The following is a 106,851-nucleotide window of genomic DNA, read 5'->3' as shown; positions in this document are numbered from 1 at the left end:
TCACATGAGAAATAGCATGCAGTAGGCTAATATGAAGCGAGTGGGTGTCAACTCAAAAAAAGAACACAACAATAATAATAAATTTTATTTGTGGCGTCTAAGTACTCAGACACTTTACACGAGTACAAATATAAAATCATACAATGCAATACAACATAAAAACACATTAAAAGGGCAGATTTCAACATTAAAGAAATTACCAGACTGATATATGCCCATGTGGATCTTTGATATTGATCTAAAATCTATAATGCCATTACTCCATCCATAAATATAAAAAAGATCCTTTTGTTTTTTGTGTAGTAATGGATTCACAATACCTCACAAAGCACAGAGAAACAATTAGTTTGTCACATATATATTGTTTCTCTTAACGTCTCTTAATAAAGTGATATTACCTTTGAATATTGTCTCAAAATGCCAAAGAAAATGGGGCATCCAAAAAAATAAAAAGATGGGACAAAACAGAAGGCTTTCATGCCAGATGGAAAATAAAATGTATTTTAAAAAAGATAATAAATTTGGCCTCTTTCAATTAAAATGTAAGTAATCCAAGGGATTAGTTCAAGAAAAATGCACACTCTCACATTCCTTCTCTATTAGAAATATGGAGTTCATAAAACAAACCTCAATACAAAAATCCTGCTTAAATCCAACTCAGAAAAGTAAAGTTGGGCCGTTGTGAAACTGACAGTTTTCTTACCAGACACTAGGTGGTGCTCTTTCACAGGTAGAGTGAAGTCCTCCATGAACAGGTGACTCAAAAATTATTATTAAAGCAACTGACTGTGAAAACTTGAGGCAGCACGTAACTCTAGAAATTTTATATGTGATACAAGTAACATACATTTAATATATATATATGAAATTTATGTTATATATTTGTTCAAAGTAAAGTATTCTTTTGTTTCTGAATAAATGTTTGCTCATATTAGCATGTTTGCAATTTCGTTCAATTTTGTTCTGCATTTTATAAATCTGTTTCAATGGCACGTTTACCATAGTCTTTAACAAACATTTTTCTCTTCAGAGAAATCTGACCTGAGGATTATATACAGTATCACTGGAGTTGGTAGTCGAATTATAATATCTTGATTTCTTGCTATAATTGGGAAAACCTTTTGTACTGTATAAGGTGCTCCTGTGCAGTGCATTTGCAGGCTTTCCAAAACATTATGATTTTAGTTTTAAATAAGTCATGTTTTTAAATTAAGGTCAGCTGATGCCAAGCTGATAAGTGGAGAAGGAAGTCAACGTTCAAAGGGAAAAGAACAATATTTTTTTCTTCTGCTTTTGCAAAGTAATCAATTTAATGTCACAAAAATAAAAAAACTTTTTGGCAAGAAGCTCTATCCTTTGAACATGCTGAGGGGGGATAAACACTACCGCACCCATGAAATTCCTGCATGTCCTTTATGTCAGTTCCTCATGAATTACCACTGACCAACCAGGTCCCTGTATGTTTACAGTGTCTCCATAGTAACCCACAAAAGCTGCTGGGCCCACCTCAGTGTCACCGAAACCTCCAAAGCTCACCACACCCAAATTAACTGATTTTGTGGGATGGATGAATGCATGAGCACTTTTTGGCATGTTTCATTCGCCATTTCTACCACAGGAACTTGGATCCCACACAACACACGCAATGCCAGGGTAAATGTTTACCTGGATTTGCATCACCTGTGTTTGATGCCCACCTCGCCTCACCTTGCTTTCTCCCTCCTCTGTGACGCAGCACAAACACAGCGTCAAACTTTATTGTATAAAGGTAGCCGCAAGTTGTTGTATTTGAGTGTGTGAGTCAGCCTTTATTGGCTCTTTAAAGTGCTGATTCTGTGTGATACCAGTTGACCCATGAGATGATAAGACAGCAATCTGTTTCGTAACTCATGTTCTTGAGGAGGGTTTAATTTAGAGACATGCAGAAACATTGAATCCCAAATGTGAATGAAGATGAAAGTGACTCAACTGATTTTCGATAAACAGAATACTTTTAGGAGTACATATACCAATGAACTAATAAATAAATCAGGTGTCAGATATTGATGTTAGAAAAAATGACAGGAAATCTAAAAGTCAGGTTTCAAATTATTATTTCCTTTATCAAGCAAAAAGAAAAGTGCTATTCAAACCAACACTACCCGACATGAAAAAGAAATCAGTCCCTTTGTTAAATCAATAATTTCAGAAACAAAGAAATATTCTTGTTTTGGCCTATTGTCTCTCCATCTACCACCGTATGCCAGCAACATAAACTTTCAGAGTAGATGGAGACCGACCCTGAGAAAGCAGTGCTTGAAGGAAGGTTAAAATAACGGAAATAGGACAGTGTGCAAGGTCCTCATGTCTAGCATGACACCAGCTGCCAAAAACCTTCCATTTGTGGGTATTATTGAAATAGAATTTTAAAGTAGCACAATAGTACACAATAGTATTTGTATCTAAGATAAACTTAGATACAAATCCAAACTATGACAACTGGTGACTTACATAAATTTCTAATCAGAAAGCAGTCTTATACTCCTTAAGGAACATTTCAGACAGGGAGTGTATTGGCTATCAGGGCAATAAATTCTTTACTCAGGGTTGAATAGTTCAGACAAACATTAAAAACTATAGAAGTCCGTTACAACATATAATCAAACATATTGGTATATTTCTTTAAGCATTAAAAAGCATGTTTTTAATTAGTTAGTTTTAGATCCAACTTATAGTTAGTATTAAGCAATACATTTTGTGCGAGTTTGTATAAAAAACACCAACTGATTTCTTGTTGAAGCATTTTGAGGCAGAGATAACGTTCCAGACGCACGCTATAAATCAGATCGCCTTAAGGAGCCTGGTACGAGAAGAGCTGGGTGTTTCAGTGGGTCTCAGAGGTAATAAAATTAACATTTAAGACAGCCCACACAAAGGAAAACACACCTCCTAATGCATATATTTAAATGAGGAGAATAAACATTCGTATAAAATGGTTTGTTTTACAGCAGAAGTTCGAATCTCTTTGTGCTGAGTGAGAGTTTCCCAGAAGATGCATCTTTTGTCTGTTTATATTTCCCTTTTTACTCAGTTAATTGTTTCTGTTTTGTCATGTCTTGGACTTTTGATGATCTAGGTGAGATGCTCATTGTAACATTCTTCTTGCATTGATTTTCTCTGGATAAAACTCTGGATATCTGAAGTCTGACGTCGTATGATTGCTCTTTCTCCCTGCACATATATTGAAATACAGGAATCCAGGACAAGAGGAATAAATTAAGTTATTCCGCTAAATCAAGTTATTCCGCTTTTTAATTCTTAACAGTATACACCAGTCGTGTGGAAGGGGCCCTGGCATTAGTCATTGTATGCCCAATGTCTCTGTCATCCAGCTCAAACCGAGCAAGCGCACGATCGAACCATCCTCTTCTGACTAAGAGCAGGAAGAGATACGCAAACTGGCTGCTGACAGATACAAGCCAGAGTAAAACTGATCTTGAAAATTAGTGCCAGATGCTGCCAGGGATATAGCATTGTCTTCTAAGGCAAAGAGTCCTGCCCTGGGTCTGGGTCCCCAGTCAGACCAGCGCCAAACCCGTCCATAAGGGACTTGAGCAAGGCTTTCATCCCCTCCAGTTCAGAAGTGAGATGGGCCACCTGTCCAGATAGGCCCTCTGAATCTCTGCATCTCTTCTTGGTCCTCTCCTGCTGAGACCCTATAGCCTCAGGAGCCATGCACTTCTGGCATCTTGAAAGTCAGCCAAACAAGCAGTACGCAGGGACAAGCGCATGACACAACAAATAGGGCTGACCCTATCAGTCAAGGCTTTTCTTAGGTGATCTGGCCCAAACAAAGAGGGACAACTGGAGAGGGGCCAAACAAGCTTTGCAGCACAGCACATCCAGCATCTCATGCTCACAGGACGAGGTCAGGTCGAGTCGAAATTGCCACTCTTGACACTTAAGCTGACAAGCGAATAGGCCAGGGAAACCGAACACAGCTGCACAATGTAACAAAAAGCAAGCCCGAAAACGGCGGCTATGTAACAAAAAATAAATAAAAGAAATAGGCAAGCCAAACACGGCTGCACGATGTAACAAAAAGGCTGCACAATCTAACAAAAGCAAGCCAAACACGGCTGCACGATGTAACAAAAAGCAAGCCAAAACACGGCTGCACGATGTAACAAAAAGCAAGCCAAACACGGCTGCACGATGTAACAAAAAGCAAGCCAAACACGGCTGCACGATGTAACAAAAAGGCTGCACAATGTAACAAAAAGCAAGCCAAACACGGCTGCACGATGTAACAAAAAGCAAGCCAAACACGGCTGCACGATGTAACAAAAAGCAAGCCAAACACGGCTGCACGATGTAACAAAAAGCAAGCCAAACACGGCTGCACGATGTAACAAAAAGCAAGCCAAACACGGCTGCACGATGTAACAAAAAATAGGCAAGCCGAACACGGCTGCACAATGTAACAAAAAGCAAGCCCGAAAACGGCGGCTATGTAACAAAAAATAGGCAAGCCGAACATGGCTGCACAATGTGACAAAAAGCAAGCCCAAAAATAGCTGCTATGGTTACATAGCAGCTATTGTAACAAGCCCGAAGTGGCTACAATAATGAAATAAAGACAAGCCAGATTTGGCGGCACAATATAAGGAAAAGCAATCCCGAAAACGACTGCACTACAGCAAAGTAAATCCGATTACAGCTGCCAGCTACAAATACAAGCCAATATGGCTAAAGCAAACAAGCTGGTCAGAATCGGCTAACGCCATACCACCAGCGATAGGGAAATCGACACAGGAAGCGAACAAAGGACAAAGTTGTATCAAAAGCAACTTTGCTAAAACCGAGCAAGCGCAGTTCAAAACCATCCTCTTCCAACCGAGAGCAGGAAGAGATACTCGAACTGCCTGCTGACAGATGCAAGCCAGGGTCTGGTTGACCTCCAGACTCCGGTCTGGAGGTCAACCGTAGTCTTGAGGCTACCAGCGACAAGCAAATGATGTGTGTCTTACCACCTGTTCAACCTGCATGCGAGAAGATTGAAAAGGTTACTCAGGTGTCATTGTCACGTGACTATATAGCATTACCGGTGTCATCGGGGGTCACATGTGACCATGTTTGTATAAGATGGTCATACTGTGCATGCGGAAGAGTGATCATTCAGTGCTTTAAGCACAGTATCTGGCGGTCAGTAGGGATGAAACAGAACCTGCACACTCCAAAGTAAGACATTACCCACATCAGCATAATATGACGTACTGAATTTGATCTTCTTTAGCCTGCATAGTGGCTCTGTTTATTAGTTTGGCTGGGTTTCTGACTAATCTTCTATTGCATTTACTGTGTGCTCAGACATGATGCCACCTGTCGATCATTTTAGGTTTGCCATGGACCTTACCACAGGGCCGCGTTTCATTGGCTGATGCCCATTCTACATAGTAGCGCAGCTGCCACATGCGTGAACGTCTCACAAACACAAGCCAATAATGTACATGCGTTTGTAAACACACGCTAACGTAACCCCAAGCTTCGTTGCAGACCGGCAGAAAGTTTTCGCATCAACAATCGAAAAAGAATGGTTCTCCATTGCCAGTGGGGTATTTGCACTGGTGAATTCAGGTATCCTGATTGTATTTGTGGTACGATCAGGATGTCCAAAATCAGAAACAGAATGCCTTGCTTGGATCAAAGCTTGTGCACGACCTATGTAGGATCAACAACAATAAAGGAGTGTGTGCTGGTGTAAGTATTATTGATTTGCTTTCTTTCTGTCTGAAAAAAAGAAAATCGATAATAAACACACCCATCATGAACACCTTTTATCTAAGTACAGCATAACGTCAGTATGCAGTATACTAACTCTACACCTTGACACCAGTCTGCTACAGTCTTACGTTAGCTAAACAGATCAATATGCAATGTGTGCCTGACATACAGTAAAGATTTTATTTAGCGGAAAAGCTTTGGACTTAACTGTTACTCGTGTTAGCCACTCTAGTATTGAGTGCAGTGTATCAGGCCTGGGCACACTCAAACATTTGCCAACAAACAATCACCCACTGATTTCAAAAGTAACCTACAAAACGATGAATGCCCGACTTACCCAGCCTGGCAAGAACAATAAGCATCAGTGATCATGTCCACAGCGATATTGATGCTATGTTTTTCTCATCGACTGAAAGCATTTTCCTGTGAGGCATCACGTGGCTCAAACACCTTGATGTCATCCAAAAAAGATGACATGAATTGTTAGTTCCTCTGTCCAGTATTGTAGCTGATATTTGGTGAAAATCTGGCAGAAATTATGCAATAATCGACTCAGAAATACTGAGTCTATCAGTCCAAGGGGAAGACCCCATATTTACCCCCATGTTTACAGAGAAACAAAGCACCGCCAGGCTTTGTTTGTGAGACTTGAGGCCAGCTGAGATTTTCTAGGTCAGTTGTGGGCGGAGCTTGGTAAGCTCCATTAACTGACCAATCAGTGGTCGTAATTTCTCCCGATCAAGTTCATGCCCTCTATCCAGAGCAGGGGTGCTCAATATGTCGATCGACCGGTGGACTGCGGGAAGGTATTGAGTCGATCTCGGCAGCAGGTGACAAACTGAAGGCCACCAGGATGCTGAGACCAGAACTTCCTCTTCTGACTGGCTTATCAAAATATTCACTAAGATCCAAAATGTTTGTAGCTTCATTAAAGAGTAATAATAATAATACAAAAAAAATCAACAAAAAGTGTTAAATTAATAATCAGTAATTATTGTTTCAGCAAGGTGTTGCATAATTCAGTGCGTTTCGGTTCCATTAACAAATAAAAAGGGACTCATAGACTGACTGACTAGCAGAGCAGGAGTTTAAATTAGCTAATCAACCAAAGCTGTGTTCATGAGAGGCTCATTAATAATCGAGACATGAATATTAAACCTGGAAACCTGATATTGTAACAGATTGAATGTTATGTTTTTAATTATATGATATTTAAATCTGGAGAGACTCAGAGAGAGAAAAGGGAAACCATTAGAAGAGTTTATTGACATACAAATTAGAGTCTTTGGCGCTCGGGCCCCGGCTGAGGACATAAATTATCGCAAACTTTGCGATGGGCTTGGATGAGCATTCCATTTGCTGAGAGGAATGTTATCCCCGCGGGACGCGACACTAGTGGCGGAGGCGATGAAGGATGCGGCCGGATGGCTGAGCGAGTGGAGACGCCATGGATGATGGTCCTTATCAGCTGGGACTTGGGCGGTGATTGGACGTGATGCATCTTGGACCAGCGTTGATTAATCAACGGTGATGAGCATGCCACACCGGTTAGATGATCCAGGTGGGGTTAGAAGAGTCTTCCAGTTTGAATTTGCACCTAGGCTTCATGATACAATGATGTGTTCATTGCCACACATAAGTATAAGTTGCACCCCTGGACAAACTATGAAAAAAACTGACTTATGGTCCAGAAAATTTGAGCAAATTAGAAGTTATGTACGAAGTCACTCTACAGTGAATGAGCCAATTTCTATTATCAATTGCAATATATTGGGTTCCTCAAAGCTGTGTTCTTAGACCTTTTATTCCATTTGTAACTACAGTCAAATAGCATAATTGGATGGATGCTAATTTGCATATAATACTCTGATGTGTATGTATCCCAACAAAACCCATCAATCAGCTAGAAAATATTTATTCCTAATTTACTTTGTTCACCCAAAAAACAGTATGTTGTATATTTTTACACAAAGTTTGGGAATCTTTCAAAAAACCTTTTTCAAAATAATCTTTGACTTAAGATCAGATCCAGCTGGTTTTGTAATTCTTTTGGTGTGAGGTCACTGGTGTTTATCAGAATTACTCAGTGGTGGCTTCTCTGAGAACCTTCCTCATGGTTATTTTTTATCTACTGAACATTTAACTTCATGTTACATTTAACTTGTTTTTGTGAGTGGTCTGATGAGACATGCTTCCAGAAACATGAATAAACACAGCATACAGATAGCTTATGTGGACAATGAAACACTTTATTGTAACATTGAGATACTTTATTTGAAATCTAATTCCAGCGCTTTTCAAGAGATAGTTACATTTTGAGAGATTTTTTGACCTATAACAAATTCAGTGTAATAAATAGAACCAAACTACAAAATAATAGAAAGCTGAATGCTCAGCATTCGCTCACAAATGACATTGTAATTGTAATAATACAACACACACATTTGAGGTTGTAAGCAATAAATATTCAAGCTAAATAAATTAAATTCCACATAGTTTTGCATTTTGCACAACTGCAACTCTAGTCATTGGACTCCTCTTCTTATTTCATTGCCTGTGGAAAAAGGAATAAGAGATTAAAGAAATATGCAGAGAAAAACGTAAACTATTTTGGACGAAAAATATGCAAATATTACTGTTTGACATTTTACACAACTAACCCTAAAAAAAGTTAGTTTCCTGTTCATTTTATCATAGAGTCAAGATAAATATTTGTGCCAGTGTGGATTCATTGCTTGCAAGATCTGTTCAGGTGTGCAAAATGTGCACATGCACAATAAGTGGGTCAGTAGTGCTATTGTTGGGACACATAGGTGAATTTGCATGCTCTGATTTGTGGTTTCCCTTTACGCTGGAATGCATTGCATAGACGGCGCAGGCTGAGACACCCCATGCTAATGCAGACTAATTCCCCCAGCAGGGATGCCTCTTTGCATGATGCAACAGGCTGCATTTCAGAACAACAACAACAGTGTAAGGGTTCTCTCTGCCACCACTCCTTCCTGTTTGGCTTAAGGGTCACGTGAGAAGAGATTAAACAGACCTGGATACCTTTGAAGTGAATAGATCAGAGGAACATACTCGACAGCAAAAACAGGATGGCGTGATTACATACTCTTCATCCAGCGCTGCAAAATTGCCCAAGTGAATTGGACAGGATGAGTTTGGTAAAGGTCTGGTTTTATTTTTAAAACTCAGGAACAGAACTAAAGCTACATCACTTTCAGTTATTAAAAATATTTTAAAGCATCATCTACTTTAAATCAACAATTCATTGCTATCAAATAAATTTCCCAAAAGCTGTAAAACACTGCGATGCATCTTTGCATGCACACAAGTAGGCCAACACCAGAGTAACACCCACCTCTTTGTAACTTGATGCCCTCACATGACAACGTCACCCGCTGGTTTCTGGAATTTCTCCTGCTCTGACCCAGATCCAAGATAGGAGGCGAGGAAGTTTTTGTGTGACCTGTAACTGCAAAAGATATTCAAAATTAACATAAAAAATATTATAGGTGTTGAGATCAGAGAAATCCAGATATCAGCCGTTCTAAAATGCAGGCTACATGTCTTTGACCCCAAACCGATATTTATTTTCAGGTGTTCTGATCAAAAATGAAACGTATTTCTCAGAAATACATTCTGCTTTCTGTTTGAATCCTATCTGAGGAAGTTAATTATTTCCTTGTAAAGTATTTACTGCTCTGTTGTGTAATATCTTGGACAGCAGCCAGCCCAGTATTCATTAGATCATTTTTACTGGGTTGGATATCAATAAGAAACTCTAGGACCTATCACAAACTGACATGAAGCATAGTTAATCTGCATTTCAGCATGAATAATAATTGTTATGACATTAATTTATAGTGAAATTATAAATTTCACTGCAAGTCACAGAAGCTGAAAAAGTCAATCTGTGAAGGTTGGTGAGCAATCCCTGCACTGAGTGGGTGTGTTTGGGTGTGTTTGAGTGCTTTTTCATTCGGCACTATGTTAATACGCCAGGAAGTGTTTCTGGGCAGAATATCTGAATTGTAATGTGTGTTATGCTGGGATCCATGGGTGTGGATGGTAGTTAGTAATCTTCCCCTATTATAGTTTCGAGGGAGCAAAGAGTTTCTTTTTTGTTTGTTTGTTCCATGCTGGTGTCAGTCAAAAGTTATGTTTTGTCAAAAATGATAAAATAAAATAAAATGTTGCAGAAGCCAGTGATGGTGATCATGTTATCAGGTTTAGTTGTGTATCTTGACTGGAAATCTCTAAATAAGTGATCAAACATCAGCAAAAATGAAAACCAATAAGACTATGTCTGATTTGCATGACAAATCAACAATATAGCTCAACAGGTTCGTAGTGAATTAAACTATTTTTTTTTATTTTCCCTTGTTTTTATTAAATCCAGAGTTTGTTTTTTTTTTGAGAAAGTTATCACAATCAAAAGATGGTCATTTTAGAATCCTATTTTTTTTTCTCTCTAATATATTGTAACACACTTTTAACTTTTAAATCCCCAAACCTTTTAAATTAACTGACGAAACAAAAACTTTTGGACTCATGTCTTATCACTCTTTCTTTGCAATAAACTTTAAATTACCATCAGCTTTCTGGGTTTTTTTTTTCAAGGAAATGAACAGACTTGTACACGCTAGGGTCATGCACTGTCTTACAAACGATACTCTTGTGTAAATGACCATCCACTGAACTCTGGATGATGCATCCAAATGTGTCATTTGTCAGTGGGATTCTTCAGACTTACTGAGCACAGGTCATGAGCAGGATGGCACAGCAGCTGATGACTGACAGGACGACTGCAATGATCACCAGAACCGTGTGCACCAGATCCGTATTGTAGTTCTGAGTCGGGGGTGTGAATGACCCCAAAGTTTTGATGCCACAGCGCCTTCCACTGTAGCCCTTCATACAGCTGCAGAACAAAGACAACCAATCCACCATTGGATGCTTTTGAATCCTTGTTATGACAATTATTTATCTGAAACTTGCTTTGAGCTTCACTCACATGCACACTGGAACTTGCAGACTCTCTACGAACTTGCAGCGGCCGTGAATGCAGAAGCCCACGTGGGTGGAGGTGCAGGGGTCCTGAGTGGAGGTGTTAGTGGGGTTTGTGACGTTGCCGAACTGATTGTTGGTGGTGGGTCTGGGCTTTTTGTTCTTCTTCTTGCCTTTGCCCTTCCTCCTCTTCTTGCCTTTCTCTGCAACCACCTCTGTGAAGGGAAACATTTGAACAGAAAATTGTAAAATCGAACAGTGTCATTCAAAGGAAGAAACTGATTTATTGTTTCATACCATGGTTGAATGTGTATACTTGGCTTTGTCCTGACGGTTCTTGTACTCCCATTTCTCCCAGTTCATCATCGTCGTTCAGTGGTTGCTCGAGGAGCTCCCCATAGGCAGAATCGGCTACTTCACCTGAATATGTGTCGTCAGACCCCTGAGCACTCAGAGCGCTGCAGACGACTGCAAAACCACAGAAAGGCACACAAACACAAAGGTTAGATCAAAAAAAAGTAAAAAGACAACAAAAAAAAAACCCAGAAGAACCTTAAAAACACAAAACAACAAAACTGAAACATAACATAGCTACTTAACCAGAAAATGTGTTTCCAAAATGTAAAGAATAAATGCAAAACAAATTTTTTCCTGCTATTTAATTCCCTGTTTTTCTCCCCATAGAAAGTACCCCTGGCCCAATGTCCAGCTATGTCTCTTCACTTGTCTAACAGAAGGAGCAATTGCTGTCATTATTTCTGTGTCTAATAAAAGAATGACCCATAGCCAGAAGTGTTGCTGTAATTCCCTTTGTTCATTCTCAATTTTTGTCAATAGAAAGTTGTCCTGGCCCAGTGTGTCTTTGTTTACTTGTGTCCCATTCCAACATGGAGAAACTGATAGCGTTATTGTTGTTGCTAACTTTGTGCACTCTTCTTTTTTGTCTGTTCCTTAGACGAGACTTTTGTTTTGAGTGCTTTTGTTTTCTTTGTTGTTTATTATTGAATGTGTATCTCTTTTTTTATCTCTAATCACCTTTTCTGCCACAGAAGATTGTAGTTCAGACGGGAATGGTTCCTTTCTACTGTCCCCACATGCTTGCTCAGTATTTTATTTTCAGTGTCAGTGAGTCAACACAATAACTTTACATAACTAGCTAACTTATTACCAGCTGGTATTTTGTTTATCTGGATCTGAGTCTCACTGTGTCATTCCTAGACTTGAATTGAATTTTGCCTGAACTGAATTCAAGATGTGACCTGATTTTCTTGGAAAGGATATTTGTAAACTGGTGTCATAAAAATTGATCTGTACAACAAGGCAAAGAAGTTGACATTTAGAAATTGGATCAGGATCAAGAAAGTAACACCACATTAATTTTGATGGAGTTTTGCTTTCCTTATTCTGTCAACTGTAATTGTAGTCACTAGTATTTGGTGTGACAAAGTGAGAAGGAAACGTTTACATTATAAAATGTGCGCTTTTCAGGAAATACTATATCTTGAGAACTTAGTTAAAAAAAATCAAAGTTCACCAGAATAATAGCAGTCCTATCAAATATAATCAATAATCAATAAATATTAATATGACAGTGAATGGTTCTCTACAAAAAGAAACCAGAAATATTTCTAATAATGCAAAAAAAATTTTATATGTCTGTATTGAAAAATAAACATTTTGTATGTTTAAAAACATTTAATAAATAAGGACAATGTGTCCTATGACATTCTTAAATCGTTATTTTTGGTTGGACGGTGACATAATTAGACCCAAAAGTTTATTTTACAAACTTTTTTTCTTTTTACCTAAAAGACCTGAAATTCTCTATTCCTCCCTAACAAGTCATCACTCGAAGATTCACATTTTTTCTCTCACCCGCATGCTCCTTACATATTCCTAGTTTAACTTCTGGCACACAGAATTAAAGTACAAGTCCAGACTTACCGATGCACAGCAGAGAAATGATGATGAGAGTGTTCATATCCCAGGAAGGTGGTGTGTTGCGTATGACAGTCCTGGACTAATCTGTGCCTGACTGTGCGCGTGTGTGTGTATGTGTGAGTGTTGGAAATAAGTCGCTTGCAGATGGAGTTTGCTCTCTTTGCTTCCACTAGGTGCAGCTTTTATAGACCAACGCCTGCCACAAAACTCCGGGGGGAAAAGAAGGGTGTGAGTGTGTGTGACACGAAAAGAAATGTGTGTGTGTGTGTGTGTTTAATGATCAACTTGCCCTTGGTAGCACATTTTTACACCAAATGTCCTGAAATAGGACTGGGAATAATTAGACCAAATGAGGCCAGGACAAATTAAACAGATGGATGTATTCTGGCTCTATTCTGGTCACCATTAGAAAACAGAAATGCTTGTTACTGGATTGGTCCATGTTGGTCAATTTCTTTCCACATGTCTCTAATCATTAAACTGCCTTAATTATACTTCCTGTTTAGTAGCCACAGTATGATGAAAAAAGATTTGTCTTTTTATTTTTGTCACACCTAAATGTTTGAGATCAACAAATAAAATCATATAACCAGACAAAAGTAACAAACAAAAAGCACTTTTAAAATGTCAAGTTAATTTGATAACAGAATTTTCAAAAATAATTGTGGGTTCAACTTTGGTTACAGAAATGTTTCAATTCAAGCTGGTGGATTTTTTCAATACGAAGGGCATATAACCTCAAATGGACTTAAAGCTGGACTTCGGCAGAATATTCTGCCTAAAAAGATCTCTCTTTATTTTTATTTTTCTGTTTTGAAACAGGAAGCAAACCACCAGAGTAGTTTCACTTTTCTCTGCTCAGTCATCAGATTTTTTTCTTAAACGTCCTCATTTTCTCCACTTTTGGTTCTCACTGGGTTTCATTGGAGCCTCAAAGCCATAAAAAACTGAGTTGTAACCCTTCCCAGATTGATCAATGTCTGTTACTTTGTTTTTTTTTTATCTGTTCAATAATTTCTTTAAATCAGGGGATAATGTGTAACTTTTTAGCCTATTTTATGATTCCAGTAGGTTCTGTTTAAGATTACCTAACTGTATTTATTTTAAAAGTCCATTTTACAGCAGCTTTTTGCATTTACACAGGAAATTCAAGTGTGTTTTGATGATTTGAAACGTTTAACTGTGACAAAAAGCAGCAGGGAATCTGTCCTTAAGAGTGCAAATACTATTTTTGCAAGAAACTCCTCACGGTGGCAAAATTCTGCTTTTGTATTCGAGGGATGGAGACATTAATCAAACAGTAATGAGAAAACACAAAATCACACAAACAACATTTTATTTGACAATAAGGATGCGTCCACATGTTTGTTTTAGTGATCGTCTGTAACCCAGAGACATGATTGAAGTTTGTACAGGATTCAAAGTGATCGTAAAACAAGAAGAATCATAAAATACGTTTTATGATTGGGTGTGTGACAGTGTGAAACCATATGAAAAGAAGAATTTCCAATTTACCGGGAGTCTACTCTGAAGAGGATTGAGTGCAAAAGCTAAAATTAATCTGGAATAACAGTTTAACACACTTGTATAATTTTGTAATTTGTAAAATATGCAATTAAAAGCTAAACTTCACTCCGTTGAGTAGAGTAAGTATTCCACCAAGAACTCCTATATTAAATCAAGATTAAAGTCCAAAGACAAATTCAGGGATTAATTTGTACATTGGTCCAATTACATTAGCCTGTGAAAAACCACCTTCTGAGTCGTTATCAGATGAAAATGATATTATAGTTTCATAGGTGAGTCCTTTGCGTGCCAGTCCAATTTTATGATTGCAAAGGATTGATAATTGGCTTCATGTGCAAATATGGTTAAATGGTGAGAAGTTGTCTAAAAATAGTGACGTGGCATAAAGCAGTAATGTGGTAACAAATCATGACAGACATTATACGGTGTATAATTAAAGTATTATGATTTTTTTTTTTCTATGTAACACATTTTTTACACAATGTGTCTCCTCGGATTCTTTACTAAAAATTTCCATGAGTTTTGCGTCGTTCCGCCTAGAGTCCTCTGGTGTTATTGTGTGTGAATTTTCTGTGTGTGGGTTTTATAAAAGGATGCTTACTGTTGCTATTTTAGTACTTGGTAACCAAGAGGACACCTTGAGGCTTGGGTGGGGAAGCTGCTCAGATGTTTGTGTTGCTCATGTTGTTGTGTCTGTCGAGAGAGGCTGTCCCGCCACACGTGCTGTGGTGGAATCCCATAGTAACCGCTCAGAATGCTAGAAACCTCTCTGTCTTCATTCCACGGCCCAGGATCTTCCTGAGACGTTTTGTTTATAATGGCCGTGGAATTAGATTGTTTGGATTAGGTGTAAGAATGGCACTGTAGCTATTAGGTATGAATGTGTGGAAAGTCTGAGCCAAGGCTGAAGAGAAGGGCCTTGTAACAGCCACCCACTGTAAACACACAGCTGCCTAGTTAACAGCCGAAAGGTGAAAACATTAATTATTCGTAAATTATTTGTTTTCAAAAACACTCACGAACTTTGGTGGAAACGTTCAAGAAGAAGCAGATCTGCAGGAACAAAGATACTTAGGAAAGCACTACTAAATGAAATAATAAAAAAAAAGATTAACTCAAAAGTCAAAATCTAAATACATTTTATTAATTCAAAAAGACTTCATCAATCCCAGAGGCAAAAATTTTCCAAAAAGAAAATATTGCTTTTAGCAAAGTCTGGACTTTCTCCTATTAACTTTGATTGTTTGGAGTTGATTTTTGCCAATCGGCAAAAAGAAGAAGAAGTTGTGAGCTATGGCGTTGGTTTACTGCACCGTTTTAGCAAATGTAGCAGAGCAGAGGACGTGAACGAAGCCGTTCAGTCAGTGTTGGTCAAATATTGAATCAACATTGACAGCCTCTTCATTTGGCTCAGCACTCATCCATTCACAGTGGAGGATGGATGTCTATTAAGTAAGAGTCTTGAGGCCAACCAGACATACGTAACAAGCAAACATTAGCCATTGGGTAAAATTTAAAACTTCAACACAGTCCATACATCCTGGAAACAACCCAGACCCTCTAGATGAAGAAGATTGGGGAAAGACAAAGGGATGCTTTTCAACAGGCTATTTTTGCACAAAATCTCCAGAGGTTGCCCTTTTGCTGAAAATGTGCTACACAAATAAACTTCTCTTGCCTATGCTCTTCCACCACCTCAACTTCTTCTCCTATGATGAAAATAATTTTCGATCTTACTCTGTTTTGTTCACATTAAGGATGAGATGACTGGCCCAATAGCATGCCACAAAATAGTCTACCATAATCTGTAATCCATCATCTCTAATATTCAGAGGGAAAATGACAAATAATTTTTCCAGATAACAAGACAGTAAAAAATTAGTAAACAACCCGCGAAACAATCACAAAAATTTGATTAGATAGAAATTAAACAATGTTAGCAGCTAAGTCCATACTGTTACAAGCAAACATGATTTTGATTGGCTCCCAGTCTTAGTTTTAACATGGTGAAGTGTAATTATATGGTAATAAAGCACTGGAAGTCAAGACAAGACAATGGCTATATATTAGGAATTTTGTAAAAATATAGCTCAGACTTTCGAAATAACTTTTGTTTTATGTTAAGATTAATTTATTTTTGATTGAAATTCTATTAATTACTTTTTTATTGTATTGTGATGCTTTTCTATGCTTTACTATCAATGTCTGTAGGAAAATGCTATGCAAATATTACAACATACGTTCAAGAAAAGCGTAAATAATTTCATAATTACAACAGAGGGAAAGTTGTGACGCCAAACTCAGTATGTTCGATTCTCAGGAAACAAAAATATCTGGACAAAGTTTTGTTACAGTGCACGACACTGATGCTCTGGATTAATAGGAAGTCAGACTTGCTGACCGCAGAAGTGAAAAATACTGTGAATGAATCTGGAATGCTTGTGATTGTTTAGGTCGTTGCTTTGGACAACGGTGCTTAAAATATCATGCTTTGCTCTCAGGCTGCTTAAGAGAAATAATAAAAGAAATGCCATGAAGTCAACATGAACCAGTTTTGAGCTGCAAAACAATTGCATCCGTGCTACACGTGGAGGGATTTGTTTTGTCAAAGGACACGCAAGGATGCAGTTTAATGGGGCTTCCCTTCCACCAACAACATTACTCATTGTATGAACAACCTACTATTACTTATGCAATAATTTGGTAAGAACAAGTTCTGATTTCTGGAATGCGTTGATCCACAAGTTTTATATTTAGAACAAAACGGAAGCCACCAAGTGGGTGTGTTTGTGGGTCTTAGTGTGTTAGTGCATGCTGATGTTTTTAAGTATGTCTTAACACAGAAGTCCAGTTAATGTTTATGTGTCACCACTGCAAGTCATTTGCATAGAGAACATATGAAGAGGCTTAAGTCGAGTGTTAATTGTGGCTCATTGACTTTGGAACAGGCACTAATCGACGTGCAGAGAATTAAATCTTGCCATTGATTAACTAATACTGCAACTCTGGACGGTACATGTTAGATCACAAATGTTTTGTGAGCAAACTTACTCATAGTTTAGATTCTAAACTTTAGATTTTACCCTGCTTTCTGAAACCAAAGCAAAACAACTTTAACTACTAGCATGGCTCTGATCGACTTTACAGACATAGTTTTCAGTCAAAAAATGTGGGAAGACAACAAGTCGCTTGGTATTGATTTGATTTACAAGGTGGTTTTATTTTAACTCTCATGTAGTTGCATTAAAAATACAAACGTACAAAACTATGCAATACTACTTTATTGAAATAATTTGTCTACATCCAGAAGCTTGGAGTTGTTGAGGAGAGCTTGAGATTGTAATTTCAAACTTATGAAATTGCCTAATTCAGAACTTTCAGTTCTTCCCAATCCAAGATGGATTGAGGACATACATGTATAAAATTGTCCATGGTTTCACAACTAACTTTTTGCATTCCCATGTGTACATTTAGAAGTAGCGTAAACTCCAGATCTCAGATCTGACCCTGAAAAGATGCGGTTATGAGGCAATAGTGCAAAAAAGAAGATAATAAAGAAGGCAGGATGTTGAGCGGGACACTGCCTCTGGGGTATTAGCAGCTGGTCTGCACATGGGCTGTCATTGGTATTGTCTTGCTTTCTTTCTGTCTGAAATTCCCCCACCCCTTTAAATGAACCCCAAGTGTTTTTTTTTTCTTGGAATTGAATTACTCAATAGTCCCATCAGTTTTTAGTGCAACTGATGTGTTGATTTATTTTTTATTTTTTTCACATACTGGTTTTAAATGTTTACTTTGAATTTTTGAGGAAAATCTATCATTAGCTAACATCTAAAACTTGGGAGTTCAGAACAATATGTGTGCTCCTCTTTTTTGTATTCAATTTTAATTGATCTGTCTAATACAAACTATATGTTAGCAACATGTGAAAGTAACTCTTCATTAGTGAAGAGTTACTAATAAATCATAAACATGACTATAATGCATTTACTATCTTGCATTTAAATGCATATAATATGTTATTTTTTCAAGATGAAATGATTATGAAGTAATCTCAATGATTTAAAAAAAAACTGAATTGGGAGCTTGAGATATAATTTAAAAAGAATTTGAATCTGAATGTTAAAGTTTGTTTATACACATCACTAGTACTTTGCCAAAATGCCCCTCAGCAAATTGAAGAGAAACCACAATCTTTTTGTTGCCTTCTGTAAAGTTCTGGCCAGATACCTTCCCACTTTTTTAACCTCACTTCAGATGGTTTGTTTCTTGGCACCCACTCTGCCATAAACACAGTCCATACATTTTCTAAAAGGTTGAGGTTGTGTCAGTTCCACAAGCTTTGTGTTATCCTGTATTGTCATTAGCAAACCAAGAGTTGTGATGTTCTGGGATAGTTATCCTGGTAAATCACCAAGTGTGAAAGTTTCAACTATCAGGCCTAAAAATGTCATGGTCAGGCTCAGATGGAAGAAAATTGGTTAACTGTGACCTCCAATGCTCCGACTGTGAAAACTGTTTTTTTTTTAACAGCACAGTGAAACAGTTTTAAATTTAAAATGGCTCTCGGCGTGACAAAGGTCCTATCGTCAAACATTTCAGCTTCCTTTCAACTCAGTAATCACACAGTAAGACAAGTATGCATTCCATTGGGAGAATGATCCCAAACACATATTTACTTCTGTCTTAAGACTGGCGTTCAAAGAAAAACACACCACATAAAACAAGTTGTTTTTCTTCTGACTTTAGACTAAAGTCGGTGCAAATAAAATAAAATACATAATAAAAACTGTCTTGTGTCTCTGTCAAAGTGAAAATAAAGAAAAAGAAAAGAGCATAACATCAATTTGACTCAGTAATTGAAGCACAATTTTAAGTACAAAATTATACAAATTATTAAATTTATATTTTCCGGATTTATGCCACAAAACAGCTGATATTTCATACTAATGCAAGTTCATCAAGCGGAGATGTGAAAACTGAATGGAAACTTGTGAAAAAGGAGAACTTTATTGTGAAAGTGAAAACATGGACACACAAAAGATCAGGTAAAAAGTCAAGTTGTTTTCATATTCACAAATAACAGAACTTTAAAAATGGATATGTCCGTCTATATATTAACACTTTAAAATAACTTAGAAAAACATAACTACACTAAAAGTCCCCGTAACAAAACTCTATCATAAATAAACAATTTAAAGCAAGCTATAAATAAATATAAAATATCTACAGTGGAGAAAAGAGGAATAACATGATTGTTTTTTCACTCTTCTTACTTTAAACATGTAGATGAAACATTAATTTGAGTTCCTGTCGTTTCTCACCGTTTATACATTTTTTTTTTGATCATCTTGTGTGAGATCTCTGCCCTCATGTGGGTGGTTTCTCCCACTGGAAACCGTTTTTGTTTGTCTCACTATTCATCTTTTCAAACTGAGTGTAACAGGTGCCGAAACTTAAGAACCAGTACAGCTGGAAAACAGTTGCTACCACACAAAGAGCTGCCCTCTTTTGAATATTTTAATCTCTACGGGATGATCTGTCTGCTTGATAAACATACAGCACTGCTTTAAAGTGTGGGCTTGTCTGGAAACATCTTTGTATCGTCAACTTTTATTCAGAAAACAGGAAAACTCCAGCATCAGTTGCCATGGGGATATATTTGCACGAAACTTGAAACCGTCTGGACTCCTTTGTAACCCTGCTGCTTCGGCTGACTTGGGAATTTGTTCCTCTTGCACCTGTAAAAAAAGCAACACATAATTCATTCCCCTTCGAAAGGCATCTATTAAATCTCCGACCTTGTTTTTATCGAGGCTTTAAAAATCATTTGAACCTTCCCTAATAAGGGTTTTGGAGGCATGAGTAATCTCACCGTGTGGTGTGACATGTTTCTACAGGAAGTGGGATGTTAGTGGAGTTCTTTACACCCTAAAGTAAGTAGTTTGCTGTAAATCGTCGAAGGCTGTGTCAGGGATACATGAAGGCGCTGTGATTCACGCTTAAAGATCTATTATGAAAATAATCTGCATTTTAGTTTATATTCTATACGTTGTGTCTGATATAACTATTTGTTGTTAGTGGGATTGTTTCCTTTGAATTTATTTATTGCATTCTTGGTTCAAAACAAATAATCCTTCTCCTGTAATTACAGGTAAATGTCCCTAGAGGTCGCCATATCCTTAAATTTTTGTCTTATAATCTGTGCCTTTCTAAGTTAGTCATAAATAAGTAACTGGAAGGTCTAGAGTTGATTTCCAGAATCAAAGAAGAGCATACTCATTATCAAAATATTTCATAAGAAGTGGTTTTTACAACCTGGAACCTGCATGTTTTTGATGATTTTGGGAAACTAGTGAGCAACGTGGTTTAATATTTACAAATGTTTCTACAAGTCAAAATTGTAAAAGTGTGGCATGTATTTCAGCCCTTCTGACTGCGTATCACCTTTAGCTGCTACTGCTGCAAGTCCTTTAGTTTATGTCTTAGCTTTGAAAAAGTAGAGACTAACATTTTTATCTACTCTTCCTTGCAAAATAGTGACTAAATACAGGTTAGTCATACTGAATGGATTGCATTAGAAAAACATGCAATTGCAATAGTATTATCAGATATTGAGACATTAACATCAATTTGGATAACTGCAATTTCTATTTTATTTCATCATTAAAATGTCATCACTGTTAGGTGACTAAAATTTATATCAGCTGGAGGTTTCAATGAAAATAGCCAGATACATTGCTGGCATGTAAAATGTTAAGAGTGCCTTAATTATAATATTATTAATTTATAATTATTTATTATTTAATCCAAGTAGTTATTTCTCTTTGAGATAATGCTTGTTACATGTACATACATACGCCTATGTTAATTGGAAATCAACATATTCTGTAACTCTAATTTTAACTACTCCATTGTAATGCAGGCTGTATGTTTAGAGTTGTTTTCCTACAAGAGGGTCAACATCCACCCCACATCATTTTTATAATTTGTTTTTTTTTTTCAGGATTGCCATATACTTAACTCCACTAATCTTCCTGTCAACCTCGACCTAATTCACTTTTCCTGGTGAAGAAAATCAACCCACAGCATGATGCTGCCACCATCAAGATGGATTGGAAAGTGATTTGAGAGGTCCAAGCTTCTGATATTCTTCTGTAAACAGACCCAACTTTAAACTTATTCACACTGCATTTATGATCACTGTGGCATTTCATATGTAAAAGGATACATTTCGGATTAGTGTAACCATCTGGTCTTGTTGGCATGGCAGGGTTGGACATTTTAAGCCTGAGATGTTTGAAAACCACTTATGATGACCTTTTTTCCCAGGTTCTCCTGCTTTCGTGCTCTATATTCTCATCTGTCTGTTTAATGGTCTGAATCCATCTGAGTCAGCTGTTGTTTCAAGCGTGACTCATAATCAGCTTTAATTGTTACCTGTGACCCTTAGCCTTTATCTTTCAGAGATCAAACGTTACACACCACTGAACTCATTCATTCATCTATGAAAGCCTTACCACTTGTAGAAGAAGTACAAAGCCCCACCGAGACCAATCAACAGCAGTGTCACACAGAACAAGATGACTACAACTTGCTCTTCATCCATTGGCCGACCAACCAGCTCTGGGGTGGCACACCTTGGGCCATAAAAGCCCTTCTTACACCTGCAATACAAACAGGGGTGTCACATATTAATTATGTACAGTGACAAAGCAAAGGAACAGGAAACACGCACATACACTTAACACATGTACCTACTTGCAGTGGTGTTCTTTCATGTCCTCCAGCAGAATGCATGTGCCATTGTTAAGGCAGTAGGTGTCAAACTCTCTTTCGCAGCTTATAATTGAGCGTTTGGTCACATGAGAGCGCTCTTCCTGACCTGCAACAGATTTAGTTTGTTATCAAAATTCATGTTGATTCTTTTGGTTTACATATTCCACAGTTTATTGATAGGGTTAGGGTAGCATTATTACAAACAGTCTAATAAGGATAAGCAATATCTTTTCACTGCAAAGAAACAACAAAAAAGTTGAATGACCTGCCAACAGACATGGAAATTGTATAACTCCCTACCTATGAACCTAGCAGTTTGTGTGGTTTGTGAGATAGTCTTCTTGTCATATGGGTTACACTAAAGTAATGCACACGTCATACATCGATGCACAGATTGGTAGGCAATTTGGAGATAAGGGTCTTGCCCAGGGGCACATTCACGCCTGGGAAAAGGAGGCTTGGACCAAAACTTTTGGATTATAAAGACTACTCCACCCATTGAGTCATATTCACCTCCCAAAAAACTGCAAAGCATTTCTGCTAAATAGTTATTCTGTTAACTATTTATTAATTTGACCTGCGAATGGCACACTGGGCTCAGCAGACCAAAAATCATTTTTGAACAAAATTGTTTGTGTGAGACCATTGTGTGAGATGTTTGGGTGAAAACATGGTTATTCTGTACTCAGTAATGTAACTAGAGCTTGGTAGAGCAGCCAGAAATCCTAATCAAGTAGGAGAAATGTTACTTCAAAATAACATCACTCAAGTAAAAGTAAAAAGTACGATGCAATAAGACTAATCCCAAACCATGAAAATGCTCTTTCAGTTCGCAGTAGTGGCTGTGGTGCTTCTTTAAAGCTACTAAAAAGACAGACATAAACCTAACTCATGTTGCCACACTCATTTATAGTCACAAATTGACACTTACCACACGTCATGCTTGTGGTGGATGATGTGAAAAGAAACCAGATGTACAAGACCCATTAACAATACTCATCCTTGTCTGAGCAATGTTTATGTCTCCTTCCAAAAAGAGGCTCACTGCCTGATTAAAAGGTGTCAACCCTTAATACATGCCTGTTTTCTTTAATAACATTCATACACTGAATATATTGTCCAAGAGGATGACGGAAATATAAACTGCTAAAGATTTATTTACTTTATTTACTGTTCTGGTAACACAAGATCAATTTATTGTGCATTTTCGCATAAAATATGAGGAGACGTTAAAAATAAACTACATAATAATTATGTATTAGCAGCAGTTCTCGCATGAATGAACAAGTTCCTCGTCTGCCCTGTCCTAAATAATTAAAATACAGAAAATTATCTAAGACAATGGAGTGTGATTGAAGGCAGTCCAGTACAAAGAACATGAGCTAATTTTGTTGCTTTCAGCAGAAAGCAGAGGATACCTGCTCACCATGGAAGCAATAGAAACATGTTTCAGTGCACAACACACAGACAAATGTTTGTGTTTGTTGATGTGGTATCACAAAAACTGCCACAGTCATAACCTTCAATTTATTAACTACATTTTTCTCTTTACCAACATGTATTGCTAAAACCTTTGAGGCCTATGTTCCGGGATTAGCATGTAGTCAGTCAAATCAAAATCACCCCCACAAAAAGTTGTAAATTCACTTTATTGGTCATTACCTGCAGTTAGAGAGGAACTGCCTGTGGTTTGGAGTATGGGTGAAATACTCATGGTGAGTACATATGGCCAAAACAGCACAACACCTGTTGATGAAAAACAGCAATGATTGCACTTTACACAAAAGAAAAATCCGGTTCCAGGTGAATAAAGGAGATAATTTTACAATTCAGAAATTGTTCAGTGAGAACTATTATTAAAGTGGTTTTCTGTCATCTTAAAACACCTCAAGCCTCAACAATGGCAAAGAAACTCAATATCAACACATTTACAAACCATTATTCAAGCAGTAGGTCAATGGTTGGAGAAGAAAAAAACAAAACAAACAAGCTTCTTTTAAGCTGAGTCAGGCTGACAAAGAATTCCTCTTAAAGCTATTCATGTCCAGCTCACGTTTCAAAACGTGAGCTGGTCTACGTAAATCCAAAACCTCGCAATCAATGGATGTGTGCAGATGTGACATGGTGTGGACCAGATGTGAAGACGGGTTAATCGTTAATATGTCAACAGTTACAGCTCTGTCACTGCCCAGTGGCTAGGCGGGAAATATCAACTGATTTAAATGTTCCAGTTGAAACAAAATAGTCTTTCTTTCAACTGCTGTAACATTTGGTAACTTCAACTAAAGTGTATGTCAATTAACATATTGACGTACTTGTCATTGAAATCTGTGTCTCAAATCTCAAAAATGGATCTTCACTGTCACAAAGGTCATTTTTATTTCCTCAAACAATCTAGGTATGTAGAAACTTGTTTTTTTGACTTCACGTGATTTATAGCCTGTGAGAATGGATCTTATTATGTTGATTAGACCACAAAGACAAGTTTCAATTCCTCTCTGACTCTGTTTAGATAAGGCTTTTAAGGCCACCTTAAAGGAAAAATCCAGAAGTCGTAAAAAAATCACAGGAAAATAACCTAGTTTGGCAAGAAGCATTAGAGCCGCTGCCAGCTGAAGGATGTGACGTCGAGCGGCTTGGTGTCCTGGCCCTCTTTGCCTGTTCTGACCTGCTTTATAACTCACAGCATGTAAGGACGCCCACATTCCAGCAGCCAAGTTAGAAAAACATACAGCTCTAAATCCAAGATGTGTTTGGATATGCATCCAGTAACTCTCGCCTCAAAACACCATCCATTTGACTGTTTTTGTTGTTATGGCTGCATTGATGTTTTTCTCTGTGTACAACAAGGAAACCAAGCCTGATTGTTGGGAGTTTTTGTAACTAGGTTAAATGGTGTGCCCATGAAATAGCAAAAACGTATTCCTTACGGATAAATCACCTTTTAGTCACTTAATTGGAACAAATAAATTCTCTCTAAAGATACCAATGTCTGCTAATTAGACTAAGTGATTAGCAGACACTAGTCCAAAGACTAGTGTCATCACAATAAAGTTTCCCCGTTAAGCCTCTAAAATTTTAGTATGTAACTTTAATGAATAAATAAATAAGTAAAATTAGCACTATGTTATGGTGATATAATGTAAGATAGACAATCTGTGAAAGAAATCCAGTTCCTCTGCCTTCCCCATATGGTCTAGGTGTTATTTGCACAAATACACTGCGCCATCAAAAACAACCAATCAGAGCCAGAAGGAGGGTCTTAGCGCTGTCAATCAGGCTGTTCACATCCTCTCCCTTGTTCTCTGGTTCGTCACAATGGAGCCTGCCATGAGTGCTCAGGATAGTTAGCATAGCCACTGATGCTTTGAGGGAACAAGTGCTAATGCAACCAAAATAATTAAATTAGAAGCCGAACATGTAATACCTACTGTGTTTCTATATGCGACATGTTTGGGGTACAGATTAGATTACAGGTTGGTCTGATAATTCAGCAGATTTACAAAAGGTGTGTTTGCTATCAATGGGAATAAAATGAAATGTTCACTGTGACCTCTTTACAAAAAAGAAGAAAAACACTTCGGTTTCCCTAAAACGCTGTATTTGTGTAGATGCAGGACACAAATGGAAAAACACTTTATCATTTTAAAAAAATCTTTTCTGTGAGGACCAGACCTTAACTTAGCTTAAATTCCTGCCATTTGAAGTCTATATTGTCTGCCATTTTGCTCAATTAAAAGGCTTTTCATGCCTGAAATAATTTTGAAGCACCTGTAAAACACAATCAACCAACGAATATAGCTGTTATAATTGTGTTTACTTCTGAACTGATTCAGTTTAATAGAATTTTAAAAAACTCAAGTGAACTTTAAATTTGTGATAAGAAATCAGGTTTACTTACAGTGAAGTATGACAACACTAATCTCTTCAAATAGGAAGATTTTTGAAAGGGATATTTTGAAAAAGTAAAACCATTTTGACTACCTAGCATCCAGAAAATTGTGCTAAAGCAAATAAGAACAAGCTACAGATTTTTTATTGACGTCTGGAAATTTTCCTTCTTCTCTTTAATAATAAAGCCACTAAATTAGCTGAATTAATGACATATAAAGACAGGTGGAAGTAGACTGTCACACTATACCTGGAGAAGGAGTGCTTATTAAAAGCCTGTCCTACTTGTTTCCCTTTGCTAAGTTTTAACTTGCCTGCCTTCCCAAACCGAAAACAATATCCTGTTGTAAACACCTCTAACCTCTAATTTATGTAAAAACAGACTTTACCGATGAGGGACAGGAATGCTGAGGGTCTTCTGGTCCGCATTTCAGAGCCGCTGCTTGTCTGGGTGATTACAAAGAGGCGCTTCCAACGTGCTGAGATGTCTGTCAGGAAGAGAAGAAGGTGCTGGCTGAGGCTCCTTAAGCCAGAGGATGAGTGAAACCCCGCGGGGGCTCGGTCATGAGGCGTGGGTGGGTGTGGTGAGGGACTCCTGTGATTTACATTAATTACACCTCAAAGGGCCACGCAGACAGTTTACATCAACGTGGTTCCAGGACAGCCTGCCGCAGTTTCATGACGCTGCACTGTCATGGTTTTCTCAAGTCATTGCTTTACACTGAAACTTCCGCAGATTTGTTTGTTTCTTTAAAGTCATTGTTTTAATTCAAGAAGGTTTAATTTCTTGGAAGAATGTGTATGAATCCAGTCTTTGTTTTTTTGTTAAACATTGCTTTGTTTAAGAACAAAGCAATCTATTTGCTATTTTTAAATCTTTACTTTGTCGACAGATTAACAGCTTTAAACCACTTTTAATTTCATTTTGCTTTGAAAATTTTAAAATTGGCTTTAATCGTTCCTGCTACAAGAAAATCTAAAATAATGATTTAATTTGTGGAGCGTATTTATGCTTAACCTGTTATGTTCCTGGTCAAATTGACCCGTTTTAAAGTTTAACTTTTTTTTTTAAATAGATGGAAGTTTTTTTTTTTTTTTTTTTTTTGTTTGTTTTGGGGTGTTTTTTGCATTAAACTTTTTCTGTTTGTCTTAATAGGTGTACTCTACATAGACATTGAACATTTATTAATTTTACACATTTGTAACCTCCCTGCATCTATTTCTTACATAGATACTGGTCGGGTCAATTTGATCCGGCAGTCAAGTTGAAATGCAAAAAAAAGATTTAAAAATTTCCAATTCTTTGTGTTTCCTTGCAGCACCATATTTCACTACACACGCGCACAAACACAACACATCACATGCATGCATGTGATGCAGGACACACGTTTTCTCACTATTCTCTTAACTTCACTCGGAAACTGCGAGAAAGCAGGTGTTCATAAAACTTTTAACGGGAATATTTTCTGTTCCCGTGGATAAACTCCACCCACTCTGAGTGGACACTCAACAGAAGTGGAGGAAAACATAAATACTCTCTGCATGACTCATTTATCTTGATTTTACTCAGTGGGTCAATTTAACCCTGAACAGCATGTGTCTCAAGTTCAATTATAAAGATTGCCCATTGAAAAAAATAATAAAAGTAATCTAAAAAAAATTGACCGAAAATCAATTTCAAGGAAATTATAGTTTTTTATGTCTAGTTTTTTTTCAGTGGCCATAAAAAAATTTTAATTCCATTTTTTATGTCCAAATGAGTAAATGAGTATGTTGTCATCATTAATCCTTAATTTCTGAGAAATAAAAAAACACCATTTTACAAATATTGATTGAAATGATTAGTATTGGAGTTAATAATCAGATTCTAAAATGTTTTGGAGGAATTGTTTGGTTTCTGACACTATTGCATGATTTCTAGGCACCTACTTTCCACTCACTCAGTCTCAGACTGTCTGTTGACAACCAGTCACAGCCCCAACCTGTTTTCTGTCTCCTCCTGAACATTGCCCTTGTCTGCTTCTTGTCTGATCTGTGAATTTCTCTGGCTCTGAACCAACCAAGCCCTATGCCCTCCATGAAACCTACATTTCCAGGTTTCGTAATACTTCCTCTTTACTCCATTACTCAACTGTAAATTTCCCCAGCAAAGTCTGAGCAGGAACCAAAGAAGCTCCTCCTGACCAGTTTGCACATTTTGTTTGTTAATAAAAACAAACAAGTGGTTGTTCTTTTGGGTTTGAATTGTACAATATATGTTAAAGAACAGTTTTTAATTTATGTCACAAAGTTTTTGTTGGATTTGGGTCGGGGCTTTGACTGAGCCCTAACGCATTAGCTTTCTTGAAGGTGAATCTCCACCCGTGCATTGATTTTTATGGGTTTCCAGAAGTTATTTTTTTACTTAATGTCAGTGATACACTGACCTTGATTGCCTTGTTTTATAACTAATTGGAATGTGTGAAAGTGACTATAAATCTGTATGCATGATTTATGTAAATCGGTGGGATTTAAATACATTAAATTGCAAACTACCTAAACTGCTACACACAATCCGAGTTCATCCATTGAGCTCATAAGTCCTAAATAGTGCATCATAGCTTTAAAGGCTGATATACAGCTTAAAGTCTATCTGTTTTCAATTGACATTTTTATGTTATTAAGCTGAAAGGTAAATTATTTAATCTGGCTTTAATAACTGTTTTGTTCATTAATGTTGTTCATTCACAGTTTTCCTTTGGTCTAATTGGTACTCTAAAAAACTACATTAGCAAATGTGTATTACATGCTAAAGAGCAAGAGTGAATGTTTAACACTGTGATATCAACTACTGTTCAAATGTCGACAGAAGTGCATGCTTTCAAAATAACATTTTTGAAACATATGTTTTATTCATAATTTATTACAAAACCTTAAATAAAAATAGAGGGCAAATAATTTAATCAAAAATAAAATTACAATAAATAAAATATTTTTCCTCATTTCTTTCAAGGAAAGAACTATCACGGAACTGTTAATAACAAAATTCAGCATTCACATTGCAACATGTTATTTTTAAAATATGTATATCTCAAGTTAAAAAAAAGCACTTAAAACTTTGCTTTAATTTATAAAATAAGTTAAAGTCATGCAGAAACATCGTGAAGAGGAGTTGATGATGTCACACTGAAGTCTCTGATGCAGCGGCTTTTATCAGAGGTGCTGATTTTATGCATCTGCAAAAAATAAAACAAAATTAAATGTCATGAGTACAAATTTGTTCAGAGAAAAAATGAACTTACACTCTGCAATAAGAATGCAAAGTCATTAGTGTCTATAAATCTTGATTGACACATGCAAAATAGCTATAAAAGGCTTTTTAATGTCTGCATCACAACACGCCTCAACACGAGCAAGTTCTTTGGTTTTGCACTAAATGTGTGGCATCAGAGCCCACAGTTACTCACCTCCTTTTGATGACGCAGCAGAATACAAGACCCAGAATGATGGCGATCATGACACACCCAAAGAAGATGGGAATTACCTTGTCCACAGTTGATGGTTGGTAAGTAAAATCGGTGAAGATCTCGCAGCGTGGCCCGCTGTGAGATGGCATGCAGCTGTAGAGAAGAAAAAAATGTGAGTGCATTCCTGAAGCAAACATGAACCAACCTGTGTAAAGCTGTTGTTAATACATTAGGACAGGCCGGCGTCATCAGTTGTGTGCTTACATGCAGGAAGGTCGGCGGGTGTCTTGGGGGTAGATGCACGTGCCATTGTTTAAACAGAATTTTTCATTTTCATCCCCACAAGGCCTGACTGAAAGGTGGATCTTACTTTGGTTCATGGTGCCTGAAGAAAAAGACGCAGAGAAGAACACTCATGTCAAAATTAATAAACAGTCCTTTCAACTGATGCTGCTATATGAATATAGAATTAAAATAATTAAAAAGTCTAATACAGACAATAAAAAAAAAACAAAATGGAAACTTTTTCAAAAGGCCTGGTTTAATGCAGTTCCTTAATATTTTCATTACAGTCATGAAAATAATTAAATTATTTTCCTCTATGGAAAATTAAAATAGCTTCAATAAGAAATGATTCAGAAGCAAATTTTTGGGGCCTTTTTGTCTTACACTAATTCTTCCAACATATGAAAACGAGAGAAACGTACTGTTGACTGTCTGGACGGTCAGAGATGAATTTAGGAAAAAGGGCGAAACAGTGGTCAGCATGTTGTCACTCAACACCTCAGACTTTCCTATTGTGGCCAGCAGAAGCAGCACTGTCACTGTGAAGGTGGGAACTGGAAAAAATAAGATAATTAATATTAGAATAGTGCATGAGGAGCTTAGTTTGCATTCCTGAAGTTGTGGTTAAAAACAAGACTGTTTCAAAAGTTCTTCTGTTCAACTTCCATGCCCTAAAATGCATGGAAGTACGTAGTACGCAAAATTTCAGTTTGCGTACTACCATTTTGCACAAAAATGCAAAATGGTAGTCAGCATTTCACTACCATAATAACCATAACAGTTGGTTATTATTTCAAAAGTGCACATTACAAAAAGTCAAGAAGCTCACCCTTCCTTAGGAATGTCTGTCTTTGTGTGGACATGTTGTCTTCTGTCAATGAGATGTTTTTTCTGCTTATCGTCTTCTGACTGCTTAGACTTCTGTTCTGTTCAGACTATATAGTTGCTGCAGTCCTTTGAAGATGTTTCGCAGCCAATCAAAGACCTGCCAAGTTTCAACAAAGACAGGCATTTCCTTCTGAGAAAAAAACCCATCCACATCCTTCTTTTCATTACATTTCATCTCTACATGCAGAGGCAGAACCTGTGGTGTTAATTGCTGGCAGGGGTGCCAGTGGTAGTGCAAGGGTCACGTGTTCACCTCAAGGCTCCTTTTATTGAAGGTATTCTCTGGAAGCACAGACACAAGCCAGTGAGAGGCTGAGTGTGTATCTGAAGTATGTCTTTTAGTTTGTTAGAAGTAGTTTCATCAAGAATGAGATTACAAGAGCAAGTTTCTGGCTAGATTGTTGTCTTTGGCTGTCTCAGTGTCTCTGTCCAACAGGTGCAGACACGAATGATAAATGCATAATTGAAAAATCTGAGTGACGTTGTCTGACATTAGCAGCGGTTTCTTCCTCATGATGGTTTAATTCTGAAATTCATAAGCTGTTTTATGAGTTATACCTCCTCAATTAAAAAATACTCGCAAAATACTTGCCAGATACTTTGAATTGATTTGAATGGGATGAAGTTGAATCCAACAGCCAATGATCAGTTTCCAGGGCGTCTAAGTCTTTTACTGGTCAATCGGTGGTGGTCGGCTCCACTTCCACTACTACTGGCTCACTATTTAACCAATCTTATCGCAATAACTTACCACACCTAGGCTTCTAGAAAGATTTCTTACTATGTATGTTTGGTCTAGTTTTTAGTACAAATACCTTAGGACACTTAATATAAGACAAAACTAACTTACAAACAACTTTTCAGCAAGAAATACGAACTTGTTTTAAGTCAATAATTTATTAATATTGATGAAAAAAACACTAGCTATGAATGCAATCATCTACAGTGGAACAAAACAGTTTTCTCATTTTGTAAGTTAGAATGTATTTCTCCCATGGCACATTATTTCTTAAACAAGCTCCTATAGTGCACCAAGACATTTGAACTAGAAACTAGCCCAAAAGTACTTGGTAAGATTATCAGCTCATCAGACAGGGTGTATTTGTGAATATGAACATGGCTTGGTTGTTGGTGCCATTTTGGTTGGGCCAACTATCACTAGCCTATTGGATTTTACCCATAACCATCTCTTAGATTCATGAAAAGTGATCCAAAAAAGGAGAATTTCTTTTCGCCTTGTTGATTGCAAGAGTCATATGAATATAGGTAGACAAGCTGATAAAAAGGTAACAGTACTTAATACAAGTACTCTGCGCTACCAAACAATGTGGAATACTATCTCACACAGCACCTTGAAGCGGATGGCTACATCAACAAAAGACAAAATTAGAGTGCATTCCTGTCAGCTAGGTAGAATGGATAGCATTTGGCATAAACCACAAGACAACATGAATCAACAGTTCATGCTGTGGGAGTATTTGCTTGGCCAAACTGGGCCCCTTAGTAGCAATTATGACTAAACATCTCAGCCATCCTGGTCATATCCGTCCCTTTGTGACCACAATGTACCCGCTTTCTGTTGGTTGCAATGCCCCATGTCTCCACTGACGTTTTATGGAAGTTATTCTGAGAGTGACATCCAGGGGAAAACGATGAAACTGGGTGTAACCCGTTTCATTACCCTCCTCTTGATTTCACTCTGTTAATTTTTCTGACAAGACTGTTTGTTGCTACCTAACAACCTGAAGCTATTTAAAAAAAAAAAAAAACGTAGCATTTTCTTGAGATGACAAGACAAATCTAGCTTGGCTGTTTTAAGTAAACAAAAGTTTGATTCACAAGTCTGAGAAACAAACACATCACAATTAGTTGTTTGTAGGGAAAGTTTTTCAGGGCTTTGGTGGTTGAGAGAATTTTTTTTTCTGGCATTCAGTTTTTACCAAAGAGAAGAGACAAACTAAACCTTCCCCGTTGCATTCAATTGAAGGTTTTACAGTTTTAAAAAACATAACTTCCATTGCAATGGGTTTTTTTTCCCCCAGTATCCTCTCCAAGTCTAGAAAATGTGTGTCAACTATTCAAAGCTAAACCGCTTTAGCTATATACTGTTTACATAATGAAATACAGTTACATCTAAAAGCAGTGTAGTTATCTGTTGTGATGGTCCAGGTAGAGTTACAGCATTTATTGCATCTCATTTGACTGGAGATATTTTGGAGATATTTCTTGATTAAGCCGTCCTTAAACTAACCGTCCTTTATAACTAAATTATAAAACATGAGTCACTATCCTCAGAGAGAAAGTTGGGAGACAACAGACAAACAATTCCCAGGCTGGTTTCTATTTTCCAATATTGTGAAACCGTACGCTCATTGTCACCAGGGTGGATCATCCTTTTTGTGGTACCTGAATTTTCTTTAGAATTTCCTTAAAACATCTTTATGATGCAGGTAGCAACTTAAATTACAGTGTCAACATACTTATTGAATAGTGTTCATGTTTTAACTTGTCAAACAATAGTTATGATCTGCATGTTGCTGATTCTGTGTCAGTTAATCTTAATTTGAAAAGAAATAAAGGTGGCACTTGTTTACACTGTGTGCGCAGGTATTAAGTGAGTATCTGGGCCATTTCATCAGTTTTTACACATACTTTCAGACTTAAAGGAGTTGGCTCATCAAGGACAACACTATATATCAAGATGATGTATATTTATCAGGCAGTTTCTTTTCTTTGGGAAAAATGGGCCAAAAATAGATTTAACTGACTCTAAAAAGTCAAAAATTGCCAACAGTCTCTCAGATGGATACAGCACTCTAGAAATTGCTGAGATATTGGGGCATGATCACAGAACCATGCAACTTTTTGTTGGTTAGGAACTCATTATCTTTCAGTTATGTTATATTCTGTAACTGCAACCAGCCTGGAGAAACTAGAAGTACAAGATGTTCAGTTTTCAGAGACATGGCCAAGAGAAGACAGGCTGAAACTTGACCAATGCTTAATAAGACACAAAAACGCAAGTGTCAAGACTGAGCCAAGAAATACCTGAGGACAGATTTTTCAAAAGAACTGATGGAATGAGAGCAACTCTTGTGGGCAGATTAGTCAGGGGAACAGAACTCCACTTTGATTCAGACAGCAGAAAGGTGAAGGTGGGATATTGGTATTAGCTATTAGATATGCTTGGACCTCAACACTTAAGGTGAATGAAAACAGTTCACCTCTCTGAACAGTGTTTGCAAGGCTATGTTTGCTGTTGAAACTGACAAGACTGTATGACAGGAAGAAATGGAAGAAAAGAAGGAAAATTAAAATGGAGATATTGGGCACACATTTCTTGCTGTTTATTGAGTTGTTTATTTATAATTCTGACTTAAACTGATGCATATTAAACAGTGAGATGGAAAAATGTCTTCATTTGGTTGAACTTGGATAACAGGTCTGCACAATTACAGTCACCCAGTAATTGTGCAAATACAGATATACTCCGAAAAAAAGTCAAAACCTCACATTCGTTTTCTGAAACATTCATGTTGAATGTCAAGCACTGCAGTTGGTGATAAATAAAAATAATCCTTAAAAATATGGTTGCCTAATAAATGTGTACACAGTGTAAGAACAAAGGTAGTAAATGTTGCAGGCACTAGTTATGGTGTTTTCCTGTTTAAAAGTAGTAAAACGATAGATTACCCCAGAAATTGCTCAATATAGATATATAATTCAGATCAGCAAACACTGTACTCTGATTCCATATTTGTTATCAATACTTTCTGCGCTGTTTTAGAATTATAGTCTGCCTGAAGGTTGAGCAATGGTAGCGCAGGAAGTGAACAAAACTGTTGAGTCTCTGTTGGACACATTTACAAATATCGAACTAACAGCTGCTTCATTCAGCTTGGCTCTTCTCTCTTTGCAGTGGAAGATTGTAGTTTACAGCACAGACAAGTTCTGGAAAGCTTCTTGCTGTCGAACTGGTACATTATATGTCACACAGGCAGACGGCAGCAATTGGGTGAAATTTAAAAATCCCAACACAATCCACGCCTTCACAAAGATATTGTTTCTCAACAGCCAAGAACCCAGAACCTCTGGACAAAACAAACAGCGTCGGACAAGGGGCTGGATTTTACCAGGTTGTCACATCTAAACAACTGTCAAAAACAGAAAGAACAGAAATAATTACCACTGTTCAGCATCCAAAACCAGAGGAACGTTTCCCCAAAAAAGTAATGCTTCAACCAAAATAAATGATGTGGAAAAATCTATAGAAAGAAAAATTCAGAACTAATATCATAGTTACTCAAACATGCTGCCACCATAAGTAGCACAACACAGAGAACTCTCGCCATAACACGGTTCACCTTTCACGGCCTCACTGCTTCGTGGATTTTTTTTTTTTTTTTGTAGTGTTTTTTTCACAGTTTCTTGAGTTCTGCGTCCTGATTGGCTAAACAGTCTATGCACTTCTTCTCTACCTGTGTTCCAACAATGTTACGGAATTTAAATATAGGCAATCCAGGTTGGAAAATTTGGGCAAATATTTTTGCCCAGAAGGAAAAAGAGCAACAACAACTGCCGATAACGATGTTCTTCTTTAGAAAAATCACACCTGCACCACAGGGTTCACAAGAAAAACGATACTACAAAGTGGAGGCAGGCCGCAGTGTCACAGTCAGAGGCACAGTGAAATATGCATGTCATAATTTGTCCTACTGTACTTCGTATCGATGATTAAAATGATTATTTTACTGTAGTTATTTGTAAAAAAGCATTCTATTTGTTTAAAAAATGCTTGGGCCTGAAAACAGGTTTTGTTCTTTGGATTCAATGTCGAGCATTTAATTATGCTTTATAATAATTGTGAAAAACTACTTCACGGGTTCTTTTCGGAACGAAACCCCTGCGAAAAACCAGGGTTCACTATATTAGTTCTCACCTAGAATATAAAACCTAGACCTATTTTTGACAAAAACAAGTTGACGTCCCATGGGTCTAATTATATGGAAATTAAATATTAATAACGAAAACATTGACATGGCACTGACTGAAACCCACTTTTATTATGACTTCTTTCTTGTTAATTTCAAGCATATTCAATAAATCAAAATACTGCAGTAGAAAAAATATTAATCTAACATGTACAAAAGCAAAATCTGAATTACAGCAATAAAATAAACAATAAATATGGACGTAAACATGGTACATATCAAGTAGGTTTCCAGGCAAGTACGAAATCTTGAGGTCAAAACTGTTGAAATAAAAGTGTGTAATTGTTCAGCAGAAGGGTTTGTTTTTGAGTGCGTACTGAAATGTATGCAGGTTATTGCATGTCCATATGCTGTTACCTCTCTGCAATGCAAACTAAAATGAAGGGTGTATGCTATTTTTAATGCATCAGTGCATTTCTGGCAGCAGTCACAGTGTTTTTCATGAGCATGGCAACAGTCATTGGACCCACACCTCCAGGAACAGGTGTTATGAAACCTGCTTTCTCCTTCACTCCTAAAACAAATATCAGACACAAGATACGTTGTTAGGCAATGCTTTTTATTCACCGGGAAATGCAGGCGATGTGCAGGTATTAAAACATTTCCTGCGCTGAAGCAATCCTGGCAAAATGTATTGCTTGTTTTACCTTCAAAATCCACATCCCCGATGAGCCGGACTTTCCCTGTGTTCTGGTCCAGGATGCGATTTATGCCGACGTCAATAACTGCCGCACCCTTTTTCACCATGTCTGCTGTGATCAGACCTGGGACACCTGATCAAAGGGGGAACAAGAAGACATATTTATCAATAAAAAGGAATAAAATCTTTCAGTAACAGTCTTTTAGTATATTTTCTTCCTGTCATGAGAATTATGAATGCACAATATATCAGCATTAAGATCAGTAACGGGAGACACTGATCACTTTTTAACATATCAGTACTGGTCTCATAAATAAAACTGGGTCAATATTAATTATGTTTTATTCAAGTTTGTGTTTTAGGAGTTGAAAGGTGTTGTCCATGTGGAAGTTATTTGGACAGGTCACAGTGATGGAGCACAGAGGAGCATGTCAGTGTTGTAGTGTTTTTTTTATTTTGTTTGTTTTCTTTTTTATTATTATTTATTTAACATTCAATATCAATATTAGCCCAACTTTTTATATTGGTACATCTTTACTGAGAACTAGTGAGAAAAACTCAGACTTAGGGAGGGGAGTATAAATTAGGCACAATAATGTGAGCAATAATAATAGTTCATCTAATAGGTGAACTATTAGGTGAATAGTTCACCTAATATCTTCCAAAACTTCTAATCAAATTATATTAAAGTAATGTTTATTTAGTGTTCACTATTTCTCTATTTTGAAACTTAGTAAAAGGATTTATTAGTTCAGTTCCTCATGACGTAAATCTGCTAAAATGTGCAGTTTTCTGAAACATAATCTCCAAATTAATGTTTTGAAACATAATATAGAACAGAATGTTTATTTAATAAAAAATACAACTTTATAATTTTTTTTTAAATCCTTAGTGCCACATTTATGTCCCAGATCAGTCTAGAGTCCTCTGTTCTCTATGATTCAACCTTCTCCTCAGGTTTTCACAAATATATTTACTTTTGAGGACTGAGAAGGTCATTGAAGAATAACACTTTGTGTCTGGTGATGCATTTTTGAGTTGATTCAGCCATGTAGTTGGATCATTATACTGCCATTTCCAATATAGGGATCTATTTTCAGCTCTATAGCAGATGTCACGATTTCAATCTTTAATGTGATCTGGTAGGAGCTTATTATGCCGCATCCTTAAAGTTTCCAAGGCATTTGGAAGAAAAACAGGTTCATAGATTCTCTTCCATGTTTAACAGCGAACACAAGTTGATTTTTCATACCGTTATCATTTTTAAATGAGACAATAACCACTTAACATGTAAATATGGTTTTAATGGTTTCTATAGAGTGTAAAGGTGATTCTCGATGCTGTAATGTCCTATTTATGAGCCTGGGAGATTTTTTTATGTCCCTTACCATCTGGAATTGGTTCCCTGGGTGAGTCATTTTCAAAGATCTATGTGGGGTGCAAAATAATCCAGTTAAATTTTGACCCATCTAAGCATTTTAGACCGTGAAGATGGTCAAATGCAGTCCAGATTTCTTAAAAACTGTGAAATAATTCTTTATTGAAGCCCCAAACCTAAAGATGCAAATGCAATAGCAACTTTAGTCAGCCATCAAGTACAATGTTGTACATTTCTTACTCTGTGTGTAATGCTTAGCACCTGGGCTCCATTGAAGAAAAAAACTGAAAAAAGTTCAGGCAGTTCAGGCTGCCCTCAAAATTAAGCTGTCTCAAGTCTCAAAATACTCGAGTTAAAAATCACCTCTGCTTACCATTCTGCTCTGATCTTAGTCCTTTCATACAAGTCCAGATATTTGACTGTGACAGCCATGAATTACTAACCATTGCTGTACCTATTATTATGGATATGGAAAGCTATTTTCTTGTAGCCCTTTCCTGAACAAGCAGATCAGCATGTATCTCCCTTACTATTGTTTTCTCCATTTTGAAGAGTGGCTAAGAGAACTTGGTCAATGTTATATTATTATTATAAGGGCTGGTTTACTAACAAAAGTAATAGCAACTGAAAAATTTATTGAGAGTATGTGCATTGAGTGAGATTAAAAAAGAAAAAAAAATACTTCAGAATGAAACAAGCACTGTATAGCTCACAAACATAAAATGAACTGAAAGGTTAATCTTTTCATCAAGAAGAAAAAAATCCTTTAACGTTGTTGGTTACGAGATGTTGGTTACACCCCGTCATTGGGGGTGTAACCTGGCATTGTTACTACAGTTTTGCACATGATTGATAGGTTCTCATTCCAACCCTATAAGACCACCTTGTTCTTCATAATGAGGAATAGAGTTGAGACAAAGCAATTATCTGGAAATTTCCACATTTACAATGCAGACTTGAACAAGAACTATTCAAGTAAGGGCTGGTAAGCCTTTTGCATAATATTTCCTCTTTCTTGCAATACCAGCCTGCATACCAGTGATTATTTTTATGCAAATTCAAAGAGTCTCAATGATTAAGGCGTGTACAGCAGAATCTACACCTGTTTAGACAGAAGAATTATAAAAGGAGAATAGAATCTGGAACAGTAAACAATTTACGTTCCTTTAAAAATGAAATAAATAAAAATGTTTGGTTGCATATAATTTCCAGTTTAACCCACAAACTGCTTCCCAAACTGTATTTATAGTATAGCTAATATATATCTGTAGGCAAAGTGTATTTATATTAACACTTTTCATTGATAAAATCGCAAAGAGCATCACAGTGAAATGAAGAATGAAAATAAAATGACCAAAGTCCACAAATAAAATAAATTAACAAATAAAAGTATGAAAACAGTCAATAAAAATGACAAACAAACTAAAAGAAACATTCAAGTCTAACTGATGGCTTGACTATGTGAAAGTGACTCAATCTGTTCTTTGAAAAGTAAATGAACTCAGTACTCAGATTACTTTTAACAGCTAATTAGTAATTACAGCAACAAATGTTTATGAATTTTAATCAGATTTGATCAAATCTGACCCATTCTATTATAACGCTGCCTTTATCGTCAACTGAGACTTTGGAGCCAACAGTGGCTCTTTAGATCTTACACAATGGTTCTTTTATATTTTTAGATCTTTAGGCAATATGTGACTACAAAATAACACCACAACTGCTATATATTTTTAACTTTTTAAAACTCTCCAGGATACTGCACAAAAAAAGTTATATTAAAATTAAATTAAGAGTATTTTTATGGAGCCTTGTCCTAGGCAATGAATTTAGATGAAAATAGGATTTGATGTGATACAAATTATAGACTAGAAAATATGTGAAATCCATGAAACCTAAAAACTAAACTATTCATGGATATATTTTGTTACCGCTACATTTGATTTTCAGTTGTTGCATCCAAAAGCATCGGTAAGAATTATTGCATTTAGTAAAAATAGGAATAATGCTACCATTTTGTAGCCATTAACAAACACTTAACTGAACTATGACGACAAATAACAAAAATTCTCTCTCTCCGGTAGACTTTAATTACCTGCCGCTGCAATGATGATGTCAGCCAGCACAGTAAGTTTTTTCAGCTGATCCCTTGGTGTACATCTGTGAGCGATCGTCACTGTGGCATCACCTGAGAGGCAAAAAGGAGCTTTTAGGTTGAATTAAGCAACAAAAATAACATTTTTTATTTAATGTGGGTAATTGTTCTTTGTTTTATGTAAATTTAAGTTAGTGATTATGGGAATGAAAACTCAGATTCATCCTCCACAATGCTACGATGTTAACATTGTAAGAACATTACACTGAGAATGAGGCAGAACTCTAAAACTTAGTAAAAACCACATTTACTGTCATTGCCATAAAATACTTATGTTTTCACAAATTTTATAGATCTCAAAAACGGCATGTACGCCAATAAATGTAAGTTTCTTCACTACAGTGTGTGGCCCTTGTGACTAAGGAAGTCTTAGAAAGAAAATAGAACGAGTCACACTGGAACATTTTTGGACAAGATAAAGAAAATGATGTAATGTGTGACAAGTCCCAGCACATCGAACCTCAGGGTCGCTTTACAGATGAACTGTTGTCTGACTTTTAAAACATGCATTGTAGGGACACACCATTTTATCAGTCATGCTGTAGGAATTTGGCTTATTTTAATGTCATCGCAAGAGCTTAGTATGTAAAACAAGTGCACAGGTTGTGCTTCAGTTTTATCAGCAATGAAACTTATATTATTAATTGGTAAATACCTAATAAAAATAATGAAATGGTAAAAATAATATTAAGACGAATGTGACATTTTTCCTGAGAGACTATGAGCACTGTGCAATGCAGTTCTGTGCCCTTGCTCTTATGCATAAGATTTGTTTCCTTCAACTTAAGAAAATAGCTACTAAGATGATGCAGCAGGGACGAGATTTCAGAGATTAGAAGAGTAATTGTACAGTATTTCTGTACATTTTTTATTTCAACTACAGGTAATTGAAATAAAATTACCACATTGCCCTTGAACATTTTTCTATTTTAACTAGCTTCAGTTGACAGGATTTTGTTTCGTTTTGTTTTGCTTTTTTATTCTTTGGTCAAATAAAGGTCACAATGTTTGACTGCAGCATGCATGTCTATCTTTTGGCATGTCCTGTTGGAGTCAAACCACACACTGAGGAAAACTGAGCGCAAATAGATAGATGAGGCTTATGGTGCCACGACTGAAAAACTTTAATAAAAGAACTTTAATATTTTAAAAATACTTTATAATAAGTATTTAGTCTGCACAAGATGACACTCAGACAGGAAGTAAAACCATCAACTAAAAACAAAGCTCTACCACAATTTGATATACATTTTCACAAGAGGAATATTTTACTATGACACAATAGTAAATATGCACCTTTGAATCACAGGGATGGATAATATTGACTTTATCATAGTATTTGGTGAGTATTTATTATACAATAACTTTGTCATATTTATGATCACTTTGTATGTACATAATAGTTAGATCGAACAAAATAATGGTTCAAACAGCAAATCTAACAATTCAACGCACATTCTCATGTTTCTCAAAACTAGAACAAAGAAACCATTTTGATTCATTGATAACATTTCAGATCCTGTGATAGTATTTTTCTTTCCTCTGCTATATGACACAATAATTGCCCATTCCTAATGGATCCTGCATCTTAGTCCGTTCCAAAGTATCAATAGCCTTTGCACGCGACTAACTATTTGAAACTTTTTGTGATCTATTTGCACCTTTCATTTATATTCTGGAAGAATTTTCTAAAATTTTAACAAAGCTGTGGTAAAAAGGTGTTGAAACAGTTACAACTTGATCAATAATCTATTTAGGCAGAGTCAGAATGTTATTTTGGTATTGTGTATATTGGATCAACTTTATGCTCACCTGTTATGAACAGTGTGTTTTACCTTTTATTGTTGGTAATTCTGAGATCCTTTTCTAAATTAAGATTTAAGTATCCATTGTATCAAATCTGCAGAGAGAATATTTTTACTATGCACACTTAAACTGATAAAAGAGTTGGAGGCCAATTGTTGCTCAATGTCTTACCCAAGGTCGCATGTAGAGGCTGGAATAAAATTTTTGTTCTGTTTAATCCACCTGGGGCTTCAATATCAAGGGAGAAAAAAATTTATCTGTTTGCAGATGAAACCGGTCTTGTTTCAATCTAGCACAAACTTGCCAATTGAATAACGCATATTGTTTTTGATATATATTCGGAAGGTATATATTATGGAGGGTGAGTAAAAGTTTAAAGTCTCTGGATCATTGGCTTTTCTGTCTAAACTGTTCCTATTCCTCCTGGTCTGTTTTTGTAAAACTGAATTAATCACAAAGAAAAACTGTTAAAGGAAGAGCAGAAACTGTTAAAGGAAGAGCTACTTAATAAAGTAAAGATTTTATTTCCTGTAACTGATAAAAACTATGGAAAATTAATTTGTGGGGAAAACCTTTAAGCCGCCCACACTGATTCTGAGGGTTTCACCCAAGTATGAAGTCGTGGGGAAACCAAGAGCTCACTGGTGCACATGCTATAAAGTTCAACTGGAATTTTACATATCCTTTCATTTGAAAAGGGTTGAACCACATAAACAAGTTCTCACAGAGTCTTGTGTTACCAGATACCTGTTTTGCAGTGACACATAGATAAACTCTCATGCAACTGACAAACAGCTGTATCAATGAAAACAAAACTGATTTTTAACATTGAAATAGTCACATAAGCTATAATAATATGGTAAAATTGTTTTGTTCTAATGGCGGATTATTTCACTTATAACTAGTACATTTTTTATCAATATTAAGAAATGATTTGCTTAAAACATGCTACTATTTCTTGCTAAAAGTTAATTATAAGTTAGTTTTGTCCCATTTTAAGTGTACTAAGATATAATTCACATAGCTTCAACAACATAGGTAAATGTAAGATTAATGAAAATATTTACTCTTTTATTGAATCTCCACTCAGCTCTGAAATTTAGATGTTGGGCTGTCAATTGCAAATATACAACATAAAGATATGGATCGCTCCAGGATGTGTCAACAGTTGCTGGTGGTGGTGGTTTTATGTTGTCAAGGGTATTTTTGGCACAATTTGGATGCCTTACAAACAACTAATTATCAGCTAAAACCAACACGCTACAGAAGTATTGTTGCCAATAACATCAATCACGTCACATCACAGATTATCTATGAGTATGTATGTCTTGATTGATCATTCTGACATGATAATGTACCACGTCACAAACTTGAATTCTTCTGAAAATTCTTTTGACTTAACTGAACTCAAATAGCTTCCACAGTCACCAGATCAGAATCTAACAGAACACCTCTGGGATGTAGTGGAACATCAGATTTGCATCATACATTCAGGCAACAATGTGGCGTCAACTGTGTGAAGCTGTGGTGCTGATGTGGATCCCAGATTTTTGGAATGTTTCAGAAACATTGTTGAATTTATAGCAAAAAGAATTAGTTTTGAATACAGAGTCCAATCTGATTTTCCTAATGAAGTGGCCAGTAAAAGAGTATATATTTTAATGAAATGAGAAAGTATAAATATAATCTTTGTTTGTTTCAGTTAACGTGATCACACCAGCAAAGAAATTACCAAGTAACCCATTTACAGAATGTGTCTACACTTTTAAAAGGGCATGAACCATGAAAGAAGAACAGCAGTTAGAAATAAATCTCAAAACAGTTTGTTCAAAAACTGGTAAAACTGGTAAGAAGCTTGTTTTCTTTACTGGTTTCTTCTGTTCTGTAGATTCTTGGAAACCGAAAGCTGGAATTAGCTAAATAATGGCTGATTGGTTGTGACTGCCACAGGCAGTCTGTATATCATTTGCTTTAAACATGTACAGAAATGTGACTCCCTAGAGCTCTTTACTTATTTTCTTTATTGTAATTTCTTAAATGAGATCAGAAACCACAGCTTATTGCATTCTTTTATGATACTGCTTAGCATGTGTATTGCAACTTGGGTCTCTTTATCCTGTCATATTGCTGAACTTTGACAGGTAAAGTAAATCTTGTTGCTTAATGCAGACAACACCTTTTGAAATCCGTTTCTTCCTTCCTGCACCCATATAAGGACTGGATCCGTCTCCCAGTGGTGCACCATGCCAAATGTTTCGCCCTGATTAAGGCTTTCACACTCCCTTCTTTTCATCCAGCAGGACATGCATCAGCATTTTTTTTCTTTTTTTGATAAAAACGGCAGGGAGTCATTGAAGTGTACATTCATATCCTAACAAAAGATTAAAGCATCAAATATGGTGCAACTTGAATTTTCTTTGAAGATATTTGTCATATTATTGGGCTGACTAACATAGACTGATAGAACAGATAAAAGAAAAAAAAATCACTTAGCTTACCTCCAGGGCGTTCATGGTTGCGATCAGTATGCAGCAACATAGCAATGGGCATTCCAACATTTTTGGAGCGACCAGCAACCAAGACATTCTTTCCCACTGTCTCAATTCCTGTGTGAACACATTCCCAGGAAAGAAAATTACATTTTTCTTAGCAATCACCCTGATCTTAAAGATCTACCGATATTTTGTTGCACATTTTTATGTCAGGTTGCCTTTTGAACTGTAGGGTTGTACAAACAAGTTCCGTGCAACTTTGTCCTTTTTGAAACATTGCATTTAGGTTGAATACTATAATACAAACAGTGTACCTTTGTTTAATGTTAAAATGATGTAGCATAAAACTCTACAAGAAAACCAAAAAAGTCTTAGGGTTAAGAGGTTAGATGGAAATTGTTTTTAGTTTTTGGAACTTCGGCTACAAGCAAACACCTGTAGACTGAAGCCAAGGGACTCAGTTATTTGAAGAACAAAAAGGTAAACCTTAAATCCATAAAATTTATGTCAATTAAAAATGCTGATCACACTAGAAATCAGCTTTTTTTGCTCTTAATCAACACATCATAAATTAGGTTGGCAGAGCTCTTGATAAAAGAACATTTCAAAGATAAAATCACTGATTGTTTAGAAAATTAATGTCTAATTTCTTTATTGTCTTATATTGTTATTCCAAAACATATTATTAATAAACCACAACAACAACAACATATCAAGAAATCCTTTAGGACCTTTAAAGTTTTTTTTTGGCCTTCATTTATATTTTTATTGGCAATTTCTTGCAGCAGATTGAAACGGGCATTTTACGCAATGTTTTTCGCCTCCCATCATTCTGTGAAGCAACAGTTACCTGAACTGAACTTTACTGATCAACAGCCAAGTTCGACTGGAGATTTTGCTTTAAATGGGCACAACCACAAAACATTCTTTCTGAGTTTGTTGTTGGTGTAAGAAAATGTTCCACTATTTCATTTATTTATTTCAATTGAAGGCTTAAAGTTAATGAAGAAAAGTGACTTATTAAATCTAATACTGTGATCACACAGGATGTTTTCTTTCGACTGACCAAGCCAATGTCATTTAAATAAATGATAGCTATGAGATTAAATCAAAGAGCTACATATCTATTTTCTGTGAAAATCCTGACATTGCCAGCATTGTCAGCATTGCTCAACAGATTGTTACAAATGTACATTTTTGAAAGATAAACTAGGTGGCAAGATTGTCTGGCTAATGGTTGACTTATTATTATTATTTCTGTGCCAATTCTAATATGGCACATCCGTACTATGATGTACATATTGGAGAAACTATAACACAGAATAAAACTGACACTGCATTTACTAAACTCAACACCAGAAGAAACTAATTAAAAAAAAAGAGCAAAACATTCATTTATAAAAGGATCAAACATGATCAGAATTATGAAGATTTTACAGCACATGTTATGGTTACTAGCAGGACTAGCAACAAGGAATGGTTATATCACCAGAGTTAGTAGATCTTTACTGCCCTCTAGAGGAACATTTGTTCAGAACCAGTACAAGTGAACAAAATGAAAAAGATGTATGTGAGATTTAGAACCCTTGCTGGTTTACCTGCTCTTTTGATGATCTCCCAGACAGCTGCTGGCGTTGCAGGTACCATCGATCTCTGGTCCAGGCACAACTTTCCAATATTCACAATATGGAAACCATCAACATCCTTCTCTGGAGCAATTGCATTACACACTGCTCGCTCGTTGATGTGCTCTGAAGAACAGAGTGAAAAAAATACATATGATTACATTAGACCTAAGTACTTATTAATTATTATTAGTTTTTGCTACCTTTTTTAAATGGTTTTTGTCCATTTATTATTTAATTTATTTAACTATTACTGAACCGACCAATGTGTCTCATAAATGTAAAATTAAATTACAAGTTAATTGCAACAGTATAAAAAGCAACAAAAGATGGGGTGTTGCTGAAATGTAAAAATGCTAGTTATCACTTTGTTTGATCTTTAGTGATCAAATAAGTCCAAAAGAAGTGTTAAAGCATTTTTTTTTTTATTGGAACAGAATATACTTGATTGATCCTCAAGAAAAAATTGCTCATATGTTGACAAGCTACACCATCCAAGTTGTTAAATATAAGTAAATACAAATATAGCCATAAGTGATATAAAATTGATACAAAAAATATGTACACAACAGCAATACTGTAAGTAATTTAAACATCATCATAATAATAATAATAATAATAATAATAAGTATGTACATAATCTCTCAACACATGATGCAACACAGTTAAAGCTTTTAATTGCTTACCTGGAAGTGGCAGCTGCACCAGGAGACCGCTCACCCTCCAGTCACGGTTCATCTTATCGATCAGCCCCAGCAACTCCTCCTGGGAAACTGAGCTGGGCCGAACCACTGTGTCACTGGAAATACCTGGAGATTGTCAAACATAACACGATGAGCAATAAACAATGCATTTTCAAATACAGTAGTCCTGTTCTCGTGATCTGATTATTATAAACATTTGACATTATAAAATATGTTTGCAAAACAAAGAAAAACTAATTATCTGTCTTAATTTGTATGTTCACATAAGGTTGACATACACATGCATCTCCATAGAGCACTGAAAAGTTAATTTGTTTCAGCAATTAGATAGTAACAGGGAAAATCGCATCTTACACAGATTCAAGAACAAAGCAATACACGTCAAATATTAATTCTGTTTGTGTCGCAAATTGCAACGAATTAAAGCCCAAATATTTCAAGAATTCCTTTTGTTTTTGTTTGTTTTGTTTTATTGGGGTTTTTTTTCTAAAAATTTGTCCATGTACTACAGTACAAGCCCACAATACCTGGTGATTTAGAGATTTATTTTAACCTTCAAATAGGTACTTTTGAGCCCAGGTAAGACACTTCTGGTGTTGTCACTAGTAACACAAGGAATCCTGGATACCCTGGATTTGTGGGCTACCTTGAAGCACTGTGGGCTACCTTGAAGCACTGACTCCTGGTGCACTCTACAAACTGTGAATCCCTGACAAACTCTTGAATGTTTTTTTCTTTCAACTAAATATTTCAAGACTGCATTTAGATTCACCAGATTCTTTAACAGTCACTGACTACTATCAGGTCAGCAGTCTTCAATATGATGTGTAGCCAGTAACATAATCATAATATGACATTTGTGAGATAAATATTCCTTCTCTATTGGTCTTGTTTATTATTTTAACATTACAAACATATTCTGTGTGTAAAGATCCTACATAATATTTGACTATAAATATTCAAACTGCATTACAGAAATTCTGTATTCAAACTTAATGAGATGCATGTGCATGACTGCACCATACACACTGAGGAAAGTGTTAAGACACACACTGCTCATATCTGACCCAGGATGGTGGCTGCCCGGGTCTTGTTCTTAACATAGGTATGACTGGCTGGGTCATCTCCGACTAAGATTACGCCAAGGTGGGGTCTCATGTCGCCATGAGCGACGAGCTCTTCCACATCTCGCTGGATTTCTCTGTGAATCTGACGGGCCAACTCTGTTCCTGAGATCACCACAGCACTGTGCCTGGAGACGTTTACAGTAAAGAAAAGAAAGAATTTATTTTTGAGAAGCAACTGGATTAAAACTGTGCTATAAAACATTTATACATATTTAGAATATATTTATTTTTTTGAGAGAAAAGACTTTGAAGATTGAAAAAAATTCCCACTGACTGATTATGAAAGAGTCAACTGATCTTAAGTCATGTTTTCATGGTTATAGCTATAAATATACATTCTAAGTATAAAGTATCACACGGAGAGCACATGTGACTTATACAAACGCATCTGTCCTTTAGCCCTTTAACGCCCATTTGCCTTGCGCCCTCTACCGCTTAAAGTAAATACTGCTGCCAGTTACTCTCCTTCCTCTGACATCTGACGTACGGTACTCGCACTGCTTCCACCGGTGACAAGACGCCGCTCTCCATCCCTTCCACTTATTTCAACAAAACATGGCACTATTCTCAATGTGACAACGTTTACCTTCTCACAGAGTGGTACAGATGCCTCCGTTGACTCTCGTACTTTCTGTGCATCCGCAGTTTGGCACGGCAGCAGTGAAAGTGTGCAGTTAACGGTGAGCAGATCCTGAAGGAGGAGCGTAGAGGTGAAATAGAAGCCGCCATATTTGTGCGTGTGTACGTCGTGCGTGTGTACGTGCGTGCACAAAAGGGGACGGGTGATGCAGGTTCTACTTGAAACATTATGTTCTATGTATGTTTTGATTTTTAGTAAGAAGAGGCGTTTAGATGTTCAACCGTCAAATAAACATTTAGGTGGAAAGATATATTAAAAAAATAGTTGTGAAACATAATTTAACATAAAAATCTGTTCAAGGCACAGCATACAAAAAAAAAGCATATTTCAGTGATGAGGAAAAATATTGCCACAATAATTTCTTCCTGCAAGATCATATTGCTTGTAACCCTAAATATGGAATGAATGTGAAATAATAATGAAGACAAAAAGTAGAAAAACAATAAAAACACTTAGACCAAGTGTGAACAATTATATACGGCTTTAGTCTTTTTCAAAGTCTCAACAACACTTGTGATTGTAATGTTTTTCTTTTAAACCACTGACATAAAAATAATTCCCAAAGAACAGCAGTTTGTTTTTAATAGTCAAAAGTGTGTTTCCTAATCAAATCTTAATATTGGGAGCACAGCCTTAAAAAGTAGTTTCTAAATGAAGCACCAATACATAAAATGTATTATGTCAAACTGGTGTAATTGGAGGCATTTTATCCTTGTTGCACCTGTAGATAGCTGTTAGATTATGGTTTGTACATGATTCTCCAGAATAACTGGATACTCAAATAAGGGTGCTACACTAATTTGCCACAAGATGGCAGCAAATGTTTGTTTTATTAAGGATAGACTAGCAATATTCTTTATTGTCTCAGATTTAGAAAATGTGATGTGCAAAAGTGACATGAAATCAAAGCAAATAGACTCACACAAAATAGAATATATTATATGGAAAAACAGAATAAAGACTACAAATGAAATGGTGTAAATTAAAAAAAATAAATGAATTGTGTCCCACCTTATAATTTAGGAGCAGAATTGGCATCTCCGGCTGTTCTTTCCACAATTTAAGATGTTTTCTATGTGAAATATGAACCAAATAGTTACTTAAAACTAATTAAAGAAATCCACTGTTATACCATTTACACTAACGTACAAAATTTTTTTGAAAATACCTGTGAAAATGAGTAAATTGTATGAGAATAAAAATTAAGATATAGTTTAAAAAAATGAATTATTAGTTAGCACTCATACTGTACTGCAAATTTACAGGTACTTACATCTTTAGAAAATTTGCCCATTGGTGACTTTTGGGAGTAAGACGGACATTATTGGTGAAAACTGGTATGATTTTATATCTTGACTCAGATTTATCTTTGGAAGTAATAAATCTTTACACCATCATAACACGTTCTTGTTTCTCAAAGCGCATATACTTTCATTAACTTTCAGACTCATACATTAAATTTGTGCAAATACTGACATGAAAACATGATTGTTATTTTTCTGTAAACATTAACATAAACCCTGCCTACCTCAACACATCCATCTAGAGGTCATGCAAACATTAGCCAATATTTTCCAGCACATAAGCAATAACGTGTCACTGTTACGTTTTAATGTTGTTGTGCTGCTCCCTGGATGTTCAGGGCAAGATTGTAAACGAACATGTATCAGTTACTCAGCTCTATATAAAGCAACACCATGGTAACTTTAGTAAATTTAACAACCAGTCTCACAGATGTGTGCATAATGCAGCATGCTATTGTTAAAAAGTAAAAAATAAATAAATAAATAGATAAAAAAAGAAAAGAAAAAAAAGATAAATGGACATGATTTTGAGTTTTGTTTGTTTTTAGCAGTTCATATCACTTAGTTCTGGTTGAAAACAAGTTATTGATTTTAAAGACAGTGGAACATGTGACATTTAGAGTAAAGGTTTGTTTGAATGGTGGGAGTGGTGGTAGAAATCTTAGTAAACACCGCACCCAATCCAGGCCTGCCTGGACATGAATTTAAAGAGTACATAGTAACCAATCTGCAGTTTTTAGTATACACATGTTTGGTAGGCAGATCTATATTATGGTTACGTAACTCAAAACACACACACCTCAAAATTACTTTTGCTTTTCCACTGGAAAAAAAAAACTCTGTTGTAAATAGTATAATACCCATCTGAACCTCAAAAGAAATGAGAGAACTCAGAGAAAGTAAAAATAAAGTCAATCAGGTTGATGTAGTTGTGATGTAGTTGTGATGTAGCTGTGATATTTGTTGTGTAACTGTGAGTCTGCTGACTGTACATCTGAAGCACAGGATGCTGACCCTTCGTTTCTGATGCAGCAGCATACTCAGTCTGACTTCTGAGCCAAACCCGACAGCTTCCGGTAGGTTAGATGTTTTTGCAGTATGAACTTTACAATAAAGAGATGCCACAATTATTGAACCCAATTACACACACACATGTATAAGATAAAAACTTGGAAAGTTATGCTGGAAATGTATTACTTTACATGAGGCTTGGATATTTTAAATTAATTATTTTGAAATAATCCTGTGTTTACTCTCGATATATTTGGCTGATATACATATTTGTGTAATAATTTATGACTAAAAAAAGTAAAAACAGAAAATCTCAAATCTAAAACGGGATGAATACCTTGTCACTGTATGATAAAACATCCCATGTGGAAACAGCTTTACCTGTCGAAACATTTTCATAATTAGATCTGTGTAGGTATTTGCCCTTTCATTTTGTATGTTTTTCCTCATTTTGATCTGAGAAAAAGTTCCACAAAGCCAGAATATCTAGCAGCAATTAAATGATGTCAAGTCTAAACATATCTGAAACTTATTTTGCAGCAAAATAGAAGAGTTAACTAAACATCTGGTTTTGCTTGCAGATGTCGACTAAAAGTATGGACTCCTGTTGAATATATTGTATATTCCACATTTATAAGATTTCACAAAATTATATTGACAGAAGTTAAACTTAATGTGTTATAGCTATAACTTATAAAATGATGGCTTTAATGTGTGTACCTGAACAAACTGCCAGAGCATTAAGTTGTTCTGGTCTATAACAGTAATTTACTGGTGCAGTCATGCCTCAACAAGTTCCAATAAATTAAAGAAGAAAATCTGTTTCAGGTCATACTTAATTGTGTTGACTTGATCTTATAAGGGTTTTACAACCCTCCTTGGAAGAGAAAATTCAAACAAGAATTGACACAAATGGATTACTGTTTGTTTTCTGTTTCGGCTATTAGGCATTTTGATTAAACGGAGAAATCTTGTTGAAGTTTAAGCTCATTTAATTGCCCTAAAACGCACCCCTCCTCCTTCTCTCCCACCCACTGCTGTTGACCGGCGCGGACGGTTACATAACATTCACACCTTAAACACGAGGCTACCAGTATATTAAGCCCTTTTGCACTGCAGCTGGCTTTTGCACCAGCCCGGTTCCGTTCGACCCGGTCCTATTATTGGTGTTATGGCCCTGGACATTTTGCATTGAGCTGGCTACGTCACGTAAATCGAATTCTTGCTAAAGCTACCAAGGCGATCGCCACAGCAACCGCACAAGTTTTCTTGTTGGGTCTCCTGTCCCGCTTTTTCTGTGTGCGCTCAGGAGCGAGGAAGCTGAGGGAAACATTTACCTCAGCTTTACATTTAACGAGAAAAATAATTTTAAGAAAAATCTCATATGAATGTCGTCTCTGAGCTGGACTCGAGGCCAGCTGAACTACGGCACGCGGGATTTCCCGGCTGGAGCGACGCCAGATGCGGAAATCCCCTCGTTCACAGCCTCGCAGACTTCTGATCGGTTCAATTGGAGAAATGTTATTTACATTTACCATCACATTCTTTGGCTGAAGAGGCGATTGTAATCCCAATGTAGGGTAAGAATAGATTATGACGGAAATTTATTGATGCTATATTGAAATGACAGCCATCGGGAAAGTCTCGTGCGCTCCTGTTCCAGAGATTTGATCTTTGTCCCGCCCCCGCAGTCAATGAACCAATCAGCAACTCCAAACCAGCCCAGAGTCATGCCGAGAAACGCATGCCCAGTTGCGCTCTCGCAGATTGATGAGAAAACTGACTGAAATATGACCGAAGAGAAAACGTTTTAAAGATATTCGTCACATTATTATGTTTCTTAACCATGAAAGCCCTAAAACGGTGGGTTTTATTTCGTAGATGATTTGAAATAAATAAGGTGTTGACACCTTTATTGAGACATACGAGTTTTATAGACAGTTTTTGATGAATATGTTATCCGCTAATGGTTTGCTGTTGCTGGGCTTCAGATGACGAAGCATCGAAGTCATTCAATGCAGATGGAGGGTTGGAAGTAAAAGCAGCCCGTTTATTTCTACTGATCAAAATGCCTAAAGTTTGTGTCATGTACAGTTGTTCTAACCAATAGACAGAAAGATAAACGTTATTTTTGTGTTTCCATGTTAGTTGGTCACAAGGGAGTTAATTTTAAAAACTTACCGGAAAAAATACGAGAAAAGTGGATCAACAATCTGGGGTTAAAAACACCTGCGGAAACTAACAATGTCAGAGTTTGCAGAGCCCATTCTCCAACAGAAACCACAGCATTGTTTAAATTGTATTTTCAGATATCTTATTGGACAGTTACAAGAACAATCACTCAAAGAGTGCTAACTTTGTTAGCAGCTAGCTTAGTGCTGAGTCATGGATAGAAAATATGTTCATTTAGTGGGACTTTCATGCGAATAAAAACCTGAATAAATTAAATTTAACCTACCATACAGTCAGTGAGCTGTGACCATTCCCCCACATGGTTCGTGTCTGGACAGGAACCATGTGGGTCGCAGCGGTTTCTGTGGATTGCATCAAATAGTTGACCTACATTGGACCTGAATCCAGCTTCCTACAACTCAACATGCAACTCCACCATAAATTTGGGTTTACAGAAGCTAAGTAAATTATTTTCCACGCTCATAGAAATAAAATGGCTTAATTCGTTGTTAGCGGTAGCATTGTTATAGATTAATTTCTTAAAATAGCACAACTCATTACTCCACAGTCATTTAATGCTTATTTTTATCCTAACTGGTTGTCCCAACCTGAAACAAAATAATTGTCTTCTCCAGGCTTTTGAAAACTCTCTTCTGGTTTGTTGTTATGAACTCTGGAGAACCAGATAGTTAGTTATGTGGATCACCTCAACACTATGTAAATCCTCAAGATTATAAGACAAGTCTTTTTTTTAACCAAGATACTACAGATCATATCCTAAATATTTTTTCGAGATACCTCGTCTGTTTCAGCCTATTTAGGGCATTAGCGTGCTCGTGATTCATTTTGCTTTGTGGAGACATCCACTATTGGACCTCCATTTGAATTTTAGGCATCATCCGGGTCACCAGCAACTCCCCGCTTTTTCTTTTCTTCAGTGTTAAGCTACACCCTAATAGCTTAACGCATGACAATTTTATATCGACCCTTAACTGTCTAGTAGTTTATTGATGTAGGAAGGGATGCATTTTAATTCCCTATTCTGCCAATATGTGTATCCCATTTGAAAATTATACCAGTAACTCAGAGAACATGTATGATTATGTTGAAAAGCTTAAATCCCTCTTAACTGTTTATCATCTTAAAAGTTCTACTCAAATAATATCAGATTAATGGCAATGTGATTAGTAGGCCATTACTTTCAGACTGACTTTTGTTTCCAACATCAAAAGCAGAATATAAAGTAACATGTATATAAATATCTTGTATTCTGTGTGTCAATTTAGTTCCTGGTTGTCTCTCTGCCCTTGATTGCTCCCAGCTGTGTCTCGTGTTCCTTGTTGGATCCTGGACGTGTCTCTGTCGTTGGCTATTTCTGTTCCAATTGCCACCAGTGTTTGAGTTCCTTGCCTAAATGCAATCTGGACTTTTTGCAGGGTTAGCGCCGCCGAATCTTGGGCCACGCAAATGGGCTGCGTGGTGCCAGCGGTGCCCCCGGCCGTGCAGCACCTCCCGGTCGTGACAGAGGCTGCGTCCACGGGTCTCTGTCGGCGAGGGCCCCCGGTTCCCTTTCCCAATATGCGGGCCGGCGTCCCGGTCCCGTCCACCGCGCTCTCCCTTCGGCCCGGAGAGCCGGCGGGTTCTCCATCCTTTGGAGTGACTGCAGCCTCTCGGTTCCTGGGTTCAACCGAGAGGCTGCAGTCCCGGTTCTCTGTTACCCGGGCCCCTGGTTCTGTCTCTGGGGTAAGTGGTTCGGCTGGAGGTCCTGGTTCGCAGAGAGCCGTGACTGCAGCCTCTCGGTTCCTGGGTTCAACCGAGAGGCCTCTGTCACCCGGGCCTCTGGTTCTGTCTCTGGGATGAAGTGGTCGGACGGGGCACTTACGTTTATGACGTAGCCGGAGGAGTCGTGCCTGAATCCTGACTCGGCTTCTTGGACCTCAGCCGCTCTCATGTTGCGGACCACGCCCGGCCTGTGGCCGTAGAGAGAAGCTATGTAGAAAGCCAAGAAGCCGTAGAGCTGGTGCCGCAGGACCACGTCGCGCCTCCTCTGCGATGAGTCGCGCAACAGCGTCGGGATCCACGTGCGGCATTCCTCCAGGCACCTGCGCAGAACCGGCGCCGTTACAGTGCGTTTCTCCTTCTGGTCCTTCACCTGGATCTGATGCAGGACGACGGTGGTGGAGATCTGCCCGGCGGCGGACTTCAGGGCCAGGGTGACGGAGACCAGTCCGTACTTGGATACCGTGGAGCCCTCGGGCGGAGTCTCTTGGAAGTAGGTCAGGAACTGACCCGTGTTGACTAGGTACACTTTGACTGTGGTTATCTGCTTGCCCTGCTTCAGCAGGTCGGCCGGCCAGCCGAGGACCCTGTCGGCGTCGTCCATGAACCGCCAGGACTCCAGCCCGCTCTTCCCCTTGGCCATTCTGTTCAGGAAATGGGTCAGCCGGCCCATCTTGGACCTCGCGTTCTCCACATGCTTTTTCGAGGGCAAGGCACCGACAAGGTGTCTCCTGTAACCGTCCAAATACTGTTCCATGCACTCTGGAAAGTGGATGGTTGTACGCACCGGCTCCTTGGGCTCCGTGGGCTCGTTGGGCGTGGTGGAGGTGGGACTCTGTCTTCCGGATCCGCCCTCCTGCGGGTCTTGCTGGTGCTGGCTCCCGGCTCCGAGGAATCGGGCTCGTCGGGGGTGGGAGGCGATGGTGGTCCCGGAGACGGTGGAGCCGTCGTCGTCGTGGTGGTGGTTGTCTACCTCCATCTGCTCCTGCTCCTCCGTCTCCATCTACTCCTCCTCGTCCTCCACCACCGCCGGCCTCCCTGGTGGTGGTGGTGAGCTGCGGGCGGGCCGAATCCCCACCACCGCTGCCGGAGCACCGTGGCCTGCCTCCGGCAGGTCCAGCCCGGTAGCCATGGGTGGTTCGGGTCTTGAGCGCCTTAGCTCCCTCAGCTTGTCCAGCGTCTTGCGCCGCTGGAGGCCAGCCAGAAGACGCCGCTTCTGCCACGGACCCAGGTCACGGTGGGACTCTTGGAGGTGCTGAGGTGCACGGCGGCCGTCGTAACGGCAGCCCTGCACCGGACACGGCATCCCCTTCACATTCACCCGCCCCCTGGCAAATGCCAGGAGGATACGATGTTCCACCGGGTTCCTCACTTTGTGCTTGTCGTCCAGGTGTTCCCGCAGCCGCCACGATCTGCGGGTGCACACTGGACATCGGTTGACGAACTTTGAAGCGGTCGTGCTACTCACCGTGCTGCAAAACTCCAACTGAGGCTGGCAGGCACGTGCCTCTGGCCAAGTAGCCGGTGTCCTAATCAGGCGTGATGCAGCACACCTGCGGCTAATCGGACCGCAGCACACCTGCGGCCGAACGGGGCGCAGAGTCCGCCCCAAGAGCCGGCCCGGATCCAGGGACTGGATCCTAGGTCCCGTCCAGCAGGCAGCCCCGCATCTGCGGCGGCGCCTTCCCCCCCGTCCGCATCCGCGGTCGCCCAGCCGCAGGTGCGGCGGCCTTCTTTGGACGCTAAGTGGGGAAAGTAGATAGGGCATGCAGATATCAGCAAACTAAGAATTCCCTATGCCAAAAAATGCATCCCCCTCCTGAATTTTAGAAATGAAGAGTTAATAGGGATTTCACCATTTCCACATAATCACACTTGTTCTCTGAGCTACGGGTATAATTTTCATACCAATAGGACAATTGACAGGAGATGCAGACATGGGCAGGCTCAGAAATTAAAATGCATCCCCTCTAAAATTAATAGACAAGACAGTTAAGGGTGATATAAAATGTTCTACATAATGGACGAAGGAATTAATTTTTTGTTAAAGGGGAGGCTAAAAACACCCCATGACTGATTCAAATCAAGAATGTTAAAGTACGGGGGAGGATGACTATTGTTGCACACTCGATTCATAAATCCGTGGCTGCTGTGATTTACTGAGTTTACGTTCCTCACTTAGCTGTCTCGACTGAGATAATCACATCTCCGTCATTAATACAGCAATGTACAATTTGTCTTATGAAACTTTACAACTTAATGTAACAATCATACAACGCCTGTTGGTAACTTTTTACTACTTCTGCTTACCTGAAAATACAAGCAACAATCATAAATCCGACGTGCGTCACACTATGGTTGCTATGATCTACTGAGTTTTATCTTCTTCAACGCAGACATCTTAGGACCCCAGGCTGCCCCAAACGCCTGTTAAAAACTCATCCCTTTCTAAACTAATTTCACTCTCAGCCAGAATAGTTACCAACTTATATGACTGTACAGCTTAATGGACTATGAAACACAGTGCTTCAAAAATAACAAAACAAAATTTTCAGAGGAAAGAGAATAGAATCATATTTTATGGAAGGGTGGGGTTCCTTGATCTAAAGTCCCCAGCAACTGGTCCCCCACACTATGACCAAAACATTGATGTTTTGGTGAAAGTGCACGGAAAGGACTCGTGGTCGGGACATCCATCCATACAAAGGTAAGTTGATTGGTTAATTGTCTCCAAAGTCTCCACAAGTAGATCTGTATTTTCCTCCATCTTTACATTTCTCGGTGTTTAAAGGAAAAAATAAGCCAGGCGTGGTATAATGGAACGAAATGACTTCGCAGGGCAAAAAAAATAAAAATAAACACATTAAATGGTATTCACGTGGATCTGTCATTGATTTACAGCAGTGTTAGTAGAAATCTATTAGAGATTAATATGTCTTCAGGTTGTAATAAAATGTGCATTCCGGGAAAATGTAGATCAACATTTTAAAAATCCTGTGTCTTGCAGAAATTAAAATATTTCATCCACTAGCTACATGCTGTCGCCATGCAATGACCAGACTGACTCCCTCTCCTTCCCTGCCTCTCTATATGCTCCCCCTGCCCGCCCTCCTTCATCTCAAATCTGACATCCAGAGCAGCGCTGAAACGGACGGACGGCTCTTCCTCTCCCTCCTCCCGCAAACGCCCGGATGAGAGCAGTAGCAGCAGGCGACATTCAGTGGTCGCTTGATTTGGCCGAGTCGAGAGGGTAATCGACCCGGACCGGACGGGAGCGACAGAACCGTCAGCCACTGCTGGAATCTCGGCATTTTCGACGCAGCCCACGTAGACGCTGTTCTGGGGAAATACACGCAGAAGACAGACAGGCGTGGAGAAGTAGGAGGCGGATAGGGAACGGTGGCACATTTCTCCGCTTGCGGTGTCCTATTTCGTTGGTAAGTGCATTTTGTTCAACATTAGAAAGCCCCGCTGACCATGCGGATCTGTCCTCGGTGGGATTTCTGTCGCGGTTTGCGGCTCTCGTGTGCTTGGCGTCTGTGGGGGCTATATTTTAGGAAGGAAACGGGCCTGCTGAGTGTGAATTCAGCGTTTAAATGCACAAGTATTTAAATTAGCTGACCACAATAAACAGTAACATATCACATTTCTCTGTTGCTTTTTCAAACTCCTCACCATTTTTGCACGTTCAAGATAAAAAAGGTGTCAATCTTTCATCTCTGTATAATTTTAGTGAAAAATGTTTTCAGATATAAGTGAATTGAGTTGCACGTGTGTTGACTCTACAGCTGACAATAGCACCAACTCATTTCCCTTCATTTATAGCCTGACCGATGTATTTTAACGATTAAGCGAAGCTGCAAATTCCAACTAAATGCAAAACCAAGCATCCAAGAGATGCATTCACCTCCTATCAAGTCAATTAGTTGTTCATCACTCGAGTTTATTTCCCTCTGTTGGGCTTTTCGGAGTAATCTTTGTTCTGAGCATGCGCACTAAGTGACGCCGATGTCTCCCCATTGCCCAATAATAGTGGTGACATAAGAGAAGATTGTTTAAGTGCCGAAATGCTTGAGGAGACTTTCCCTTGATTTTTCTGTCTCCCAAAACTGGTCTGTTACTGCCTCAATGTTTTCATAATGTCAGTTTGAATTGTTTTCAGGGGCTCCAACTACACAGACAATCAGGACATCATACACAGTATAACAAGTTAGTCATTATTGCGTCTCATTATTTCAATGGCTAAGCATATCCACACCCACAGTCCAGGGATTTGTGAAGAATAGACACGGGCCAGTTGCCTGTATCTAGGCATATTGATTTATTTTATTGAAATTGTTAGTTCTAAAACAGCTAAAATTATCTATGATGAGAACCATATTGCTATGGTTTAGCAATAGCATCAGTTGAGTGTTTTTGTGAATTGTGGAGATAAACAAGTCAGAAAAAGGTTGCATATAATTTAATTTTGTTATGTATTATTGTGTGGAGAGTTTGTATTACAACCTGATTCCATTTATATTGGTTGTAATTACTCTACTGGCCAGTAGACCCTAATAAAGTATGTTCGGGTCATACTTTGTTATGACCCAAATATAACAAAGTTATGTTTGATTATTTTGGTTTCATCAAAGCAAAATAACCGAGCAACCTTCTATCAGTAAATGTTACATACTGAAGTTGCATAGTGTGATTAAAAGTCACTTTTAATCGCTATTAAAAGTTACTTTAAATGATCACTTGTTTGTATGAACTTACAAACATAACTGCTACACCACATTCTGGGAGAGAAAGGTGCATCAACTAAAAACGTCAGGTACAAAATTACAAAAACTAAATGACCAGTGCCTGTTGACTACATTGACCTAAAACACCCAATTTGTGCTCAATGTTAAATACGCAGACACATGTTGGATGCAGCCTTCTGTCCATTTTTATGTGTGTGTTCAACTTGTGCACCTTAGTCATTTGGAATCTTCCAGATCCATACCCAAAACCCAACAAACAAAGCAATACCACCAAGAATCATGAGAACAGAATGGTGTAGGATAAAAAATACCAAAAAAAGACAAAGATGTTGATGAAGACAGCGTTAGAAATGGTGTAACCTCTCCATTCGGAGGCTATAATGTAATAAATTGTAAAGACAGTCCTCCAAACCATGTTTATTAATGTCTGAAACTTTTCTGTAAATTCGTAAGCTAACTCAAAGCTGCCCTCTAGTTGATATATTATGAAACAGCCATACAAAGTTAAAAAACAAAACGTGAGGCTAGTGACACTTGACAGCATTGGCAACCAGCAGCGTGTGAGAGGAGGATAATGAGCTTTAAGGTGCTACACGGTTATGACTTGAGGTTTGAGTTGAAAGTTGATTTACAGATTTACACACACTATTTACACAAACCTTTTAATTCAAAAAGATGTATCTGCATGAGTATGGAAAAACACGTTTCCCAGACGGTTTTATTATTGATTTCCTCCAAGGTAAAATCTGAAGTCAGAAAATGTGTTCCAACTACCGAGGGACTATGCTTGAATTGGTAGTTTAGCCATCAGTGTAGTTTGGTAGACAAGTTGCTTATCAACAACTGGGAGGAAGTGGGTAAATTAGCTCATCAGCAAGGCAAGCTCTGTCCTGGGATGCCCTCTCAGCCCAGTTCAGATTCTACTCCATGCATCAAGCTGTTGCAGAAACGGAGAGCTCCTTCAGTGACAGTCTGCTGCATCCTTGGAATACAAAAGACTATTGAAGATGCTTTGCTTGTAAATTTGACTGTATTGTACAGTCAATTCATTAAAAATGGACCAAAATGGACTTGAAATACTTAAAATTGGAATGAAAGAAAAAAAAAAGTAAATTAATCACCTTTCAAAATACTCTTTGAAATACAGGAGTAAATCAAATGTATCCCTCAGTACAACAGTATTTTCACCTGCTGATCATTTTACGTCTTTTGTTGCACAGTAAATATTTATAAAACTACAGAAGAGCTTTAGAAATCATATGGTGGTAGTTGGTTTAGATGCTACTTTCATGTGTTTTACAAGCTGTGTCCATATTTCATAACACTGATAAGTATGCTAAATATATATTGAGTTATTTTCTATTTACATACTGTGGATCAGATAGCAGTCAGAATGAGGTTTCATGGGTTAATTATTGATTAGACGACAGCGATGAGTCTAATCTTCAAAGAAGAAAGTTTGGTTTTGCTTTGGCCTTATGTTTTCTTTCAGTTTTTTTTTCTTCATGAAAAGCTTTTCTTATAAATATAAGCATCGGTTGTTTGACACAGCGAAGCCTCCCCACTGGGAGAGCCAAACACTGATTGCTGTGTCTTGACTCATTTTAAAAGCTGTAAGACAGATATGGACCTGCAATACGATAAGGTAGTTAAATTAATGACTTCCTTCTTTTTATATGCTTGGCATGAACATAGGAGTGGATTGTCTGGAGTTTTGTTGACACGTTTCTTAGGAACATGTTGCTGGCCCCTCCTTCTACTATCTCAGCAGTGTTTGACAACATACCAACCCATTTTTGGGCCTTGCTTATGTAATCTTACCATTTGTACCCTTTTTTAATCAAAGCAAAGACAAACAGGAAAGTGAAACTGGTTTCTGTCTCCATACATCCTTGTTTACGGCTTTAAACGTTTTGCTTCCTCCAAGCTTGCTTACCTGGTTTGCACATGAATCATGCATGAATTTAAAATCAAAATGTAGCTCTTACATGTGGACAGTTGGATGCTTTGGGTTTTAGGAATCAGGATTTCCTTGTTTCGCCTGACAGATTTAGCCATGAATACGGCTTTTGACGTTTCATTTAAAGTTTTTAGAATTTCGGCTATCATCTTGGGGAATTAAGGTGGGTTAAGAAAAATGCATACTTTGACTGTACTTTGACCTGCCTTTTGTGAGTATAATCCTTTTGAAAAATAAAAATAAAGGAGTGATTCACTCTAAATTGCTGGTTCTGTGTAACGGTGTGCAGCCACAACACGGTCAAAGGAGGAAATGCTATCCATAAAACCAGAAGCCTCGTCATAAACGCAGAACTGCATGTTTTATGTGACGATAACATGGGTATCTGGAGCTTATGTCATGCAGGTTTTGTTGAACTTGGGTGTCAAAAAGAAGTTGGTGTTTACATGCACAGACATGGTATTCCTCTGTTTTTATATTCAACAGAATGTTAAGAGAAAGGAGACTGATTTTCATAGGGGTTTGCTTTCTCAGTACACATTATTAGGAAGTCTTATTTTCTAAGAACCATGGGCTGTTAATGAGTCAACACTTTATTTCACATCAGTGTCAAATTCACCTTAAGGCTTTTGCTTACAGCAGGTGTCCTTCATATGGGGAGCAGGAGCAGGTCACACTACGTTACTTTCTAGTCTTACTCTATGCAGGATGTGTTTCTCTGAAATGATTTTTATTTGTTTCTTTCAAGATATGCCATGGCTAATGTTAATAAAGTATGATACATATTTACTTTTCTGTCCTGATTTAAACATCCATGCCTTTCTCCAGTGTTCACTCTGGACCGGTCACCAAGCCATCACTGGGAGACTCACAAGAGAGACATCAATGAAGTTGAAGTCCAGATCTAAATCTAGTTTAGAACCTGTGTCCAGCCCTGAAAACAAGATCTATAACTATTTTGTGAGGAATAATTGGCAACAACTTCAGTTTATAGATGTGCGAAACTTGACATATCCCAAGCTTGTTTTTGGCCTCGTATACTAGTAGGAACAGAATGTATTTTTAAATGAGCAAATAAGCTCTATAAACGTCACATTGTATAACAATAAAAGATTTTGACCCTGAGAACTAAGGAGAGGAGCAAGGAGAAAAAAAACCCAGAAGCATTGTAAATGCTCTTTGGTTCAGTTTCCATGATGGCGTGGCTCCGTGCAGGCTGGCCCTTCTGCCAGTGGGTGTGTCTGTGTCTGTGGGTGGCAGGGCAGTTGGCACTGGAATCAGGAGTGTCACAGTCAGAGAACAGTCTGCCTCTCTGATCAGCCCACCTCACCCTGAGAGCACAATGACTATTATGTCGGAGCCCTGTTTTGCTAGTGTCACATGATGAGTTTGGATCTTCATGCTGCGTGTGTATATTGTTGTGCTTGTATTAATTATGCTAATCCATGCTGTAAAAAAGCCTGGTTAGAATAATTGATCACGTGGTGCAAATGTTATCCCAATATTGCTGTGTGAAAATTAAGATATTAAGCATTAAGAATGCACCTTGTGTGTTTCAACAAGCGGCTAGTTCAGTAATGAGGGAACAAAAGGCCTCTTATTTAATTTGAGTCATGTTTCAAGGGTCAGTGTAACAAAAAGTGAAGGGGGGAAAAAAAAACAATAAAAAATCATTTAAGATTTTAATTGGAGCAGATGTCACCCTAAACTCTTACTCTTTTGCCAAATTTGTATTGTTTGGAAGGAAATGCTTCTAGAGAGCTCTTATTCAGTTCCAAGCATAATGAAAATGTTTGCTAGCTGAAATGATTGTCGTGCTTTTGTTTTTACGTAGCATTCTCTGTCTAAGACACAAACCTCAACCACCCTGTGATTTTCTGCTGACATTTCCTGAGTGATTGATTGTGGTATCTTTAACAGTCTTCAAAAAGAATTTTGGCATTTAGCAAGAACTCATTTTGTAACTAAATTATGTTCTTGACCATTTGCTGCCTGTTAATTTTCCTGCTCTCAATGCAGCGAGAAGATCCTTGTTTAACCTTCTAAGGAGGGATAACTGAAGGGATATTTATGTAGTCGCTTCAAAGACACAAATTATATCTTTCTCAATTTCTGATCTTTATTTAATTTTGACAAGAGCAGAAATACACCATACTTTATATCAATAACGTAACTGGTACTTTCATGGCATTGGTTGTTGCTTTAATAATACACAATTTTTTTTTCTCCTTTGCCATTTTAAACCTTTGTAGTTTTAGTCATTTTATCTCTGACTTTTTTAGGGGGTAGAAATGACACCATCTGCACTTGAAACATTGAAATATGCCCAGGGATGTTTCATTCCACCTTGACAACTGATAATTTAAAATAATTTTCAGTCAACAGACTAAAATATGGATCAGAATCAAAAGAAATGGAAATAGAATCTAACTCAGCATTTTCTGAAAATGTTATACAATTAAATTAATTTATGCTATTACTGTATTCATCAGATTTGATTGAATCTCTCCATTCCTCATTGAATTACTTGTCCACAAGCTTTCAACAGTACCTATGTCCAAAATAGTTTGCTTGCAGGCATAAATAAAAGTAGGACAGAATGAAGTTTCAATGGAACAGCCACTTTGGTAAATGTATCATTAAAATACCACAAAGGTGATGCCTAAAATGTACCCTAGGGTCCGTTGTGCTTGCAATACAATTTTATTGTGAAAACTGCAATGAAATATATTGTACAACTCTACACAATTACTGACCGAGACCTCATACAAATACTCTAAAAATACTTAACTGCAAATTTAAAAAAAAAGTCTGAAATACGTGAGTGGGTGAGAGTCTCGATCTGCTGTTTCTGGCCCTGGTTGTGCTCTCCACTTGGCCCCTGAGAGCTGTTTTGTGGTCTTCCTGGTAGCCTTCTGTGTATCACTGCACTGTCACACAGAGCGTCTCTTGTTTTGGCGCTGGCCTCGTGTTAACTATGCTAATAAAGAGGCTTACTGCTAAACTGTGAGGCATTGTGGTTTTGTCCCTAAAGGTAGAATAGCTGCCATGCATATCATTATCATTTTCCTTTTCTTCTTCATGTTCATTCATAGGTCTGCTTTTGGAGCCTCTTAGCTTTAGTGAGTCAAAACCTTGCCTCTCATGCCTGAGGTCAGTGAGGTTTAGGAAAATGTTTGGTGGAAAAGCGTTGAAGATGCTGACAATAGCATGGAAAACCTGTTCTTAAAATAGCAAACCATTCTGTGTTTGTGCTGTTAGTAATTTGTCCAATGCTTACAAATCATCCCCATTTTGAAGAAGGTTCTTGGCTACACAAGAGACAAAGGCTGTGGTAATGATGATGTTGTGGCCTGTTTGTATTTTGCAGTGAGAACGGATGGACGGTACAGTACTCCATGTAAGGATGAGCAGCTGGCTGACTGGTCACTGCGCTCGCTCATGTGACAATGCTATTTCTAGCCAATTCATTCCTTCTCCTGTCTGCCTTTAGCAACAAGAGCGAGTGGTGGAAATGTGACACCTCAGAGGAGTAAGCCCGGTTGGTGCAGGCATTTGTCAGTGACCAGCGGTCTCTGTCTTTTTCTTCATAACACCACCTTGTGTGATTGTATCTAACTGGTTTCAGGAGACAAATACATTTCAGTCATTCTGTTTAGAATAAAACAGAAATGAAATGACGCTGTTTACTGACAGTGTTTGCTTTCCTCATTATTGCCATGATGGGTCCATCATTTGTTGGATAGTATTTGTCTATCTTTTTGGAAGTGACATGGAAAAAAAGCAGGCACACCGCTAAATTAAATGGATCTTTAAACCCAGTGGTGAAGTCAAGATATCAATTAAGCACTCAGTGGAACATAAAGCGTCAATTATTTTAAATATTTTTTATCTGTAGATTTGAAACACTTTGTATCTTTATAGACTACCGTCCAGAGCAGTTCTTAATAAGTGCTCTTTTATGCTATCTTTATCCAGCTAGAGATGGTTACAAGTTGCATCTCTGTAGAAAAGCAGTCCAAGAATGTACATTTATTTACTGATTAATTTGTTTGTTTTTGTGGAAGTTTTAAACAGCTGATTTCAATTACTGCCAATTCAGTTTAATCTATCTGATGATATAAATACTTTAGATCATCAGTTTCTGCTGTACACTAATTAATTAATTTATTTTATTTATTATTTTAAAAGAGACAATGATTAGTTGGCATTTATGACACAGTCTTTATGCATATTTTCTTTCGATTTCTCATAACTCAGCTTTCTAAAAAGCTGTCAACCATTCCAGAGCCGACATCGTTTAATCCTTGAAGTCTTGGTCTCGCTCACTTTCTGACATGCTTTAATATGTCTTTTGAAAAATGTTTCTTCTTAAACAGCTTCTGGCATCTTTGTGTTTCAACTAATTTGATTAACATTGACACAGTTTTGCTAAGAAACAGCATTTGTAGCAAAGAGTGATGTTAGTGTGACCTGGTAGCACTTGCAGTAGGGTGTTTATTGATTAGATTTTTTTTTTATGTTTATTGTTTTGACTGTGTTTACCAAAGTAAGCTTAAATTGGCGGATTCCCAGCGCCAGCTGACTTCTTTATGTAACTATATTCAAAATGTATTTATAAAAGGTTTAGGCTAAGCTGTACTGCTAGTAAAATTTATTGTAAATAATTTCCTCACAAAAAAAAAAACACTTGGACAAATAAAAGATAATCTAAATGGTTCATTTTATCCAAGTTGAGATGTCATTCTGTTGTGAAATATTATTGTGACCCAACAAAAATGTTGACCACCAATTCAAAATAAATTGAATTTATTATGATAAGCAGATATGAAACTATTCAAGAACAACAAAACGTGGGCCTAATGGTGGTCTGCTTCACAGCTGTCCAAACACGCATCACTGTCGGAGCAACTTTCATACAGTGAAACAAATGATGTGTTTGGTGACTTTGATAGGGGTAGATTTTCTTTGCATGTTTAATGGTTTGCAAAAAAATCCCCGAAGATACAGATTTTGAAAAGCTTGTATTTGCTGCCGATTCAAAATTATGTAATTGATATTTGTCGGATTAGGGGATGTCTCTTCTTCCTAATTACTGTAATTCTCTCTGACATGCTTTAACTTTCATGGTTCATGGTAATCAGACGTTGGATTTGACACTTTGTGCATATTTTCCCACTTTTTCAGAATTGGCCACTTCTTAACGAGGCTAACACATAGGGAGTTTTTGGCCATATGTCTAAAGTTTTCCAAATTTTACATGCTTTGCTTCATGAAATGGTGCTCCATCATACTGGAAAATACACAGATCATCACTGACTTGTATCTCTATTGGTCAGATGGTTTTGTGATCCCACTGTTTATTCATTCTCTTGTTCCACAGAATTGTGAGTAAGCTCATTCTCCATGGAGGAAGCACAACTGTACACATTGAATGTATCAGGATGTCTCATTGTTGGCACAGCTACACACAAGTGATAATTGAGTGAGTGTTTCTTCAACAAAAAAAAGTCTTCTACTGAAATTCTGTCTTGTTTTGTCTTTTCTTGGTGTAAAGAAGTAGTTGACACAGTTTTCCAGCAGTTGGATGCTCAGTGTGTTCAGATGCTCTTGCATCTAACTTCTTCCAGTGTTGTGGAAACTCGGCTCAGGTTGCAATCAGGATTCAGTATTTCCTCCCCAGGAAGAGACCGTGTAAAAAGGCATCAGCTCTGTGTTATGTTGCAGAAGGAAGAATGCTAATGCTGATAGAAGTGGACAAGGATTTTAAAGGAGGATTGTTGCTTTTAAACAATCAGCAATTAGACTGAGGAAACAAAGTGATCACATTTATTTCACTACTGCCTTTTTGGCTTTCACTAAAAAAATAACATTATTAGCTATTCATACATTGCTTCCTATCTGAATAATTTTCTAACTTTATTGTTTTGTCTGAAACATTTCCTCCATGGTCGGGTGGAGTCATTCTTTTGTTTGTACTGAGAATTTAACTGACTGGGGAATATAATGAATAGTCCAGAAGAAATCTCATTGGCCTTGAGTTTAACAATAGTATTTGGAATAATTGGTGTGTTTTAGACCTCTCCTGGGTGTAATGTTAACTTCTCTTTAGAAAACAGCTTGATATGTCCACTGGTAAAAAAAAAAAAAAAAAAAAAAGCTTCTCACCTGCTAAGATCCCCTGGGAAACGACTGAAAGTGCTCTGTTCACAGAATAAGCTGATGCCGTTCTTGAGCAGCGACTGTTTTCCCAGGGTAACGTCAGAATGAAAAACTACGGGAGATTAGGATGAAATGTTAGTGAAGATCTCCATGGTTCCCCCTGCTGCTTAGGTGAGGATGTTTTTATAATGTTTACATTCAGCTATGGTACGACATTAAAACAACAAGCACACGAATAATACAGAAAGAGATTACCCAGGTTTTGTCTGAACCATTGTCAACAAACCAGCCATGTAATCTAGAATCATAAACACTCCTCTGGCATTTAAAAAAATCATCACAGGGTTAATTCTTTTTCTGGCAGTGTATTTTAAGGATTATAGCTTCCTGGTTTTAAAACACATAAGTCATTTCTATTTTACAGGAGGTTGTTTTATGGAGGGTTGTAAAAGAGTAAAAGTGTTGTTGCAGCATTTCCATAATGATCTTTAGTTTTCACGTAAAAGGCATAAAAGGTTGGCTGAAATGTCTTGTTTTTCAAAGCTGTTTTTTAACTCAGGGATGTGGAAAATAGCTTATTTAATTTGACCTGGTAGGATGCATCTGATCAGAATTTTCTGATCTGAGCCAACACTCATTTCAGCGTTTGCAAGTGTAATTTCTTTTCTCTTGAGAGTTTCTCCTGTGGTCGTTAGGTTGTGGTTGTTAATTATGTTTTATGTCATTTAAGAAAACTCCTTGTGCTTAACTGTCGATATAAGTAATGTTGAATGCTTTTTTTACCCTGTGATGGCACAACCCCGTCTTTATTTTTGCTTTAAAGAATAGAGGAAAATATTCTTTAAAAGCATGACTTTTGTTATCAGTGCTGATTCTGCATAATGTGAAGATCATGATTATATTTTAATATTATTGAGCAATATAGTACATACTCTAGGAATATCCCAGTCCAATCACTAATTTCTCAGTCAAGGAATTTTAAATGATCAAATCACAGTCTCTATCAATGTGATTCAGAAAAAAGTCAGCAAATTTAAGATGTACATATTGAGTCAGGTACAGCTGAAAGCAGATATTTACATGCACAGTTTAAAACACACAACTTTCTTTGTCTTCACAGTAAAACTTTTCTATTTTTGGGCCCTTGGTAATAACCAAAATATTTCTATTTTTGGCCCATTCCTCTGTGTATATCCAAGTAAGGTTTATAAACCTCCTTGTTCACACACACATATCTTCTGCTCTCCTCAAAGATTGCCCTTGTCATTTAGACTAGGGCACTGTGATGGCCTCTCTAAGACGACATGAAAGAAGTTTTGTTCGTTGTTTGCAGATGTCGATTGTCTGACAGATTTATAAGCACACCAAAAACACAGAAAGGATCTGACTGAAATTTTAGCATGTAATAAAAAAAACATGCCTATAATTATGCTAAATTTTATAAAATCTCTGAAATTATCAAAATTAACACATTAAAATTCTGGTCCTACTTTTCATATATATAGAAATACCTAGGTTTGACAGTAAATGGCATTAATTATTGATCTGGCCATTCTTAATTTTAAGTGATTCAGAACATTATAAGCTCTAAAAACATTTAATGCTCTATTTTTTTCCCACCAAACAAGGCTCCTGTATTTGGAAAATTAAACTTTCAGGCTCTCAATGGACAAATCTAAGCAAAGAGGTGCAGATGAGCAATACTATGTTAAGGTAGCTATATTCCTTATTCTATTTTGAAGAAACTGGGATCAAATGACTATAAAAGGCAGCTCTTTGTCATCAGACATTTACTGCCTGCATCTTCCAGTAAGTCCTGTAACCTTAATAGATAGCAACATTGCACTGTAATAAATGCTGTGAGCTGTTTATATTTCAAATGACATTTATAGCAACTAAAATACTCTCTTCATGTACTGTAAATTGTAGTGGCTTGCAAACAAGACCAGGTGGTTTAATATCTTAGAATAGTTGATCAGAGGTGATCCCCGGGGAAAAACTGTCCGTAATTATAACGGCAGCAGACCGCTTGTCACAATGAGTTCACCTCAGAAACCATCTTGCTGTAGCAGCATTTGGATACAAAAAAAGTGGCACCTCTTACATGTAGCTTTACAAAATGCTGACCCCTTTGGGCACAGTAATACATTTGTGTTACTCTGTTTTATTGGAAAATGGCAACATGTTGAAAACAAGAGCAGAGTTCAGACTGTAGTGGGGATTCATGTAGAGCTTGCTGAGTTTTCAATATTATTGTATTGAATTTACTGTTTGTTCTGAGGAGGCGGTGGTGGCAGCAGAGTTGTTCTGATGTTATTCTCTGGTTTTATGCTGATGTGCAAGCTTGGTTCACAAACAGAAAAATAAAAACAGTCCCTGAGGTTTGAGATTTTGACCTGCAAACATGGCAACACCTCACTGTGAAAAATTAAAGCCTCATTTTCATAGTGAGGCTTTCATTTCATAGACATTTATAATAAAATTAGACTTATTTCTGGCCATAAAATAGTAGTTTTATGGTGAAAGATCCATATTTCAGATTATAATTCAGGTTCTGGACACATGTTGTCTCTTTCATCAGTTGATAGAAAGACAACCAGACAACCAGAATTGTTATGCATCAACTTCAAAATGAAACAGAGGTAATACCAGATGCAGTGTGAATACAACAGAAGCCCACAGAATCAGTCCTTTTGTTTCTCTCCCAAAGCACTGAAACTGAAATATAGATATTGTGCTTTGCGCCAAACTTCTGCATGGCCATCATTATGGCTTTGTTGATGTAATTGTTGATTAAATTATTGCCTTGACATCAATATTTGTAGTCGTGTATATACTGATGTTATACATTCAAATTGCTGATATGCATGCTGTCTGCAGCAGTAAGCTTGTCTTTCTGTGTCTGCTTTCAAGTCAGCTGAGATCAGCTCCAGCCGTTGACTCTGCTCGAGATACTATTTCAAAGCCAACATGTCTCATAAAACATCTGATTTCTCCCTATTGAACCGTGTTATAAAAATGTTTTCAAAGATTTCAAAGAGTGATTGGGCCTAAAAGGAAGAAATGGTGAAAGTGAGGTGAGGAAAAATGGAGGTTTGTATAGTTTTGTTATGCACCCAGGTACAGCAGAATATACAGCTGTACCTGGGTGCTGCTGAGATTGAGAATTTAAAAATTTGTGATAATTTGTAGAAAACTTTTGCAGAAACTGTTACTAAAGAATCTAAGTTTGGAAAAGTATGAGATTTTGAAATGAAAAGAAATGTTGAAACAGGACTTTTGATCAGATTAGTTATAGTCAGATTTATGTGAAATATTTCCAGAATCCTTTCATGAATTGAGCTGGGATTAACTTTTGCTGGACTTGATTCTGGATTGAAAAAAAATAGATGCAACTTGGTTTCTTTTCTTGGTGTAGCAGCTTTTAGTAGCAGTCAGTTTTTTTTTTCTTCTTTTAGTTATACACTTTACACAGTTTCTTAAAATAAAGTCATGATGTGAATTTGTCACTCCTGCACCTTGACCTGCAGCCACCGGTAACGTTTGCAGTCCGTTTCTGAGCTTTGCTCTTAGTTTTCTCCCAGAACACCATGCTAAGGTAATCCACTGACTCACTGACTTGCGAGCCTAATCCGACCCGCTTCGTATGTCTGCTTCCGCTGTGTACGTTGAAGTCAAATACTGCTGGTTCACACACGTGTGTCTTCAAACGCCTGGCATTCCTTCGTTGTGGAAGTACACAGGACCCCCATGTTCCACCCCGCTGCTTCTGCTGTGTGTTTCAGAACATGCGCGCAGCGGCAGGTCTAATCAAAGTGCTCTGTAATGCTGTTAGCTGGGTCATGTGCTGGAAGCCCGGATTAAGAGCAGGAGGGCACAGGCCACTAGATCAGCTTAGCAGGGTCCAATCACGCTCTCACTGTACCGCTTTCCTTCTCCACTTCTCCACTCATCGCTTAAAGTCACATGCAATGGACGCTGAGATCCAGGTACTGGTTCTGCTGGTTACTGGAGAGAACAGTTTAGCATAACCAAACATTCTGCTATATGCACAGTTTGTACAGTTTAAAAAAGGCCATGCACATAATGTTAACTGGCTTCAGATGTTTATGGGCATGCTTTTTGTCCTTGTGTAACCCTTCACCACTCACGGATGTACTGGCAGGACGCAAGCACCCTGCAGGATTTTCCCAGACAGCTCGTACTACCAAAGGCAATATTCAAAACAAACAGTATGTGAAACGGCTCCTTTGTTTTTAAAATGGGAATCTTAGAAGGACTTTTCATTTAATGTCCTGTCCAGAAGAAAACTTTTTTATACATTTCTCTGAAAGACCCAGTGCAAAGTTCTAAAGTTGAATTTATTTATTTATTTTTTCAGATTTTCTGAGTTGACCATCGCTGTTTAGTCAGAATGAAAAACTACAGTGCCATGAAAGAAGTATGTACGTGATTGTTGTTGTTTTTTGCCAGATTTAAATGTTTCATAATTTGGAAAAAAAAAAAAAAAAAAAATCTAAGATAATCCTAGTAAACAAAGAAAGGAGTTTTTAGCTCATAATTTTCTGTTATTACAAGTAAAATCAGCCTTGTATTGCATAATGGGAAGAAGGGGTGGTAATTCTACAATAAACCAAAAAAATTGTGCCATCATTTGGATTTGGATACCTGTAAAAGTTACATGTAATGGACGCTGTGATGTACAGTAAGTGGTTCCTGTACATCACTCTGAACAAATTTGTTTTACCTTTCTTGACACAGTTAAAATAGCTACATTAGTGGGATTTCAAGTATGAATACAGTAGCTTATGAAAACTCTTTCCACAGCATGTCAACCAGCTTTAAGTCCAGACTTTGAATTGGCCACCCCCAATCCTTTTATCCATTCCTTTTTAGACGTTTTAGCCTGATTCACGCTGTTACACAGGTTCTATTTAATAGATCCATTGATCCTTTTAGTCTGACAATAATCAGGCACTCAATGCGATTTAATTACAATGTACATCTAATCTTGATCTGATTTCTACTAAACTCAAGAAAAACACTTACAAAATGTAGCTGACGCATTTAAAAGTAAAAAAAAAAGTATACTAAACATGCTTTTTTGTGGTATGTTTACCATAACAAACCAATCCCAAGTTTGGGACCAAACTTTGGATTGGTCCCAAGTTCAGGACTTGGTACAGTCATATAGGTTTTGCCTGGATTTTTTCTTATGGCATCATAAACAAAATTTTACTACACTTTTTTTTATAACACTGAATTGGAATATTTAGCTTTCTGTATGAATTGAGCCTCGTCATGTAAATATTTAAGTGCTTGGCTTAGCTAGTAAATCACTAAAGATTTTATCTACCGTATTTTCCAGACTGTAAGCCACACCTACAAATTATTTTTGAAAAAACTGGAAACATACATATATAAGCCACACCAGGCTATCAGCCACTGATACCACCACCGTGTCTCCAGCACTGAACCATGAACCCGTTTTATGACTGAAAGCTGGCTTTCATATGGCCTTTTGATGGCTTTCAAAAATTCTATTTAAAATCTAAATTGTCTGTCTTCAATTAAGACATTTGTGTAGGTTCTGATAAAATGTGTTGCAGTCATCATGGATTCTTTGATGCATGAAATAACATGTTGAGACTTTTAGACTTTAACAATCACATTAAGACTTCATGGGTCAGTAAGCAGAGAGATGTTGAAAGAAAACACAAAACCAAGGTGGTGATGTGTGATTTTTCTCTTTGATTTAGCTTTTGCACCGTTCTCTTACAGTCTCTCGGCCTGTTTGTGCTGGTTTTTTCTGTACTCGTTAATACCTGCACCCACTTTGCCCTAGTAACACAGTTGAAAACCTCAGTGCATGCCAACTCTAGATTACCAGTCATAGCAGCTAAGACAGAGGTGGGAAGGTTGAAGACCCTGGCAGTGTTTTGTGAGAACCCTACATTGTACAAATCACATTGTACATTTCAGAGGAGATGATCTTGGAAGAGAAGGGGAAAATGCAGAAAAAAAAAGACGGAAGACCGATGTGAAGACGTTTTTGCTCAGCGGTCAGCTGGTTGCTGGTTTGTGGAAAAGAACTGGAAGCGTCCAGCTACAGCAGATTGTAGGAGGAGGGGTGGGTGGGGGAGCGAGCAGTGGAAAACTGGGAGAGAGGGTCAAGGGTAAGATGACTCCTACCTTCAGCAACATGGACACAGATGGTGGAAAGAGAAGGCCAGCGTCAAAAAGCCACAGTTATTGGTAGGTCCTGATCCTCATTGTGTCAGTCATATGATGTGAAAGCGAGCCAAAAATAGTGACTCTTGCAGTTGGATTGCTGGCTCTATTTGTGCTTTAATGACAGATTCTGATTGTTCTGTTGGGATCTTGTTGTGAGTACAAGTTTATTCTAAGAGGTGACTAATCTTATCTGTGAGCCTAAAAGCATTATTATTAGTACTCTCTTCTTTGTGTTGCAGCTGTTGTGGTTTGCATGTTCTTTGTGTGTGTGTGTGTGTGTGTGTGTGTGTGTGTGTGTGTGTGTGTGTGTGTGTGTGTGTGCGTGCGTGTGCGTGGGTGTGTGTGCGTGTGTGTGTGTGTGTGTCCGTGTGCGTGCGTGTGTGTGTGTGTGTGTGTGTGTGTCCGTGTGCGTGCGTGTGTGTGTGTGTGTGTGTGTGTGTGTGTGCTCAGCTGACTTAAATAACACAAAATCCAATACTTGGGACATATAAAATATCTGTTTATATTGTTTTGTTTCTAGCCACCGTTCTTTTTTTAGACTTCTTGGAAAGAAGCAGGGGTACAAACATTGAGAACAGTGCAGTGCGTCTGTGTCAGTTACTTAAAACAGCCATATAGACCCTCGAACAGGGAGGAGCCGCTCATGTCACTGTATCATTTCAGGGTGAGGAGTCAAACCTGTGTCCACTGAAACCAGAGACAGCTGACCTGCAGAGTATCTCAACTTGAAGATTACACAACTTGAAAAGCCAAACAGTGGCTCGATTGTGTCCTCTTCTGCCAAATCTCGGTCAATTGTCTCTTAAGATTAGAATTTTTTGCGGTGTAAGGAGAAGGAATCTTGTTTGGGATTCAACTGATGGGTGAAATAATCTCCGAGGTTGATCCATTTGAAAAGAAACGCAAAATCGTATTAACAGAACGTATCTTAAATGTGGAAGACGGGCATTGACGCAAGGGAAGCTCAACAATGGCTCAATTTGAAAGCCATTTTTGAGCTTTCAAATAAAGGCTAAACTCTATTTTTACATTATTTATTAATAATGTAAAAATAGAGGCTATAATTTTAAACAGGCTTTTATTTGGTAAATACATAATTTAGTACTTTGCTTTCTTCACTTAATATTGAGCTGTGCCTGAAATATTGGTCAATAGACTACTTTGACCTTTTAGGGTGTCGACATTCTGAACCTTGCCCACCTGTAAGCATGAACTGGTTACCAACATTGTCTACAGGTTTTCTAGGCAATTTTTTTTCCTCCACAAAAAAATACACCAAAAAGTTGTACTGTCCTATACCACAAATTAAAATACAGACACGTTTTTGCACTTTAAAGTATAAATTGCCGCCTTCACCATGTTTGTATGAAGTAAAAGCAAGGCATTTTAAGTACTCAGTATCAGATCAATCAGAGTTCATTTCAAAAGGAAACAATGGTTTTATGAAAGCATTTAATAATAATGTAAAAAAAGAGGCTATAATTTTAAACAGGCTTTTATTTGGTAAATACATAATTTAGTACTTTGCTTTCTTCACTTAATATTGAGTTTAAATACACAATTGAAAATGGTCAAAATGTAAAGATAGTTTTGTTCATCAGGATATTAACACAAAAGCAGGCAGCTAATCTGTCAAACATGGAAGAAAAATGGGGCAAAAGAAGCAGACAAGCAACATATTTAGCTCTTTATCTCTTAATAAATGGTGGTTGTGCTCCTGTGCAATAGTTTGGAAATGACAGTTTTGCAATGAAACTTATGTTTCCAAACTATCTGTTTATCCTCGCCTACCAGAAAGTACTTTAATACTGCAGACTACTTAGGTCTATGAAAATTTGAGAAACCTTTCCAATGTGGCTCATTAAGAATTGATCAACTCTGTCTGACTTGTTTGTTTTGAGATAGCAGAGACGGTTAGTGATTGAAGAAGAGATAGGCTGACTTAGTCACACAAAAGCATAACTGCTGCAGACAGGAAACCTTCTACACACAGCAGTTTGGAGGAAAGCTGTTGTAATTTTACGATTTGTTTAAGAAAAGATGAAGTAGAAATTATTTAACTTGCGACCTTAATGTTCACAGTTTTAGTCCAAGTCTTGGATAACATTGAAGAGTCATTTCAACTCCACATAATTCAAAAAGCATGTTACATCTCTTCCTTTCAGCTTTAAGTCTTTTCATTGAATTGTCACAAAACGTCTTTAAATTTGTAAAAAAAATTTCCACCTAATGAAGTATTGAGAAATATATCACTGCTTCATTCTTTGTCCGTCTTTCTGGGGTTTAACACCTCATCTTATTTTCTGTTGCTGCTGCTTCTTTTTAGATCTATTTCAGGTTGTTCACATCCCACCTAAAGAGTTAGAGAAAGTTCACCCGAGACACCATCTTTACAATCAGTCAATAAGCCTTCTGCAGAAGTTGGTTGATAAGATTAAGTCTCATTGTTGGTTCATATTTCCTTTGTCACACCTTCATCACTTCTGCTGTGAAAGCCTCAGGAAAAATACATTTGGCTGGAAAGAAATGACTTATTCCCACTTTGATTTGATCTGCAAAACTCAGCAGTCGAAGATGGAGCTGATTTTATGTGGAACAATTAAAATGACAGTCAGTCATGCTTTTTCTCCCTGAAACAACTCTGGTCATCTTGTTTTCAAGCTTTTATATGCAAATGATTCATATTGCCCCAATTGTAAGATAAGAAACAAATAATAACCTTAATTTAAGGATAAATATTTCAGAAAATAGATTTTTTTTTTGTTTGCCTTTATGTCACAAAGAAGTCTGACGGATGGTCTGTTCGGTATAGATGTGTCTTTATTTACTGTTTTGCTTCATTCTGCACTGCAGAAAGAAAGAAATGAGAGGCTTTATGGAAATGTGAGCATGGGGCAAAGCTTTGAAGATGGTGTTGAGAAGCAACATGCTCAGTTGTTGTCATTCTTAAGAGGCCCCCCACCTTCCTCATCCGAGCCTTCTGATCTTAGTATTGTACAGCGTGTGTTTGTGTTTTGGTGTGTTTGGGTTCCGAGAGACAGAAGAGTTGGTGGGGGCAGGTGCAGATGACGCAGATTGGCTTTTTTGTAGGCAGGACCAGATCGGGGGGGAGGCAGAAAGGGACATGACAAGTGTGAGACTTTGGAGGACAAAGCTGCAGGACCTCAACAAGTGCAAGACCTCTGAAATAATTAACTGGTGCTTTTAGAGTTCACAGATAAGATGTGAGGATGAAGGTACCTACGGGTGAATTATACTGTTTTGGAGTTTTTAAGCAAATGTTCGTGTTAGTATAAAGATTTAGATGTGTAGATGGCTTTTCACTGTTCATCACTTTGTAAATTAGTGTAGTAGAGCCTGCCCTCTGCAGAGGACCTCAGCTCATCTACAAATTCATCACCTTTATCAGTGTTGTCACTATTTCATGGAAATTTGTAAGAATTATACAAACAACGCTGTTTCAAGCCAATGATGCTCCTGAAAAACTGGAGATTGTTTTATTTATCTGATTTTCTCCAGCGTCAGTAATAGTTTTCATAATTTCACTGAATCACAAAACGTTTTCTCTTTAAAAAGCTGTTAATAAAGTGAAAATTATCAACACACAAAGCAAGAAAAAACATGCTACCCAAAGACACAAGATTTAATGCCGAGCACAACAAAGAAAAAAGTCCATATTTTTGAGTTAATGTAGGTTATGTACCTGCCTAATTTATGTCAGCTTATTTCAAATCAGCAAGTTAGCAAATGTAACAATTGTTGTTTTTATTAAATGCTGTCACACACAATATGCAGTTTTCTGCCTGAACAAACGGCAGGCCCCGCTATCACTGCTGTTTATACAAGTGGTGTAAATACTCGAAGAAATGTTTCTTATTTGAACTTGACAGACTTAGTCTTCTTAAAACTTTTATTGTGATGATTTATAGAATGTTTGATGTGAGTTCATTTGATGCTTGTGCAGCACGAACACTTGTTGAACCACAGCCTCATTTTATTAGGCCTTCCTGCTGACTATAACCAGACATTTAAGTAAAATGTCCAGAAAATCTGACATTTCAATAGCAAGTTTGATAAACAAACCTGACCATTCTGAATAATGTAAGCATCTGCCTGAAATTCTTAGTGTTCTGTGCTACCGACAACAAAATACTGCAAATGTCGTGTCCTTCTGGATGCAGTGAATATCTTCCAACAGCCTTCCTTGTGGTTTTAAAGTCCCAACACAGCAGTATTTAAAACAAGTAGCTTCTGTGGTTGAAATATCCCAGCTGTATTTTTTTCTGATTGTGTCTGCGACAAAACATGAGTTGCTGTATCTCGAGCACTTTAAATTGACTCCGGCTGAAAGGTGCTATATAAATAAAGTTGCCTAGCCTTGGGGAAGTCAGTAGATGGTTTTTAATAACCCTGGAACCAACTATTTGTTTAATTCTGATTCTATTTCACTGTCATAAAAAATTATAATCATTTCATCCCCATTGCATCTGAATTACCTATCTGCCGGTTTAGCATTCTCTGCTGTGTCTTGGAGAACTAAGGCACTTCAGCAGTGAAGTCGGTTCCTGCTTTGCGTCTCGTCGCCTACAGCGAGTCTGGTCTTCTCGCTTCATTGTGTCAGCGAGTGAGTGCTCCTATTCCTGCCCACCAGAGCTCAGTGACATAAAGACACACTGTTCAGCGTGTTGATAAAAGGGACAATTGTGGCAACAAGAGAAAGGCAGAGAAAGTAAATGGAGGACTGTAACCAAATACTGTTGAGATGGAGTCGTGGTTCTGATGTGACGATCTTTTGTGGCAAGAAGAAGAAAACGATTCTGTCTGAGTTCAGTGAAAAGCACCTGAGATGAAGATTAAGCCCATTCTTTTCACTTGCTGTTAAACTGTTGCTCTCTAATGGCACTTTCCAGCTCTTGTGTGCCAAAGAGGCTTTTAGATTAATCTGCTTCCTCAGTTTTGTTGTGGGCAATCTAAATGGAGGTGCTCCTTAATCAAACTGTATGCTTCTCTCGCCCAGAGATGCACCTTCTCCTCTTAATCTATCAATGATCATTTCCATACTCCGACCCGCAGAACACCTCGGCTTCTCAGATGTTCATTCCCCATAACCCGGTGTGTTGAGTGCAGATACGCTCCTTTAAGAGGCAGTCTTGGCTCAGCTGGCTCCGCTGCACATTCCCCCCCACCTCCAAGCTTGTTAGCTGGTGCTCTCCTCCTCCTCCTCCTCTGTCCTGCAACACCACCTCAACCTGCTGATTTCCTCATGCTCCTTCTCACTGCTTCTCTTCTCTTGTCATCAGCCGTTCTCTTTCCCACTCATGTCTTGAATTCAGTCTCAACATGTCCTTTCTGTTTCCTCTCTCTGTTTCTGTGTCATTTTGTCTTGAAGCGTTCATTCATCTCTGACGCTTCTCCATCTTACGTTTAGGTAAGGAAACACGAAGGTGAGTGGACTATATTTACTGCCTCTGACGCTTGTTTCATGCTTGCCGGTTCGTCCTCATTGTCCTTAATTATGAGTCTTTTTAACTTGGTACGCCATCTGTTAGCTGCAGCCACCCTGTGTCCTTGGAGGCATAGACTACAGTTTTTTAATGCTTCAGGTGCAACAATGCTGTTGTGAGTCATCATGTGACTCTGTGTGTTCATTGTAGTTGTGCTGAAAGATGAGTCTGCTTGCTAAGAGGAGCAGGGTTGAATCAGCGTGTGGAAAGCGTAGCTGCGTGTCAATGCAGACTTCAGCTCGTGACACTGTTTTGCACCAGCTGTGGTGCAGTGGCATCCCAGGCAGATTAATGAGCATCACACAGCAGTGACAGCAAATGGTTCAGACAATAATCGCACTAAGTAGTTTGCACACAAGTTGTTGTTTTTTTCCTTCTTTTTTTTTTTTTAAATGGCTACCACACCAGATGCTGCAGGTCGGTTTACTCTGGACTGTTAACTTAAAGCTAAACTTATGTATGTACGATGGCAATATTGGAATAAAAGCATAAGTAAAAATGTTTAGAGTGTTGAACTCGTGACAGAAACTAATTACAGCTGGAATGCAAATTGAGTTGTCTTGTTTTATGGGGTACATGTGGTAACTCAGTTGACAAGACAAAATGTCCTTCAGGTGACTCTCCAGGTAATTGTGAACCCTAATTAAATAGTTGGAGCCAGACTTCAAAACTTGAGCTGGGTGTGTCACATTGTGGTATTAAAACCAATGCAACAAAAGAGAACGAGGAAAAAAAAACAGCATAGTGCTGCAGAGTTTTAAACTTCTCTCTGTGTTGCAGTTTTCTGTCCGTCTTGTTGCATTGCTTCCAATTTCAGATCTACAGTTTCTACAGTTATTGTAATGTTTTCTTGTTGATATTCTGATTTCTCTTTAGCAATTGTATGTAAAACATGATGTAAAACAAAATTATTTCACAGTCTTGTTACACAATTAGCTGCATTTGTTTGCAACTTCTAGAAACGGTGGTCCAGAAAACTTCAACCTCTTTCCTTCATAGAATTTTTTTGAATATGCTAGAATTTGAAATGTTGGCTAACATCTTCTTCAACTCACAATTGACATATCTCAGTGTGCCACAAATTAAACTATCTTTTTTTACTTGCTTACATCTCTTGGGACTTTTTTTGCTCAGTAACAATTTCAGCAAGGAAGAGTGTCATCGGCAGAAATCTGCAGTGAGTAGTGTGTTTGGAGTTTCCAACTGGCCAGTCAGTGGTCTGAGCCAAATCAAACTGAAAATAGAGCAATTTCTTTCCTCAGACGATTTCTTGGTCGCCTATTAAATGTTGAGATACCAGATGTTCTTGTAGTATTTCAAGATACTCTTAAGTTAAAAAAATGAAATACAAATAATGGTAAACATGAAGTCCACATATTGGATTTTTATTTTCTTGTGTTAGTTTGGTCTTGTTTTAATTTGCTCCCCAGCTTTTTTTAGTGCTGTCATGAGATAACTTGTCTTGTGCCAAATCTGAAACATTTGGGAAATGTTGGTCTGAGCGAATAAAATTTCTTTCAACATAGACAAGTTGTGTCAATTCCAGCTGGAAGTTGCAAACAAATCAGATTTGCCAGTTGTTGCATTTCTTATTGCAATAGCATTAAGCTGATAACTATGTGCTCCTGTCCATTCTACACAGTTAAACATATAAGTTCAGTTTATTATTCAAATTAGTTTAAAACACTAAGGAAACCCAGCAGATTACATCAAGTTGTTGACTTTTACCATTCACTTTTAGATGAGCAAGTACCAACCGAGACTGTCAGTGTAAAAGAACTGAAGGAAAAAGATGCAACAGCAATAAGATCAATAGATTTTTGTACCTGACAAAGACAATGTCTTGAATTAAAAATAACAACTTGACTTTATTATTGCCTGAATATTCTGACACATTTCCCCTGTGAGGCTTGTCTGTGACTCTGAGGCATGTCTGAAGCCAGCAATGCTCCTAAACATTCATCTTTGACCTCTGCTTCATTCTCAATTTTCACCAACAGACACACAACCCCCAATTTAGTCCTGTTTGCCCATGGTTATGGCTTTGCCTGCGTCACAGCTCTCATTATGTGAACTGCTTGCCACCTGACGCTCGCAGAAAGAAACTGGGTCTGCCAGAAATAAATTGACGAGCAGGGCATTTCATACAACGTGTCACTCAGGTTTTTTATTCGAGGAGTTTTCTCTGGAACCTTTTAAATCTAAATATTCCTAAATTTCTGATGTGCTAATTGTGGCAAAAAAAAAATTAAGATGGGTGTTGTTAGAGGACAGATTGACATTGCAGCAAAGTAAACCCTAAAGTTGGACCACTATGAATTACTGGCAAGTTTATAAAAACTGTGTTGTCTAACATTGCCACAAAATTGGGTCAAAATAACTAAATACAGAAAAAAACAGTTAAAATGACCAATAATGTATCTGTTTATTTAAAAGTATCTAAATGAATAGTGTTCCTTTGTCAACAGTCCAAGGACACAGAATTTGATTCCCTAATCCCTAAATTATATTTGGATTATTGGATCCAGTTAAGTAATACTTGTTGGAAGGATGTTTTGGTCAGAAAGTTTTAGGTGATTGGCAAAGTTGCTAATTAAAAGAAATGTTTAATTAGATGCGTGGGCTGATAACTTGGTTCCACATTCAGCTAGATATTGCTGAAATTGGCAGCACTGCTAATGTTTGCCTGTTATGCCTGTGGAAGAAGCCAGTGTTCAATGTGACCTCCAGGATGCTCATTTCATTGAAGAGATGTAACATTTTTTCTCATGAGCCAAATAGCACCCGCTTCCAATTCCAATTTGTATTCACAATATCACCTTCCTATTCAATTTAGCTTTTCTCCACTAGAAAGGAAAAAAAAAACAGCCTAATTTATGGCGCTCTTACTCAAACTGCAGAAAATCGTTGCCATCACTGATGATGAATCGACATTTTTTTGATTTTCTTTGCTGCAGATTGTATCACAAAGCAGATTTTTAAAAATAACCCCATTGTGGCTTGTTCTGTAATTGTTTTCCCAAATTGTTTCACGACGGCCGTGATGAGGCGGTGAAGGGGCATCTTGGCAGATTGTCCTGTTTTGTTCAGCCAATTTCATTAGCTCAGCTGTAGATGTTGGTTTGCTCTGACCTAACAGAGATTTTAAGACATCAATTTATTGGATTACTAAATGTCTGATCTCATTAGTGCTATTGCAGAATCTGAATAGCTATTATGTTCTTCAAGCTGTGCTTCACAATGGGACTATTTTGTTTAGGGATAGTTCACTTTAACACTCAAATTCAAAAACTTTATCAATCCCAGCCGGCTATTCAACTGGAGTTAGACCTGTTCATTATGGTGACAAAAACTATGTAATGTTTAAAAAGAGAATCAGATAACGATCAAACAATTATTTCCATTTTGACATAGTTGCACTTTATTCTTTATAGCATTTTCTTCATGTCTTTTATTTCTGAAAAGTATCTGCTCCCTTCTTTTTAGAAATGTGTTTGGTAGATACACTATCCATCACATTTTATATTCTAATTATTATTAGTGATAATTTAAAATTTGTTTTATGGAAATGTTGCCTTTTCCCAGTCTTTTTATTTTAATTTTTTTATAGAGCCTAGATAAAATATTGTTAAAAAAAAATGCAGCTTGGGGAGCTAAAATACGTTAGCCACAGGGCTACTTGGCATGCTATTGGCTGGCATTCTCTAAGTAGCCAATACAGGAGTGCCATTAATTTTCCTTAGTGCTGATTGGCTGGGCCCTCAGGAGCGGATATAGGAAAGACCATGAATGTTGTCTTCTGTGGTGCAGCCAAGACAGATTTCACTGTGCATATTAATATATGTTAAGGGACATTTGGTGTCTTAACTACTAAAATAGGAAGTTCTAAGCACTTTTAGAAGCAATCTATTTACAGATTTTTGCTATTTGGAGGCAGTTGTGGTTCCTATTGTAACAAAATAAATATTGACTGAAAAATACTTAAAAAAAAACTCTCAATTCAATCATGTCGGTCATGGGCAGTTAAAAATCTCCCTGCCAAGTAGTTTTTATGTTTCGAACTGGGAGTGCTAGAGTACAGACTGGTCTTCATGGTGTCCAGAATGTGTCGAGTACAGCTGTCATGTTGAGTTATATGTTAAAATAAATGGGGTTATAAATGGGCCACTTCGTCTTTCTCATGTCTTCCAGCGTATATTTGACACACATTTGGCAGGAGCTCTTGTCTGCTCTCTCTGTTTGAATCTGCAGTGTGTGGATGTCCTCTGGTGAGTCCTGTGTGGTCTGGTTCTCCTGAGGCAGCTCCGCTCACTGGATTAAACATTTACACACCGTATCATCAGTCCCTCAAAACCCTTACAATTGACTCCAAAACAAAATGTTTATCAACAAAGGAACAGACGTGTTGAAGAAGCCCATACATGTTTAAAAACTGAACAATTTCAATAACTTAAGAATTAAGTAAATTAACAACGTTAGATGTTATGAAATCCTAGCTGGGGGAATTTAAATCTGAAACCTACAGACTGACCCTTAAGTAACATAGTTTCTTTTCCTCTCTACTCTTCTTCCAGGTTTTGAGAGCTTGAGTTCTTAACTGAAATGGAAAATTTGAAAAGAAAACTGTCCATTTTTTTCCCCTTAACCCAGATCCTGGGTACGTCTGTCTCGAAGCTCTGACTCCAGTTCCAGTCCACATTGTATAAAAATGCATCAAGCTCTTGAATAGTCTGTTAACGTGCCTGTCGACTCTCTTTTTTTTTTTTTTTTTTTTAACCATTTTCTGTCCTTCCATGCAACTTCTGTAGCAATAACCTTTGTGGCTTACCATCCTTTTGTTAAGCCACCAAAAGGCTTACCACCAAAGTCTGTTTGCTGGACAGCTATAAAGTAAGCAGTTGTAAATATGATTTTGTAGAATAATATATTAAATTTATGCATTAAAAATCCTATGTAATACTAAGATCTTCTTAAAAACTGAATTTGGTGGTGTTATTGCGAACCTTTAAGCTATAATAAATCAAAATGAGCAAAGTAAACACTCAACATATGTCCATTTATAATAAAGTCATAGAAGAAGAAGTTTAACTTTTTAAATGACTGAAATTAACTTTTGACATTGATATTGTGACGTTGATGGATTTTAAATAGATTGTGAAGCTCTAACACAGCTTAGAAACCTTTCTTGAAAAATTCTATGTTGAGATTTTACTTGAGGCTAATGTCAGCTTTAAAACCAACAATTTGGTTATCTTCATACTTCTTGTTACCTCTTTTAAATCTGACATGACTTGATTTTTGTAATACGGTAAATAGTCTCGCCTATATCATGATCCCAATTTTGTGGGGAGCACCACTGCAGATGTGATCTTGAGACACATTCTGTGTCTGTTGTGACTCAACAAAGGATAAAGGAGAGCTGTGAATGACCTCAACTGTTCCAGATGGAGAGTTCTGTCGGGAGGAGGGAGCCACGACTGGCTGGGGGTCATTTCGAAATGAGGGGCCTGCCCCCCATGCGACAAGGAGCACGCAGTCGCTCCATGCCGAGAGAATGTACTAATTTAGTCTTCAAGCTGGTTACATTTGATGCCTCGCATTAACAACAGATTTAAACCTTAGAGGCTCATGTGATGTCATTAACTCCTTTGCAATGACTCTAATTAGGTTGCGGAGATTGTGACAGTAGGTTCTCAGGGACCAGAAGCTCCGGTTGTCGGTGGCCATGTGTGTTTAAAGCATGTTGATTTTGTTATGATATAAACAGCCCGCATGGGAACATCTTTACAAGTTGTTTCCAGCAGATCTAATGTGATCAGTTGGGAGATAAACTCATCAGAACATTGCTGAAACCCGGTTAACTTGGCATCAAAGGAAAAACTCTGAAAAATATTTTATTTTTGTATCATCTTCAATAAAAGGGATGGATTACAAATTTTCATAATCATAGAAGCAGACTTGGAGGAAATTTTAATGATTAGACTTTCCAACCCTTATCTAAGCATAGTATATGTATAAATATACAACACTGTTTACATTAGCTCTTTAAGTCAGACCTCAGCATATTCGGGAGGCGTTCTTTCCACCGAGAGAGTACAAGAATCCAAAGCAATTTGGTCATATTCCCTCTGCCACATATTTTCAACCATAAAAAAGCCATTTATTTTGTGAGAACAGAATAACATCCCAGTTGCTCCTACGGCATTGCAGTCTCAAATTAATGCAGCATTTTTTTCTCACTTTTTAACTGCAGCAAAGCCTTCGATTCTGTTTGAACTTGTGCTCTGTAGCTGCTTTCTAAAACTGTTGTATAACTTTGTCATTCTGAGAGCTCTGCTGCAGCAGCACTGTGATGGTGAAGGAGAGAATGATGGGAGGAGAGTCTGAGACACACAAACATCCTCCTCTGTCAGCGAATGTGACAGTCGGAAGTGCTAACGTTTCTGCTGCTTTTTCAAAGAGATATGTTTGATCAAACTGCTTGTAGACATTTAGATTTATGATCTTTCATACTTGAATCTATTTGCTACATTTATTCTCCTCTGTTTATAAAGTTTATTGTGGTATCCATATGATATAGGTCAATAATTGAGAAATTTATCTTCTTTTCTTTTCCAAATCTTATAGAGATCACCTATTATCTATCCATCACCCAACTATTACCTATCTATCTCTACGTCTGTTTGTCCATCTATGGTTGATGTATCCATCTGCCCATTCACCACTAACCATTTGTCTTTTCTGGTGGTTTTCCATCATGCATTCACCTATTATCCATTTGTCCCTTATATTATCTTCATTTGTCAATTTGTCTACTGGATGGACACTCAAATGGATACACCAACCCATCCACCTTTTGGTTTATTCATCACCTGTTGATTTTCATCTGTCTGTTTGTCCACTCATTCATCAAAAATGATCCAAAATGTATAATTTTGTTGTCAAATTACTTATGAGCTGTGTGTCTGTTGTTGGGAGCATTGCTCTTCTCTCTGTCTGTGGACACTGAGGTCTTTTCATTGTCAGTGATGACAGCCACAACCCTGAACGGTCTGGACTGATTTATCTGGAGTGTGCTCTATAATTTCCTGTTACTGCAATCGAGATGTCCCCAGTTTTCCCTGCTGGAGAGCACTCCCTGTTTTATCAAAGCCAATTTTCCCTGTGTTTGGCTTCTGTCTACTCTTGCTTCCTTCTCACTCTCTGTGCCCCCACTTCCCTGTTTTAGTTTTACCGAGGAAGTCACATGGAGGTGTTGTCGGATAGTAGCTGAGTAATCATGGCGTCTGACGCTAATCTGTTTCTATGTCTCCTCTCTTGTCTCTGGCAGGTGAAAGAGCAAGCACACAGGCTACCTCACAGTACGCTATGGAATGCTTCCTGCTCCCAGCATCAAATAAAGTCTCCAATATTTGGACTGAGCTCCAAACACTTAGTTAGCAACTGTGTTTCTCCCCTCGAACTTTTTCCAAACCAGGGGACGAAGAAAAGGAGTGGACTTACCAAGTCCTCCGCTGAAGACGAAAAGCACCTTCTTCCTTTTAGAATAATTTACCTGCTTTTTTTTTCTTCTGCTTGGATTTGTGCTCTAATAAAATCATATCAAGATGGAATTGGAATCGTATCTGTGGATGGTGATAGTTGGCTTCATCATCGCCTTCATTTTGGCCTTCTCCGTCGGGGCCAACGATGTGGCTAACTCATTCGGCACAGCGGTGGGGTCCGGCGTAGTCACTCTGAAGCAGGCCTGCATCCTGGCGTCCATCTTTGAGACGCTGGGCTCGATGCTGCTTGGGGCCAAAGTGGGAGAGACCATTCGAAAGGGCATCATAGACGTCAGCCTCTATAACGACACGGTGCCCATCCTAATGGCGGGGGAGGTCAGCGCCATGGTCGGTAAGTACATCTTTTTAGTTGATTTTTCTTATTTAGTTTATTTGAAATGTATTTAGATAGTATTGCCATACATGAAATTCTTGTAGGCTTTTAGGATATCTGGGTGTTTTGATGCAGGAGAGGCTGATGTGTTCATAAAATACATAGCATCATGAGCAAAGAACCAAATATTCTGAAAATGTTTGCAAACTTCTGAATTTTAATAAGGAAAAAAAAATCTGCTAAACATTCTGCCTCTGATTATTCTAGCATTTAGCAAATAATAAAATTATTTTGATGATCCTAACTGACCTCAAATAGGAAAAGTTTTACTGCAAGTGCATTATTTGGACCAGAACAGTCTTGAAATATATTTTGCATAAGTTCTTCAAATATTAATCTTGCATAACCGCACATATTTCTCTCAAAATATTATATGAACCATTGTTCTCTGATTAAAATATGGAAGATGAAGTAAAATCAGCTTTTAGCACTTTGTCATAAGAAGATTCAAAAAAATCAACATCAATAATGTAAATCTACCTTCAAATAACTTTAAAAAACATACATGCCTATTAAAATAAGATATTAAATTTAGAAAATTGAGATTTTAAAAATAAAGACTTTGATATACAGGGGATTCCTGTATGTCAGCGCCTTCACTTCAAAAAATAAACACATGGTAAACAGACCAGGTAGATTGACATAAAGTGTTTGGGAAGCAATGAGCATTTTTAGGAAATGCATTCTCTTGCACTGTTTGGACACATTTAGAAAAACTTTTAAACATCTTAAATTGATGAGACAATACAAAGTCCACCTTGTTTAATTGGGTTTGATGCTTCAGGTCATAGAGGTGACACTGTACAATGTTTACGTCTTTAGCCTCTGTAATTGGCAGGGAATGTTAAGGTTCTATTTTATTCTATTTTTTAACGATAATAATAAAATAATTTCAGGTGAATTTTGTGTTGTTCAAGTTAGCATCATCTCCATATCTTTTCCACTAAATGTGAGAGCATCAAAAACTGTTTATTAGTTTGTTTTTAGATCTACAACATAGTTTATATGTAAATGGCTAAAAAGTTCATATGCAGTTCAAAAATAGTCTATTCATCCCAAACAGAAATATTGTTGTAACTCATATCATTCAAGTATCTTCGAAGAGTTATTGTGGACATCTCTGGTAGCAGCCTGTCTAGCAACAAATTTGAAGAGGCCTCTGACTGAAGACACTTTTTATGTATGAAAGTCTCATGACTATTATGACTTGCTCACAAGTACAAGCAGCAGAAATAATATTCCACGTCCTGCATGACTCTTGCATGATGTGCTTTTATCATTCCTCTTTAAATGTCTGTATCGTCAAAAAGAGAGATGTTGGAGGTCAGAGTTTAAATGATTCTTGCCCGTTGCGATCGATGGAAGAGATGACTTAACTTTCTCCTCCGCTCTCTCCTCTTTGGTTGCACTCTGCATTCATAAAGCAATGGTTTCAACTCCACTGAGATTTGGAGGTCATAGTTCAGATATTATTTGAGCTTTACATGCTGAGCATCTAATCAGATGTTCCTGGTCGAAAAGAAAATACATTGTTACCACAAGTACAAGCAGAAGGGTAGCTGTCAGAAAAAATAAAGAACTAAGAGCAAAAATCCTTCCTGCTATACAGCATTCGAAAGACTATTTGTCTAAAAAGCCATACCTCAACCAAAACGAGATGATTAAAAAATTCTACAAAAAGAGAAAGTAAGAATTTCATCAACTCCTGCATGCCACCATTTCTGTTTGGGTTACAGGGTCAGCTGTCTGGCAACTCATCGCCTCCTTCCTCAAACTGCCCATCTCTGGGACTCACTGCATTGTTGGAGCGACCATCGGCTTCTCCATGGTGGCCATCGGCACAAAGGGCGTGCAGTGGATGCAGCTGGTCAAAATCGGTAAGGATGTCAGGAGAAAGAACTGTGCATTGTGTTGCTGTTATACAAAAATACATTAATGTAGAAAAATGGAGCAAAAACATTTGAACTGATTTTTTCTTTGTGTCTTGTTAACTCCTAATAAGCTTTTCTGTCTCCTCCAGTGTCTTCTTGGTTCATCTCACCCTTGCTCTCTGGACTCATGTCTGGACTCCTCTTCATGCTCATCAGGCACTTCATCCTCAATAAGGTGGATTTCATAAATAGTTTCAATCTCATACTAAGTAAGCCTAGACTATCATAAAGTCTACGTGATAGACAGCCATCATTGTTTTTTGGATTGCTGGAAGTGATTTGGACACAGTTACATAAAGGTATGACTGTCTCTTCAGGTGGTGTGAGTTTAAACATTACAAGTCAGACTCTGGCTGATGTGCAGACATAACTTGACCAGAGAACTTCAGCACTGATAAAAACCCATTTTGATTTGGCAACACATGCAAATCTGATGTTATGTAACAGGCGATAGCAGGCACACCGGGAGGATAAAAACGGTTGCAGATCATTTTAAGGTCACCACTGCAAAGTTGTATAAGAACGAATCTCATGACAGTTTATGAAGTGAACTGGTGTCACTGCTTTAATTTCTATCTAAATTGTTTTGCTTCCACCTTATCACATTTGTCTTTTTTCTTGTTGAATTGAAATCCCAAGTCCAGGGCATTCACTCACTATTTCAGATGGAAGGATGCTAAAAGATTTAAAAATATATCTGAAGTAAAACTAAAATACCAGAATAACAATTTAAAACTTATCTCTCCGATGTTTTAAGGATGATTCTGTCCCAAATGGTCTGCGTGCGCTGCCTGTCTTCTATGCCTCCACCATCGGGATTAACACTTTTTCTATCATGTACACTGGAGCCCCATGTAAGTCCTTGACAATAGTTGTTCTGAAATGATATAATGTTTTATGTATCATGACAAAGAGCAGAAAAATAGGTGGTGACTGTACTTGCAAGATGAAGAAATATTGTGATGTACTTTGTGATGTGCAGTGCTTGGACTAGAGATGCTACCAGTGTGGGCCATCTTCCTCATCACATTAGCCGGGTCGCTGGTCTGTGCAGCTTTGGTCTGGATATTCGTCTGTCCTTGGATGAGAAGAAAAATAGCAAGTGAGTATCTGCATGTTTTTGTGTGCGTGGTTCCAACCATTTCTCCCCCTCGGATCAACATCCTAAGAAGTCTCCGTCTATTTTAAAGTTCTGATGCTAAATAACAGAGTTGAGCTGCTGTGGGTTTTGTTGTTTGTTGGTTGGAGTCATTAAAACCACCAAAGTACTCCGTCCTCTTATTATGTTGCGTTTTATTTCCCCTCAGGAGTAGGTATTCTTTGTATGTAGCTACTATGCCAGATGAAAATGGTTAGAATTGATGCCTGCAGTGTAGAAAGCTTTTTAGATCAAAGCCAGCAATTGTTTCTCCTAATGGGAGAAGTAGCCCACAGCATGGAAGACGATTATAAAACTCATGACACAGAAAACCAAAACGGTGGAAAGACTGTCTGGAATAGAGGAGGGAAGCCTGTCTATTTAGGTTGGCTTGGAGTTAAATAAATAACAACTACCTGGTTAAATTAACATGCCAAGCCCTTTTCATACAAACACTTACTTCCTTTGTGAAAAGAATGGAACTTAAAGACTCAACTTTACTCATAAAAATTATATTATTCAAATTAAATTTAGTTCTCTCCGTTCTTTAACTGCACAGTTTTGAGTCTGAATTGGCCTGTTGGCAAGAATATCATGACCTCTAAATGCCTTTCAGGATTATGCACCGTAGTGTGGTCTTAAGCTGGTTATTTCTATAAAATGAAACGATTTAAAAGGTGTTTGTGTACTTACTGTACAGGAGCACGTCATCAGGAGTGCCAGCACTGAGATTAGTTTGAATCAGCTGATGGATGTGTGTGTTTATGAAAATGTTCCAGCAGAATTTTTCTAAGTAACCAACGTTTTCCAAGGCAAAAGCATAGTTGTACTGTTGTTACGTTTCAATCTTATATTTCTTTGTAGCAAGTTATAAACATTCATGTTTTCTCTCATAACAATTGCAAAATGTGCTGCTGTGCTGTTTCAAAAGCAGAACCAAAGCAAAACAGAGCTGTCTGCTTTTTGGGAACTCATTAAATGATGGAAAGGTTGGAGAAAAAACTCTTAGTCACCCTATTTCTAAACTACACCCTTGTCAACAGAATGTGCATTTCTCTAACAGAGAAACATTGCCTAAAGTCCAAAACCAGCTACCTGCAGCATTCCAGTGTTACATTTGACCCTGTGAATTATTCAGAAATGTTTTGGTTGAAACTTCTTTTATGCCCACATTTTCTCAACTACACATACAATCTATGAATCAAAATGTAGGAATTTCTGTGTCTGTTTTCATTTCAAATTCCTGCAATCATTGTACTGACCATGACTTTCTGTACAATCCCTACAGATCAGAAAAAATGCACATACACTTCCATGGTAACACTCCTCCCAAACCTCTCACAAAACAGCAGATCAACAGTGCATTAAACTTGATATATCTCCTTCAAAAATCATTAACAAAAGGCATTTTGACCACTTGTGTATCAAGAATTTCTTTTAGTTTTAGTATAGATTCTTGTCTCTTTCTGTTTGCCTCGAAACAAAAGCATGAGCTGTGACTTTCCCCTGTTTACCTGGAAAAAGTGGAAACTAGCAACTCAGCAATTTATTGGTGTCAGAATCTTAGATTTAATTTGGATTAACCTACTGAGGGACAATAAATTCTATTTCCATTCTGTTTAATTTAAGTGACTGCTCCTTAGGTCTCTAATTAAAATAAAAGTAAAATTAAGTCAGATGATTCATAGAATTCAATATTTCCAGGTGAAACAAAAGGTTTTAACTTAAACTCCCAGAATGAAAATCACAGACATTCTTTAAAATAAAAGTTGAGCCGTAAAGCTTTGGTTATTACAGGAGGAGCATTTCAAAGTCCTAAAGGGTTTGAAAGAACAGGGTTGATTCATGATGAGTTTTTGGCACACTTTCACAATCATTTGAAGGTCTTATCATATTATCTGTTTAAATATATAAGCTGCTAATTACCCAGTTGTCTACGCTCTTTAGTTTCTTGGTCGTCTCATTCTTAATTACAGACACTAAAACCTTTGTTTCCAAGCTGATGTGGTAACTCAAACAGGGATCTGAACAATCAACTATTGCACCAAATTTCTTCATTGGAAGCATTGCATTATTTGGAAATATTTTGTCTGCATGACTTCTAATTATCTCTGGATTTTCCTCAGGTCGCCTAAAGAAGGAGCAGGCTCTGTCCAGGATATCTGATGAAAGTCTGGACAAAATCCCTGAAGAAGAAGAAGAGAGCCCCGTCTTCAAGGAGCTGCCTGGGGCAAAAGGCACAGACGAGGCCGTGGTGCCGCTCACAGGGGGCAGCAGTGACAGGAGCACCCGGGAATCCAGCGGAGAGCTCTCCAACATGGCCAATGGAGGCACCGTCCTGCCCAACGGCAGGGTGTACGGTAAGAATGTGTTCCTGTAGAAAACACTTTCTGAGATGCATGGCCTTCTGTGTTTTTTATGAGGACAGTATGTGGCAGACAAACACTAAGAAGCACATAAGAATAATTATGTTTATTCTTACTGGGTTGCCTGGATATGTATTTAGTCTCTCTTACTTGAATACCCCTAAATGAAATAAAATGTAGCCAGTTGCCTTCAGAAGTCACCAACAAAGGAAAAGAATCCAAATGTATGTAACTTAACCTTAGTATAAATCCAGTTGTACTGTAAAGGCCCCAGGCTTTATTAGAGAACATTTGTGAACCACCAGCAGCAGATTAGACAGATTTGGTTCTGAAACAAAATCCATAGCTTCCTGCTGCAAACCTACCAAGACATGAGTGTCCTCAGGTCAGCAAGGAGAGCATTAAGCCAAGAAATAGTGAAGAAGTCCATAGTTCATACGGAAGAATCTGTTCACTGGACAAGTTAAATGAAGTTTATTTGTACAGCATGTTCCAGCAACGAGGCAGTTCAAAGTGCTTTACACCATAAAAACATGATACAGTAACCAATTATGAACCGGCAATAAAAAGTATGTTTTGTCAAATGTCCTCATCAAAATCATCAAGCAAATATACATCAAATATGCGGAACAATGTGCCATTTATTATAACTCAAGGGCGACTCTAAGGGTTTTTATTCTTGATTTAAATTAACTATTTCATTGAATTGAAGTGAAATAAAACTTAAATGTCACGGCCAGAGAGATGATGGACATATTTAGATTAGTATTTATAGAACAGTGGTCGGTCCAGTTAATGCCCTTGGCCTAAATCCAAATTTATAGTAAGTTTCTCAAACCATTCAGATTTCAAACTGAATAGGGGACAGTAAAATAAAACTGACTGTTGAAAGGGCTTTGCATGTTCTCTCTAATGCCCTCCTTGTTTCCACCTTTTAGGTCGAACCCACTCTATGACCAACGGCTGCCTCAAGTCACCCATCGCTAACGGCAGCTTCACCTTCGATGGCCACATGCGTAGCGACGGCCAGGTTTACCACACGGTCCACAAGGACTCCGGCCTCTACAAAGACTTGCTGCACAAAATCCACCTGGGCCGCATGGATGATGGCGACCGGTCCGGCGCACAACAGCCTGACAACAATTACCGCCTGCTGCGCCGCAACAACAGCTACACCTGCTACACAGCTGCGATATGCGGCATGCCCGTCCAGCCTGTCAGGCGCTCCGAGTCCCGTGACGACAGCGAGAAGCTGGTGGGAGAGGGCGGCGGCAGGAGCAACAGCGTATCCTACTCCAAAAAGCGGATACGTTACGACAGCTACTCGTCGTACTGCAACGCCGTGGCTGAGGCTGAGATCGAAGCAGACGAGGGAGGAGTGGAGCTGAAGCTGGCCACAGAGCTGGAGGGGGTGGACGAAGAAGGAGCTCCAGCGCCGGTGCCTCTTGATGACTTGGTAGAGGAAGAGCATGAGGAGAAGGACAAGTCCGAGGTGTTTCTGCTTTTCCACTTCCTGCAGATCCTCACCGCCTGCTTTGGCTCTTTTGCCCATGGAGGCAATGATGTCAGGTGAGCAGAGTTGGATAATAACTAATTACATTTACTCGATTACATTTACTTGATAAACCTTTTGGAGAAAAAATTATCTTTTAGGAGTACTTTTACTTCCACAGAGGAAAAATTTATTGTATAAAGAATCACAATTTGTGATTGACATCATCATCTGTCTGATGATGTCATTTTTATATTTACATCAGTTATGCTTTTTTACTCTTGAATAGTTTCTTGAGCAGCTACTTTTTTACTTTTGAAAATAAGTAAAATTATGTTGAGGTAGTGCTTCTCTTATTTGTGGACAATTTTTGGTGACCAGTTTAACTCAGGTTGGCTCTTTCAATCAAAGCTACGATATAAGCTGAAGGCATTGTTTTCTCATATTTGCAGTAATGCCATTGGGCCCCTGGTGGCGCTGTGGATGATTTATGATCAGGGTGGAGTCATGCAGGATGCTGCCACTCCGATCTGGCTGCTGTTTTATGGCGGTGTGGGCATCTGTGCCGGCCTGTGGGTGTGGGGTCGGCGCGTCATCCAGACCATGGGGAAGGACCTGACTCCCATCACCCCTTCAAGGTGAGAGAGTCTCCTCATAGGACACACGGTGCAAACGTGTCTGCTTGTACATGGCTGGGTGGTTGATCATGTGATAAAGACTGAATTTCCTACTTGATTGGGTTGGGTTGCCCCAAAGAGGCTGACACAAACAGGTTCATCCAATTCTGCAGACTTTGTGGTGAGTAAACACACACAGCTTTAATAGGATCCAGCACTCAGGGTCATGAAAAATGTTTAGAGTAATTGATCACTTAGAGGGTAGTTAATAATCCACAACAGCCAGATAGAAAAACACAAACACATGGAAACAGTCATTTCCATTGTGCGGTTGTAAACGCCTCATGAGCTACCTGTGACTCATTATGTTTAAACTGAGCATGCTCCAATTCACACAAACACTCCTGTTACTGACTAAAGTTACTACGTCAGCTGCTCAAACAATGTATATAGAATCATTGTCGCTTCAGATGGATCTGAATCAATTTATCTACTGTACTTTGCAAAATTTTTAAACCACTTTTAACATCTTAGCATTCTAGATCTGTTAGTGATTCTAAAGATTTTCAGTAAAGAAATATTCTAAAATAGTTAAATTGTATCCAATAAGTTTGCATTAAGAAGCTTAAAAGAATATGATGAAGGTCCTCAGTTTTCTTTTAATTTGATAACATTTTGAAATTGGTTTGAATGATCCAGAGAATAAATTGCTTCAATAAAGAACTTATGCAATGTATAAAGAGTCCAAGATTCTCTTTGTCATGCAGGTTCTTATAAATCTCCTCCTAAATATCAACACTTCTTAGCAGAACAGTATATGTTCTGTTTCTGTTTTGACCTGTTACATAACACATGCGGATAATTGGGTCGTTTTTCAGACCACAGTAAATGAACCCCTACAGCTTGCTGTCCAACAACTCACGCAGCCGCAGCAGCAGTCAGAGAGCATCGTTAATCGCTCCCTGCTCTTCTTTCGTCTTTACTTCCATCTCTGTCTCTTGCTGTCTCCTAAGTCTTCCCACGCATTATCTAAGGAATGTGTGCACACAAACCTCAGCAATGTCTAAGAAAAAAAAAAAGCAGCACTTTGCCTGCGGGTTGTATGACCTGTGTTGAATGTACTGTATGTGTGCTTGTATGCATGCATGCATGCTTATTTAGGCCTAATTGCTCCAGCAAGCTCCTATGAAGTTGTGTGCGCGCGCAAGTTGTTTTTGCCTGGCAGGAGCACCACAGAGGGTTACAGGAAGTTGTTTGGCATTCCGGATGAAGCGGAGTAGGATGAGGGAGAGAGGGAACAAACCACAGTGGGAACTTCTCCTCTCAAACCACAGGGAGGGACGACAGCCTGGCGACTCCTCTTGCACTTTTCCTTTTTTTTTCTTTTTTCCCTTTCTTTGTCGTTTCTTTTTCTACCCTTTAGTAAATATCTGTTGATCGCCTCATCCTTTAGTCTTTTATTCATCTTTCTCCTTTAAATCTGTCTCCCTTTTCCCCTCAGTCCCTCAGTCCTTCCCACGCTCATGCTATCTCATTATTTTCCCTCTTTCTTTATTTCTCCACCTTTTTATTTGCTCCTTTCTCTTTGTGTTTGTACCCGTTTTTTTCCACTTAATCTCTCTCCTTCCATCCCACACTGACTGGGCTGCCAGTATCCGAAGACAAATTTGCTCTGGTTCACAGTTCAAAAGCCTTGCTTTTCTCCAGAGTCCGTTTTCATGAATCAGCCTGACAAAGAAATTTGTTTGGGGGCAAAAACAGAACATTGTGTGTGTTTGTGTAGTCTGCTGTACATGCCCTGGCATATATTTAAGCAGCCCCAGTAATCTCAAGCACAGTCAGGTATTTTCAAACCTGGAGTATGGATTTTCGTCATTATCCTCAAGCCTGATCAGATTGGTGCAGATGTTTCCTGAGCTGTTTGAGCTTTCACCAGTTAGTGTGTTTAAAGCAACCAGATCTTCATACTACCAGATAAGTCAGTCAGTTCAACCTCAAGTTAAAGAATCATATTTGCCAATCTCAATTGTCAAGCTTACTTCACTCTTAACTGAACTTTTCTTTTCTTAACTTTTCTCAATGCATAGAAATGTAATCTGAATCCTTATCCATTGTGCATCACACCACAGGGAGATAAAGGGAAAAATTTATCAGGAAATCCACATGAGCTAAATATCACTTGAACTGCTGTGAACTTGTCACTTTAAGCTTTTTTTAAGGTAGATATTTTAGTTGTCTACCTTTTTAGAGTAACGTTTAGTAAAGTTGATTTGTCAAAAACGCTTAGACTACTGCCAAGGACTAGCAGCTACACTTCACCAAGTCTTTGAAATATTTCTGCTTGCTGCAGTGCCTGAACTCGACCAGCTCACTTCAGTTGTTAAAGAAAACCAGTCTTCAGAGAGAGATTCCCCAGTAGGATTCTAGATGAGATTCAGGGGAATATTAGGTGTAGATTATGCTGATAATAATGTCTTACTGAAAGAGACTGCAGCAATATAAAATCTTTATGACATTTTACACTTTCACAGAAGGTTTAGGAATATATCTGGACTAAAGCCCCATTAGCGATTCAAATAGCCTCTGAAATGTTAGTTTTACCTGAAGTAGATCCAGTTTACAGAGGGCTTGAAGCTTTGCTCAAAAGTACTTTTGGTGAAATCATTGGAGCCCTGCTGGGATACAGATTAGCTCTGCTGTTCGTGACCAATGACTGGAATGACATTTTAACGATTATATCTCTGTAGCTAAATGAAATCCACCCAGACATTTGCTCCAGCGTTGCTGCTTTTTATTTAGCAAATATCAATAATAGAAGTACTACAAAGGAATCCTGTAGTTTCAAGCTGCTACCTTTTTGCTCTATAACTTTAATTCTCTAATTTTCTGACACATGCACATGAATTTTGTGTATTTTCTGTGATTGCATTAACAATTTTCTCTTTCAGTTCATCCGTTGTTCTAGAGCCAAAGATCCCTGGAAATGGGGAATGATTTCTGAAGAAATTATGTCTTCTTGTAAGCGTTGAGCTCTTCAGAGTCACACCCGTCTGTGATCACTTGCCACCAAACCTGAAATTACCGGCAAACACTCAGGACCTCACACAAGTGCTCTACTCTTTGTGTGTGGCTGTCTAATGAAGGGCTTTAGTAATTACAGTTTCATTGTTACTGTTTGACTGTGTGATGTGTAAACATGGAAGAACTGTTAAAATGTCCTTGGTGATGTGGATGCTGGGGAGGCTGTGCCTCCAGCAGCTCCGTACAAGTCATTACAGTGAAGAACGTCTCCCCTCCCTCCTTCCACAGTGGGTTCACTATTGAACTGGCCTCTGCACTCACAGTCGTGTTGGCTTCAAATATCGGAATCCCTGTCAGTACCACACACTGCAAGGTATGACCGAGTGGCCCCTCCCACTCCCTCAGACTGACCTCTTGACCCCTGCAGGTTCCTCCAGGGGAGAGGGGAGCTCACACTTTCTCCCAGTGCGCCGGGTCTTAGATAATCCCTGGAGACAGAAAGTAAATCCTCTAAAAATTGCTAAATTCTAACATTTGAATTATTGTCATTAAATTTTTTTGATTTTTGACAATGTTTTGATGGCTTTGACAATCATTTTTGTTTTGTTACTGAACATGTTTTTGATTGAGCTCATCTCTGAACATTGGAAAGACTGCTCTAGAGATCAAATATGACAAATTTATTAATCAAAAGAAAAAAGCAGAGTAGATTTTTTTTGAATATTTTAATTCCTGGCTTTAATTTACCGTACTTTCCGGACTATTAGCCGCACCTGAATATAAGCCGCAGAAGCTAAATTGCATGATTTGTACATATACAAGCCGCACCGGACTATAAGCCGCAGGTTTTATGTTTACGTAATTACCATATGGTTCGTGCACAGAGGGGATTGTTGGGAAAGAGGCAACTGTTTGGGGAAGCTCCTATTTATTATCATTTCAACACAAGTTGCATATTTGCATACGTTAACTGTTACAATTTAGTGCAATAGTAGCTCCTATTTATAAACATTTGAACAAACAAGTTGCATATTTGCATAATGTTTTCAACCATTTAGTGCAATAGTAGCTACAGAAGGTACAGAACATATAAAGCTACAACAACAAATAAAGTGCCTGTGACACAACAGTAAGTCTAAATTGCAGTAACACTGTTGCTTAAAATATACGGTTATCAGTCTACCAGAAAAGTTATTACCGTAACCCTCCTCTTCATCTTTGGTGAAGTACATGGCTGTAACCAGAAAAGTCAAGTCATTAATCCTCATCTTCGTCTTCTTCCTCCATACTAAAACCACAAAAGTCCTCATCTTCAGTGTCGGAAACAAACAGGTTCAGGGCTTCGTCAGCCACTCTCCCCTCTCTTTCAATGTCGCTCTCAAAACCAACGAACTCCTCTTCGTCACTGTCGGAATCGAACAGCCTCTGAAAGGCCTCAGGTATGGCGGCGTCCTCCTCTCAATCACGCAGCAGTCCAGCCTTTCTTAACCCGTTGGTGATTGTGGGTTTTTTTTACACTCCTCCACGCCATCAGGATCCACTCGCAAACTTGTGCAACGGTAGCTTTTCTCATGCGACCCGTTTTGGTGAACGATTTATTTATTTTTCCTGCTGGCGTCTCCAACGTCTCACCATTGACTCGTTGATTCCAAAGTTACATGCAGCGGTTCTATTTCCTTCGTTTACTGCCAAATTGACTGCCTTTAACTTAAAAGCTGCATCATATGCATTTCTACGTTTTTTCCATAATGAGGGTGTCTCACAAACTGTCTTGCGCTTGCAATGTCCGTCTTTCTCTCGCTGTCCTTCTGTCTCGTACCACTCGCAGTAGAAGTCTGCTTCCGGAGGACCTCCGCGTTCCCGTGTGCGCAGCTACTTGTGTGTTGAAGCAAATGTGACGTCAACATGGTGGATGGTAAAATCCATGGATTTAGGTATCCCCCTAGTGGCCGTTAGCTGTAAAAATCCATAGATAAGCCGCACTGTTATATAAGCCGCAGGGTCGAAAAATGGGAAAAAAGTCGCGGCTTATAGTCCGAAAATTACGGTATATAACATTCTTACCACTAACTGTTGAAGTAAATTTGTTTTAAGCAAATTTCAGTTCACACATTTAGGTGAAAAAAGCAAAAACATATCTATCCCGATAGACATGTGATCAATATCAATATATGATCAAATTTTCAACAATTTCACTGAACCACGTAGCATTCTGGGGGATGTAGGCTAGGTAAACATGGTGGGCAGCATCAACTCAGTCTTTGGTTGCCTTGGAACAACCTGTTGAGTAACATGTGCAGCAGCAGTTTCAGGTTTCATCAGCATCTCTCATTACTGCTTAAATTAAAAAAATAAAAGCTTTGCCCCATCCAGCCATTCTCGGAAAGAGAAAATGAGTATAACAACTTGAAAGGAAACTGTGGATTAAGCAGAAAAGATCACTTCACCAGTTTGACAGCATTTCACATATTTAAAATAAAAAAGCTAATCAATAATTCTAGTTATTGACTGACATGAAACCTTTATGTGCAATAAAGGTTTCATGTCAGTTGATTGGGCTGTATTATGCAGCCCAATCAATTTCCCATCTTCTTGTAAGTATGTACACCCATAAATAAAACAATTATAATATTAATATATATGAATTTTTATTATATTTGCATGAAATAAATTGGTGAGAACTGATGTCATCCGCTTATAGAAGTGATTGTAATTGTGCTTCCGCCATAATAAACAACAGATTGTTGTTCAGTGAAACCGGTTCTGTGCTGGCAGTGTTAGCTGGGCTGCAGGAGCTAACTAGTTTATAAACAGTTGAGTTTTTTTCTTATCATGACTAAAAAACTGTGACACCCACAAAATGATAAAATACATGCAATTTCTAAAGGTTTTAGAAACAGTTTGGGGTTTACATTTTTTGAAACAACCTTTTCAGTTTAAGAGGTTTGCCATTATTTAGACACAAATATCTCTATAATATACATTTTTTTAAAAACTGCAGCTTTATCATTTCAAATGATTCCCAAAGCTATTTCATCTGCAGCCACGCCTTTATCAACTTTTCCTTTTAAAGTCCAGATTTTACCGTCCAGGTAGAGCAGAAGACTATCGGACATTTTGCCCCATCCAGCCATTCTCGGACAGCCCTGGGCCTCGGTGTGCAGCTCCTCTCCCCTGTTCTTTTCAGGAACACGAGAACCAGACTGGAAGGCGAGGCAGACTGGTCCGGTCCCATTTACTGATCCCCGCCCCCTGTTCCCTCCTCCACACCTACATTACTCTGTTTCATTTCCACCAGCTCTCATAATGCTGTCCACTCAACACTGGCATGGTTTGGCGCCTGGGTCCCCACCCTCCTGTGTTTGGTCGTAAGCCGACTTCCCCACCACCGGCCAGCGTCCTCCTACCCAATCCCACCCGTCACACTTTGTTTTCCACTATTTTTACCTCTCCCTCTTCATCTTTCTGTCTCTCCACTCATGTGTCTTCACAGCGGATTTTGCATTGAAGTAATGAGTGCGCTAACAGTGCTTGTTGCATCAAATGTGGGCATCCCAATAAGCTCCACCCACTGCAAGGTATTGGAGTTTATAAGCAGTTGAGTGAGGAGCCTCCTCCATGAGAGCTCGTCCTCAGCACTTCATCTCTAGCTGTTGATCACTGAAATCAATCACAACCCCTGAAGTTGAAGTTTTGATCTCTCTTGCAGTTTTCCTCCAGAAACTAAATTTCCAATTTGTCTTAAGGAAACTTTGCAACATGAAAGATTGTACTTGGTTTGATACTGGGGATTAAGTTGTTACTCATAAATGTATTTGTAGTCTAGCCTATTTTAACAAATTATTATTTTCACCCTGAAATTGTAAGGGTTTAAATCCCTTCCCATATTTAAACTTCAATTAATGAAAATTAGTTACTTCTTTTGTAGAATGATAATAATTGGCCCTCATCTTGAATTATCTCTATTTTTCAGTTATTTACTTATCTACATTTGATTTTATTTTTGAGTCCACGCCAGTAGTTAATTATTTATTTGGTTTTTGAATGATGACATTCAAAATTATTTTTGAATATCATCATTCAAAAACCAAATGGCCAAATTTGAAACTTTTCCATTTATAAAAGTTTCAAATAATCTGCATACTGAAACTGTCATGAAATAACACATCTTTAGCATAAACATTTCTTTGAGACAATTCTGTATTTTACAAATTTTCTGCTTATAGTTTTTTAAATTAATGTTCCCCAGTTATTTAGTAGTTGAGTTATTGAATTTGGTGCCTTTGGGTTGAATTCCCTGAAGGGAAACTGCAGGAGACTCAAAACTGGTGTCCAGTTACTGATCAGTTTGTCTAAATATCACTATTATCACCATCAGCACCATTTCTTATCTCCATTTCTCACATACAATCCTATCATGCTTCTTCTCTAAAATTTTGGATAATCTGCTGCTTTGCCAAGATGCTAAATCTAGTGATGGTTAGAGGTTTATGATTGTGGTAATTATGTAATTTTTAAATGATTTGGTTTGGAGATGTACAGATGTTCTTGGTGAGATGCCATCTAAAAAACTAAATTCTAATTTGCAAATTGATTGCATTTAAAGCCGTTTATTTTAAACTGAGAGAGTGAAACTGAGATTTCTCAGTGTCCTTCAAATTGTGGGCAATAAATTAACTTCATATCTGTGCATCTCCAATGGTTCAGTTTGTGTGAAGGAGCGAGTGTGAGGATTGATGGGCATTGATTGGGTTTCATTAACTTGTGTCAGGTCTGACTGATCTTTTCCTTAGATCGGACTTTTCTCTTTTTGTTGAGGCTAAATCGATGCCCGGTCCTTGGTGTGGGTCAATATAAGATGATCGTGTACAGTGACGTTGCTATTTCAGAGGATCTGTTGGCAAGCGACACTAAGACTGAGGTTACTGCATGCAAATGATCTAAAAACTTTTTTTTTTTACGGTTTCTTGGAGTGTTGAGGTTCATGTTGGTGACAAACAATTTGACAAGAGTCTCCCATACGAACCTCCAGGTCTTAGTGTTGCTCACTGTTTGTCCGTCCGACCTTTCATCTACAAATTTGGACCGATTTAAATGTGTTGGGTGAGGTCGGCAGAGATCTGAGTGCGCTCAGCGTCTCACGTTTCTCTGGCTGAATACAGACGGCTAAGTGTTGCCTGCTGCTCTGACTGATGGCGAGTCACTGCACATGATTCTCAAATATGTCTGAAATCATATTTTTCTTCCAACTGAACTGGGTTCCTGCTGTTTAAGGTAAATAAAAAATGCACAAGTGAAAGTCTGACACTGAGTGTGTTTCTTAGGCTACACCTGCTTGTGTCAGACTTTCACACGGGAGTTTATTTTTTTTTTGGTTTAGTCAGTAATAACCTCCAGGCTTGCTGTTACTAACACACATTTGAGTCTGAAATGTGAAGAGCTGCAGGCTGCACACGCTCTTCTATTCACAGCTGACCTCTGTCACTTCTCTGTCAGCTCGGATATTATTAGCAATTTTACTCAGGCTCTTCTTTTTTAGAAGGCTGATGCTAAACCTTATTGCAAAAGGATAAGAACCTTTACAGGTTTGCAGATATAAATAAATACATGCAAAATCTAGTCAAAATACTTCTAATTACACAGAGGTGTAGCATTCAATTTGTTTGGTTGTTGAAGAAGCTAATAGCTACACAGACCGATTTGTTGGCACCACTGGGTAAAGATGTGTAAAAAGCATGAATAAATTGTACTACAATACATCTCTCACTGACCCGGTTATCTCCTGTTACATTCAAGTTCTACATAGAAATAAAAAACACTGTTTGATTTTAAAGAGTAAGCTGAATAAAGTGGCCTCCATGGGGTCATTTAGGTTTTGCAAAGACCTGTTACTTAGTAATTTACTTGATTCAAGTGTGCTGGAACAGAGACACATTCAGCAAATGCAGAACTTTGGCACTAGAAGACTGGAGTTGCAAACCCCTGGGCTACGTCAAGTTCAGTAGACACAAAATTAGCTTCCAGATCTAAATCAAATTTAAAAGTTGTGGGGTGAGCTGAAGGAAGAAGAAAAGGATTGAATGATCTGGACGTACCGTCTAAGATCCATCTCTATGTGTTCCAATCTTGGAACATGCTGTCCCGTTGACAGAAGGGGAAATGTACCAAGGGTAACTTCTCGTAGCCAGAAGTTACAAATATCTGAGCCACATATAATTTTTTTCCCCTTGCAAAAATATTCAAAATCTGTGATGACAGAAGAATTTATTACAAATCTTTACCTGAGGCGCCAATAAATGTTTTCACAGATGTGTATTTGAGCTGAGCGATGACGGTGATGGACAATGGCCACATAGTCCGGGGAACCGCAAAGACACCCTGCAGCTCTTCACCATCTCTGCAACCTTCAAATGCGTTCAGCTCTGCTGCTGATTGTCTTTCTGTCTCTTCTCTCCATCGGCGCCGTCCAGGTGGGCTCGGTGGTAGCCGTGGGCTGGATCCGCTCCCAGAGGGCCGTGGACTGGCACCTCTTCAGGAACATCTTCCTGGCCTGGTTCGTCACTGTGCCGGTGGCAGGCCTGTTCAGCGCCGCCGTCATGGCCCTGTTCGTCTACGGCATCCTGCCCTTCGTCTGAGGGGGGAAGTGGCCCGGAGGGCGAGCGGTGGAGAATGAAAGAGGGGAGTCAGAGAAGGGGGAACTTGGAAGGAAATTGTAGCTTGGGTGTTGTTGAGGGAAGGCGAGCTGGAACTGCAGTGAGTGAAGTGAAGGAGAAGAGTTTGAGGAAGCTGCAGAGGTTTACAAATGGACTTTGGTTGTACTGTGAGGGATGTGAGGAGGGTTGGTTCCCACGCTGCCTGGCTCTGTCGTCCGGAAATCCTCTCAACTCATTTGAGTTTCAATCAGTTCATATTTATTCTCTTTTTGGGGGGAAATGCATCATTCAGTCTGCTGTAAATAAAAAAAAATAGGAAATTTACCTTTTAATTAAAAAAGAAATTAAGAATTAAAAAAAAAAAGTAACCATACCAGTGAGCACATATCTGATATCCGAACAAGGAAAAAAAAGTGTACATATTGTCGTTCTGACTGAGTGTGATCTGTTGTATTATGGCTTGCTTTGGCACAAAAAAATAAGATAAGACATGCGTGTGGTTAACCAACCCATCCATCATGTCCGTTTTCAGACACGCCAGCTAGGTGCAACCGGGGCCAAAAGGAAAGGATGCCTCAGAAAAAGAGAGTCGTGCAACGTTTTTATTTTCCATGATACCATAGAAACCTAATTTACTAAAGAATTTGATTATCATTTTTGTGGAGAGCTCCTGTATGTTTTTAGAGATGAGTCTCGTACTTTTTAATGATGTATTATAATGTAATTTGTACTGTAAATACTGTCCTTTATGGAGTTTGGCAGTGGGATCCTGGTTTGTTTTTATTGTTGTAGGGGGTGGGGGGGTGGGGGGGCTCATTATTGTCATCATACAAAGTATGATTCATGCTCAAGGTTCAGAGTAGGGGAGGGGAATTAAAAAATGTGTGGTTTGATTGGAAAACAGCTCAGTTTGAGGAAATGAACCAGAAAGGTTGGGTTGGGAAAGATAGGTCACTCTCCTCAGAGTCGAACCATGCCAAAGTCAACATTTCAGCATGCCAATTCAGAGCCGAAAGATGCCAAAACACTAAAACTGAGCTGAGGCGTGCCAGCGCAAACTGACGAGGTCCCATAACATATCTTTATTCTTAAGCCTTTATTTTCATACATACAGCTGAGTCACTGTCATATTGAACCCTACTTTCACCTGATAAATGGTATCATATCGAACACTAAAACATGTAAGGAAAGAGGACTCCAGCAAAAAGCAGCGTCGCTCCTTCGTGTGTTCAAAGTGCAGAGGCGTCTTCTGCCCGCCGGTGCTAAAGGTTCAATTTGATTCCATGCAGTGAGAGTGAAGACTCACCTAAAGCCTGGTGCAGGATTTCAGGCTGCTCTTAACGCTAAATATCATGAGACATCTGTCTTAAAGAGATGGTCAGGGACTACAAGAAGTGAGGTTTTGTTAGAAGTTTGTAAGCAGTTGATTTCTAACCTGCAGAAGGAAACTGATTTTTTTTATTTTGTTATGATATTGCCTCGAAAGCCAGAATTCATATCTGGAAGTTCAATCAGACTCCAGCTGCAAGTCAGAATGGTAACTCTTAGCAATAAAAAAAATGATCACAGCAAAATTCTGTTCAATGCGTTTAAACTCTGAAGGAGCCGTTTTACATATAGTGATTGTGGAGCACTGTGTCCCATTGATTTATGAAAGACGAACCGTAAGAAGCACTAAAACGTAGTTTATACCTCCACCAATCACATTCAGTAAGCCTGGCAGCCATTTTGGAAGTTAAACCTTGGGCTGTTGGATACCTCCAAACTTTCAAAGTCTTTATTTCAGTTTTGATTTCAATTGGCATTCTTGTGTTTATGACTTGCATGTTAGACATTTTTAAATGTACTACTATGTTCTTAATTTTATGTAGATTGTAAATAACTGGGATTAGAGGCTACTGCTAATTGCTAATATGAGCAGATCAGTTCAAAAACAGTTTTCTGAAGTCTTAGCAACCCAACTCTTAAAAATATCCCAGCACTTTTATGTGCAGATTATTTCAAAGGCAAAGAAAAGTTGTCTCCTTACTTTATCCTTAAGAAGTTTTGTCCAAACCTAAATACTTGTAAACAAGCCATTTTGAAACTTAACCATTACATATCAATTTATTTTTCCTAAGAAGATTTAATTCCTAATGTTCATAAAAACATTGAAATCTTAATTTCAGTGGATATTTGCCATTGACTCTGTGTCCACTCACTGTTTGGGCAAATTTACTCTTATGAAATATGACAGGTTATGAGTAACGATCAAACCTTTTAAATTTAAGAGACCTTTTTTAAGTGGTCTCTTAAATTTATACAATCTGATATTATACGCACTCTCCTCATCCTAAATGTAAGAAGAAACTTTGAATTTACTTCCCTCAGTAACAGCTTCAACACCAAAAGTGTTCAATCACTAATGGCAGAAGGATCTGGTTTCCACTGAGCTGGAATCTGGCTGCAAATCTGCCGACCAAAATAATTTGTCAGTGAACCTCCCCTTGCATTAGCGTAATAGCGTTTGCCAAAATGCTATTTAAGATTTTAAGATGATAGGCTTAAAAACTCAGAAGAGCAGTTAGCTCTTACGAGACTGAAATGGAGACGCCATTTTCTGCTGCAGGAAAGATTTTAGCTTCCTATTATCTGTTTACAGAACCTCACTTCTTAAATCCTGAACTATCCCGTTGATCTCATTTTGTCTGAAAGTGAAAGCGATTTGGGAAAAAAAACAAAAAAAAAACA

General features: G+C 38.0%; 5 protein-coding genes across 10 annotated transcripts; 1 reads left to right on the top strand and 4 right to left on the bottom strand.

Annotated features, from left to right (window-relative positions):
• Positions 1 to 7,991: 7,991 nt before the first annotated feature.
• On the bottom strand, positions 7,992 to 12,886 carry areg (amphiregulin). Its single transcript, XM_055039430.1, has 6 exons — positions 12,721 to 12,886; positions 11,074 to 11,244; positions 10,784 to 10,991; positions 10,523 to 10,690; positions 9,128 to 9,241; positions 7,992 to 8,317 (listed from the first exon to the last, which is right to left on the bottom strand). The coding sequence occupies exons 1-5, from the start codon at positions 12,755 to 12,757 to the stop codon at positions 9,148 to 9,150; spliced, it is 678 nt and encodes a 225-aa protein (XP_054895405.1). The 5' UTR covers positions 12,758 to 12,886; the 3' UTR covers positions 7,992 to 8,317; positions 9,128 to 9,147.
• A 6,344-nt stretch (positions 12,887 to 19,230) lies between these two features.
• Positions 19,231 to 26,461, bottom strand: LOC129365883 (pro-epidermal growth factor-like). The gene is made up of 5 exons (XM_055039433.1): positions 26,304 to 26,461; positions 23,686 to 23,769; positions 22,006 to 22,129; positions 21,765 to 21,911; positions 19,231 to 19,985 (listed from the first exon to the last, which is right to left on the bottom strand). Exons 1-5 carry the CDS (start codon positions 26,341 to 26,343, stop codon positions 19,886 to 19,888), a joined length of 495 nt encoding a protein of 164 aa, XP_054895408.1. The 5' UTR covers positions 26,344 to 26,461; the 3' UTR covers positions 19,231 to 19,885.
• A 2,351-nt stretch (positions 26,462 to 28,812) lies between these two features.
• On the bottom strand, positions 28,813 to 30,588 carry epgn (epithelial mitogen homolog (mouse)). Its single transcript, XM_055039432.1, has 5 exons — positions 30,475 to 30,588; positions 30,068 to 30,199; positions 29,625 to 29,745; positions 29,361 to 29,513; positions 28,813 to 29,129 (listed from the first exon to the last, which is right to left on the bottom strand). The coding sequence occupies exons 1-5, from the start codon at positions 30,506 to 30,508 to the stop codon at positions 29,075 to 29,077; spliced, it is 495 nt and encodes a 164-aa protein (XP_054895407.1). The 5' UTR covers positions 30,509 to 30,588; the 3' UTR covers positions 28,813 to 29,074.
• A 4,989-nt stretch (positions 30,589 to 35,577) lies between these two features.
• mthfd2l (methylenetetrahydrofolate dehydrogenase (NADP+ dependent) 2 like) lies at positions 35,578 to 49,201 on the bottom strand. 2 transcript variants are annotated; one of them, XM_055039545.1, is made up of 9 exons: positions 49,103 to 49,201; positions 48,038 to 48,142; positions 47,392 to 47,576; positions 46,307 to 46,429; positions 45,594 to 45,746; positions 44,002 to 44,109; positions 39,638 to 39,730; positions 36,172 to 36,297; positions 35,578 to 36,038 (listed from the first exon to the last, which is right to left on the bottom strand). In XM_055039545.1, the coding sequence occupies exons 2-9, from the start codon at positions 48,088 to 48,090 to the stop codon at positions 35,923 to 35,925; spliced, it is 957 nt and encodes a 318-aa protein (XP_054895520.1). In that variant the 5' UTR covers positions 48,091 to 48,142; positions 49,103 to 49,201; the 3' UTR covers positions 35,578 to 35,922. The 2 variants fall into 2 exon arrangements, with proteins under 2 accessions (XP_054895520.1, XP_054895519.1); XM_055039544.1 differs by lacking the exon at positions 49,103 to 49,201 and having other exon boundaries at positions 48,038 to 48,291.
• Positions 49,202 to 51,765: 2,564 nt separating this feature from the next.
• On the top strand, positions 51,766 to 104,539 carry slc20a2 (solute carrier family 20 member 2). 5 transcript variants are annotated; one of them, XM_055039131.1, is made up of 12 exons: positions 51,766 to 51,986; positions 57,493 to 57,794; positions 86,296 to 86,861; positions 88,640 to 88,780; positions 88,924 to 89,009; positions 89,592 to 89,688; positions 89,817 to 89,936; positions 92,099 to 92,332; positions 93,277 to 93,907; positions 94,283 to 94,468; positions 97,757 to 97,841; positions 103,939 to 104,539. In XM_055039131.1, the coding sequence occupies exons 3-12, from the start codon at positions 86,573 to 86,575 to the stop codon at positions 104,101 to 104,103; spliced, it is 2,034 nt and encodes a 677-aa protein (XP_054895106.1). In that variant the 5' UTR covers positions 51,766 to 51,986; positions 57,493 to 57,794; positions 86,296 to 86,572; the 3' UTR covers positions 104,104 to 104,539. The 5 variants fall into 5 exon arrangements, with proteins under 5 accessions (XP_054895106.1, XP_054895105.1, XP_054895104.1 ...); XM_055039130.1 differs by lacking the exons at positions 51,766 to 51,986; positions 97,757 to 97,841 and adding exons at positions 55,311 to 57,064; positions 100,962 to 101,046; XM_055039129.1 differs by lacking the exon at positions 51,766 to 51,986 and adding an exon at positions 55,313 to 57,064.
• Positions 104,540 to 106,851: the final 2,312 nt, after the last annotated feature.

The sequence above is a fragment of the Poeciliopsis prolifica genome, unplaced genomic scaffold, assembly GCF_027474105.1.
Source record: "Poeciliopsis prolifica strain line A6 unplaced genomic scaffold, Auburn_PproV2 SCAFFOLD014, whole genome shotgun sequence".
Classification (NCBI taxonomy): domain Eukaryota; kingdom Metazoa; phylum Chordata; class Actinopteri; order Cyprinodontiformes; family Poeciliidae; genus Poeciliopsis; species Poeciliopsis prolifica.
This window is presented reverse-complemented; position numbering and strand designations above follow the sequence as displayed.

Coding starts and splice junctions, on each gene's coding strand:
- areg (XM_055039430.1), bottom strand. CDS start 12,757: ATGAACACTCTCATCATCATTTCTCTGCTGTGCATCG. Junction 10,992..11,073: donor AGTATACACATTCAACCATG/GTATGAAACAAT, acceptor TTCCCTTCACAG/AGGTGGTTGCAGAGAAAGGC. Junction 9,242..10,522: donor CTGCTCATGACCTGTGCTCA/GTAAGTCTGAAG, acceptor TATCTTTTGCAG/TTACAGGTCACACAAAAACT.
- LOC129365883 (XM_055039433.1), bottom strand. CDS start 26,343: ATGCGGACCAGAAGACCCTCAGCATTCCTGTCCCTCATCG. Junction 21,912..22,005: donor ATGAAAGAACACCACTGCAA/GTAGGTACATGT, acceptor TTTGTATTGCAG/GTGTAAGAAGGGCTTTTATG. Junction 19,986..21,764: donor TTGTACTTCTTCTACAAGTG/GTAAGGCTTTCA, acceptor CTTTTTTTACAG/GTGCAAGAGGAACAAATTCC.
- epgn (XM_055039432.1), bottom strand. CDS start 30,508: ATGTCCACACAAAGACAGACATTCCTAAGGAAGG. Junction 29,746..30,067: donor GACCGTCCAGACAGTCAACA/GTACGTTTCTCT, acceptor CTTTTTCTTCAG/GCACCATGAACCAAAGTAAG. Junction 29,130..29,360: donor TGCTGCGTCATCAAAAGGAG/GTGAGTAACTGT, acceptor TATTTTTTGCAG/ATGCATAAAATCAGCACCTC.
- mthfd2l (XM_055039544.1), bottom strand. CDS start 48,258: ATGTTTCAAGTAGAACCTGCATCACCCGTCCCCTTTTGTGCACGCACG. Junction 46,430..47,391: donor CCGGGCAGCCACCATCCTGG/GTCAGATATGAG, acceptor GACAATCTCCAG/GTATTTCCAGTGACACAGTG. Junction 39,731..44,001: donor CAACCATGAACGCCCTGGAG/GTAAGCTAAGTG, acceptor TTTGCCTCTCAG/GTGATGCCACAGTGACGATC.
- slc20a2 (XM_055039131.1), top strand. CDS start 86,573: ATGGAATTGGAATCGTATCTGTGGATGGTGATAGTTGGCTTCATCATC. Junction 89,689..89,816: donor CATGTACACTGGAGCCCCAT/GTAAGTCCTTGA, acceptor TGTGATGTGCAG/TGCTTGGACTAGAGATGCTA. Junction 94,469..97,756: donor ACTCCCATCACCCCTTCAAG/GTGAGAGAGTCT, acceptor CTCCTTCCACAG/TGGGTTCACTATTGAACTGG.